General features: G+C 47.1%; 2 protein-coding genes and 2 long non-coding RNA genes across 8 annotated transcripts; 2 read left to right on the top strand and 2 right to left on the bottom strand.

Annotated features, from left to right (window-relative positions):
* The first annotated feature begins 6,377 nt into the window (after window positions 1-6,377).
* On the top strand, window positions 6,378-8,430 carry LOC139705663 (uncharacterized). Its single transcript, XR_011707486.1, has 3 exons — window positions 6,378-6,640; window positions 7,240-7,335; window positions 8,303-8,430. It is a non-coding gene; the product is annotated as an uncharacterized lncRNA (long non-coding RNA).
* A 33,885-nt stretch (window positions 8,431-42,315) lies between these two features.
* Window positions 42,316-45,516, bottom strand: LOC114095370 (uncharacterized). The gene is made up of 3 exons (XR_003583244.3): window positions 44,359-45,516; window positions 43,103-43,203; window positions 42,316-42,624 (listed from the first exon to the last, which is right to left on the bottom strand). It is a non-coding gene; the product is annotated as an uncharacterized lncRNA (long non-coding RNA).
* Window positions 45,517-45,523: 7 nt separating this feature from the next.
* Window positions 45,524-51,903, top strand: Fabp6 (fatty acid binding protein 6). The gene is made up of 4 exons (XM_027938563.2): window positions 45,524-45,615; window positions 47,596-47,771; window positions 49,880-49,969; window positions 51,850-51,903. Exons 1-4 carry the CDS (start codon window positions 45,549-45,551, stop codon window positions 51,901-51,903), a joined length of 387 nt encoding a protein of 128 aa, XP_027794364.1. The 5' UTR covers window positions 45,524-45,548.
* Window positions 51,904-58,217: 6,314 nt separating this feature from the next.
* On the bottom strand, window positions 58,218-111,132 carry Ccnjl (cyclin J like). Of its 5 annotated transcripts, none has more exons than XM_071612008.1 (6): window positions 111,091-111,132; window positions 110,189-110,303; window positions 83,744-83,957; window positions 64,249-64,551; window positions 62,550-62,709; window positions 58,218-60,331 (listed from the first exon to the last, which is right to left on the bottom strand). In XM_071612008.1, the coding sequence occupies exons 2-6, from the start codon at window positions 110,252-110,254 to the stop codon at window positions 59,911-59,913; spliced, it is 1,164 nt and encodes a 387-aa protein (XP_071468109.1). In that variant the 5' UTR covers window positions 110,255-110,303; window positions 111,091-111,132; the 3' UTR covers window positions 58,218-59,910. The 5 variants fall into 5 exon arrangements, with proteins under 5 accessions (XP_071468109.1, XP_027794574.2, XP_027794577.2 ...); XM_027938773.2 differs by lacking the exon at window positions 111,091-111,132 and adding an exon at window positions 110,707-111,057; XM_027938776.2 differs by lacking the exon at window positions 111,091-111,132 and adding an exon at window positions 110,578-110,625.
* Window positions 111,133-143,228: the final 32,096 nt, after the last annotated feature.

Here is a 143,228-nt window from a genome sequence, read left to right as displayed (position 1 = left end):
TAGTTTTACTTGAGCCAGGTACAGTGATGCATACCTATAATCTCAACTATTCAGAAGGCTGAGGAAGGAGGATCACAGATTTGAGGCCAGCCTCAGCAACTTAGCAAGACCCTCAGCAACTTAGCAAGGCCCTGTTTTAAACAGCAAAAAAATAAAAAGGCTTGGGATATGTCTCCATGGTAGGCCACACGTGCAGCAAGCTCAAGGTCCTGGAATCCATCTTCAGTACTGCAAACAAACTAAAACCAGCTAATCAGGAGGCTGAGGCAGAAGGATCATGAGTTTGAGGTCTCAGCCAGGGCAACTTAGTGAGATCTTGTCTGAAAAATAAAAATTAAAAGAGCCGGGGCTGGAGATGTGGCTCAAGCGGTAGCGCGCTCGCCTGGCATGCGTGCAGCCCGGGTGCGATCCTCAGCACCACATACAAAGATGTTGTGTCCGCCGAAAACTAAAAAATAAATATTAAAAAAAAAATTCTCTCTCTCTCTCTCTCTCACTCACTCTCTCTTTAAAAAAAAAAAAAAAGATGGAATCTTGGGATGATGGAGTTCCAGATTTTTAGAGAAAAAAAAAAGAGCCGGGTATGTAGCTCAGTGGTAGAACTAAATACATGCAAGGCCCTGGATTAATCCCCAGACTGGGGTGGCTGGGGAGTTGAACTTGTTCAAAGTAGCGGAGAGTGATAGAACAAGCCTGTAATCCCAAAGGCTCAGGAGGCTGAGACAGGACAATCCCGATTTCAAAGCCAGCCTCAGCAACGGCGAGGTGGTAAGCAACTCAGTGAGACCCTGTCTCTAAATAAAACACAAAATAGGGCTGGGGATGTGGCTCAATGGTTGAGTGCCCCTGAGTTCAATCCCTGGTACCACCCCCACCACCAAAAAAAAAAAAAAAAGAAAAGAAAGAGGTTCAAAGTGTAGCTGTGTCATTTCCCCCTCTTTGCCCTACAACAGATTGGGATCCACCATTAGAGTCCTGCCAATGGATCACAGCATTTGCTAAAATGCATAATTCTGAAAATGCAGACTTTGTAAAATTTGCCATTTATGCACACATTCAAAAATAGAATCTCAGAGTTGAAAGGAATTTATCAGCAATAATAGTTCCAAACGTTGTAATTCACTTAAACTTCAACAAAACTACAAAGTAGGCAGTGTCATGCTTGTCTCAGGGATGCAGAAATTGAAGCAGAGAGAGGGTCAGCAGCTACTCGCTGCAGTGGTTTGGCTGACGGCTGGTAAATGGAACAGAGTCCACCTCAGCCCGTGCGCAGTGCCCTCCTTCCTTGGTACAGTCCTACCGCTGAGTCAGTCTACCCATCCCATTGAATCAGAAAGAAAAGTCATAAATGATCTCTTTGGACACATAACTGTGAATTTAGGTTTTCCCAAAACCTCAATATTCATCAAAGAACCTGCAAAAAATAACTTCAGCCCAACTCAGACCCTCCACATCCTATTCTGCTATTTCATCTCCATCAGGGGATTTGTGCCTTGCTGGATGGTTTCCAAACAGGAACTTCCTACCTCTCCAGCAGCTCCTTCTTCAAACAGGAAGATTCAACAGAAAATTTTTCCCTCTGGTGGGAATATGCCTGCTTCCCAGGGACCACTGCACAGAGCCTGGAGCTGCAGAGAAGTCAGCTCGCAGCTGCCAGACAGCCCTTCAGAGATTGTCCCTGGCCCCTTCTCCCCCACCACCTAGCAAGGCTTCTAAGTCTCCACAAAGGCTCCTTCTTTGAGAAGTTCAGGGATGAGGGTGATGCTGCTTCTCGAACAATGTCCTCATTCCCTGCTGAGAGCATGCAAGCATGGAGAGAACATAGACTCCCCTGGATATTCAAGAAGTGCAGGCATAGAAGCCGTTCCCCACACTTGCTGCAACCTTGGCCAAGATATTGGACTGTAAGTTTCTGGGCCCAGATGAGTCCTTCTGCAAACCTTTGTTAGATTGGAATTGTAAACCCAAACCTCACAGGCCGGCTGACAGTAGAAACACCTGGTAATATTCATTTCCTCTGCAAAAAGGTAGGTTCTCTTTCAATTTCCTTGCAACATGCAACCCTCCTAGTATTTCATTTTCCTATTTCTGGTGGAACCATAGAAGCAAACTATGTAAAGAAATAAAACTAAAAATGTAACAAGGGGAAAAAATGCCATTTGGCACTTGACTTCAGTGGAAAACAAAAGGGGAGCCGCGTGCGGTGGCATATGGCTGTGATCCCAGCAACTTGGGAGGCTGAGGAAGGAGGATCAAAAGTTGGAGGGCAGCCTCAGCAACATAGCAAGACCGTGTCTCATAATAAAAAAAAATTAAAAAGAGCCCAGTTCCTGTTTGTAGGGGCACATGTGGGATGCCTAGCTACTCTGTCTTTGGAGTGACACTCAACATGGGCAGACTGGTACCATTTGGCCCCACAGGCCCAGTGTTAACAGAACTTAAAAGCCTTCTAGAGAAGTCACATATGTGAATTTTTAGGTTGGCTCAAAATTTCCCTAAATAGTGGGAGGGCCAAACACAGTATGTTCTAGACTGTGAACCAACCGTATGCAATCTCTGGATTAGGTGTTTTTAAAGCTCCCTTTTCTGCCAGACAGAAGAATGAAAGGATGAGGGGCTGGCAGGAGCCACTGGGGACTGTCCCTGAGAACTGTTCAGCCTCTGCAGAGCCTCTGAACCTCTGTTGATTCACACCAAGTAGGGGACAGGGAGAGGAAGGCCTGGCCTCTCTGTTCCCTGGGCTTCACTTAGGTTAATCCTTCCTTTCCCCTTGCTCTCTGCTCTCACTTGGGAGAAACGTGATGGCCGCAGGCTTCAGGAATGTCTGAGCAGGTCTGTCTGAACCGGCTGTTCCCGTGCGCTGGGAGAGGCGTGGCCCTTGCTCCCGGCGCTGGTGGAGGGTGTCAAGGAGGAGACTGAACATCTTAGTCCAGAGGAGGTCTCCGGGCCTTGGCCTCGGAGTGGATCATCCCTTCATGCTCCTTAGCCTGCGCTGAGCTCCCGCGGAGTCTCGGATGTCGTTACCACCGGCCGGTGTCAGGGAGAGAGTGTGCAGTCCGGGGCTGGCGTGGCTGTCTGCCAGCCTGGCAGATGGCCAGAGCCCAGAGCTCCCTGGGGAGGAGCGTAAACAAGGCGCCTGGTGGGCAGCTGTGACCCAGAATCTTCCCTCGGAAGAGCAGTGGAGAGGGAGGGGGAACACCAAGGGACCCTTTCGCGGACTTCCCAGGCTGCTGGGGACTCTGGCATCAGCCAGGGAGAGGATGGGGCTCCCAGGACAGCAGCTGTCCCATAAAGGGTTGGATGAGCCGACTTTTAGGGAGTCTTTCAGCTCCTACCATCTAGACTCTGATTCCATGACTCCGTGATTCAGCTTTTTTCACACTGTGGAATTCTCCAGAGAGGACATCTGTGGCTCTTCCTGGCCCAGCACCCACTCTGCTCCTTCTGTCAGCAGCACCCTCGTTTATCCTTCAGGAAATCACTTCTCCACTCTCCTTCCATGTGGTTTTGGGGGAAGCAGACCTTGACTGCTTATCCCCCTTTCCTGCCCTGAAGGTTGGGCCCAGGGACCTTCTACCCCTGCGCTATGTCTCCAGCCCTTTTGGAGACAGGGTTTCACTAGGTTATCCAGGCTAGTCTCGAACTGGCGATCTTCCTGCCTCCAGCTCCTGGGTAGCTGGGATTATGGGTGTGCCCTACTGCACCTGGCTCTGACCTTGACTTTCTGCCCATCAGACTCCAGGACAGGCAAGTGTGCCAGGCCAGGCCAATTGGCAGATCTCTTCCCTGCTGGATCCAATGGGACCTAATCCAAGAAATTTTGCTGAAATTCTTGGGAAAAGTAAAATTGTCAGCAACTGGCTTGATATGTATCTGGAGGTGGCTGGAGGCTGTGTGCCCTCCATGTGGGAGGAGGTAGCCAGAGAATGAAGCCATCACAGGGAAAGACAGCACAGGACTGAAGCGGCAAACAGGACAACAGACTGATTGATTACTTACCACCTAGAAAAAAGACAGAGACCCGACAAAATGGTTTGAGCTTGAACTGATGTAATAGTCAAGTATCTGATTCTTGGATTTTTCAGTGAACTGCCTTGGCATTTCTGAGCAGAAGGATTTCAAGTTCCTGAAATCTTTTACGGTCTAAAGGCAGAGCCTCCCCAAAGGGCTTAATTGTCACAAATTTTTTTCCCAGGAGCTACCAGGAAGATTTACTCTGATCACTGGAGATTAGAAATCGCCACACCTGAACAGGCACTGTCACAAAATTATCTTCTCATTATTCTCCTAAGGGTCCATTTATCTTCCCCAAAAGTCCTTTGTTTTCCCGTGAGTGCTCTTTTCCGCCACCCCTGCCTCTATTAAAATGGTATGTAAACCCCAAATTGTGTTCTTTATTCAGTATTTGGTATCAAACTCAGGACCTCATGCAGGTGAGGCAAGCATTCTATTACTGAGGTACATTCCCAGTTCTTTTTTACTTTATTTGGGGACAGCGATTCACTAAATTGCCCTGGCTGACCTTGAACTTGTGATATTCCTGCCTCAGTCTCCTGAGTAGCTAGGATTATATTATATGCTAATCGCTTTTTTTTTTTTGCAGTGCAGGGATGGGTCCCAGGGTCTCATGTGTGCTAGGCAAGCACTTTACCACTGAGTTATATCCATTGCCCATAACCACCCTGTTGAGTCACATTTTTCTATGAATTTCTGTGGGTACATGATTAAATTTGTCTTTTCTCTTACTAATCAGTCTTTTGTAAGTTTAATTTGCAGGCCCCAAAACACTAAGCATATAAGCATAGAGATAAAGTTTTTCCCCTCCCTGAGACATCAGTTATATAAGCAAAACCTCTTCTGACATAATCTTCCATGACTCCAATATTCCACACAAAGTCTATGATTTTCTGCATGATTTACTAAGCACTAAATTCTACTTTATTTTCTTCAGGAGAGAAAGATTCTGGCAGTGATCTGGGCTCCTTTAAGCGTTCCCTGGTTGCCTGAAATCAGAGGGATTTACCCAGAAAACCTCAAAGATCCTGACTCCCTTCTTGCCCTGCCCACATCCCCAAGGTACACCCCAGGGAACCCTGCTTTCTGCTTAGACCTTCAAAACGAATGTCACAGGTCCTGGGGTGTCATTCATTCATTGGCCATTTGACGTGATTATAGAGCGTTGACTGTTCAAGACGAAGCCCTTCTTCTTCTCCCTCTTGCTCTTCTTCCTTTTTTTCTCCTTCTTTTTGTGGTACTGGGGTTGGAACCCAGGACCTTGTACATGTCACTGAGCTACACACCCCCAGCCCAGCGATGAAGCCTTATCCCCAGAGGTCTTAGGGTTTGGTGAGGAAAACATGCCAATAAAAAGAATTTCATTAGAATGTGATTCGTGCTGTAGGAGATATAAGTATAGAGAAGGGGCTTCTGGACCAGGTAGGTTGTAAGGGTAAAAGAAATTGAAGTTAAAGTGTAAAAGACCGGGCATTGTAAAGTTTCTAAGCTGCAAGGCCTGAGTTAAAAAGTAAAGGACCAGGTATTGTTAAGTTCCTATGCTACACCTAAAACCTGAAATTCCTGTAGCTGTTAGGACAATACCCGGAACTGCCCAGTAAATATTCCCCCTGACCATCTGGTTGTTTAATAACCTAGGACCCTGTGCGGCCTGGCACGTAGGCATCGCAGGACCTAAACCAATCAGTTTGAATGTGTACCCCGATTTAGAACTGACCTATCACTCCCGCCCAACCTGTTCCCGCCAATGAATGTACTAATCGTGTTTAAGAATTGTTGTTTGATTTTCCCGCGGTGTATGATGATTTGTTAAAGGAGACTGTGATGTATGCAAAGCCCCCGCCCTCCCCAAAAAGTGTACTTAAACACTGCTCAAGCCCTGCTCGGGGCTCTGGGCTGCTCTCCCTTCTTGAGTGAGCACGGAGCCCCAGCGCGCTGGATTGGATCCTCAATAAACCCCTTTTGCTGTTGCATGAGCCAGTCTCTTGGTGGTCTCTTCCTCCGACATTCGCCGGACCCTTACAGGTGAGGGCAGCAGGCATGACACAGAAGCTTCTGGAATGGGAGAGACCCGCTAGCTGGACGGCATGGCTAAGGGGTCATCAGGGGAGAGAGTGAAGGATGAGCTCCCCCAGCAAGTAGGAGGTGCCAAACCCAGGGAGAGGTCCTGGCTGGTGAGAGGAACTGGCTGTGGTAGGGCTGGTGTGGGGAGGTTCAAGGGATTCCCATCAGGGAGTAGGGCAGCTGGGCCACCGCTTGACAAGTCAGCTTTGACAGGTCTGCTTCCTGCATGTGGGAACAAACAGACAGCAAGCAATGCAGCCCAGGGCAAGGCCTGACTCACGTCCTCAGAGGAGAAACAGGCTGGCAGAGCGACACTTAGCCAGGGTTGCAGGCCAAGGGGTACGATAGAGCCCTTGAAAGCAAGTATTGGTGAGCTCCTGCCCACCGAGGGCTTGGCCCTCTCCTTGCTGGAACTTACTGGAGGCCAGTGAAGGCAGGCCTGGCTATACTTGGGGTAGACCTGCAATTTTCTGGCCCACTCAGCAATTTCTCCTGGAGTCCTTGTTTCCTCATATGTGTCCTTGAGCTCGGTAGGGCCAATAAGGACAGGAAACTACTGTGGGTAAGTATAAGCAATTTTTAAGAGTGCAACTTTCTTGCACAGTCACTTATTCTTTCATTGACTCTTTTCATATTGTGTGTGTGGTGGAGCATTTTTGTTTGGTTTTTTTTTTTTTTTTTTGGTGCTGGGGGGTGAACCAGGGGAACTTAACCACTGAGCCACATCCACAGCCCTTTTTAAATTTTATTTTGGGACAGCATCTTGCTAAGTTACTGAGGCTGGCTTTGACTCGTGATCCTCCTGCCTCAGCCTCCTGAACTTCTGGGATTATAGGCATGTACCACTATGCCCAACATGTGTGTGGGATGTTCTTTCTTCCTCCTTCATCATCATCATCATCATTATTATTATTATTATTATTATTATTTTATGGTACCAGGGATTGAACCCAGGGGCATTTAACCACTGAGTCACATACCCAAACCTTCTTATTTTTTAAATTTTATTTTAAGAATATTTTTAGTTGTAGAAGTATACAATACTTTTATTTTATTTATTTATTTGTATGTGGTGCGAGGATTGAACCCAGTGCCTCGTGCATGCTAGGCAATCGCTCTACCACTGAGCTACAGCCCCAACCCTTATATTTTTGTTTTCAGATGGGGCCTTGCTAAACTGCTTAGGGCCTCACCAAAATTGCTGAGGCTGGCCTTGAATTTGCAATCCTCCTGCCTCCTGAGTCACTGGGATTATAGGTATGTACCACTTTTACTGGCTCTTTTTCTTTTCCTCCTCCTTTTCTTTTTTTTCCCTTTCTTTCTTTTTTTTTTTCCCAGTACTAGGATTGAACCCAGAGCCTCATGAATGCAAGACCAGTTTTCTACCACTGAGTTCTATCTCAGATCCTTTTATTTTATTTTGAGACAGGTTCTCATTGGATTGCTGGGGTTGGCCTCCAGTTTGTGTTCCTCCTGCTCTGCCTGCTGAGTTACTGGAATTACAGGGAAGAGCCACCATGCCCAGCAAGCATCCCTATTACCAGTAACCTAGCCCAGGGACCCTGCCTGGATCCTGGCTGGCTTTGAATTCTCCTGCCTGCCCATATAAGAAAAGTGCAAGTCGTGGAAAACTAAATTTCATGCACCTTGGTCAAACTGGAGAGAAGAAGCCAGGCTTGGCTATTGGTGACATTCCTTTCTTGAGGGACCATCTCCTTCTACTCATTCTTTGAGACTTTTTGTCACATAGCCCTGGCTGGGCACAATGGTGCATGCCTGTAATCCCAGCTGCTCGGGAGGCTGAAGCAGGAGGATAGTGAGTTCAAAGTCAGCCTCAGCAATTTAGCAAGGCCCTGTCTCAAAATAAAAACTAAAAAGGGCTGGAGATGTGCTCAATGGTTAAGTGCCCCTGGGTTCAATTCCTGGTACCAAAAAAAAAAAAAGAGAGAGAGAGAGAAACAGAGACTTTTTGTCACATGGTCTTGATCTCTTCCTGGCCACAGATGGGTACTGGCCATGCCCAGCCAATCACGACATCCATCTTTTGGCAACAGCAATGGGTCCCTGGTTGGGGCTCAAGCCTTAAGGAGACCAACCAGGGGTGCCTCAGGCAATGATGTCTTCTCCCTGGACTGGAAGAATAGGAGTTTGTAGAAAGGTCACCTGTTAGTGTGTGAAGTCACTTCTTTTTTCTTTTTTTTTTTTAATTAATTTATTTTTTTAGTTTTCGGCGGACACAACATCTTTGTATATGGTGCTGAGGATCGAACCCGGGCCGCACGCATGCCAGGCGAGCGCGCTACCGCTTGAGCCACATCCCCAGCCCCTGAAGTCACTTCTTAGAAGGAAATAAAGCTGACAGTGTAGACATCATGAGGCTTTTATTTTCTTTTTATTTTGGTACTGGCTATTGAACCCAGGAACAATTTACCATTGAGCCACATCCCCAGTCTTTATTATTTTTTGAGACAGGTTCTGGCTAAGTTGCTTAGGGCCTCTGTAAGTGCTAAAGCTGGACTTGACCTTGTGATCCTCCTGCCTCAGCCTTAGCCCTAGTCTCTGGTATTTTAGATGTGCACCACCACACCTGGCATATCAAGCATTTATTAAAGCTAAATCTATTCCTGGACTTCCCAGGAGTGGGATATTTCATGACTATTTTCTTACTGGGTAGAGTTCCCTTTACCTCCAGCCATAGAATCTTAAGCTATTTGACATGGAAAAAAAACCCAGCATGGAATCTTCCACATAAGGGCTCCATGAAAGGTCACTACAATGAGCAGGGTGAAGATGACCTTATTCCCTTTGCCACCACCCTTTTCTTTCCCAGCATATAGTATCACTCCTTTTTCTTCCCCTGGCCTGGGGAAGAGGCTACTGGCTGGTGGGCTTCCTGTTTTCAAGGACGGGCTGGAATGAGGGGCATGGTGACAGACTGGCCAAACTACCCAGCACCTACAGTCAGCAGGGAGCTTTGGCAGCCCTGCTGAGGTCCCCATCCTGCCTACCAAATATGATCTGGATCAGCCGCATAGCAGAGCAGGACTAAGCCGGAGTTGGACTGACCTACTTTGAATTCCACTGCTGCAACCATGTGACCTGGGAAAGGTCACTTTATCTCTCTGAGCTTCTGTTTCCGTGTCTATAAAAGCAAGACAATAATAGCCCCTGTCTCTCTAAGAGAGTTGTAAAGATTAAATGGCGAGGTGGGGGGGAACCCTACTATTTAATATCGTGCTTTAAGCACAACACTGTTCTAAGCACTTTGCAAACTATGAGTCCAATGAACCCCCACCAAAAGCCTCAGTGGTATCTACTATTAATTCTTCCCACTTGATCAGAAGTTGAGGCACAGAGAAGTTATTGTGCACAGAAGAAGAACGCAGCAATTATGGTCTAGCCCGTGATATCTGAAAAGCACAGGAAGGATAGCTAGGACTCATGATACCTCTTCTCCTTGAACTTTGCATATCTGGAAGCTTCTACAGATAGTTCTGCAAAGCTGGGACATGCTGCAAGAACCAAGCTCTCCCTTCTCTGTAAGAGGAATGGGAGCTGCCTGAATAAGCCCATCAACTGCTCTGGGGTCTGAGAGAAGTAGATGTAGCAGTTGTTACAAATCAGGAGGCCTGCCTGTAATCCTAGCGACCTGCTCTGGTAAGATATAGGATAGATGATCTCGGGACCCTCCCTTTGAGCAGCATTTAAGGCAGCATTCTGCTCCTAGGACTTTATCACACAAATCCTCTTACACACAAGTGCATAAAGACTTCTGGAGAAGGCTGTTCTCTACAATGTGGATTATGATCAGCAGAAGATTGGGGAGGGGCTCGGATGGCCAATAGGAGGTGATTTGACTGAACAATTATGGTATATTAGAACCTGGAAGGCTGCGTGCTCCTCCTCTGTCATGCCTATCTGTATGTGCTGACCCAGGCTGGTCTTTGAAATAAATTATTAAGTGAAATACGCAAGTACGGAATGATGTGTCTCATATACTCCTCTGTGTGTGTGTGTGTGTGTGTGTGTGTGTGTGTTCGAAAACGCATCTCTTGTTATCCAACTCAATTTTGTTTCTGAATTCAGACAGTGAGGGTCCAGAAAGCAAGAGATGCTACGCCATTTACTTCATTTCAGGTAGCAAATAGCAAGAGTTGGAGTGTGAATAGTTCATCTAAGAGCTGATCTGAATCTACTTGGTTGCTGCATTGTAATAGTATTTGGATAACCACAGCATATAGTAGGGATTCTTGTGTTTGTATAACCTCATGGGCGCACATGCATGCGTCTCTGTGTGTGTGTGTGTGTGTGTGTGTGTGTGTATACTCTCTGGGAAGATGCACAAGAAATAGGCTATTTGGGTTTGTTACTAGGGGTTGTAATTGAGCCTTGGGGTATTTGGTGAAACTTAATTCTTTAATTTACATATGTGTGGTTGTTTTTTGTTGTTGTTATTTGTTCGTTTGGTACCAGGGATTGAACCCAGAGGTGCTTAACCACTGAGCCATAACCCAGCCTTTTTTATTTTCTGTTTTGAGAGAGGGTCTCAGTAAGTTTCTGAGGCTGGCTTCAAAATTGGTGATCCTACTGCCTTAACTTCCCAAGCCACTAGGCTTAGAGGTATATACCACTGGGCCCCCAGCTAAAGTTGTGGTGCTGGAATTTTTTTGAGAGCTGGGGTCTCTCTCCCCTCCTATTGGATCAGTCAGATCAGACTAATAAGGAATGGTGGGAGTGACATTATGTGACTCTTTTTTTTTTTTGTACTGGGAGTTGACCCCAGGATGCTCAACCACGGAGGTACATTCCTAACCCTTTTTGTTTTTTATTTTGAGAGCGGGTCTAAGCTGGCCTCCAACTTCCCATCCTCCTGCCTCAGCCTACCAAGTTACTGGGATCATAGACACACACCACCACGTCTGGCCATTATGAGACTTTCAAGGCTAGGTCATAGAAAGTCACATAGCCACTGCTGGTTCTTTGGATTGCTCTTGGCATGCTGTCTCCCAGACCCTAGTCACCAGCCTAAGACACAAGGAGTGGCCCCATGGTAACATGCGGGGCATAGTCCCATCTGAGCTCCCAGTGGACAACTAACATCATATGCCAATCCTGTGAGCCAGCCCTTATGGAAGGTAAGTCCCAGTCAGACATTCAAATGCCTGCACCCGTGTGACCAGAAAGGCAACAGAGACCCCAGGGAGAACTAGCCATCTGAACTAAATTAATCCAGAAGTGCAGAAACAAGAGTGTCATTTAAGCCCCTGCATTTGGGCTGGGTTTTGCAGGTGAAAAAAAAAATATATATATATATATATATATATATATATATATATATATATATATATTGATGATTATCAAAAGGGGATTTATGAGATTGGCTTACATGACTGCAAGCTAGAGTGTCCACAATGGCCATCTGCTGGTTCCCCCCCAGTAGCTGTGCAGCCCAAGAGGCTGAAGCTTCACAACAAGGGGGATCAATGGTGCTACCCTGGTCCAAGGTCGAAGGCTTCTGGAAACTCCCTGGAGAATCACTGGCAGAGTCCACTTTGGAAGAGTGAAGGAGCTGGAAGTCTGAGTCCTCAGGTGATCACAGCAGCCAGTTTCAAGCTCTGTGGTAGAACTCCCAGAGCCTTCTCTGCAATTTTTTTTTTTTTTTGCTTCTCTTTCTAATGGACTCAGGGGTAGAACACATGACCAGCATGTACAAGACCCTAGGTTTAATATTCAGCACCTTGTGGGTCTCTGTCAGGGACATGACAACACCGTAGATATGGTTTTTAGTAATGCCACCATTGTGAGGTTTCCTTGGAGGGGCCAAAGCACATGCACAAAATGTCCTTTCTGTCAGTTTGGCTTAGGTCATTGCTATCATCTTCAGGAATCCAGATCTCTGTCGCTCTCTGACATCACATCTGGAAATAAGGAGAGAAATCAACGGCCACATCCCTGAATGTTAACAGATCCATTTCCTGGTGTTCAAGGTGGCCATTGGGTTCTCCCTATGGTTTGTTCAGCACCTGTGCAGCACAGAAACCGGTGGCTCCTGAGGATCGGAGAAGAAGTCTAAAAGCGGATCAGAAGCATCACATGTGAATATTAATTGGAACATTTATGTTACCTGTCAAAATTAAGAGTCTCACTGGGTGCAATGGCGCACGCTTATAATCCCAGTGATTTGGGAGAGTGAGGCAAGAGGATGGTAAGTTCCAGGCCAGCTCTGTTTCAAAATAAAAAATAAAAAGGGCTGAGGATCTGGCTTAGTGATAAAGGGCCCCTGGGTTCCATCCTGGTACCAAAAACAAAACAAAATTAAGAAACAAAACAGTTTCTTCCTTGGAAACATACAAGGAACAGAGTGCTAAACAGGCAGCATCTAGTGTATTCTTCACCAGATCCTGCCCTCATCTCCATTTCACAGATGAGAAAACTGAGGCTCAGAGCGGTCTTCCATTGTTTGCTCAAGGTCACACAGTTCCTAAACCAGGAGGTCTCTGGGCCCTAGGGCGGTCAATCATGGGTCCCTGGTCACTGTCTTCAGTAGGGGGTTTGTTATGGGACAGGAGCAGAAAATTCAAAGCCCTCAAGGGCCTGGTCAGTAACACAAAAGAAAACGTAGGTATGGGAGCTTTGGAGCAGTTTCAACTGAGCTCCAGATGGCAAGCCCAGAGTTGCCGGATCTTTGGGGTTTTGTAGAGAAACCAGAAATTAGATTTTTAAGTGCACTCTATTCCTGTTTAAATATTGGCAGCTAATTGTTCTTCTTTGCTTTCTTTCTCCTTCTCCTTTTTCGTTTTAACTGTACAAGCTGAAAAGCAAAGCGAAACACACAAGCCAAGAGCTGTGATTGGCCTCTCTGGACTGGGAGGTCTCTAAGGAGTCTCGGGCTCAGACATCTTGACTTTCAGCAGAACTTCTCCAGGGAGACGGCACAAATTCCACTCCCAGGAGGCTTGGATGGGAGAGAGAGGAGGGCGGTGGGGAAGGTGGAGATGGCCATCCTCTCCCCAGCACTCCCCTCCCGAGGTGTTGGAGGGACAGAGAGTGCTGGGAGGCCAGGCGCCCGGGAGCCCTGTGATAACTCAGCTGCCATCACCTGCCACCGTCCCAGAGCTGTCAATGCTCCCCGGGCTTTGGGAGCTGGCCGGGCACCAGGGGAGGCTGGGTTTCCATTGCAATGGGAAACCGCGCCGGCCCAGCCCGCCATTCTCTCCACTTCTCCTCCCTCCCTGCTCTTCCCCTGCCCCTGCCTCCCCTCCTCAACCAGCCTCAGCTGCGGGGGATCGATCCGGACCTGGCCACCCCTCCCTCCCTCCCTCCCTCCCTCACAGTGGCTTTGATTCCTCTGGAGCATGCAGCCCATTCTGTCTGCAGTTGGCTGGCCTTCCTCAGAGACCCAGCCTGGCAGGGCGCAGCGGCGTGATTGATGAGCTAAGTCGCTCTGGCTGGCAGGCCGGTGGCAGCCAGCCAGAGATGAGGCTCTCATAAGATAGCAGAGCAGCCCTGGAGGAAGCCCGCAGCTTCCAGGATGCCATGCTCCCGGGGGTCCCCCTCCACTGCCCCCCCCCTGACATTCTGGGCAGAGCAGATAATTACAGAAGCAGACACACCGTGGTCCCTCCATCAGTGGGTGCTCCCTCCTTTCCCCACTCCAAAACAAAACCCAAGGAGCTCAAAAGACAGGTGTTGACATTCTTTCACTCACTCACTCACCATTCACTCATGCAGTGTGAGGATCTCCATGCCATTGTAACTGCTAGTGTGGCATGGAGGGGCAGGCTGGTTTGAATTCACGTCCTGTCCCTCTCTAGGTAGGTGATTTGGGCCAGATCACTTCACCTGCCTAAGCTGCAGCTTCTCTCTCAAGGTTGCCACTGCAAGATTCAGTCGGATGTTACACATAGAGAGCCTAGAACAGAGCCAGTCACTCGGGAGAGAGCAACACATTCTTTCATTCATCCAACAACCGATAACCAACCGGGGTTCTAGGATGTGCCAGATTCTGGAGTCCCAGTCAAGAACGAGGCAGAGAAGTTCCCTGGTCTGAAGCGCTCTACCTTTAAGATAGGGAAGGCTGGCAATAAATCCATAACTGAATGAGCAAAGATACCTGGTAGAGCAGGGTGGTGGTGAGCAGTGTGGGAGGGTGGATAGTGGTGAAGGTGACTCTGGAGTTGAGTTTGGATGAGGAGGAGGTGGCCAGGTGAACATATAGGGAGGAAATAAACCAGGAAGAGGAAATAAACCTGGGCATATGGAAGAATCAGAAAGAGGGAAAGAGAGAGCGAGCCCCCCGGGTAGCTAGAGGAATGAGGAGACCTAGAGTTTAGGAGATACACCTGGTGCATCCAAGCCAGATGACCATCCAGTGTGACAGGGGCCATGATGGGGAAAGAAAGGGGAATGGGTGTCCCTGGACTTGGCTTCCCAGGCAGGACACCAGGCTGATGTGCTGTGCACCCTCCGCAGCCTCCCCTGCCCTCCTTCCTCTCTGCCCCAGACACCCTGGTCTCTCCTTTCTTCTGAGAAGTCGTTTCCCTCTCCTCTCTGAGCTGTGCACAGGCTGCTGCTACCTGTCGCCTCTCCCAGAAATGTCCCCACCCCACCTTCTACCTCGGTCTTTGTTTCTGTCCCTCCTATGTTCATCTTAACTTGCATTGCTTTTGTTTGTTGGTTGCTTTGTTTGTGCTTCTGGAGTTGAACACAGGGCCTCCTGCATGCTAGGCGTAACATTACCACTGAGCTACATCGCGAGCCTTGTTACCTTTTTTTATTCTTGGTACCAGGGATTGAACCCAGGGACACTTAACCACTGAGTCACATCCCCAGCCCTTCTTTTTTTTTTTTTTTTTTTTTTCCTCCTTCAATATTTTATTTTGAGACAGGGTCTCTCTAAGTTGCTTAGGGCCTCGCTAAGTTGCTAGGGCCAGCCTCGAACTTGCAATCCTCCTGCCTCAGCCTCCCAGGCCACTGGGATTACAGGTGTGCACCACTGTGCCAGGCTTTTTTTTTTTTTTTTTTTAATGGAATCGTTTAATTGATCGTCTCCTCCCATAAAAATCTAAGCTCCCAGGAAACAGGGACAAAGTACGTCTTGTTCTCTCCTGGATCTCAAATTCTGGGCACAGTTTGGCACAGGCTGAATGCTGTATGAGTTGAATAATGGATAAAGAATCGAAGGCCCTGAAAAACAAGTGGGGTTAGATGGGCAAAGGGCAGGGAGGTAAGAGTACTCCAGGTGCAGGGCAGGGCTCGTGCACAGCGGGGAGGCACAGTCAGAACCAAGGGACAAAAACGTGAAACTGTCTTCATGTGCTCTGTGCCCTCAGCTCAGCCCACAGAGGGTCCTCAATAAGCACAAGGCCTCCTTCTCTCTCCCTCTTTGTGAATAGAAAAATAAGCAGGATGTACTTACTGGCCTGGGAGCTCCTGGGATGGGAACTGGGCCTCAGTCTCCATCCACCCTCAGTCCAAAGTACCTGGCTTAGGCTGGCACATAGTAGGTGCTCCATGGTGTTTGGACATTGATGTTAAAAGGACATCATCTCATTAGCTGCAAATGTGATGGTATTGGATAATTCCAGAATGTCAATTCTCACGGGGTCTTTACAGCCCCACCTGCCTCTTGTTACAAAGACCCAGAGAGGGGAGTGAATCCGTGCAAGCTCACACAGCAAGTCAGTTGCAGAGATGAAATGGGATGGGAGTCCCCCCAACCCTGTCCCCCTTCATCAATTCACCCCTTTCCCCTCCAGCCTCTGTTTTCAAGATGTCTGAAACCAGCAGATGGGAGCCAACAGGAAATCCCCTGTGTCTTTCCCCAGGGCGAGGGCATTGGGTTACAGAGGGCAGATGGATGACCCATTAGTGAGCCAGAATGAGTTCCTGGAGGTTCCATTAGTGCCTCTGATTAACCCATTAGTAGCCACCAGAAGCTGGAAGCACAGGTCCCCGCAGGGAGGAGTCCCTGAGTAAGTCGGCTTGGATGAGGGGAGAAGCAGAGGTCAGAGATCTGGGCAGGGTCAGGGATGATGAGCATCAGGCAGGACTCAGAATCGTGTCATTTGGAAGCTGCAGGAACCTGCTGAGCCAGCCCATTGTACAGATGCAAAAACTGAGCAGTGGAGGGGGTTTGCTCAGTCACTCATGGAGCACCCCGGAGTCCTGCTCTTCACCCTGCATCATGGGAGTCCACGCGGGGCCAGAACTGCAGCCACCGGGCTCACTGCTTTGCATAACATTATTTCTGTTTTATTTTCATAGCAATTTGGGGAGGTAGGTGACATCACCTGATTTACATGGCAAAACTGCCATGCTGGACAGCAGAAATAATCACTGTCTGCTAAGCTCTCCACACAGGGCATACTTATTATTACAACCACTTCCAGAGGATATTAGCTTCCAATTTACATGCTTCCTGGGCTCAGCGGCACATTCCTATAAACACAGCAACGGAGGTAGGAGGAGCACCAAGTTACAGGCTAGCCTCAGCAACTTAGCCAGACCCTGACTCTCAAAATAAGTTGCTGAGGCTGGCCTCTAACTTGTGAGACTCCTACCTCAGCCTCCGAAGTCACTAGGATTACAGGCTTGTCTTTCAAAATAAAATAAAAAGGGCCGGGGATGTGTGTTCAAGGCCCTGGGGACCATCTCCACCACCACCACACACACACATACACACATACACACGCAAAAAAAATTCCAAAATACAATGAGATCAAGTGACCTACTGTCACACATACACACATGGATAGTGCAAGAAGCCCATTTGTATCACTCTGAAGCTGAGGCTTTGGCCTGCTACCCAACATCAATGTGATTGATGATCACCACCTCTGCTCCCAAGCCATGACCACTGTGTAATGAGGCCTACCTGCAGGCTCGGCTCTCAGACCCACTCATCCATGAATCCATCTATTCATGCACTCATTCACTCAGCGAAAGGTGTCGTGCCAGACTGTCCCAGGCCTTTGCTTAAAAGACCAATGGGATCACAGCACACGGAGGGTTGGGACAGAGGACAAGCAATTCCAATATGTAGGAATGATCAGTGGGTGATACATCATGACCTTGTCCTGGGCACAGAAAGGGCCAAGCTGAGTCTTGCAGGCCAGATGAGTATTGTCCAGGCAAAGAGAGAAGCCGGAGGTATCGGAGAACACCAATTCCAGCCACAGCCAGGAAGGGGATGAGAGGTGGCGCTGGAGGACCTAGAAGTGGCTGGGCTTTGGGTTTTCTGGAGACAATGGGAAACCACCACAGGACATTAGCCATGGCAACAGGCATCTACGTTCAGAGTTTGGGGTGCTCAGGGAAGATGCAGTGGGTAGAGGGTAGATATGTGGAGGCTGGAGTTTACAAGGAGGGCTTGGTGGTTGATTAGATCTGAGATAGGGGTGGGGAGCAGGAGGCCAGGCTCCTGACTGGGATGTCAGGACAGGTAGGGCGGGGGTGGAGGAAGGGAAGGACCTACGGAGAGAAGTCTGGGAAGAGAGATGAGTTCCGTCAGGGAGCGTTGAGTGTGAGATGGCTAAGGGATGCCCAAGGCGCTCAGGCCTGGGAAGCAGCCTGGATTTCAGGAGAGCCGTCTAAAGCTTCTGCAGAAAACCGCCTCCTGGTCTTCCTTGCCAGGGTCTCGATTTCTTATTTGTGAAGTGGGTGATAACATGACCTACATCATGGAGTTTGAAGGTTAAATGAACGAAAAATATGAAACTAATGTATAAGTGCATTATATAGAGCCAGGAGAATGAGGAATGTTCAATAAAGTTTAGTTGAATGGCCAGGTGTGGTGGCACACACCTGTAATCCTGGGGCTCAGGAGGCTGAGGCAGGAGGATCTCCAAAACCAGCCTCAGCAACTTAGTGAGGCCTTAAGCAACTTAGTGCGACCCTGTCTCAAAATTTAAAAAAAAAAAAAAGGTTAGTTGAATGAATCTAGAAATAGATGGTTTTTTTTCAGTTGTGACTGATAGTATTACTTGGGAAGAACCAGGCATAGTGGCTAACACCTATAATCTCAGGTACTCTGGAGTCAGAGGCAGAAGGATCCCAACTTCACAGTTTGCTTCTACAACTGAACAAGACTCTGTCTCAAAAAATAAAAAGAGCTGGGGATATAGCTCAGTGGTAAAGTGCCCTTGAGTTCCATCCCCAGCACCCACCTGGGGAAAGAAAGGTAAGATCCAGAACTGAATTCATGAATTCCATCATTCAACCATTCATTCAGCTGGTACAATGGTCCTCAACCAGGGGCAACTGTGCCCCCCAGCGAATACCTGTCAATGTCCAGAGACAAATTTGGGTACCACAACTGGAGCTGGATAGAGGTCAGGAAACCCACTCTGCATGTGACAGTCCCCCACACAGAGAATTCTCCAGCCCAAGTGTCAACAATGTAGAGATAGAGAACCCCTGATATCCACCAGCCGGTGTGTGCTTCCTGGGAGGGGGCACTGGTATGTCACAGGTGGAGGGGAGGGCACTGAACAAGATGTCAGGTGCTGCTACGCTTACTGAAGAGCTGGGGTTGCCGCACAAAGGAGCGGCCTTGACTGTTAAGCTACAAAGAGCTGGGGGTATGGAACGGCGGGGCGAAGGCCTGAGAAGCCGGGGGGAACTTGGTGTCATTTATTCTGAAAATACTTCCCAGTGGCCCCTGTGTGGCTTGCGCAGTGCTTTGTTCTGATCATGTATCAGAGGATACCACAGCCACAGATTCCTGCCCCCAACATTGACATGGCCCTCTCCCCTGACACTGGTGTTTCGGAGGAAGCAGGAATTTTGGCTTCCCTGGTCTCTAAGGAGGTTTGGTGATAATGAGGCACTGAGGAAGTGACATTGTACTGGGACTAATGACATGATACTGGGGCAGGAGCAAGCATGCAGGAGGAACATAGAGAAGGCCGGTGTGGTGGAGAGACCCACCAGGAAAGGAGCTAGGAGAAGCAATGGGGTCCAGATCACGGGATCTTGCAGGTCATTGCAGGAACTTTTACTCATATGATGATGGGAGCCGCAGCAGGGCTTGCGGTATGAGAAGGGGCTTCAGGAGGTCAAAGGTGCAGTGGGCAGGGTCAAGAGAATATTCTGAAAGAGCAGGGAGAGGCCTTCAGGGCTCAGACTCATGTGGGAAACCAAGGGAAACTGCTTTAGGGACATGTTTGTTGTTGACAGGACTCCTCGGAGGTTGGTTGTGGGCAGAGGAAGGAGAGGAATCGAAAATGACACTTTGTGGGGTTTGAGTGTTTGTGGCTTGAATGTGACTTACTGCCTGGGGAGGCCTGGTGGGAGCAGGGCTGGGGAGAAAATAGCAGAGTGTGGGGCTGGGGTTGTGGCTCAGTGGTAGAGCCCTGGGGCACTGGGTTTGATTTCTAGACCACATAAAAATAAATAAATAAATAAATAAAGGTATTATGTCCATTTACAACTGAAGGAAAAAAAGAAAGAGAGAAAGAAAGAAAATAAATAGCAGAGCCCCTGTGGGGAGCTCAGGCTGCTCAATGGTGGCTTCCATACAGGAGGTCTCGTTAGTGGTTCTACATGGGAACCTGGGTTCAATGAATCGGAATTGAAGAAATAAATGTCAAGTGATTGGCATATGCAGAGATGGCCAGGAGAAGGTTGTGGCTACAGCTGGGGACCACATTACTTGTTTTTCCCCCTTCATTTGAACCCAGGAGCACGCTACCCCTAAGCTACATCCCCAGTCCTTTTAGTTTTTTATTTTGAGACAGAGTCTTGCTAAATCACCAGACTGGCCTCAAACTTGGACTCTTCCTGCCTCAGCTTCCCGAGTAGCCAGGACCAGTATCGTGTTCCACCATGCCTGACTGCACTTTACGTTTTGAGACCAAGTAGAGGAGGAACCTATGAAGGAGACCGAGAAGGAGCGGCCAGGGTGGTAGGAGGAAATCAGGATGTATTTTGCGGGAAAACAAAAACTTTTCAAGAAAGCATTCCAATTGCAACAATTTTTTTACCACATGCACATCAGATAGAACACAATCTCCAGGTTGTATAAAGAACTTACACCAAAAAAAAAGAAGAAGAAGAAGAAGAAGAAGAAGAAGAAGAAGAAGAAGAAGAAGAAGAAGAAGAAGAAGAAGAAGAAGAAGAAGAAGGAAAGAAAGAAAAAAAGAGAGAGAGAAAAACCCAATCAATAAATGGGCAAAGGAACTGAACAGACACTTCTCAGGAGAAGATATACAATTAATCAACAGATAAATGAAAAAATATTCAACATCTCTAGCAATTAAAGAAATGCAAATCAAAACTACTCATCTCACTCCAATCAGCATGGCATTTATCAAGAACACAAACAACAATAACTGTTGGCGAGGATGTGGGGGAAAAGGCACATTCATACATTGCTGGTGGGACTGCAAATTGGTGCAGCCAATCCAGAAAGTAGCATAGAGATTTTTTTAAAAACTTGGAATGGAATCACCATTTGACCCAGCTATCCCACTCCTCAGTCTATACCCAAAGGACTTTTAAAATAAGCATACTACAGGGACACAGCCACATCCGTGTTTATAGCAGCACAATTCATAATAGACAAACTGAGGAACCAACCTAGATGTCCTTCAATAGATAAAAGGATAAAGAAACTGTGGCATATATACGCAATGGAATATTAGTCAGCATTAAAAGAGAATAAAATTATGGCATTTGCAGGTAAATAATGAAGTTGGAAGATATCATGATAAGCGAAGTAAGCCAATTCCCCAAAACCAAAGGCTGAATGTTTTCTCTGATAAGTGGATGCTAATCCATATGGAGGGGAGGGAGGGCGTGGGACGAGTCGAGGAACTTTGGATTGGGCAAAGGGGAAGGAGGAAAGGGGAGGAGCCATGGGGTAGGAAAGATGGTGGAATGAGATAGACATAATTACCCTAGGTACATGTATGATTGCATGAATGGTGTGACCCTACCCTCGTGTACAACCAGAGAAGTGAAAAATTGTGCTCCATTTGTATACAATGATTCAAAGAGCACTCTGCTGTCATGTATAACTGATTAGAACAACTTTTTAAAAAGCATTCCAAGGCAGATGAAGTAATACAGCAGGACTCATATAGTACATGAGTCTGGGAAGGGGACTGGGTGACTGAGGACAGATGTAGCTGGAAGGAAGAGGGAGAAGGAGCAGTGGACTGGGGGTCCAGATGAAGCTGAAGTTACACTGCAGGGAAGTTCATGAAGGGGAGGGGGGAGCACTGCAGAGGGAGAACCCTGACATGGGCATTTCAGGGGGCGTCCGATGCTGGGATAGGAGACCAGATATGACACGGGTGGAAGTGACAAGGCCAGTGCAGGGCAAGATCACAAGGTGGGTAAGAAAAAGAGTGGCTAAGGGTCCGCAGGCTCCTCTAGCAGAGTCTGAGGTGGGGGTGAAGGAGTAAAGGTGAGGAACCCTTCCAAGAAGCTGGTAGCAGAGAGTAATGGGTTGTGGGCAGCAGTGACTGGTGTAGTAAATCCACAGGAAGGAATGGGTTTGGAAGGAGAAGGGAGGAGAAATGGGTCTTAAGATGCTCTGAAAGTAAGCAAGATAGTGACCCAAACTCCCACCCCAGACCCACAGGCTGTGCAAGGAAATTAAAATCAGCTTCCCTAACTGGGTGCGGTGGCTCACGCCTGCAATCCCAGCCCCTCAGGAGGCTGAGGCAGGAGGACCGTGAGTTCAAAAAATAATGTGCTGCTAAGCAACTCAGTGAGACCCTGTCTCTAAATAAAATACAAAGCAGGGCTGGGGGTGTGGCTCAGTGGTTGAGTGCCCCTGAGTTCAATTCCTGGTACCAAAAAAAAAAAAAAAGTCAGCTTCCTTGAGGAAATCAGAAGGGGCCACAGGGTCCTGACTGAGGAGGCCAGAATCTTCCACAGCAGAAAGGGGAAGGAAGTGTCCAGGCAAGAGAGGAGGAGCCAGCCATTCTCTTATGAGGACCGTTGAGCTTCTGAGGGCACCCTGGAGGCGTGAGAAGGGGCCCTGAGTCTGGTCCAGAGCTGTGTGAGGACTTGGGGAACCGGGTCTGGCTGACAGAGGCTGGGCACTGTGGGAACCTTGGACCCAGGTCGGTGAAATCTAACAGTTCCACAAGAGGGTACTCCCCAGCGTGGGTTCTGAGCCACTCCCTTAAGAAATGTTTGCAATTATTTTTATGATTTCCCCAGGCTACAGAGAGGGAGATTTCTGAACTCCTCTGAGACAGTCTTCTCCATTCACCCAGGAGGGGAACAGGCTGAGCCCAGCTGGGATTCATGCAAGCAGACAGAAACCACCAGAAACCACGGTGGAGGTGGGGTGGCAGAGCCAGGGGGCACCCTGGGCTGCCCTCCAACTGTTCCTCCTGGTGCCTTATCAGCCAGAAGCTCCAGTTTCCCAAACACAGGATCAAATGGTGCTTCAGAGCCCTAGGAAGCTGGGCATGTCTTCTGTGCATTGGGAAGAAAAAAAAAAAAGGCTTTGAAAATCCCTGTGCCCTAGTAACCAGCTGGCTGAGTGCAAGACCACCTTGAACCAGGCAGGGGAATGGCAGGCTTTGCTCCAAAGCCAAGACAAAGTGCAGCACAGAGCAGAAAGCATAAAAGGCAAGGAGTCGAGCCACAGTCGCCTCCCTATTCCCACAGGGAGAAGTCGCAGCTGAACAAAAGAGACCCCTGGGGCCTGATGCACAGCCTGCATCTCCCCACCCAGAGGGAGACGGCTAGCTCAGTCCTGGCTGTGAGCCACAGGCTGGGTGGCCTCAGGCAGGTTGCCGCCCATCTCTGAGTCTCAGCTTTTCTCAATTAAAAAATGGAAGGCTGGACCTGATTTCTTTCTTTTCTTTCTTTTGGTAACAGGAATTGAACCCAGGAGTGCATAACCACTGAGTCACATCCCCAACCCTTTTTTTATTTTATTTTTGTTATTTTGAGACAGGGTTTTGCTAAATTGCTTAGGGCCTCGCTAAATGCTGAGGTTGGCCTCGAACTTGTGATCCTCCTGCTGCAGCCTCCAGAGTCTGTGGGATTACAGTTGTGCAGCATCATACCTAGCTGGCCCTAAGGTCCCTCCTGGTTGGAACAGTCCCTGCAATGCCCTTCTTTCTCTGTACCTGAAACTCTTCCCTCCCCCACAGCCTCCGGGTGGACCCTGGGTTATCTCGATGGCTTTTATCCAGTTGGCCCGGGAGAGAGAAGTGTCGCTGAGCAGCTGTTGTTTACAGCAGAGGTACCTCTAAAGAGCCAGACAGTAAAGATTCTGAGCTTTGCAGGTCCAACTCTTCAGCTCTGCCACTGTTGAAAAAGCAGCGGTGGGTAAGATGTAAACTAGTGGGTGTGGATGTGTTCCCATAGAACTTTGTTTATAGCAGCTGAAATTTGAATTTCTTGTAATTCTCATGTGTCGAGAAGCTTTATTATTTTTGACATTTTTTTTTCCCCACACCATTTTAAACCTTAATAACCACTGCTAATAGCTCAGTTGGTAGAGTTCCTGCCTCACCTGCACAAGGCCCTGGGTTCAATCCCCAGCACCAAACAAACAAACAAAAAAAAACAAAAACAAACAAAAAACCCCAACACTGCTAGCTAGCAGGCTGTACTAAAACAGGAATACGGCTTTGCGATGTGGACTTCAGGGCTGGTTTCTCTGGTTTTCTGGAGCTGTTTCCTTATCTGTAAGATACCCTGGGGATCAACTGAGACGACACATCAAGCCGATCAAGCTTATTGCACAAGCTTTGTTATTCCTGGTGTTGCTGATTTATGTTCCCAGCAGAAGGGGACTTATGGGTTAGGAGGGTGTATTGGGCCCCACTCTTGCCTCATTTCCTTAGGGCTTATGATAAGACAGATACTGTGCTAGGTGCTCCATGCACTGGATTATTTAATGATCACAGTTGAAAGAGATAATGAAGGTCTGCAGACTGGGAATCAGAGCCAAAATTGAGCTGAGTGTCTTGCCTCCATCATCTTCCCTCTTTTCCTCTCCTTGGTGCTGGGGATGGAACCCAGGGTCTTGTGCATGCGAGACAAGCACTCTACCAGCTGAGCTATATCCCCAGCCCCCCTCTTTTCCTCTGTTTGGACAGAGCTGGCATTGCTTAGTCTAGCATTGTCACTGTGTAAACAGAACAGTGTTTTCCTTCCTGGACGTCTGAAACCTTTTTGGTGAGCAGACATAACACCTTTAGGTGCAACTGCTATTTTGTTCCTTTTTTTTTTTACAGATGAGAAAACCGGGGCCTGAAGAAATTAAGTAAAGAGTGAAAGTTTGGGCCTGTCTGACCCTACAAACTGGGCTCTTTCTAGCTTGCACAGGTCCTCAGCCTGGAGCCTCTAGGACTCCTTGATTCCCTGAACCCATGTCCAATGACTGACACGTTGTTTGGATTCGTCCTTGAACATGTATCTGGAACCTATTCATTATTGGGTGAGAAGGGAGCCATACCATTTGAAAAACCAGCCTCTACCTCAGAGCAAAGCCTGTCCAAGGAAGGGACATGACCTTTGTCCTTGGAAAGACCCACAGAGCACTCCTAGGCACTTTCCCACCCTGCTAAGTTGTTTATCTACGAATAACTGGAGAGATCTGCTGCGCCAGGTGTCCCTGACTCAGTCAGGCTAGGTGGGGATCCATAGTAACCCCCTAGCAGCCACCAATCAGCATGAGACAGGGAAATACCTGGGATGCCAGATGACCCTCCCAGTAGCTTCTGTGTTGGGAAACCACGTAGTTCAGCATGAACACCCCTCTTGGCTTAAACCAATCAGTTCAAATGAATCCCCCTCTTGTAGTAACCAATCACCCCTACCCAACTTGTTCCTGCCAGTGAATGTGCTCATCATGTTTTAGAGTTGTTATTTGATTTTCCCGTGGTTGTGATGATTTGCTAAGAGATGCTATGATGTATGTGGGGGTCCCTGCCTTCTCCAAAGAATGTATAAAACTGCTGGAAACCCTGGGCTCGGGACCTCTCAGTGTCACCAGTTGCTGTGTGTGAACGCGGAGGACCGAGCTAGCTCGCAATAAACACCTCTTTGCTATTTACATCGATCTTGGTCTCTGGTGGTCTTTTGGGGGTCCCGAATTCGGGCATAACACATTCTCTTTGGGGAAGCTACCCTGGTCTTTTAAAAGTGTAAATTGGGGGTAGTGGTATAGCTCAGTGGTGCATGGAGGTGCTTTACCACTGATCTGCACCCCCACCCCTTTTTATTTTTTATTTTGAGGCAGGGTCACGCTAAGTTGCCCAGGATGGCTTCAAATTTGCAATCCTCCTGCCTCAGCCTCCTGAGTGTTTGGAATCACACGGGCGTGCTCCACCACACCTGGCTTGGTTATTTTTTTACATGGGCTCAGGAATGGTACACGTTTCAGGAGGTACACAAGGGCCCTGGTGCATCTCCCTCCTCTGCTCTTCAAAGGCAGTTGCTGGGGCAGTCAGACCCTGTGCTGTCTGCCTCTGTGTGGGGTCACTCAAGAGAGGCCTATAGTTGCATCTCCAGGCTCTGGGCAGCCACGGGGACCCCTCCCTGCTGGAAGGGAGTCCTCTATGAGAGGCATTGGAGAGGGTGAAGGCAGAGAGGACAGAGGCAGGCAGGGCTGACTCACTCTGGGCTGGAAGATCCCCAGCTCTGGGGCAGCTGCAGGACCCCATGGAGAGAATAGCCAGTGCCTGCTGTCCCCAGTCCAGGGTTTGTGCTGGTCCAGTTGGTCAAATTACCACAGATGCCAGGCAGCCTGACGAAGGGTGAGGAGCATCCTGGGCACTCAGGGAAAGGGTCTCACTCCATGGTGGGACCAGGAGAAAAAAATATCCCCAACTGGTCCCTCTGCAATTCCAGCCCAAAACTTCCCCAAGAGGACCAAAAATGAAAATGAAAAAAAAAAAAAATCTCAATTTAGGAGCCTCTCTTAGCCTAAACATGAATTAAAGTAAGATTAGGTTAAGATGAACCAAAGGGGGACCCAAAAGGGACATGGATGGGCTCTAGGGTTCACAGTTTCATCCCTCTACTGGGGATTGAGCCCATCCCCAGTCCTTTTTATTTTTTATTTTAAGACAGGGTCTCGATACCTTCTGTCTCAGCCACCAGGGTAGCTGGGATTACAGGTGTGTGTCACTGTGCCCAGCCTGACAGCTTCATTTTTGGGTTACCACTTAGTGACAAGGAATGGGGTGTGTGGGAGGGAGGCAAGACATCTCCTCATCAAAATCCATTACCTAGCCATTTGTGGTGGTGCCTGTCTTAAATCCCTGCTACTGGAAAGGCTGAGGCAGGAGCATTGCAAGTTCAAGGCCAGACTCAGTAATATAGCTAGACCCTGTCTCGAAATACAAAATAAAAGGACGGGGGATGGAGCTCCGTAGTAAAGCGCCCAAGGGGTTCAACTCCCAGAACCCACCCTCCAACACACACACACACACACACACACACACACACACTCTTGGGGGAGGGGCTACGGATGGAGCTCAATGGTGCGCTTTGCCACATGTTCCCCCAAAGGCAGTGTGCTTTACCTCCTCCAGCCCCACAAGGTGACCCATGGAGTGGCATCCCACATGGTAGCCCTGTCAGAATGGACAGATGGATGTGGCAGATCTGTAGGGAGGGTCGGAAAGGTGGGGTGGGGATGGAGGTTGGCTACCTGCCCGCACAGCTTCAATGCAGGCAATTTTTCTTTATCTTTTACACATTGGACTTCCCAGTAGGGCTTCACTTGAAACAATGTATCCCTTTGCAACCAAAATGACACCCGCTGTGAAAACCCTTTCACTGGAGAGTGGCGGCTGCCTGGCAGCTCTGGAGTGGGAAGCCTCTGGCTGCTGTGTGACCTCGGGTGGAATAATAGGACCACCTCACGAGGTGAGTTAAAAAGATAGTGCAGGGACAGCTTGGCCACCCAGCTCCTGCCTGATAAATGGCCGTGTGAAGATAATGGGAACTCAGGGAGGAGGACAGTCCCTTCCAGCTGTGACAGCAGAGCCTGGGTCAGGGTCTCTCAGCCTCGGCTTTGCCGGCACTGGGGCTGATCATTCCTTGTCGTGGGTGCTGTCCTGCGAGGCACAGGATGTCCAGCCGCACCCCTGGTTTCTGCCCACTGCATGCCAGTCCCACCCCCTCCCCGGTTATGACCAACAAAAATGTTTCCAGAAATCGCCCAGTGTCCCAAGGAGACAAATGAACCTCCCGCTGAGAATTGAGGGTCCCTGGAGAGAAGCTGCTGGAAGCCTAGGGGGCGGGGGAGCAGCCCGTGGGGCAGGAGGAATGCGCAGCGCTGCAGAGCCGGCCCCTCCTCACAAACCCCACTGTCAGCTTCTCCTGCTCTGTCCCCAGAGGCCACTTGTTTCTGCTGGAGGCTTTCTTCTGATAAGGCTGCAGTAAACCTGTGTGTGTGTGTGTGTGTGTGTGTGTGTAGAGAAGGAGGTGGGGAAGGAGCTGGCGAGGGAAGGAAAGAGGAGAGGAGAAGGAGGGGAGGGAGAGGGTGGGAAGAGGGGTGCAGATGTAGGAAGGGAGCAGAGCTCCCGGGTCCCTGGTTTTGAACATACCCAAGATCTAGCCCTGAGCGTTTGGGAGGCTCTGGCACAGAGTCTGGCCTCCCCCCCACCTCCTCTGAGTGCACTGAGGGAGATGATCCAGTGGTCCCCCTACCCAGGTTGGGAGGGTGGAAGTGGAAAGGGGCAGATGCCAGGCAGCTCTGGGCTCCCTGCTCCCTGCACAGACAGCTGCCAGCAGGTCCTGTCCTCCAGGACTCTAAAATCCATCAGAGCCTGACTCTTCCTGCACATCCCAGCTCAGCCACCATCTCCTCCACCCGTGATCTTCCCAGCATTTATTCTCCACCAAGCAGATGGAATGACATATTAAAAATGCAAATCAGGTCATGCCATCCACACATTCAAACTGTCCAATGGCTGCCTCAGTCCTTAGCATCAAACCAAAAGCCCTGGCCCCACAACAATTAAGTGGTACCCTGGCCTCTCTCTGACCCTAGCTCCTCTCATTCATATTCTCTCTCTCTCTCTTTCTCTCAGTACTTGGATTGAACAGAAGAGGACTTTACCCCTGAGCCACATCCCCAGCCCTTTTTATTTTGTTATGAGACAGTGTTTCACTAAGTTCCTTAGGGACTCACTAAATTGCTGAGGCTGACTTCAAAAGTCAAGATCCTCCTGCCTCAGCCTCCTGAGTTGCTGGAATTACAGGTATGTGCATTCGGCTCTTCTCACTCTTTCCTTCACCACTACGTTCCAACCATACTGCTCCTCCTTCCGTATCTTCCACATGCTAAGCTGACAAACCCCTCCCCCAGCTTTTGTACCAGTTGAAAGTTTGCCTGAAGGCCTCTGCTCTTCTCAGTCCTGCATCCCTGGTTCCTGCATCCATGGTATTAGATGTCCACACAAATATTCCTTTGCCTGACCCGTGGCCTTCCTTGTTCACCCTATCTGAAAATGACCTCTTCAAATACTTGTGCATCATTCTGCTGTATGATCTTTTTCTCTTTTGCCTTTTTTTTTTTTTTTTTAAGGTACTGGGGTTGGAATCCAGGGACTTTCAAGTGCTGGGCAAGTGATCTACCACTGAGCCACATCCTCGGCCCACCCTGCTGTGTGGTCTTTGGAGAACTTTTGGGCATGTGAGAATGATCTTTTTTGTGTGTGCCTCTCCTTAACTGGAATCTAAATTCCTGGAGGTCAGGAACTTGCCTTCTTTTCTGTATCCCCAGGACCCATGGTTTGACACACAGTGGGGACTCTGCGAGTATTTATCGAATAGAGAAATGCCCCGATGATTCTGCCGGCTCTGTATTCCATTACACACTGCAACCTCTAGCTCCGAGGTGCCCACGGGCAGCGGCGGGCTCAGCTTAGAGGCGATGGAGACAGTGATGAAGAAGGCGCGGGAACATCAGGTGCTGACCTGATCAGCACAAGATGCTTCAGAGAGGTCGTGTGAAGCAAATGAGAGGATGTTCCAGATCAACAAGAACCCTTGGGGACTTGTTAACGATGGACTCATCATGGTTTCTCTTTGTGACTCCCTTTATGAGAGTCTCACTGTTACTCTTAGCAGGCTGGCTTCTCAGAGGAAGGACACTCCCTGGTTTAGTGGCTGGTGGGCAGCCGGGCAGCTCCTTGCCCCTGGGGACCAGCCTGCTGAGCTGACCACCAGAGGGCGCTCCAGGTCACAGCATCCTCGCTCCGCGGCAGCCAGAGACAGGCTGGGCGGAGCTTGGCTGTTTTCTTCCAAGGCTTCTTTCTTCCTCTTACCTGTCTCTGTCTGTCTGTCTGTCTGTCTCTCTTCCTCAGTCTCCTTTTCCTATGTTAATCCGGGACCTTCTCCATCAACAAATCTGCCTTGGTCTTATCCTGTATTCAGACCCAGTGTCAGGCAGGGCAGGGACATAGACATTCCCCAGAGGAGTTTTTGCCCATCAGCGAGCTCATAGCCAGACAGGGAGAGATGAAGCCCCGAGGAAGGGCTACCAAGGAGAGACAGGCCTTCCTGCAAGAAATGGAGCGAGGAAAAGGAACGTGGAGCAAGACTTTGTCTTTTCTATGCAGGGGCTCCACATCTCCCCTCTGCTCCTCCATCTCTGGCCACTGGGTAGTCACACAGCTGATGACTTTCTGAGATGAAGAAAGTTTCAGCACAGTGACACTCCATGACCCCACTGAAGGAAGAACTGAGGCTCCAGCTCTTGGCTTCGAATCCTGAATCTGCTGCCGGACGCCCTTGGGCAGGTTTTCTAACCTCTCTAACCTCAGGTTGCAGAAGTACCCGCCTGGTAGGGTTATGAGATATCATGCCTGTGAGTGCTTAGCGTTGTAGCTGGAGGTAGGCATTAGCTCAAGTTTACCTGCTGGACTGAGGAAGCAGAACAGGGCCCTGCATGCCCATCTTTGAACTCTCAGGACCCAACTCTCCTTGCTGTGGAGGACAGAGGCCTTAGAGAAGAAAGCAGCCACCTCTGATTGGATCCTTATTTGGGGGAGAGGTCTGTGTAACCAACTCATGTCACAGTACTGTCCCAAGTTGCCTTCTCTGTTTCCTGGCCATGGCTTCTCTTGGGGTGGCTCCCCCCTTTCCTCCTGGCCAGGCCATACCTGATTTCCCTTCAGGCTCAGCCTTGGGGTGGAGAAAGTGGGGAGGCAGTTCTAAACGGTGCTTGGGGGTGGTGGGATGAACTGGCACCACCCTCATGGAGGACCCTGCCAGTATCTAGCGATATTCTGACTCAGCTGTTCATGAACCCTCTGCCTGTTCATATGCAGTCATGTGTGGGTCAGGCTGAAAGTCAGAGTCTTCCTACAGACCAGAAGATGGAAGAAGTTAGCAAGACAGAAACCTGGAAGAATCTGGCAAATTCTGATGAGCTGGAACTCAGCTCTTCAGGGAACTGGAATGCATGAGATAGAAGATTATGAGAAACAGATGAGAGGGTCATGAGCCTTGAAGGTCTGTGCGAAGGCTTTTCTCTACATCTTGGTTTTGTCCCTGTATGTGAGGGACAGTACTTAGAAAACATTTGTTGAATATCAGCTCTGAGTTCAATCCCTGGTACAAAAACAAAAAAACAGAAAAACAAATTTACTGTGGCCACGGAGTGAAAATCCCTCCAGAGGATGCATAGTGGCTGGCACATGTAAGTGCCATCCATGTTTTTTCCACTGCCATGGTGTGTGTGTGTGTGTGTGTGTGTGTGTGTGTGTGTGTGAGAGAGAGAGAGAGAGAGAGAGAGAGAGAGAGAGAGAGACAGAGAGTGTGAGCCCCTGGGAACTGAACCAAGAGTGCTACATTCCCAGGGTTCCCACCCTTTTATTTTGAGGCAGGGTATCACTAAATTGCTGAGGCTGGCCTTGAACTTGACACCCTCTTGCCTAAACCTTCTAAATCTCTGGGATTTCAGGCAGGAGGGCTATGGCATCCAGCTTTTTTTTTTTTTTTTTTTTTGGTACCAGGGTTGAACTCAGGGGCCCTTAACCACTGAGCTACATCCCCAGCCCTTTTTTGTATATTATTTTGAGACAGGGTCTCACTGAGTTACTTAGCACCTCGTTAAATTGCTGAGGCTGACTTTGAACTCATGATCCTCCTGCCTCAGTCTCCCGAGCCGCTGGGATTACAGGCTTGTGCCACTGAGCCCAGCAGCATCCAGCTTCATTTTCTTCACTGTGAAACACTCTCTGGAAAATGAAAGCAAGCCAAGCCCCAAGGGCCTACCCAGGAGGGGGCCTCACCCTGCTAAGCAGCCTTGAGCTTTGGCTTCCCGGTGTCTGAGAAGTGTGATCCTGAGGTTTATAGCCCCAAGGGTGGGGGAGCGGTGGGGATCAGGGATGGGAGATAAAGCAGCTAAGCTTTCCTATTGGCTGTAGAAAACCCCAGGCCCAAAAGTTTCTTAGCTAATAATAATAATTTTTAAAAAAGTGTCAGTCTCCTACCCCTCTGTTGGTATGGTGCTTTTTGGCAGTTACACTGAGTCTTTTGCAGGGCTTGGGATCTAAGGTCTCCTTGTCAAGGACAAGATCCAAGTAATGGTTAATTGTTACCTCAGCTAGAACTTGCTGTCTCAGGGAACATCCCCAGGAAGGCCACAGGGAGCGGGAGGTAAGCCCCATCAAGTTACCTACCATGTGCTGCAGCCCTGAGCCCAGGTGATCGGTTATACCTGTGCACATGTGGATGACTCCTTGTGTGTACAGACACACTCTGTCCCTCACATTCACATAAACACACTGAATATTAAATGGACACGTGCACACTTACATACATACTCTCAAACGCACACACACCTACATTTAATGCACACATATGAAAATGTACACAGACAAACCTATACCCTCCCTTATTCCCACTGTGGTAGATAGTTTTCAAAAATGGCTGCCATTGTGTGCTTCATTTTGTGTATGAATTCTGCCCCACTTATTAAAAAGTGTATTCTAAGCTGGGCGTGGTGGCACATACAGGAGGATCACAAGTAAGACCAGTCTGGACAACGTAGAGAGACCCTTGTCTAAAATAAATAAATAAAACTAAAAAGGGTCGAAGGCATAGCTCAGTGGTAGTGTGCTTTACTAGTATGGGTGAGGCCCTGTGTTCAATCCTTAGTACTGCCAGAAAAAGAAAAAAAGTAAATTCTATTTCTCTCTTCTTGAGTTTTGGTGGCAGAAGCCATGTTCTGAGACCTAGACTTGAAGAAGGATGGAAGCTTTTGTTTCCTCTTTCTTGGAAGCCAATCCAACCATCCTGAGACCACCATGTTGTGAGGAAGCCCAAGCTATTCACAGAGAGGAGCCACGTGGAGGAACGAGGACATGCCACACACATGAGTGGAGCTGCTTGGACCTTCCAGCTCACCCAGCTGCTAGTTGAATATAGACCAGTGAGTGACCCACTTGACTATCCAGCCATACCCTACCCAAATTCCTGACCCACAGAATCATGGGATGATAAAACTTGTCGTTTTTTTTTTTTCCAATACTTTCTTTTTATTGCTGAATAATATGCCATTGTTGGACATACCACATTCTACTTATTCATTTGCCAACATCTGGGGTGTTTCTACTAGTTGGCTATTAAAAACGTGTGTGTACAAGTTTTTGTATAGACATTGTGTCCACATTTCTCTTGGATGCCTACCTAGGAGAGGAATTACTCAGTCATTTGATAATTCTGCTTCATCTTTTGAGGAATTGCCAGATACTTTTTCAAAGTAGTTGCACAAAAACACATTCCCAGCAGTATATGAGGGTTACAATTTCACATCTTCATTCTTTTGATTCTAGTCATCCTAGAGGCTCTCTAGTTTTGATTTGCATTTACCTAATGGCTAATGGCATTGATCATCTTCTTATATGTGTGCTGGCCATATGCATATCTTCTTTGGAGAAATGTCTATTCAAATAGTTTGCCCATTATAAAATTGGGCCATTACTTTTTTATTCTTTTTTTTTATTATTAGTTGTTCAAAACATTACAAAGCTCTTGACATATCATATTTCATACATTTGATTCAAGCAGATTATGAACTCCCATTTTTACCCCATATACATATTGCAGATTCACATCAGTTCCACATCCACTTTTTTACATATTGCCATACTAGTGTCTGTTGTATTCTGCTGCCCTTCCTATCCTCTACTATCCCCCCTCCCCTCCCCTCCTCTCCCCTCCCCTCCCATCTTCTCTCTCTACCCCATCTACTGTAATTCATTTCTCTCTCTTGTTTTTTTCCCCTTTCCCTTCACTTCCTCTTATATGTAATTTTGTATAACAATGAGGGTCTCCTTCCTTTACCATGCAATTTCCCTTCTCTCTCTCTTTCCCTCCTCCCTCTCGACCCTGTTTAATGGTGATCTTCTTCTCATGCTCTTCCTCCCTATTCTGTTCTTAGTTGCTCTCCTTATATCAAAGATGACATTTGGCATTTGTTTTTTAGGGATTGGCTAGCTTCACTTAGCATAATCTGCTCTAATGCCATCCATTTCCCTGCAAATTCCATGATTTTGTCATTTTTTAGTGCAGAGTAATACTCCATTGTGTATAAATGCCACATTTTTTTTTATCCATTCATCTATTGAAGGGCATCTAGGTTGGTTCCACAGTCTAGCTATTGTGAATTGTGCTGCTATGAACATCGATGTAGCAGTATCCCTATAGTACGCTCTTTTAAGGTCTTCAGGGAATAGACCAAGAAGGGGAATAGCTGGGTCAAATGGTGGTTCCATCCCCAGCTTTCCCAGGAATCTCCATACTGCTTTCCAAATTGGCCGCACCAATTTGCAGTCCCATCAGCAATGTACAAGTGTACCCTTTTCCCCACATCCTCGCCAGCACTTGTTGTTGTTTGACTTCATAATGGCTGCCAATCTTACTGGAGTGAGATGGTATCTTAGGGTGGTTTTGATTTGCATTTCTCTGACTGCTAGAGATGGTGAGCATTTTTTCATGATTGATTGTATGTCCTCCTCTGAGAAGTGTCTGTTCAGGTCCTTGGCCCATTTGTTGATTGGGTTATTTGTTTTCTTATTGTTTAATTTTTTGAGTTCTTTGTATACTCTGGATATTAGGGCTCTATCTGAAGTGTAAGGAGTAAAAATTTGTTCCCATGATGTAGGCTCCCTATTTACCTCTCTTATTGTTTCTCTTGCTGAGAGAAAACTTTTTAGTTTAAGTAAGTCCCATTTGTTGATTCTTGTTATTAACTCTTGTGCTATGGGTGTCCTATTAAGGAATTTGGGCTCCAAATTCCTTAATAAAACTTGTCGTTTTGAGCTATTGTGTTTTGGAATGATTTGTTATGCAACAATAGGTGATAGACATATCTACACATATCATACACCTACTTATGTTCATATATATACAATCTCACATATTCTTGCAAAAAGACATGCTGCACACACGTGCACATTCATTTGTAGTAGGCACTGTTGACCATCTATCCAACATCTGCTCCCACCGTCTTTCTTCCTGGCAGATGCCCATCATTGGCCGATGGCAGGCAAGCACTCTGCTGCTGAGCTGGATCTTAGCTAATTGAAAGGCTCATTCCATTTCCAACTTCAGAGGTGGGATCCTGGTTAGTCTAAGCCAACGTCGGTGATCTCAGTCCCACAGAGATCAGAGATTGGTTTAGCTTTGGTTATATGTCCAAGTTCTAGCCAAGAAGACAGGGGGGATTTGGCTCAGAGCTTCCTAGTTCTTAAGAAAGTCACCCAAGAATCAAAGACTCTGTCACTGGATTCTGTAGTGTGTGAATGAGGGAGGAGTATGGAATTGCTGCAGCCATTTTGTGACCATCAGAGAGGAATGGTGTAATGGTCACTTAGAGCCCAGTGACGCTATTGAGCCATACTTTTAGCCACCTCCAGAGTTCCCCCCACCCATCTCTGGAATTCCAGTCATGTGAGATTTTAATTTTATTTATTTTTTGAAAGATTTCTTTCTTTTCTTTCTCTTATTTGTAGGCCAATATGTCCAACTGATGCCTCCTTTCCATAAACAGAGTCTCCCACCTATATACACCCACAAATCTGTCCACAAGCAGACCCAGAGCCAACCATAGAAAGTCATAGCTGAGAGCCAGAGGTGGAGGTATTTGCCTATAATCCCAGCTACTGGAAAGGTTGAGGCAGGAGGATGGCAAGTCTGAGTCCAGCCTGGGCAACTTAATGAGATTGTGTCTCAAAATAAAACAAAGATTTTGAGAAAGGGTCTTACTGAGTTACTGAAGGTCTCACTGTTGCTGAGGCTGACTTTGAACTGGTGATCTTCCTGCCTCAGCCTCCCAGGTTGCTGGGGTTACAGGTGTGCACCACTGTGCCTGGATTATAATTAGTTCTTATGAAAGTGGTTATTATGAGAGGGGGAGCCTTACCCCACAGCTCTCTGGATTCCTGCCTTGCCATGTGACCTCCCTTTTGCCACTGCTAGGGACCATTGCAAGAGCTGGTGTCATGTTGTTTGGACTTTTGGCTTCCAAAACTGTGAGCTAATGAAACTTCTTTTCTTTTATTTCTTTCTTTTTTCTTTTTTCTGTTTTTTTTTTTTGGTGGGGAGTGATAGTGGGCAGGGGTTGCTAGGTCAAGTACTCTACCCTGAGCTACATCCCCAGCTGAACTTATTTTCTTTTTAAGTCACCTCAGGCATTTTGTTAGAGCAATGGAAAATGGAATAATATACAAATTGACTCAATGCCTCACTCACCTCCAAGCAAAGTGCTCCAATCTCAAGAAACATTTGATCTAAGTGAAAGTGTGAGTCACACAAGCATGAGAAGCCTAGCAGGCAATTAAGGAGGACTGAGCTGGAAATTCCCCTGGCTGCTTGGAGGTGTGGGTTCTGTTCCTCGTTCTGGCAGTCAATGACCTTGGTAACTCAGGTGCTTCACCTCTCTGAACCTCCATCTCCTTATCTGTCAAAGGGATTTAATGACAATAATTGGGATGTTATAATGATCAGATGAGATAACCTCTCTGTGACTGCTTTGTGATCTGTGAGTTGAGCCATGGATCACCTTTCAATCTGGAACAACATCTCAGGTGGGAAGGAATGGAAGGAATCCATCCCCTGGTGGAAATTCAGATCCAAGCAGCAGATCAGTGGGGTAGACCATCCACCTTTGGATGGCCCTAAAAAAATCCCAGCATGCAGGTGCGGCATGCACGGCTGTCACATTCCAGCATGTGCAATCAGGGAGGGCGTCTGGCCTCAGCTCAAAGCCTGTTCTCCTTTGTAGAACAGTGCACCCCCAGGAGAAAGAAATAGGGGCAGCTACTTCTTGGCCTTTTCCGAATGTCCAATCCTTTCCATAATTTATCTGCCTGCTCCACATAATTACTTTTCTCCTGGCTTAGGAGCTTAGAGCAATAGTCGTTCCCAATAACTAGAGGCTTAATAAGGCTAAATTATAATGAGTGTCCTGCAGAATTACACACCGCATTAACACCAAATGAGTTCATTAGAAATTCATTAGGAATGATTCCCGTGGCTGCCACAGGAATTAATCACGGTTAGCCAGAGGCAGGAGAGGGGGCGATGAATCACTGCACAGAAGACCTTTTGGTATCTGATTTTGGCCCAAAGCAGTATTTTCCAAGGGCCTGGGGCTGTTTAGGATGTAAGTTTGGAGTCAAGGTGATTTAGATGTTATTGGTCCTGCCTCTCACCCTCTTCCTCCTCCTCCTTCCAGGCTCTGGCCCCAGTCGGGATTAGACCTATAGACTTGAGAGCAGGTCATCTTCTTTTTCAGTCCTGGGAAAGCTGAGAAATCATAGTGGGTACTTAGGTTCCTCCCTTCCGTGTTCATTTGGCTTTCTTCTGATGGAATACCTCTATGTCCCTTCAAGAGCTAGTCCTTGAACTCCCTGTTGCATGTGCATCTTAGGCCTGTTGATCAAGACCCTCCACCCACCTGGGCCACCTCACCCACCTCCAGGAGCCGATACACGTTACTAAGCACAGTTGGGCTTTGTCTCCTGGTATTTTTTTTAGTAGCTAGTATTTATTAAGTACAGAGAGACATACACAGGTCCGACTTATGCTTTTTGAACTTGACAATTGATCTTGCAAAATGATAGACATTGAGTGGAAACCATGCTTTGAATTTTGATTTTCTATTTGGTCAGTGATATGCAGTACGAAGACTCTTTTGTGATGCTGGGCAGCTTCCGGTCAGCTATGTGATTGTGAGGGGAGACAGTGGTGCTCTCCGGTGTGCTGTGTGACTAAGCTAGGATGTTCATTCAGCAGCTTGGATGTATTAAATGCTTCAATTCATGATGGCTGTATTGGGATGTCACTCCAATGCAAGCTGGGGAGCCTCTGTGTTTGCTAGGTGCCAGCCTTTTGCTAAGCGCCTTCATGTATTATGTTATCTAGTCGTTAAGGTGGGTTTAATTTTTTTTTTAATTTTTTAGTTGTTGATGGACCTTTAATTAATTAATATGTGGTGCTGAGAGTCGAACCCAGTGCCTCACACATGCTAGGCGAGCACTCTACCACTGAGCCACAACCCCAGCCCCAAGGTGGGTTTAATTTTGAGCTCCAATGTGCTAGGCACAGAGGTTAATTGTTTTGCACAAGTGATGCAGGCAGCAGGTAGCCAAGCTGGGGCTTTGAATCTTGAGTGCAGCGTGTTAGGAGGGAGGACTGTGGAAAGTGGTTGACCAGATGGCTGTGCTCCAGGGAGTTGGTCTCTTCTTGCTGTCTGCTTGCTCTGTGCTATTTTTATTGTTGTTTGTTTGTTTGCTGCCCTGGAGATTGAACCCAGGGTCTCACACATGCTGGGGAAGTGTTATAGCACCGAGCTACCTCCCCAGCCCTTTTTATTTTCTTTTGAGACAGGGTCCCACCAAGTTGCTGAGGCTGACCTCAGACTTGAAATCCTTCCTCCTCTGCCTCCTTTGTCACTGAGATTACAGACACGCTCCGATATTTAAAGAATTTCCCACTACATGGACCCTGATGGAAGGCAGGGTCCACTTCCTAAGCTGAAAAGGCAGATTCTCATGTCCCATCACCCCTGGCATTGAGGGTGCCTGCTTTTCACTTGGGTTCAGTCTCTATAGCTCATGATGTAAATAATCAGGGCCCAGAGAATCTTCTGGTGGCTGTGGTGGCCACCGCTGTGCCTGGGGAATGATGGCTGTACTGCCAGCTTATAGTGCTACTGTTAATAAGGTACAAACTGTCCAGCCCAGGTTTTGTTAGTACTGGCAGCTGGATCCCCACAAAACCTTTATGCCATGTGACTGTGATTCTAGCTGTTTGTCCTCTCCTGTCCCTGCTTATTTTTCAAGCCTGAAAATTCTGTGATCTAACTGATCCCGATTCAATAAATTTCTTTTCGGCTCAAATCAGTTCCCACTGTTTGCAATTAAGAGTCTGCAGCCAAGAGCTCAGCCTTCCTGCCCACAGCCCCTGGGAGCACAGAACATGTGACTCTGGATGGACCAATCGGAGGCTTTTCTTCCTGCAAGGAAGCCATGTCGCATGCAGCAAAGAAAGAAATAGACAGAAAAGGAAGGAGAGAGAGAGAAAGAGAGAGAGAGTGAGAGAGAGAGAGAGAGAATATGACAGAGGTCCTGAGCTTTACAGTTCCCGGTTCTCCTTCCTCATGAACCCAGACTCCATTTTCTACACTTGGCTTTTCTTTTATTTTTTGACACTGGGGATTGAATCCAGGGGTGATTTTGCAACTAAGCTATATTCTCAGCCCCTTTTATTTATTTATTTTTAAAATTTTGAGACAGAGTCTTCCTAAGTTGCATAGGTCCTCACTAAGTTGCTGAAGTAAGCCTCCAACTTGGGAACCTCCCTCCTCCACCTCTACTCTGGGATTTTCTGAGATGCTCCTACATCCTTAGCATATTAGGTTGAACCATATAAAATTGTTTTTATAAGTCAAAAAGGTCAATGATCAGCAATTACACATGGTTCAACCTAATCCATCTCCCATTTTGGCCTAGGTTAGTTCAAGTGGGTTTCTGCTAACCCCAAGGGCTTTGTCTACACCAGTCAAAAATTCCATTTGCTCAAAAGTGGGGAGTGGAACAAATAGAGACACAGATATAGTACAAAACTAAGATTTTCCCTGTCTAGCAAAGACTTCCCAGTGAAATCCCAGTGGCTATAGGACTTGCCCACTGGGGTCATCATCTCAGAGGTCACCATCCTCCACTAGTTTATGACCCTGCCCTACTTGCCTCAAATAAAACTATTGCCATGAATACATGTTCCTGAATAATGTTTTTTCTTAAGTGGTGGTGTTTCCTTTTTATGTGATATATCCCTCCAGTGGATTATGATGAAACTATTGGAAGCAACAGCCAGTCCCTAGCACTAAAAGAAAAATCATGTCTGGGGAGGGGTGGGCCCTGAGGTGGTGAGGGTGATACAGGAGCTTGGTAAGAAGCTAAGGTTTATTTCAAACCAGTTAATAGGCTTGGGGGTTGGATTCACCCAGTGAGGGAAGACCACTGAGCTGTTCCAAAGCCCTGCAGAGGAGGAAACAGGACCTGTGGGGCCATCTCTTCTGGCTACCGTTAGCTGCCCTGGAGATGGGAGGTAGGTGGATAAATGCTTTTTTGTCTAAGGATGGGGGGTGGGAAGCCGGCGTGGCCCAAGGATACTGATGGTCCTTGGAGAGCAAGCGTAGCACCCCGTTGGCAGGAGAGGAAAGGAATTGAAGATAAGAGCGAAGATAAGAGCAGGGATGAGCTGGGGAAGGGGAGGCTGGGCACTACCTTCAGTGGGGTGTGAACGGCTTTCTTGCGTCTCTACTCCTGACACACAGCCTGGTGCTCGGTGAATGTATATTGAACGAATTACTTGATGAATATACCACTTACAGATCTCCTCGTACATTAAAGACCAGCATTCTGATTTTCATCAGAAAACCAGCAGGCTCCCAAGTGGCAGCAAGTACCACTTCAGATCAGAAAGAGTGGAATCCCCTCCAAGCTTCATCAATGACTAGTTGTGTGACCTTGGATCAGTCAGGTAACTTTTCTGAGCCCAGACCTTTTTTTTTTTAAGTTGGAATTATTATCATTCCCTCAGAAGTTTTTATTTTATTTGTTTGGTATGGGGGATTGAACCCAGGGGCATTTTTAACCACTAAGTCACATCCCCAGCCCTTTTTATTTTTTATTTTATTTTACTTTATTTATTTATTTTGGGTAACAGGGGTTGAACTCAGGGGCACTCATCTCTGAGCCACATAACCCAGCTCTATTTTGTATTTTATTTAGAGACAGGGTCTCACTGAGTTGCTGAGGCTGGCTTTGAACTTGTGATCTTCCTGCCTCAGCCTTCCAAGCTGCTGGGATTCCAGGTGTGCACCATCCCGACTTTTATTTTTTATTTTGAGACAGAATCTCCCTAGGTTGCTCAGATCCTAAGCTGCTGAGGCTGGCTTTGAACTTGTGATCTTCCTGCCTTAGGCTCCCGAGCTGCTGGGACTACAAACATGTGCCACCACGCCTGGCTGCCTTCAGAAGCTTTTGTGTGGACTAAATGAGATGCCAAACAAATGCTTACTACAGTGCCCAGCAGTATGGGCTCCTTTGGAAAGTACGAAAGGAGCAAACAGTCTCCAGAGGCCTCATCAACCTAGAGGCCACATATTAATGAAATTGTTGCATTTAGTTACAGACATGAGTATAAACATGGAGCCAGACTCTCTCCTTCATGTTCCACTTTGACATTTTTTTTTTTTTTTTGATACAAGGGATTGAACCCAGGGGTGATTAACCACTAAGCCACATCCCTAGCCCTTTTTTGTTTTATTTTGATACAAGGTTTTGCTAAGTCCTTTGGGCCTCGCCAGGTTGTAGAGGCTTATGTGGAACTCACCATCCCTGTGCCTCAGCCTCTAGAGTTTCTGGGATCACAGGCATGCACTCCTGTGCCTGCTGGGTGTGGTATTCCTGAGACCGTTTCTTCATCTGCATAGTGTGATGATGCAGGAACAGGATTCCACTTGCATGTTAGATCTCGGTTCCTACCATTTCCCCCATCAACTGGGAGGGAGAAGCCCACAGGAGGGGCAGCCTGTGCCAGGCCAGCAGGACAGGGGCGTGGATGTGAATGAAGTTTGAGGTGACATGAGATAGGGGTGGAGCTGTGATGTAGGCAGTTGGATATCCCAAGTCTAGAGGAGGGGTCTAAGATGAAGAAAAGAAAAAAAAAAGATTGGGAGTCACCAGCATTAGATGATATTTCAAGCTCTGGGCCGGATGGGATCCAGGAATGAGCACTCAGAGCAAAGTCAAGGAGGAGGACTGAGCCCCGAGGCACCTGACACTTGGAGATGCGGGAGATGTTGACCCCTGTGAAGCTGGCCCATCCAACACAGCCCTGTCTGGGCTGCACAGCCACCCTACCTCCATGTTGATCTAACACTGTTAGGCCCCGTGCTGGGCTCTGTAAAAAGTGCTTTACAGGGGCTGGGGATGTGGCTCGAGCGGTAGCGCGCTCGCCTGGCATGCGTGCGGCCCGGGTTCGATCCTCAGCACCACATACAAACAAAAATGTTGTGTCCGCCGAAAACTGAAAAATAAATATTAAAAAATTCTCTCTCTCTCTCTCTCTCTCTCTCTCTCTCTCTCTCTCTCTCTCTCTCACACACACACACACACACACACACACACACACTTAAAAAAAAAAAAAAGTGGACCTTCTGACACTCCATTCAAATCTACAGAATCAGATCTACATTAAAAAAAAAAGTGCGTTACAAGAAGGAACTCATTTAAGCCTTCTGCGGTGGCACATGCCTGTAATCCCAGTGACTCAGGCTGGGGATGTAGCTCAGTGGTACAGCACTCCTGGGCTGAATCCCCAGTTCGAAACAAACAAACAAAACCCCACAGAAACAAAACAAAAATGACCTTATTGATTACTGATAACATCCCTTTCAGGTGGACAGTATTATTATCTCCATTATGCAGATGAGAAAACTGAGATAAAGGAAGACAAATCACTTGCCCAAGGCTGTGCCACCAGTGAGTGGCAGGAAGAGCTAGGATAGGCCCCAGGGTCTCTATGCAGTTATTGTGAGTAAAAATAGAGCCAGCTTTACTTTATTAGGGACCTCTGCATCTTAGCTTTTGATATATATATATATATATATATTTTTTTTTTTTTTCTTTTTGGTACCAGGGGTACTTAATCTCTAAGCCACATCCCCAGCCCTTTTTAAAAATTATTTTATTTATGATCTCGAAACTATCTCCCAAATTAACAAGTGAATTACTACTCCAACAGAGAATATGTGGAATATAGCCTTTGAATCACCTCTTTAAAAGCCCCCTGTTCCTGATGATGGGCAGAATCACAGCTTTGAACACAAGTCCCCTGTGTTTCTCCCTCGCTAGCAAAGCAATAAACCTTTTTTTTTTTAACCTCAAAATAATTTTATTTAGAGACAGGGTCTCACTGAGTTACTTAGGGCCTTGATAAGTTGCTGAGGCTGGCTTTGAACTTGCAATCCTTCTGCCTCAGCCTCCCAAGCCTCTGGGATTACAGACATGCATCACGGTGCCCCACCTGATTTAAAAAAAAAAAAAATTTTTTTTTAATTTTTGGCACTGGGGACTAAGCCCAGGATCTTTCAGATGCTAAGCATATGTTCACTGAGCTCCCCGGCCCAGACATTCATTTAAAAAAAATTATTAGTGCATTATAATTATACAAAATAGTATAATATACAATTTGTAGTTATATTTTTTTAATATTTATTTTTTAGTTTTAGGTGGACACAATATCCGTCTTTTTTATATATATGTGGTGCTAAGGATCAAACCCAGTGCCTCATGCATGCTAGGCTCTACTACTGAATCACAACCCCAGCCCCTCTAGTTGCATATTAATATATGAACATAACACAATTTGATCTATTTCCTTCCCCATCAGCTTCCCCCCCCCCCTCTCTTTTTTCTACTGGGAATTGAAACCAGAGCCCCATGTGTGCTAGGCAAGCATTCCACCACTGAGCTGTGGACCCTAGCCCTCACCTTGGACTCACCTTGGAGAGTGGCACTAGGAGAATCATGATGGAATCAATTGCCCTCCAAGTTCCCTAAGCCCTGACTTTCAAGGATCAACTCCAATGAACATTTCAGATTCCTGGTTAAGGAAAGAGAAACAGGGAATTGATGAAGGAGTTGACAACTCTGACCATTCACTTAGCCCACGTAAGACCTATAAGGTCCTGGGGTGGGAGAGGAGGAAGGTGCCCAGAGGTCCTTTTCTGACCAAGGACCCAAGCACTTGTGTCCCACCTCCTAATCTAGTTATTACTCACAGGATAATGGTGATTGTTTGAGGTCAGAGCCAGAGTCCAGGGGGGAAGTTGTGGCACCCAGAGGGATCAACCTTGGGGCCCTTCTTATCTCCACTGGGGAACAGTTGCTCTCTTGGTTCAATTGCCCCATAAAACCTCACTGCAATATGGATGCAGCTTGAGTTCATTTACCCCTCCTGGGAGGTTCTGATTGAACCTCAGAGTGATCACCTGTACCCCAGGAAGAGAGTGAAGGAAGGAAGTGTGGGTGGATAGAGGATGGCGGTCAGATGCACATGGCATCTCCTGAGGCGGGGAGGGGTGTGGTTAAGCCAGGCATCCCATTGCCAATCCAATACCCCCGGCCCCACTCCATCCTGTTCTTGATGATGACCTTAGATATGTGGTCCTTGAGGAGGGGACAGCTATGCCCATGCAGGAGGTCTATGGGAAACGGAGTGAAGTGGCGGCTAGAGAGGTCAGCAGGAGCATCCTGCGACTCCTTGCCCACGACCCCAGCTACACTCCTCTGAATTTCTGTCTGCTTCTTGCAAAATGGAACAATAATAGTCCCTACATCACAGAGCCATTTTGAGGATTAAATCACATAAACCATTAAACACTCAACAGTGTGCCCAATGCATAATAAACAAGCTGCATATATTATGATTTTATCCTGCAGTACTCCCTTTTAGAACTGGGGTCCCATGTGTGGTAGGCAAGTGCCCCACCACAGAGCTACATCCCCAGCCCTTTTATTTATTTATTTATTTACTTATTTATCTATCTATTTATTTTTAAGGCACGGTCACCACCATGTGTGGCAAAATCCTCTCTTTTTCCCCAAATAAATTCAGAAACTGCTTAGCCCCAGGTCTGGTAGAGCCTACTTTGGGTGACAACATTTTTGTTGTGTGTGGTGCTGGGGATTGAACCCAGGGCCTTGTGTATGCAAGGCAAGCACTCTACCAACTGAGCTATCTCCCCAGGGAGCTTACTTTGGATAGAAATGAAGGGGTTCACGGAGAGAAGACCCAGGAAAAGGAGAGAGACTTGCTGAGGTTTCCTTAATTGATGGTAAGGAGGAAGGCCACGAATCTTTGCCGGGTGCCCTGTACTTCGCCTGCCTGTTGCGTTTGATCCGGGGAACATGCCACAGCCAGGCAGGGCACAGTTACCACTGAGGATCTGGAGGCCCCACCTGGAAGACAGGACAGGAACTGCAAGTCAGGGGTCTGAGCCCAGAGCGCCTTCCCACGGTGAAGCTTGAACACAGTGAAATTCGTGGAACTCGTGGTCCAGCACCTGGCACCCAGAGGTCCTCAGGGCACCCTGGAACTCCCCCTCCCTCTCTGCCCCGGTCCCTGGCTGCTGCTCTCCTCTGGCTGCATCATCTGCATCCTTATTGTCTGTTCCCCTCCAGGGCTCTTTGCTGCAGAGTCCTTGTTTCCTTTCATTGTGGCCCTTCCCACCTTTGTCACACTGTCCCCTCATTCTAGAATATCACCTCCCTTTGTTCAGCCTCCTCTAATCTTCTAGCAATTTCTCTCTGCATCCAAATCCCATTGGCCTGTCAAGCCCTGTATCAAGTGCCACCTCCTCCCCAAAGGTGCTTCAGCCTGTGGCTGGACACTGGGACTCCTTCCCCGCGCCCCAGGCCACACACCTGCTCCTTGCTCAGGATGCCTCACATCCTGCTCTGCAGGCCTGTGCCTTGTCCCTGGGCTAGACTAGAGAAGTGTGTGCCTCAGTCATCTGTGCCTGCTCAGGGCTGGCCCCCCACACAGTAGGTGCTCAGTGCACCACATTCGATGAGGAGGGAGTGAATGAGTGAAGGGAAGATGGGAGGACAGAAGGGCAGGACACGGGTGAATGGAGGGAGGCACAGGCAGAGAGGGGGCAGGCTCCTCAGACCCTCCAGGAGTCCTGACCCTGGCCTTGCAGGGAAGGGCAATGTCTGACGCCTGGCATTTCCCCAAGGTGAATAACCGCAGGGCCCTGTCCCTCCGGGCCCTGCCCACATCATAAAGCAGCGAGTGTTTCCTCTTCAGGGTCAGGAGGGAGATATGGGGTGATTTGGGGGCTGTGCCCCAGCAGCTGGGAGCATTTATAAGCTGAGACTCCGGGTGGCCCAGCATCGACTCTCTTCTGCTTGCTCCTCCTGTCTGGCCTCAGCCCTCCCAGCAGCATGGCCTTCAGCGGCAAGTTCGAGTTGGAGAGTGAGAAGAATTATGACGAGTTCATGAAGCGCCTGGGTAAGTGGCCTCCTGAGTACGCCTTCCCCGGGGCTGGCCCGAGGCAGCCAGCTTGGGCCCAGAACCAGAATCCTGGGTAGAGCGGGACAGGACTTCATCCATTCACTTACTCATTCCCTCACACATTTGTAGAGCAACTCCTCTGTGCTGTCTCTGAGGATAACAGAAACCATAAGACAACTTTAACTTTAAAATACTATAGAATATTGGTATTTCTACAGATGGAAAACTTGAGACACAGAGAAGTTGAGTAACTTGTCTAAGGTCACATAGTTAGTAATTTTTTGGAGGCTTTGTTGGTGAATGAGAAACTTGGTGTTTATTCATTTAAACATTTATTGGACACCTGCTGTGTGCAAGAGCTATCCCAATGTCAATGTCACCTATGGGGACACTCAGCATGACTTGCCCAAGTCAGTGGAAAAGGTCTTTAGCATCCAGGACCCTGTCATGTCCTGCCTGAGGAGAGATGACAAAGGGAGATTAGTAGAGAGACCAGGTTGGATAAGTCACTCCTTCACTCAGTCATTCAACAAACACAGGCCTCTACCTGTGCTGCGGTGGGCAGAGAGATTCAGGGTTTCATACTTTCTGGCTTGACTTATGATCTGATGTGAGGAACCAGGGACAATCCCATGGAAGTTTCGGGGCACCACCTAAGTCTGAGGCAGTGTACCAGCCCAGACTTGGTGAACAGCTTGGGGGACCTGTGCACTACCTCTTGGTGGTCACCTCTTGCCTGCAGGGCCCTTGTTCCCTGAGGCCTGTGGAGGCAGAACCCTCTGGAGAGTCCTGGCAGCTCGAGAGACCAGTGACTCAGTTTAGACTACCACAGGCTGCTGCAGGGGGTAGAGCTGCAAGTGAGCCCACTCAGGCCTAGACTCTGTTCTGCCATCCTGGAAAGCCCCTTCCTCCCCACCCCACCCCACCCCCCAGCACTGGGCATTGAACCCAGGGGTGCTCTACCACTGAGTCACATCACCAGTCCTTTTTATTTATATTTTGAGACAGGGTCTTGCTAAGTTACCCAGGCTGGCCTCAAACTTGCAATCCTCCTGCCTCAGCTTCTCGAGTTGCTGGGATGATGGGTGTGCGCCACCATACCTAAGTCTCCATTTTTTTTTCCTTTGGTACTAGGGATTGAACCCAGCAGGTGCTTACCCACTGAGCCACATCCCCAGCCCTTTTTTTGTATTTTGTTTAGAGACAGGGTCTCACTGAGTTGCCTAGGACCTTGCTAAATTGCTGAGACTAGCTTTGAACTTGCAATCCTCCTACATCAGCCTCCCAAGCTGCTGGGATTACAGGCATGAGCCACGGCACCTGGCTAAGTCTCCATTTTCTTAACTGTAAACTAGAAGGACAAGCCAGGTTCCGTGGCTCGCACCTGTCATTCCAGTGACACTCAACAACTTAGTGAGACCCTGTCTCAAAATACGAAATGAAAAGGTTAATGGTTAATGGATGTTGCTCAGTGGTAAAACAGTAAAAAAAAAAAAAAAAAAAAAAAACAAAACAGGAAAAAGAGAATTAGAAGACAATCTTGAAGGTCCCATTCATTCTAGAACTTTGTGAACTTGGCAATTTTCTATTATGTTTATAATTACTGTTAGAAGATCAGCTATTTTTGATGAAGAACAGATGGGTGCCAGGAGCTTTAAAAGACACAATGACATTGAATGCTTGCCACAGCCCTGTGAGATAGGCCCTATTTTTAATTTTCAAGGATTTTTTTAGGGATCACACACTAAGCAAGCCCTGTACCACTGAGTGACATCCCCAGCTTTAGGTCAGTCTGATGATCCTCACTGCCTGGATAAAAGCATGTAGGTACAGAGAGGTGGCCACATGGCTCAGCCACATGGCTCCTGGCACAGTCGGGCTTGAAGGCATGTTCTGTCACTGTGCTCTTCTAGCCCCAAACCACAGGGCTCCAAACAGCAGTTCTTAGGTGATCCCTCTCTCTGTCACCCGGCCCAGGTCAATCCAGCGAGGTGACCGAGAAGGCTCGCAACTTCAAGACCATCACGGAGATTCAGCAGAACGGGCAGGACTTCACCTGGGCCCAGTCCTACTCTGGGGGCCACATCATGACCAACAAATTCACCATTGGCAAGGAAAGTGAGATACAGACCATGGGCGGCAAGAAGTTCAAGGTGAGAGGCCCCTGGCCACCCTTCCCCGCTTCCCCACCCTCCAGCTTTCTCCATCTCAGTTGGGGCCTCCATGTTCCTCGGACTGAGACGTCTCTCTACAGTGTGGCCACCAGCATTAAGAGCTCCAATTACCTGAGAATTTAACACTCCTGGTGTGTAATGTCCGATGTCAATAATGGACACTATAGTGACCATAAAATCAGCTAACACTTCCTGAGCACCTAATATAACATAACCTAGAAGCTGGTTGAATGGTTTATACCTCTTAGCTTTGTTAATCCTCTGAAGTTGCTACAATGGCTCTCCCCAGGAGCTGAGTCCTGGGATTAAATAGCTTGTCCCTGTTCACACAGCAAGGGTAGGCCTCGACACCTAGGTGGTGTGGCTCCAGAGAGCACGGCGGCTTTGTGAAGCTGCTGCCTTTCAGTGTAGCAGAGAGATATGGAGCCCAGGCCCTGTTGTCCACATCAGCAAGATTGGAAGCTGCATCTCTCACGGGCGACCGTGGGCCTTGGATAATTCCTTTCACTTCCCTGAGCCTCAGACATCTAGGACATGGCACCAGGTGTGGTCCTTGACCCAAAGAGCCATGGAGAAGAGTCAGCTCCATGATGCACAGAAGCACCTGCGGGGTGCCTGACACACAGTGAAATCTGGGCTGGGAGGTCAGTAATTTATTCTTGTTCTAGAGGCAAAGAAATGAGGCTCAGGGAGGCCACACGATGGACCTAAGACTCTGCGTCCAGTAAGTGGCCACAGGACAGCGGCCTGAACGGTGCTGTGTGCCAATGGTTAAGCTATCTGCAGAGGGCACTGCTTCTGCAGGCGCACACGAGTCCCCAGTGGGACACGGAGCTGCCGGGTCACTAAAGCATTCAGCCAGGAGGTTCGTTCAGACAGAGTTCTGGACATCTTGACAAATCCCTGCTCGACCCTCTGTGGTCCCTTATTATGCTGCCCCTTAGTCTAGAGCAGGGCTTCCCCAGAGTCCCTCTCGCCCAGGTTTGAAGCTGTAGTCAATCATGGGTAGCAGAGAAGGGAAGGTGGCTGGCTGTCCCCATCCTACCAGGGCTGGTCCCTTAGGCCTTCCGCCCCTTCTGGGTCCTCTCGGTAGACTTCCACATGAGCATGAGAGTACCCTGCTCCTCAGGCTGCCAAGGTGGAGAGTAAGTCACCGTGATGTTCACGTACTGCCACTTGTATTTTTTATTTTTAATTTTTTAAAAAATGTTTACTTTTTAGCTGCAGTTGAACACAATATCTTTATTTAATCATTTATTTTTATGTGGTGCTGAGGATTGAACCGGGGCCTCGCACATGCTAGGCGAGTGTTCTACCGCTGAGCCACAACCTCAGCCCTATTTTTTATTTTTTTTAACTTGCTGGGGGTTGAGCCCAGGGCCTGGTGCATGCTAAGCAGGGGCTCTATCACTGAGTTCTAGTCCCAGACCCATTTAGGTTTTTAAAAAAACTTAACCTCTCCTGGGAGAGAACCTCAGTGAGTTAGCGTATTGATTCTTTTTATTCTTTTTCATAGTAAAGCACATTATCCTAGAGTACAGAAAAGCTCTAATTTCTTTAACCACTCCCCCATTGATACGTATTTAGGTATTGACTGGTGGATAAAATTGGCTGGATATTTAGGTTGTTAATTACTACAATGCTATAATCAAATTCCTTGGATAATATTGCTCCATGACTAACTCTGTACACTTAACTATACTGCGCACCAGGCACTGTTCTAAGTACTTTGCATAGATTGTTATTTAATAATATTTTTTGGTGCTAGGAACTGAATCTAGAGCCTTACACAGCCTAAGCCAATGCTCTACCACTGAGCTCCCCCCACTAGTCCTCTTTATCATTTATTCCTTCCAGCAACCCTATGAGTAGGGAGTCACTTGCTCCACTTGAGTGATGGGTAAACTGAGGCACGGAGAGGTTAAAGGACTTGCTCAAGGTCATCTCTTTGGAAGTCTGCCGCTGACTGTGTCCAGGCAAACTCCTAGAGAGGATCGCTGGGCTGCTGGGGGCTCTTCCTCCCTGGAGGGGCTGAGCTGAGCTGCTTGGAGGGTTCTTGTGGCTCAGGTTCCGTGTTTCCCTTCCAGGCTACAGTGCAGATGGAGGGCAGTAAGCTGGTGGTGGACTTCCCCAACTATCACCACACCTCGGAGGTGGTGGGTGACAAGCTGGTGGAGGTGAGTATCAGACCCTTGGATTCGGGGACTGATTCATCAGACCCCCAGTCACCGCCCCCCCTCAAGGTCAGCCTCTGGGCAGCTGGAACTTCCCTAGCGCAGGGTGCACATTTCTCCTTTGATCTAAACACACCCTCTGTCAGAGGGGGATTTTTATCTCCATTTCACAGGGAAGCTAAGGGATCGGCAGGAAGGCATGTAGCTTTGATGAGAAAGCTGGGATTCCAGGGGAGCACAGCTGACTCCAGAGCCCCACTTGTGAGGGGCACACATCGGCTGGCTCCCGGGACCCTTCCCAGAATGTAAATGAAGGAGGTGGTGCAGGTGGGCCCCTCGGGGGCAGCTGCGATTTCACTCCCTTCCCACAGGGGTCTTCAGGCCCTTCCTGCCACATCTTCTGATTTTTCAAAAGAAGCTGGAAGTTTGCACTTGTCTCTCCACACTGTTAAATGTTGGCAATTACTTAGAAAAAAAATTTTTTTTAATGCTGGCAGGTCTGCCCCACCTATTTTCGTGGACTGGCCTCTCCCACACTCTCCAAGCCTAGTCCTGGCCAGAAGTGCTGCTTGGGGGGGCCCTGGCCTCCCCTCTGCCTCTTCTCCCTGGTCCCCTGAGTTTTCCCTAGGAGAAGAAATGAGGTTAAAGGGAAGAGAAATCGTCCAGCGTAGGTCTAGGAAGAACTCTCCAGAAGGGCACTGATGAGGGAGGCAGGGCTGGACACCTACCTCTCCTCGGCCCCTTTCTGATCATTTCTCTCTTTCCCTTGTTTTGCGACCTCTCTCTTCTGGAGCCTGATGGGGAGGGAGGGAGTGAACTGCCTGTCCTAGCTTAGGGGCTTAATTTCCCCATTTTGGAGGCTGGGGAGTCTAAGGTCAAGGAGCGGCACTTTTAGGGGCTGGTGTGGGCACTCTTCCTGTTTTCCTCAAGTGCAGACAGAGAGGTTGTCTCTGGTCTCTTCTTAGAAAGCCAGTATTCCCATCAGGAGGCCCCACCCTTGTAACCCAGTTACGTCCTCAAGGTCCAGTCTTCAAATGTCCTCACACTGGGGACTGGGGTCTTAACTATGAATTGGGATGGGGACATTAATATAAAGACGAATGTGCCTAACAGGCTCAGTGCCTTCCATTATTCCTGTTTTACAAAGAAGCTTTACCAGGCAGCCTCAGAGACAGCAGGTGACTTTCCCAAGGCCACACAGCTAATAGTGGCAGAGGCGAATCCCATCCCCCAGTGTCTAGACTAGGCTGTTTTCCAGGCCAATAGGTCTTCTCTCTCCCTTCATTTTTACTTTTTAAAAAATAACTGAATAGATGTATAGTGTTACACAAGTATAAAAGGAAGTGAGTATCCCTCTTCCGTTGGGTGAAAATGGTCTCTTGGAGGATCTGGTGAATGCTCTGGTACATTTTTACATGAAATGTCAGCCAGGGGGGGTCCTGATTCCCAGAAGCAAAGCTCCTCAGCCTGAAGTGCGCAGGGAGAGCACAGGGCGTGAGAGCCAGAGGCAAGCTTGTGCCCAAGAACAGAAACCATCTCCCAAGCTCTCGGAGCCTGCAGTTTCCTCCCCTATGCAACAGGGCGACCTCCCAGGGCTGCTGGGAGGGTCAGTGGAATCCTGCAGGGGAATTGCCTGGGTCGGGGAGAGGAAGTGAACACAGGTGACAGGTTAGCACCCAGTGCTTAGCACCCCTTACACCTGTTCACCACCTTGACCCTGCACAGTGATTCCTGCAACAGATTGGGCACCTAAGACCCAGCCAAGTGGTGCCTGCCCTGTCTACTCAGGGTGGCGCTGGAGGCCGGTCTTCCTTCAGTTGTGCCCCATGGTGGACGGCCTCTGTCACTGCACTGACGCCTTCTGTTCTGGCTGCTTCTTTCAGATCTCCACCGTCGGCGGTGTGACTTATGAGCGTGTGAGCAAGAGGGTGGCCTGAGCCATTGTCCGGGGCTCCGGGAGGATACAAACCCACCAATAAAACTGAATGAGAGCAGATACTGCTCACTGCAGAAACTCTTTGTTTCCTGGTGTCTTGGGACAGCCTCTGGCTGGGTGGGGGTGGGAAAGCCCCCAAGGATGATTGCATGGGCCAGGCATTGGCCTTGAGACCCCAGTGGAATCCTCTTCATGCCTGACAGAGGGGGCCATGAACGGGGACTGCAATGCTCCTGCCCTGGGAGAAGCCACAGAGAGTCCATGGTGACATACTTCTGGGCTCCCCCGCCCTGTCCTCCTCTCCAGGAAACAGAGATGGGGTCTTGCTATGTTGCTAAGGTTGGTCTCAAATCTTCCTGCCTCAGTTTCCCAAATAGCTGGGATGACAAGTGCATACCATAAAGGCTCCTTTAAAAAGACAAGTCACCTGGGACTTTCAGATGGGTCACAAGATAAGCATCTGAGCACTCTGGGTGCGGGGTGAGGGGGGCAGACATACACCTCCAGGAAGTGCCCAATCTCCAACGCAGGGCAGACCCCGGGGTGCAAGCACCAGGGCTTATCCTGGGGAGGGGTTCCGTCTGGGCTGTGGAGTCATCTCCTTAGGCCTCAGGAGAACCATGAGGGGTTGAAAGGAAATGACAGTCCAGGAGCTGGCGAAGGGCTGTGGAGTGGCTGGAGGGACTGGAGGTCTTGGGCTGGGGCAGGGCCCCTGGGAGGAGCTAGGAGAGGCTGGAGAAGGGATCAGGAGGCCCACTCTGATCCTTTGGCAGGCCCTGGAGCCTTGGGTTGAGGCTTCTGGGGCAGCATTTAGGTTTGGCAGATGTCCTATGACTGATGGGAAACCAGGCTAGCCAGGGCACAGGGGTGGAGAAGGGTGGCCCGCTTGTCCCTAGCTTGACGATCCCTAACCCAGGGCACCGAACAGCCCTGTTTTCATCTCCTTTCTCCTTGACAGTGTCTGCCACATCTGGGTATCAACCTGACTTCTTTTCACCCAATATTTTTCTGTATGACAGTTCACTTATTCTTACTATCATGGAAAGTTTTAGGTCACTTCCATATGTGGACAGTCAATGTCATTTTCCATAGGTAGAGTGAAACTATTTGTAAAAGTCACAGCCAAGCAATGTGAACTTCTAGGTGTATCTTGTTACCTGCCCAAAGCCCTGAGCTTGGCACTTCCCTTGTGAGAGAGGTAAAAGACATGGTAGAATTCACAGGAAAACCTTTCCCTTAACAGTCAAAATTACTCTAAGATTACTAAAAGGAAGCTGGGCACTGTGGCACAAGCTCGTAATCCCAGTGACTCAGGAGGCTGAGGAAGGAGGATCGAAAGTTCAAGACAGCCTTAGCAACTTAGTGAGGCCCTAAGTAACTTTAGAAAGTCTTAGAAAGGTACTGTCTCAAAATAAAATAAAATAAAAAGGGCTGGGGATGTAGCTTAGTGGTAAAGCACCCGTGGGTTCAATCCCCAGTATGTATACACACACACACACAAACACACCCACAGAAAAGAGAACATACTGCAAATTTTCAAAGGCAGGCAGGACTTAAATTATCCTGAATGTACAAGTTCTATACTCGGGGAATAAAGAATAAGCTTTGCCTAGCACACAGCAGGTGCTTAATAAGTGCTTCCTCCCCTAAGTTTCTTCTGGCCCCGTGCAATCTGCAGCCCTTCACTCTCAGGGCAGCCTGGACGGACACTAGGCCCAGCCTACTGGCTACTCTCCCCTCGCCTCCTCCCACAGGCTACCCTGAGACCTTGTTTGTCTTTCCAAGAACAGCCTCTCTCACCCACCCACCCAGCCAGGACCCCACGAATTCCAACGTTTTGCCAAGACTTACTGCTAATTAAGTGAACTAGGTAAGCATTAAATTAAACTAGCAGTGTTGCTGTTTCCCCTCCAGACTGAATAATTACTCATAATGAGCTTGGATAATAAGTCTCTAAATAACACAGAGTTACCCATAATTAGACTGAAAATTGAGTGAAGGAGAGAGGAGAGGAAAGGAGGAAGGGCAGGAAAGAGGAAGAGGAAGAGGCAGGAGGGGAGGGAAGGAGAGAGAGATTTCATATCCATAATTTATTCAAGGACAAATTCAAATTATTGGCAGGGAAGGACCTCTTAAGCCCATGTTGCCACATAATCTCAGAAGTGCAGAACCTGGGACAGCAGGATCTCAGTTGTAACTGTGTATTTCCGATATGGAAAACCAAGGCTCAGAGAAGGGAAGAAATTCACCCAAGGTCACACAGCAAAGGGGGCGGAGCACTGAGAGTAATGGACTGGGCTTCTCTCCCTGATGGAGGCTAGTTTCTGGGGTAAGTGGCGGAAAGTGAGCTGGAGGAAAGCAAATCCACTTCACTGGCCTCCTGGGAGCCAGAAGAGATGAGTGGTTAGTTAGGAGCTTTGACTCAGTCACATTGCCAGGACTCGAATACCTCTTCTGTCACATGGTACCGGTGTCACCTTGGGGAAGTTCATCCACTTCTCTGAGCTTCAGGCTCCGCCGCTGTAGGTGGGGGAACAGCTGTAATTTACCTAATGGATTCGGTATGCGCCCCCGCCGCCCTCACCTCCCCTGTCTCTAACATCAGTGCCAAGGCAGTGAGACTAAAGGATTGGGAGTGCCTCCACCAACGTGTAAGCCACGTGGGCAGGTCCTGGGCATTGCTGAGCCTTATCTTTCCTGTGTGTAAAATGGGTTAATATAACCGTCCCCTCCTGGGTCACAGGGGAGTTACACAGATAGAGGTTAATAGGTATACCACCGGCTTCCAAAAAGCTAGCAGTGTGTTTCCAGCTCCGTTCAAGATGCAGCGGGAGGCCCCATCCCCCACACCTTAACGCAGGCGCCCTTAACCCCAGGCTCCTCATGACCTTCACCCTGACTCTTGGAGGTCATCACTCCCACTCTGCCAGGGCACCAACTTCCTCCAGTCAAGCTCCTCCAGTGCATGGGGAGCTCCCACAGAGGGTGGGCCGCTGGGCCACTGTGGGTCTTCTCTCTCATTCCAAACCCTTGCACCAGGCCCTGTGGGGTGGCAAGGCCGATTCAGATTGCAGGAGCTTGAACTGACTCCCTTATTCACTGCGGCTCTCCTTTAGCAAATAATGTCTCCATGCCCCTAAGCTACACCCACAGCCCTTTAAACTTTTATTTGGAGAGAGATCTCACTAAGTTGCCCATGCAGGACTCAAATTTATGAACCTTCTGCCTCAGCCTTCCAAGTGGCTGGGATTACAGGTGTGTACCATCACACCAGGGGCAGCCAGATCATTTCTTTTTTGGGGGGGCATGGGGCTTGGGATTGAACTCAGGGGTACTCACTCACCGAGCCACATCCCCAGCACTACTTTGTATTTTATTTGGATACAGGATCTCACTAAGTTGTTTAGTGCTTCACTTTTGCTGAGGCTGGCTTTGAACTTGTGATCTTCCTGTTTCAGCCTCCCAGGCCGCTGGGGTGACAAAAGTGTGCCGCTGTGCCGGGCCAGATCATTTCTTTGTCCTGTGCATATAATTATGTTAAGTAGCACCCCTGATCTCTGCCCCCTGGATGCCAAGACCATTTCCTCTTGCAATTGAATATATCATATCTCTAGACACTGCCAAATGTTCCCTGGGTCACAGCAGTGACTCTAGCTGAGAATCACTGCTATGAAGGTAAGGAGCCAGTCCCACAAGGATGAAGGGAGAAGAGCAGACCAGAGAGGAAACAGTTTTGAAGAGATGGCCTGAAAAACTCTCAAGGGTGAGAGGCACTGGAAGCCTGGCCCTACCCCTAATCTGGGCACTTGCAAATGTTAACCTGGATAGAAGCAAGTTCTCATTGGAAAAGGAGCCTGAGTCTCCCAACCCTTCACACAGCTCAGTGAAAGAAATACTTAAGAGAAGGAAGAAATGTTAAGTGCAAGATAAAGCCGAGGCTGAGAGCTCAGATGGCTGAGATCGGGTTGGGATGTCGTTTCCTTGCCCTCTTCCTGTGAGCATGGAATCTGTGTCCTGCACGTTTAACCCTTCTTTCCTTCTTCAAGGAAATGCTGTACTCAAGTCACCAGGAAGATGGTTAAAAATGCAGATTCCAGGACGCCACCCCTCTTAGAGAAGTCTCCAGGTCATTCATTCTTCAGCTTGCTCAGGTTTGAAAACCTCTGGATTCAGCCAGATGTCAGCCCTTGGGAGGGCCTTTAAGGCCGTCGCTGTTACTAAAAAAAAAAAAAAAAAAAAAAACCTTTCCTAGCCACCCACCCCCAGCATGGGAATTGACCAAATATTGAATGGAACACACGTGTGTGGGAGAAATCCCTCCAGCTGAAGGCAGGGGCCAGGGACTCTGCAGCCCATCTTCCCCCTGAGTTCAAACTCAGCCATCAACTCAACCATCTCCATGGAAACAGGTGGGGAACCGAAGCCCAAAGAGGGAGGGATTTGCCCACAGTGAGGCAGATGCTCTTGGTAAATGGAGCCTTGTCTCTAATCTTCCCAAACCCAGAGCCTCCTGCTTCACTGGGCCTTGTACACAGAGAGGAGATCAGCTCACAACTCCACCTGCCAACAGACATGGTCCCCAAGCACCCTTCCTGGGACTTCCACACACCTCTGCATGCCTCCCCACCCCAACCAAAGGCACATTTGCTTGGCAACACCAGTTCTCAGGGTGGTTCTCTTGCTGGAACCCGGTGGCGGAGAGCAGGACAGGCCCCAGAGAGAGCCCTTCAGGGAAAGGCAGGAATCTGATATCCTCTATGTCAGTGGATGTGTCTTCCATGGTTCTACCTACAGAGTTTGACATTTTTAAACACTCCTGAATAGAATCCATGGCATCTTAAGCACTGTCATTAAGTTGATGGTGATTTTTTTCTTTTCTTTTTGTGATGCTGGGGATGGAACTCAGGTCCTCACAAATACTGGGCATGTAGGCACTCTACTGCTGGGCTACATCCCCAGGGCTTGGCAAGACTTTTTCTTTTCTTATTGTTTGGCACCAGGGATTGAATCCAGGAACACTTAACTACTGAGCCACACCTCCAGCCTCTTTCATGTTTTATTTTGTCACAGGGTCTAAGTTACTTAGGGCCTTGTTAAGTTGCTGAGGATGGCTTTGAACTTGCAATCCTCTTACCTCGGCTTCCGGGGCTGATGGGATTACAGGTATGTGCCACCACACCTGGCTTTTGGCTTTAGTTCTTAGTTGGGCATAGTGGTGCACACCTGTAGTCTCAGCTATGTTTGGTCATTTGAGCCCAGGACTAGCCTGAGCAACATAATTAGATCCTGTCTCAAAAATACAAACCCACCCTCCCAACACAATAAACGCACTGGTACATAGATAATGGTGCATCTTACAGTGATCTTGTGTTTAGAGACACAATAATTACCCCTTTTTCTTGAGATGCCAGCCTTCATGTACATCACGTTGTTTGATCTTCGTGAGAAGCCTGAGGCAAGGGCTGTTGCTGCCCCCACTTTAACAGGTAAGAAGACAGAGGCTCAGGGAAGTTGGTCAACGACCTTCCAACGGCTAAAAAGTGGTTACGATTGTTAATTTTATATGTCAACTTGGTTAGGCTACGGTGCTCAGTGACTTGATAAAACACTTGCGAAGATGTTGCTGTGAAGGTGTTGTTTTAGATGTGCCTGACATTCACAGTCGAGCAGATAGATGACCCTCCATAACACCGGCGGGCCCCATTCCACTAGCCAAAGACCTTCTGGGCAGAGATTAAAGTTTCCCAGGAGTGGAATTTTGCCTCAAGACCGCAACACCAGAAATCATGCCTGAGCCCCTGACGTGAGCTAGATTTTAGGCTCCATTACAGTATCTACTTCTTCTTCTTGTGATATTGGAATTGAACTCAGGGCCTTGTGCATGGGAGGCAAGCACTCTGTCCCTGAGCCACATGCCCAACCAGAAGTGTTGACTCTTACCTGAGTCTTCAGCCTGTTGTCATGCTGCCCCACTTTTTAGACATGCCAGTCCCACAGTCGCATGAGCCAATTCCTTAAAGCAAATCCCTCCCCATGTCCTACTGGTTGAACCCTGGAGAGCCCTGACTGGTGCAGTCACGAGCTGGGATGTCAAGTCATACACACACCCTCTCTGCCCAGCCTGTGTTCCCAGGGAGGCCCAATTCCAGCTCAGAGGGCAGGACCCAGCTCCAAAGAAGCCAGTCTTGCTGTTGCCAATCCTGATACCCCACAACCCTGCTGCTCATCCCAGGAGACACTCGATGGCCCACTGGAGGGGGGGAGAAAAGGGCTAGCCTGAGAGGGGAAGCCCAGGAAGACAACAGAGAGACCGAGTGCAGGTGATACGTTTATTGCGAGACACTTATTTCTGGGAGCCAGGCTGCTGGGGTAGCCCCTCAGGAGCTCCCGGCCGGCCCCACAACAGACAGACACAACAACCTGGAGTCCCACCCAGTCGCACATAAATAGGAGGAGTCAGCAAAGGGGAAGGAGACCGACAAAGGACCCTGCCGTTCCTATGCTAGTGTGGCGGGGCGGCAGCGCCTCAGACACAGCCCGTCTCTTTTCCGTTTCCACGCTGAGACTTTCATCTGCTCCAAAAAACTCTGGAGCCGACTCAGCAGCCCTCGGCCGCCTTCCTGGCGGCCCCCGTCACGGTCTCCTAGACAGTGAGTCAAGAGTCAAGAACACCAATGAGTCAAGAAAACCAAGATGGGTTTCTCTTAAAAAAAATAAAATAAAAAGCAAACCAAACAACTAAATTTGCTTCCGTCCTTTGTACCTCCCAGTTCTGACGGGTGAACAGTGTGTCCCCTGACAACAAACCAACAAACCAAAAGAAACATGCTGAGCAGAAGCTGGGAGTCGGAATAAAAACATATTGCACATGGTTACAAGAATCTTCCTGAGATCCCTCTTGGTGCAGATCCCCCAATACTGGTTTTTGATGCAACCAACCCCTTGCCTACCAGCGATGGTGACATATACACCCCACGTCCCCATCCAGGCAGCATTAACAAGGATTCCACATTCTTACCCTTTGCTATTAGCCAAACTCAAAGCCAGGGCTGGTGTCACCTGACATACCATAAGCAAGTGGTGGAGGGAGGTGGGGATGGTGTCCACCTTCGTTTTCCCCTCCAGCCCCCTGGTGGTCATCAAAGTTCTACAGCATCCAAGACATGAAATCTTCTGGGACGAAGAGCCTTCGAAGTGGTTCTCGCCATCGCGTGCTTCTGAAAAGGGACCTCTGGTGCTACTGCAGGTCCATCCCAAGATGGGTTAAAACTGACAGTCTCGCGGGGGACAGGCAGAGTGTGGCAATTAAACTTGTTTCTTTTCTCTTAAGGAATTTTTTTTTTTCAAGTATCACAAAATCCCTGATGTAGTATGTAAACACGACATCTTGCGGAACAGAAAGCTAGATCACTTGGGGAAGCAGCAGCATGTGAAGTATCTAAAAGGCCGGAAAAAGTTTCACGTTCAAAAACAAAAGGCGAGACAGCCACTCGCTGGGTCTTGCAAGGAGGCACTCAGCCCACATGCACAGGCCTCTCGGTGGAGCCAAAGGAGGGGAGCACCCACCACGGCTGGCTTCAGGGTCCTGAGAAGGAGCCAGGCTGCCCCTTCTTTGTCAGTGACGTGGCTGCCATCGGCTAAGAGTGAAGAAGTCTCTGAGGCCCGAACTGGAGGTGCTTGTGGTCTAGTATTCTGGCCTCTTCCCAAGTCTTTCTTGATTCACTGGACCCCTGCTTGGGGGGGACAGCCACTGAGCCTTCTTTATACCCCAGGCACACATGGGAGAGGATTTTCAGAGGAATGCTCTCGGTGGTGAGGTATGTCATTGAATGCTTTGCTTGGGTCAGTTTTATTTAAAGGAAAAAAAAAAAAAAAGCCCTTTTTATGTCCAAGGACACTGGGCTCTCGGGCAGGGCCTCCAGGCACCTCACCTGGCTCAGCTCTCCTCTGGGGTGTTCTCTTCCTTTGCCTGGCTCTTTGAGGCTCGCCCATGTGGCCCAAAGTTGGCCTATCTGTCAAAACAGCCTGCAGGGAACAAGTGGCTCCCGCTGAAGTAGCTGCTTCCGTAGGTGGTAGCAAGGCAGTGCCTCGGTTCGGCTGCAATGGTCATCTGCATGCTAAGGGATGCGGGGACAGGCATGGGACACATGTCCAGGGGCTGGAGGGTAGGGTAAGGAGTGTGGAGGGAGGAGCCAGTGCCTCCCGGGAGCAGGCTCCTTGAGCGGTGGGCCTGCAGCGAGTCCCTGTAGGCCAAGCACAGGTCCTGCACAGGGGCCTGGAGCTGGGCCAGGGTCGTTGTCGCCTGGCTGAGGGCAGGGTAGGCAGGCGGCTGGAACAGCACTTGGGTGGGGGCCGGGGGCGTGCCGGGCACCATGGCCAAGGCTTGGCTCTTGACCGTGACGGCATCCTTGAGGACATTGTCATACGCTCTGAAAAAAGAGAGTCCAGTGAGATTTGAAGGTCAAAGAGAACGAGACACCTGAGTGTACCTCTACCTTCCTTCGTATCTGGGACCCAGGGAGGTGCGTGCGCTCTGATACTGCAGGTCCCAGCCACACTGTGCTGGAGGGGTCTGCATGTGCCCTCGGCTATTCCCCAACTAGACTCAGGCCTCAGATTTCAGCTTGGAGCAGCTTTTCCCACAAAGCCTGACCCCTCAAGACTAGGCTGAGCAGTCCCTGTGGCCCCTGCCCTGCCCCACCCTGGAGGACAACTCAGGTCCCATCTGCTTTTCTCACCTCTGCATTTCCAGCATTTGGTACAGCCAAGTGCTTTGGGTGCTGAATGAGCACACAGCACAAGCTCTACCTTCTAGGCCTTTCTGGGCTCACTCTATCCCCAGCTGGGCTACTCCTTAGCTTTTAAGCACCAAGTAAATTGCCCACTGGGGTCTAAGTGTCTCCCTCTGAAAAGAGGGATGTTGCAATAGGGATTTTTCCCATCTCGGAAAAAAAGCTTCCCATAAAACTTTTTGGGAAAACAAAACAATTAGAGGCTTACGTAAGAAAGGAGCAAATGGAAGCTATGACTAATCCAAGAAGGGGATATCCCAAAGTGGCAGTCATCAGTGAAGAGTGAGGCCAGGCTGAATTGGGGCGCACACCTGCCATCGAAGCAACTTGGGAGGCTGAGGCAGGAGATGGAAAGTTTGAGGCCAGCCAGGGCAACTTAGTGAGACTCTGTCTCAGAATAAGAAATAAAGCCGGCTGCAGTGGTGCACACCTGTAATCCCATCTGCTGGGTAGGTTGAGGCGGGAGAACTGCCAGTTCAAAGCCAGCCTCCACAATTTAGCGAGGCCCAAAACAACTTAGTGAACTCAGCTTGCCTCAAAATAAAAAAAAAAAAAAATACAACAGGCCGGGGATGTAGTTCAGTGGTTAAGCACCTCTGGGTTCGATCCCTGGTACTAAAAAAATAAGTAAATAAATAAAGTATAAAAAGGGCTGGGAACATAGTGCAGTGATAGAGTGTGGCTGGGCTGGTGGCTAAATCGAGGACAGCCATCAGCACTCTGATCAGGCTGTGTTCTCTGACTTTGGGGACCTTTTAAAAAACACACAATTTAGGGCTGGGGATGTGGCTCAAGCGGTAGCATGCTCGCCTGACATGTGTGCGGCCCGGGTTCGATCCTCAGCACCACATACAAAAAAAAAACAAAGATGTTGTGTCCGCCGAAAATTAAAAAATAAATATTAAAAAAATTCAAAAAAAAAAAAAAAAACCACACAATTTAAGACAAAGCCTAGGGAGCAGGACTGACAATTTAGAGAGCAGGTAGCCACCAGCCAAGCATGGGACCTGAGGAATTTTGCTGTCACCATGCAGGTCCACATCCAAGATGTACCACCATCTGTTGGGTGCAAGAGGGAGTGCACTGGGGGTGGCCACGCAGGATCTGTCCTGTCTGCCCTCCTCCCTGAGGTCCCCATGGACCTCTTTGGACTCCAATATCCATTTCACAATGCAGGATCCAAGAGGCCGTTAAGCATGTTCTCTGGTACACCAAACATTTCTTCCCCAAGATTCCCAGGGGCCCTTGTAAAGACGCTGTAGCTTCTTAGGTAAAGCCACTTGGGGTTTAGCTGGATAGGTCAGTTTCACAGCCATTTCTGAGAAAAGTCGCTTGTAAGAGCCCCTCAGTGTGATTATCCATAAGATTACACTGGGCTTAGATCAAAGAGCCCAGATGTTAATTTTTATTTTTGGTATTGGGGATTGAACCCAGAGGTGTTTAACCACCGAGCCACATTTCCAGTCCTTTTAATTATTTTTTTAAATTTTGAGACAGGGTCTTGCTAAGTTGCTCAGGGCATCACTAAGTTGCTGAGACTGGCTTTGGAATTGTGATCCTCCTGCCTCGGGCCCCAGAGTCGCTGGGATTAAAGGCGTGCACCACTGTGCCCAGCAGCCCAGGTGTGTAGAAGGAGGGGCACCGAGCCTCTCTTCTCCCTTGCTCCCTGATCTTAAAAATACAAACCCAAAGCTACCCCCAAATAGAAAGGGCCAATTCCCTAACCCCACTTCTATCAGAAGACACAGTAGGTGAGGCCCTAGACTCAGGAAATCCCCCATGCCCTGAGGTGGGCTTCAAGGGCAAGTGGAACCTCAATTTTTTAAGAAACACAGAGATCAGGAGAGGAACCTACACCAGCAGGATTTCAATACATGTGCTAAGATGTTCCAGGGAATAGTTTGAGATCCTCTGTAGGTCTCTGGTCCAGTAGGGAGAAAGCTGCAGGCAGATCCTGGAGGCCCCAACACAGGCTGCAGCGACCACAGAAGGCTGGAATTTGTAGAATATATGATCTGAAAGAGAATCCCAGAGGGAGTCAGCACCCTTGGAGTCCTGTGCCTATTCTGAGAACTGGCAGACAAATGAATGAGTTCAAAGGCTATTCACTGATGCACTATAAATAGGATAAAAACTTGAAAAATATGAAGTTCCATTATTAAATATTTTTTCCCCAAAGACACCTTTGCTCTCAGTTTGGGGGATTAACTTAGACAAGTGATTTTTCAAATTATTGTCCATGGGTCCTATGGGGCCACATGGGGCTGGCTGATGGGCTACAAACAGAACTGTAAAACATCTGTCCTGTTTTAGTTGTCATGGGTGAATGACACACCATTTCAAAGGACTTTGTTTTAGGGCATGACTGAAGGCTGCTTAGTAATAGCAACAATGCTTGATCCACAGTAGGTGCTCAGCAAAAACGTGCTGAATGAATAAACTACAGGAATAAAGCTACAGGAATTTAATATTTATAACTACAATGGGCACCTTCCCTAGGTTTACTGAGAAATCTCATGTCCTACTAAGATAGCCGGCAACATAGCAAAGCTGATACTATTTTTATACAAAGGCCAACAGCTGAAATTCCTACAGTTTTCATGAATGGTATTGGTTTTCATGAATGGTATTGGTTTTCAGTGCCTTCCTATGTTGTCTTAAATTGCTCTTGACTTTCAATTACTTGAACTTTCACCTTTTAGGGTATCAGTCAGTTAGGGTAGTATTTTAGTTAGAAGCACAGTTGTGGAGTCAGGCTCCCAGGTTCAAATCTTAGAATAGATCTTGGGTAAGTTAGGCCATTTAAAAAAAACATATTTTTGTAGATATCGATGGACCTTTATTTCATTCATTTATTTATATGCAGTGCTGAGAATCAAACCCAGAGCCTCACACATGTTAGGCAAGTGCGCTACCACTGAGCACAACTCTGGCCCCAAGTTAGGTCACTTTTTAAATATCAGTTTCCTCACTTCTAAAATGATGCTTGTGTGAGGTCACTGTAAAGTTCAAATGAGATAATGTGTGCATAGCTCTGGACCAACAAGTCTGCACACAGTAAGCACTCAATTCATGCTTCATATCAGAACCACGGACACTGCCATTCATGATCTTTCTGGTTTGTGGCAGGTGATCGAGTGTGTGGTAGGTGATCAAGTGGTTTTATCTGCATTTTTTCTGATTGGTATGTCACCTCACACCTACATTCTAAGACACTGGGGAAAGAGGGGTTTCAAGTAGGGGTCCCCAAACTGGGTAACCTTTATTGCTAAAGCAGATGTAAACACAATTCCCATCTCATATCCTACTGTGCAGTGAAGCTCTTTGGGGATGACTGAGCTGTGACTCTGTGCTATTCGAATCATCTGCAATGTTCAGGTTACCATAAGCGGATTATGGGTTGAGCTGTAGTTTGCTGGGGACCAGATGCCTCTCCAGAAGCCTCTGCTGTCTCTTCTACCTACATACCTAGATGGACATGCCCTTCAGCGCCTTCTGATCCAAGCCCTGTGTGTGTGTGTGGTGGGGACCCCAGCCACCTCTGCTGCCCTCACCTTGCAGGGTGACCTCTAGGAAGTAATGGGCATATTCCTTGAGGCACTCTTTGGTCTTGCGGGGGCAGGTGGTAGGCCAGGTGTGGCAGTGGTGGTCCTTTTGGCTGACAGAGGCCAAGAGGTAGTAGTCCAGGAAGTGGGCGGGCGTGGGCAGGCACAGGTTCCAGCTGAAGGCCTCGAGGAGCAGCAGCTCTGTGCTCAGCAGCTCCTTCTTGGTGAGGGAGAAGTTCTGGCTGCTCAGGATCCTTGTGCTGTTTATCTGCTCCAACTTGGGTACGTGGTCTTCCCTGTCCTCAAACTTACCTACAGGGAAGCAGAAGCAGACGTTACTGACACACAGGAAGCGAAAGGCCATCTTACAGCACCTGGACAGTGTGGGCAGGGAGGAAAGAAAGCAGAGAGGCTGGACTTCTGATGGATTTTAAAAGCACATATTCCAGGTCTGCCAAACCTGGACTTGACTCCTCAAGCCTCTGCTTCCGGCTGTGATCATGGCCAAGGGGTCTCAGCTTCTCTGGGGCTCAGCTTCCTTTTTTTTTTTTTTTTTTTTAATTCTGGGGATTGAACCCAGGTCCTTACATATGCTAGGCATGTGTTCTACCACTGAGCTACATTGCCAATCTTTTATAAAAACCATTTTTATTTTGAGACAGAGGCTGGCCTTGAACTTGTGATCTTTCTGCCTCAGCCTCCCAAGTAGCTGGGATTACAGGTGTGCAACACCACATTCAGTTTCCGCTTCTTCATCTATAAAATGGAACCTACACTTCGGTTTCTGCTTCTTCATCTATAAAATGGAACCTACACTTCATAAGGCTTTTGTACATTCAATGAGAAAACACACACCGAATGCTTAGATTGGTGTCTGGGACACACGAGAGGCTAAGAGAGCAGCCAGCAACATCAGTCAGGTCAAGCTCTGGGGGATAGGTGCTCCCCAACACCCTGAATGGCCTTCACTTATCCAACCTCCAAGCCACAGTGAGAATGACCTTGCAAATCTGACCTTGTTCCCTCCCAATGTGGAAAAGCCCTTCAACGGCTCCTCTGCATCCTCCATGTGGGTATGAGCTTGGGTTGCCTTGGAAACAGCTGGCTCAGAAGGTGAGCCCAGGAAAGACTGATAGGTTGGAAGAGAAAGCAGGAAGGGGGAAAAAGCCTCAGAGGGCATATTAGCAAGCACCACTGTGGGCAGCTGGAGCTTGACCCTTGAAGGTTTCTTCGAAGCTGTCTGAAATACTGTCCCTGGGTTACTCCACCCTAGTTTTGGGGAACAGAAGCATTGACCTATCCATTCCTGATTGTTATCAGTTGTGGACAGCTCCCAGGAGCCAGAGGGGCTCCTCATGCACCAAGGGCCAAGGTCCAGGGGCTGTGTGTGTGTGTGTGTGGGGGGGGGTGCATGACAGCTCCCCTCCCTGGAATGCCCTTCCCTATTCCCGCCACTGGGCCAACCCTGATCTGCCCATCACCTGCCAAGTCACTGCCTCTTGGAAGCTCCCATTCCCACATCAGTGCAGGGCCCCTCAAAGGCCTGCCCACAGTCTGACCACCTGTGGCCTCCAAGCTCAGCCTCGTGGGGTGCAAAGCAGCTAAGGCAATGTCAGAAAGGTGGTGGGTGGCCCGGTGGACCTCAAAGGGAACAGCAAACAAAGCCTTTGTGCACCTGCTCACAACTGCAAAGGCCTCTGACCCAGTTCCCAGCAGCCTCTGGAACTTTTCAAGAGATAAGGCAGTGCCAACCACAGGCTGCTCTACAAGAGAAACAACCCATTCCTGAACTCAAAGACCATCACTGCGAAATGAAACAGGCCTCCGGGAAGCCAGGCTCTGTGTTCTCAGTGTGCCCAGCAACAGCGACTAAGTGAGAATGTCGACACAGGAAGCTCTGGTCTGACACAGTTAGGAGATGAGCAAGTGACAAGTCCCAAAGAGGGAAGGGAAGAGACTGACAGCCCGTGTCCCCCCTCCTTCCACAGCCCCTCCAGCCCCTTCCAGAGTCAGCGGAAGGGCGCTGCCCCCATCACACACCTTCTCTGGTCTTGCACTTCTGGGCAGTGGGGTGGGGAATTGAAAGCTGCCCGGGGGGAAGAGCCCAGTGCACCACCGGGATCCGGTCACTAGTGGCTTCTAAGTCTCACGCCCAACACTCCCACCCCAGGGGCAGGACACAGCCATGTGAAACTGACCCCTCACCTACCTCATCTAGGATCCCCCAGGAATCAGGGCAGAGGCCCTAAACATCACTTAGCACTTCTCACGTCCAGATTACTTGTTATTGGTATTAACATGAACGGCCGGTCCCGGCTTCTAAGACCTCTGGTTCCCACCTTCATGGGTTTGGCCCATTTGCTGCTCTGCCTCCAATTTCCAGCAGTGCCTGGTGCCCAAACAGGTGCTCAGTTTATTCACTGAATGAATGGACACTCATTTCTGGATAGTGGAATTTGGGGTGATTTGAGTTTCTCTCTGATGATCTTATAGTCTGTTTTTCTCTCCACAACCATTCATTGTGCAATTTAAAAAGGAAGAATTTTTTTTTTTCTAAATTACCCAGGTGTTCCTGAACCTTGTGCTGAACAGCTGAGCCAACTTCAGTTGTATGCACATATGTTAGGCAAGTGCTCTACCACTGAGCTATGCCCCCAGCCCCACGATCTCTTTTTTCTTCACAATGAGGCGTATTGTGCTGGGGGTGGCATTAAGACCCTTGCAGGGTATTGCTGGCAGCCAGCAATCTATGGGGACCCACCCACGCGGCAGATGTGCTCAATCAGATTAGTTTCCTCCTCCTCCCTGCTTTTCAAACCTTTCAGAACTCTGCTATCAGGCCCAAGAGGATTACCCTCCAATGGAAAGGCCATGGCTTACTGAGGAATCTCATTTTACCAGGTCCTTCCCCCTGCTGGGGAGGTCTCCCTGCTCCCCACCCCACCTCTGCAAGCCAGAGCCTGGCAGAGCTGGGTCTGAATCCTCAATGAGTTTGCTCTGGACCTAACAGCTCTAAATTCTACGGGCAGTTTTATTTGTTTGTAATGTAGGAACACACCCCACGTGAAGAGGAAATGGTCACGTGGAATGGAGAGTACTTTGCAAGCACCCAGCACTCACAAGAGGCCTGTGCTTTATACTGGCCCTGCAGTGGAACCCTCCAGATAGGCTCCTCTAGGCTTCCCAGGGTGGGAGAACCCAGCTTCTACACCCAGAAGCCACTTTGGAGTCCCTGCTCTTCCTCTGCCCTGGCCGACCCCAGCTTAGTGACTATTTCCCAGCCCCAAACATTTCGCAGCCAGAAAAGATTTTTACGAGTTCCTTGATGTTGCACGTGGCCTGGAGACTTTCCTCCCCTCCTCCCAGGACCACGAGCCTTTGTCCCCAGTGCTCCCACCACCAACACAGTCCCTCAGCTGCTTCCTCCTTATCGACAGACTGCACAGACGACAGATGCCTGCAAGTCTTCAGGCCGGTCCCCTGGGAGAGAATGGGGACAGAAGTATGAGTCTCTCTCAGTCAGAAAATGGCCACTGGCTCTCTCTGATTTCCTCAATGCACTTTTCATTTTGAAAATCTTCACATCTGTAGAAATGATGGAAGATTAGAATGAGTGCTTATGACCCTTCACCCAGATTCCCCAACTGTGGACACTCAGCCACACTGGTTCTGAGTTTCTGTGTGTATGCTGTGTATATAAATATTGCTTCCTCTGGACCATTGCTGGTGAACATGCAGACATGATATGGCACCCCGAACATGTCGGCATCTGTTCCTGAGGACGTTTTCCTACGAATCATACTACTATCGGCAATTCCAAGAAAACAACATTAATTACAACATCTTCTGATATTCAGTTCAGTTCATCTTTCTTTTTTCCAAGGTACTGAAAATGCCTTTTACAACCTGTTTTTAGGATCTAGGATCCAAACTAGGTGAACACATAGAGTCTTTATATCTTTTCAGTCTCATTTTTTTGTCTCATCGACTTTGGAAGAACCCAGGCTATTCTGGATTTGCCAGATGGTTTCCTCATGATGAGGTACAGGTCAATGTGGGCAAGAAAACCACAGAAGTGATGTTCAATCTGTCTTACTGTCACATCAGGAGTTACAGACATCGCCAATCTGTCCCAGCAAAGCGAGGTTTGAAAGCTTGGTTACGGTGGTGACACCAGACCTCTCCATTTTGAAGGTACCACCTTCCCTGTGAAATTAACCAGGAACCTGTGAGGTGACACCTTGAGACTGTGAATATCCTGTTCCCACATCCTTTGTCTCAGTGACTTGGCAATCACCGACGATCCTTTCTTGGATAAATTATTACATCAGGGGTTGAAACAGATATGTCACAAACCCTACCATTCCGTCTACACTTTTCTTTTTGATGTTCACATTACCGCAAACCTGATTTCTGGAGCCTTCTCGCTATACTTGTAAGACTGAAAGTGACCCTACACCCACAGAGGCACTGAAGCTCTCTGAGGCTGGGCACACGCCTGTGCATCCTTGGTGCTACTGGTGAAGTGCCTAAGCAATGTCTCACACGTGCCTTCTGCACACCTGGCTGGCTGGTGACACCATTCCCTGAGGCTGCTTCCACAGAAAGCTGCGGCAGTTTATGGCAGGTCACGGCTCGTGGACAGATGATTAGATGTCCACCCAAGTGGCATAAACCTATTTTTTAAAACAATAATCATTGAGCTACATCCCTAGTCCTTTTTGTCTTTTGAGACAGGACCTTGATAAATTGCTGAGAGTCTTGATAAGTTGCCCAGGTTGGCCTTGAACTTGTGATCTTCCTGTCTCAGTCTCCCAAAGTGTCTGGGATTGCAGGTGAGCATCTGTGATTACAGATGAGGACGTGGTGGCAACTCCCTGTTGATCAACTTCAGTAGGAAAGGTTGCAAATTGGCTTTTCTTTTTACAGGTTGTTTTTTTTTTTTTTTTGGTATCAGGGATTGAACTCAGGGGCACTGAACACTGGGCCACATCCCCAGCCCTATTTTGTATTTTATTTAGAGACAGGGTCTCACTGAGTTGCTTAGTGCCTCGCTTTTGCTGGGGCTGCTTCGAACTTGTGATCCTCCTGCCTCAGCCTCCCTAGCTGCTGGGATTACAGGTGTGCACCACCGTGACCAACTTTTTACAGTATTTTTTTAAAACTTGTGGTAAAAACCACATAACATAAAATTTACCATTTTTAAATGTACAGTTTAGTGACATTAAGTACATTGACAATGATGTGCCACCAGCACCACCAGCACCAGCCATTTCCAGAATTCTTATGGTCTTGCAAACCTGAAACTCCGTACCCATGGAACACACCCCTGTTCCCTCTCCCTGCAGCCTCTGGCCACCGCTGCTCCTTTCTGTCTCTATGAAGGTGACCTCCCTGAACACTGGTTTGTCCTTTTCTTGCAGGGCAGACCCAACAGGATTCCTGACTTTTCTGAATTAGGGCCAAGAGCAACAACATTTTTAATTGCTAGGGGGAAAAAAAAAACCTGTTTTGGAAAATTTTAAATATACCAACTAAAACAAAAAAAAAAAAGGAAAGAAAGAGAAAATGTTGTAATGAACCCCCACAAACACAATGACTAGCTTCCAGCAATCATCATCATTTACAATGCCTTTTTCAAAAAATTCTTAAACGAAAAAGGCAAACCCCATGAAATGAGACTGAAAATTCAGTGGTTCCCCCGTTCCTGCTGTCCGGGGCCGGGCACTGGCCTCCCTCAAGTAGACAGGCTGCTTCCTGCACTGTGCCCCGTTAATCTCCCCAGCAGTCCTTCCTGCCTGGCAAGGTGCCCATTTACAACTCACGCAGCGTTACCTGCTGCCTGCTCAGCCGCTAAACACAGGCTCTGACAAGAGGCCAGAGTTTCCTGCTAAAGAGAACCAGTTTTAAAGCAAAAGCTGGCTACTTCCTTCCCTAAAGAAATGCAATACTTAAAAAAAAAAAAGGCAAAGCTATGGCTCCCCAAGAACTGCCACTCTCCTTTTAGACACGTCTCTCCCCTTTTCGTCTGAGAAAGGACCAAAATTTCAGCAGGAACTGAGACCTCATGGCTACCCTGGGACCCTGCAGCAGCCCCCGCCCTACCATGCATATGCTGGTGATGCTGATGATGAACCTGGCCAGACAGAGAGCGGGCTGCCCCAATGGCATCCTGACCTTGCCTAACCTTCAGGTAGAACTTGGCGCCTTCCCAGGCAAGAGTGGGAAGTGCCAGGCAGTGGAGGTGGTTGGGACCCAAGAGGAATCAGACAGATCTGGTAGAAAGGGCTTTTTCTCAGTGTCACAAAACCTCCTGGGGACAGAGAGGCCAAGGTTCTAGAAGTGGAGGCCCAAGCAGGGCTAGGCTCAAGGTGGACCTTTCTGATGCTAATTCTTTTTTATTCATCCTTCTTCCTCAGAGGAGAAAGATGGACCAGGACTGGCAGAACCCAGTCAGTTTTATTTATGACCATGGAGTCAGGGACCAGAGAGATCCAGGATTCTGGAGGAGGCCCTCTCTAAGGGCCTCAAGTGGAGGCTTAGGGGCTGGTTACAATCTGTGAGTTTGGGCAATCACTTGGAACCTGTGCTTCATAGGGTGGTGGGGAGGCTCAAGGAGCTATCTCAGGGAGCATGTGGGGCAATGGGCTCCCTGGCACCCAGGAAGTTCTCTTCCGTGGCAGCAGTAGCTGCTGTCTTATTCACTGAATGTGATATTTATTCTTTGCACCCCAGACCTAGCATCTTCTAAAGTCCTGCTTTTTTGTTGTTTTGGATACAAGGGATTGAACCCAGGGGTTCATAACCACTGAGCCACATCCCCAGTCTTTTTTTTTTTTTTGAGGTTGGGGGAGTGCAAGGGATTTAACTCAGAGGCACTTGACCACTGAGACACATCCCCAGCCCTATTTTGTATTAGAGATATGGTCTCACTGAGTTGCTCAGTGCCTTGATAAATTACGGAGGCTGGCTTTGAACTCACAATCCTTCTGCCTCTGCCTCCTGAGCCATTGGGATTACAGGCACACACCACCATACCTGGCCCCAGTCCTTCTTTATTTTGAGACAGGGTCTCGCTAAATTGCTTAGGGCCTTGCTAAGTTGCTGAGGCTGGCCTCAAACTTGTCATCCTCTTGCTTTAGCCTCCTGAGTTGCTGGGATTACAGGCATGCACCACCATGCCTGATTTCTAAAGTCCTATTTGTTGGGTACAAATAAACTGAAAATGTATAGCGTGATAACCAGTGCCACAAGGCATTTTCTTACAGGTTCTGAAAATGGGGTGGGTGGAAATATGTTCAACAAAAGGCTCCCCCACCTTCAACATAATCCCACTGATCAGGCTGGACAGTGTGGACACTACAGTTGCTCCAGCCTCCTTTCCCAGGTCTGTGACCTTGAACTTCGACCCTCCTGCTGACTGTTACAAGGTTCAGAGGCTGAGGGGAGTGTTGGCTTTGGGGTCTTTTCCAGACGCCCCCCACCTTGCCATGGGTGGGACTTTACCCAGGCCACTCAGCTGGTTAACAAGATGCAGAGAATCCACACAACAGGATGTGAGCTCAGGGAAAGCAGGAACATCTTCGTTTGGCTCTCTGCAGCATTCAGGCCAGACACAGGTTAGGTACCAAAACACTCAGGGCAGCCTGAGCCACCCTCCCTTTATAGCAGGGGTGAGGGGGAGCCTCACGGGCTGAGCTGGTCCTGCCCTTAGCAGGTACTATCTCAATTGATTCTGGTAACAACATTGGGAGGCTGGGGCTCCTCCCCATGTGGAAAAGGAAGCCCAGAAAGGTTAGGTGAGTTGCACAATCACCTAGATCCTAAAAGACAATAGGGAATTGAAAGTCTGGCTCCCTAATGGGAGGGTCCTTACCTGTCATAGAATACTACAGCACAGAATTTAGCAGGAGGGGTGTGTGTGTGTGTGTGTGTGTGTGTGTATTTTTAAACTGGGGATTGAACGCAGGGGTGCTAAGTGACATCCCCAGTCCCTTTTTAATTTTATTTTTTTCCTTTATCTTGAGACAGGGTCTTGCTAAATTGCCCAGGCTGGCTTCAAACTTGCAATCCTCCTGCTTTAGCCTCCTGAGTTGCTGAGATTACAGGTGTGGACCACCATGCACATGGTTTTTTTGTTTGTTTTTCCTGGTACCAGGGATTGAACCCATGGCCATGCATGCTAGGAAAGTGTTCTATCACTGAGCTATGTCCCCAGACCTGATTTTTTAAATCAATGAATAAGTGGTTCCTAAGTCCAGAGCTTTCTATGCCGCAAACATGAGACCTCATAGACTTTCAAGGCAATCCCACAGTCCCCAGGAACCTCTCTCTCTGGGTGCAGGAATTCCCATGGATGTGGGCGTCAAGTCAGCTGCAGCCACTCCCCATCTAACTACCTTGTTTTCTGAGAGTGTTCTGCTTATGCTAATTGGCAATTTAATTCCACAGCATTTCTACTACAGATCCACATGATTAACAGGATGTAGGTGCCTCTCCCCACACACCTTAAAAAAATTTTTCTTTGGCTCTTTGTAGTTACTGGAGACAAAAAGGATGCTCCCTCCTCTTCCCCAAAGGAGGCTCTGCTCAGATATCAGAAGGCAAGCATCTTTCTAGGAACCAGAGGAGACAGACCAGAGTCATTTGGTGGAGAAGCCAAGTCAGAAGACAGCTGAGACACCACGGAGGACCACATCCTCTGCAGAGGCAGTTTTAATTCTACAATGCAGAAGACGGGCACAGAGCCACTCTAGGGAGGCTCAGCCACTAACTGGCCAGATGGTCTGGGGCATGTCTCCACTTCTTGGGTCTGTACTTCCTCATCTGTGACATGGGGAAGCAGACAGACTATGGTGAGGTTGACATGGCAGCTCAGTGCTTAAAAACGGTGCCCTTTCCAAGCGGTGCTTAATTCAGGACCAACCCTGTAATCACAGTCGCAGGTTTCTGGGTGGAATTTGATAAAGGGAAGAAAGTCAGGGACAAAGAAAACCCTTGCTCTGTAAGACAGTGCTGTGGTGATCGGTGATCGTCAGGGAGGGAGGAGCCTTTGGACCTACCACTGGGGGCTGGGGAGTGGGTAGCACTAAGGACCTGCTCCAGCTGCCTCAAAGATCCCTGGCCCTTCTGGGGATTCCAAGCTTAGGAAATGTCCTGGAGAAACAAATCCCCAATACCAGTCAAACCAGGACCTCAGAGGCCTGTCCTGGTGTGATGGTGGAAGCCCACCTGGCTGAGGTGACTTCCTGCCTAAGGATACAAAGAAAAAACTCCCTTCCTCTCTCCTTCCTTTCTTAGGAGCAAAGCTATTCTGTTCACGGCTGGGGTTCGTCTCTGGCATGGAGCAGGCCTGGATAAATAATGAATGGATGAGCGGATGCGCGGGTGAACAGGGGCGTGAAAGCCAGCTCAGCTCTGACAGGCCAGATCGATTCTCAGGTCCAATGCTGGAAACAGAGACTAGAAGGTGAGGTTGTGCGTGGCTGTTTTCTTCAGGGAGCAAATTGTGGAAATGGCTCCCGCTCAAGAGGTGGCATTCAGCCAGCTGGGTCACACGCAGGCTTCCTGTCCTGCTTTTGAGGACTTCCTTGTCTTAGGATGGAGAAACTGGCACAATGACTTCACACAGTGGCTTCGGCCAACCCCTGATTCCTGTGCTCCACTTTGTAAGTGACCCAAATAATTTCACTGGCTGCCTGAAATCAGGGCCTGGGGCACGGGGGCCACTTTCACATGCATGGCTGGCATCATGCATAAAAGAAGTGAGCCCTGAAGGTCAGGCGCATGAAGTTCTTGGGTCACTGCTGGGCAGAATGTTCCTTCCTGACTCCCCAGGGACTGCCTCTGGACAGGTCTGATGGGGCTTTCGGCTGCAGGAAGAGCAGATTGAATTCTCCTGGCTGTGGGGTCAAAAGTGTGGACACCAGGGTCCCGGGTTCCCACTCCCACTGGGAGCAAGCAAAGGAAGAGGAGAGGCAACCTCTTGAGGTTAGGAAGGCAGTCGCTTCCAGACAGGAAACCTAGTCCTGAGGGCTGGCGCTTTCATCCCGTCAGTCAATCTGTAGCCAGTGACCTCCCAGCAGTCTCTTCATTTGCTGGCCTGAGCCTTCCTGGTGTGGCAGGGGAGAGGGGATCTGACTGAAGGATTAAGGCCACTGTGCAGAAAGCCACCAAGCCATCCCGGACTTCACCACCTGGCTCCTCATCCTGTCCATGCACCCAGCCACCCCCCCTGCCCCCAGCGGTGTGCCTTTAGGTCAGTTACCTATTTCCCAGGCCTCAGTTTCCTCCCTGTTGATTGCAAAAAATAATACTGCCTATCTCATGGGATTGTTTCGAGATTAAATGAGTAAATGTGCATCAAAATAAAACACTGCTTGACATGTGAACACTCAATAAACTTTAGCTATTTTATTTTATCACAGGGGCTAGGATTTACCCTCCACCCCAAACTACTGGGGGAAAATGTAATGAGATTAGAAGTGACTTTATTCATTTTTTTTAATCTTCTAATTTTCTACAAGAAATAAATACCACTGTGCCACGGTGGTGGTGGGGGGAACCTTTAAAAACTCTTCAGAAGGCAAAACACTGCTGATTGAAACCTAGAAGCCAGAACTTGCAGTGTAACTGCCAGAGAAGGTTCCAGAATGCAGGTCTGCTCTGGTCCAAGAATATCTCAGTATGAACCTGCTTTTACAAATGCCCACAAGTCAGGAGGCGTTGGAGTTTCCTAGAAGAGCCAAACGCCACCATGTCGGTGACAAAAAAGAGACTTTTCCTGTCTAGACACCGAAATACTTGTAATTAAAATTAAGACGTAGGAGACGGGAGAGGCAGCACATGCTCCTTGAAGACAGTTTTGAAATCCTGGCAAACACACCAAACACGGAAATAATCTCTAATCTCAGCAGCAGGGTGCAGGCCTGTTTCCTTTGGGTCTGAAACTGGTTTCAAAACCAAATGAAACAACCAGCCTCAGTGACTATGTGGGTGATGGGGGCTGGTGAAGGGTAGTGGCTGTGACCAGGGTCTAGTGAGCTCTCCACCACATGGACTGACCTAAGCAAGGCAAGTAAAGCTCTGTTCCAGGTGGTTTTCCCAGGGAGCAACAAGTCTAATGCAGAAGGCTCCGGGGCTCTGTCCTCAGGACTTCAGTGTGAGCAGAGAACTGGGGCTGGAGTGCGGCTCAGCGGGAGATCCAGTGCTTAGTGTGTGTAAGGCTCTGGGTTCAGTCTCCAGGACCCCAAACAAGAAACAAACCAAACCAAACAGGAGGATGGGCATAATACATCCTGGCCCTAATGGTACAAAATGTGCTGGAAGATAAGCATTCACCATACCATGGTTAACATAAACAAAAAGAACCCTTCACTGATAGCCTGGCTCCCAGCAGCTGGACCTCAGAAAGTACAGAGAGCAGAGGGGCACCTGACACCAGTGTCCCTGTCATCTTCCAATCTTCCCACTAACAGCATGAGCCAGTTTTCGTAAGGGCAAGGACACCTGCATATTCTTAGAAGGGTGACTGGCTTGTTCTCAGCAAGTGCCCAGGGACCTGCTGGTAATGCCAGGCTTGTGGCTGTGTCTTTCAGAGATGTGTTTTAGATCTTAAGTAACTTGAGGATGGGGGCTCCATTTATTTCATGCCCCACTGTCCCAGCAACACCTAGCACAGGCTGAGCGCATAGTAGGTACATTTGTGAGGAATGGACCATCTTCACTGACAGGGGCTGTGTACATTTCTTCCATTCACCACTGTGTCCCCAGAGCTGACAGTGTCTCTAATAGAGTAGAAGGCAAATCAATGTTTTCTGAATGATTTACCTGTGTGAGGTCAGGGGCTTCTGAACATTGCATGTTCAATGAACTCATGCAGATTGAAATCCAAGGCCCCTGCAAAAGCAAAAAGACGAGACAGCCCTCCCCCCTTCACACACACACACACACACACAGCTCAGAGTCCCGGTTCCCAAAAAGCAGGTCTGGGTGCTAGACTTGCGGGGGCAAATAGTACAATATGAGCTTCCGGCCCAGCCAGCTGTCTGATAGGCAGTTCACACAAAATCCCTCCCCCGAAATAGCTCTAAGCCTGCCAGTCTGCAGAGATGGGAACAGGAAATGGAAAACCACCATGTCCTCAGCTCACGGTGCTGTGACATTCATACCTTTCCAAGATCTGCTGGGCATGGCCCTCATTAGCAGACCACCCTCCCAGTGTGCTCTGCGCCGTGCAGCCCCCCACCAAATGCCACTGATTAGAAGATGCACCGCTGACGCTGGAGCAGTATTTTTCAGGAAGGGAAAAAATTGCCACATGAAGTGCACACTTCAAATGTAAGCTCCACCCTGCTTCCTGAAATGCTTAACCATTTACAAATGCTCTCCATGGCAGGGCGGAAATGTGGCCACTCCTAGCCACAGTTGTGCCAGCGTGCCAGGAGCTATGCAATCATCCCCTGCATGGGGGCTGCTGTGTTTCCCTGCAGATTTGGGTTTAATTCTGGCAAGAAATCTCAGGTTTTGTCCAAATATCCCTGAAAGAGATCACCTGGAAAAGCCGCTCCCCTTGCCTCTCTCTGCTGCCTACAATCTGACCCCGGAGGCATCTAGAGCATTCCTGGCTTTGCGGGGGAGCAGCCTTGCTTAACTCCCTCAGGCAGGAAGCAGCCCTACAGTTCATCCTTGTCTACCCAAGGGATTAAGACTGCTTTCAAGTTTCCAAAATCTCCCAACAAAATCTCCAAGGGGGCGAGCCCATCCTACCCCTGCTTCCCTGTCAAAGAAGTAGCTCTGTAGAAATGATGACGGTTGCCAAGTAATCAAAGCAGGATTTGGGGTGCAGGGGGGCTGGAGGGAGGTAGGAAGGGTGTACAGGGGGAGCGAGGAGAATGGAAGTGGTTTCCTGGGAGAAAGACAGGCCTCTCCTAGAATCTCCAGAGGCCCCATGCAAGCACCTGGCAGGCAATAGCTTTTTTATTGGTATCTGCCCTAAGAGATGAGACTATTGATTTCTGGCTTAAGAAGCCCTAAATGCAATTGGTTTGGGAACCGCTCTTGTCTGTGCATGGTGGACAGGGCAAGGCATGCACATGGACTGCAAATGCACTCACCACTGGAAGCACAGGGCAAGCCACCAGTAGACCTTGGTGGTTGCAGAGGCTTCCCACGGAGTTCAGTTCAATTTACATAAAGGGATCTCATTAGCTCTGCAAGGCAAAGAGGCACTACCTATGGAAGTCCTGAATGCACAGGCTCTAAGCAGAGCTCTCCCACTCTGGGAGTCCATCCTACCCACAGAGTGTGCAGAGATGCAGGGAGAAATGCAGCTCTGTCATACAGGGTGCAAGAGAAGAAGAGGACAGCAACTGAAAGGTCCATCAGTAGAGGAATCATTAAATCAGCAGCAGTGTTTACAAGACGGGTAAAGTGCTGCCGCCTGGGCTGCGGTGGAGGGGGGATGGGGGGGGTGAAAGGCTCCCTGATGTACTGTTAACAACAACATAAAGAACACCTTCACTCCTAACCCACTTAGGTACATTTACACAAATGACTTGTAATTCATGATGGTTCTATTCTGTAAAGTCACCTTGAGTCATAGAATTCGCGAATGCTGACCCACGGCTCCTAGAAGATACAGGGTTAGGTCCCCAAGAGCATCCGATGGCAATGTTTTGTCAACTGAGCAATACGTAATTCAGAACTTGCATATTTCTTTTAATGTACTGTCCTGTTGGTTCATTAGCACTGAACTCATGGCAAAAAACACGGCAGCTCATGCCTGAGTGGAGCTTATCGAACACACACATATTTTCTCTCCAAGGCACATCAAAGCCTTCTTGAGCTTAGGACACTAGACAGCACTCAGCTCGATGCTTGGGGGCCACTTGAAACAGCAAGCCATCGACAAAAAGTACAAAACTGAAGAAAACGAGGCACTGAGTAGAACAGGAAAAGAACACTTGTTTACAGTTTGAGAGCTCCGCCTTGCTCCATCTTGGTGGGGAAGACATATCTAGGGCAACTCTAAATTTTTGCTGCTCTGCCTGTGTCCGTGAACTACCTCAAAAGCACCGGCACTGATTTGGGGTTTAAAAAATTTCAACGAGGGGCTGGGAGTGCAGCTCAGTGGTACAGCTCTTGCCTGGCAGTTGTGAGGCCCTGGTTTCAATCTCTAGAACCGCAAAAGATTTTTTTTTTTTTTAATCAAGTGGGCAAACTTGCAGGTACAGAATCAGTGAGCCAGGATCACTTATATGTTGGTATATGCACAGAACATTTCTAGAAAAATATATGAGATCGATTTTGGAAAAAAGACCCAGAAACTATTCTCAGAAGTTACCTCTGTAGTGTGGGATGGGAAACAGACTGTTTTTTATTTTATTTTATTTTATTTTGGGGAATCTCACTTTACAAGTGAGCATACATTTCTAACTTAACAAATCTACAGATAGGAGATGGGCTTCCACAGGTTAGCTCAGCGCTGCGGAACAGATTCTGTAGCTCTGTAGGCTAAGGGATCCTGTCCTACAGGAGGGACCCTGTCCAGAAAGGGGTCCCTTCCTGTCACAGGCCACGTGAAAATCCTCCTGCTTGATACTTCTCTCCCCTGGGGAGGAGGATGAGGGCCGAGATGAAGGTCAAAACAGGACTCAACCTCATCCACAAAATCCGGAAGTCTGAACTTGACCCTGAGGAACAGATGGATCTGCCACCCCCATCTGGCACTGAATCGCAGCCCAGAAGCCATCAGCCAGGGCCTGGACAGACTGCTGACCCACAGCTAACAACTCAGCAATCACAGACCCCGCTTTCCCAGGGCGTGGGGTGGGTCCAGAGGTGACAATGAGAGAAAGCACGGCGTGACAGAACTGGGGTGAGGTGGGGGAAAGAAGAACGGAAAAGGAAGAGGAGCAGGAATCTGGCACTTCTGCTCCCTGGGAGATTGACATGGGTGTAATCCATGAGGCATTTCCCCCTCCTGACAAAGATAGGTTTATTTTCTCAGTGAAAACACACCATGACGTCTAGGTCTGCAAGGACACACACAAGCTCTGGGGGTGAGACTGTGAGCACAGGACGCAAACTACTTATTTACACCAAGTGCTTCTATAGCTTTTGAGCTTTTACAATAAAAGTGTCCCCCATATATCTTAAGTCACAATAATTAAGTCTTACATTTAAGGCCATGCTACCCCAGGGATAAGGCTACTCCTGCCTTTTTGGCTTTCTCTCCTGCTACCCCTCCTCCTGCAACTGCTCTGGATGGAGCTAAGGACTCAACGTTACCTCTGAGCAGCAACCACCAAAAGCAAAACTACAAGTTCTCTCCAAAAAGTAGACACAGAGTAGTTAATATACGACCTGCAAACCAACCGTCAGCTGTATGCCCCCCCAAAACTAGAGATAAGTGCTCAAATACACCAGACATTCGAATGCTTACAGCAGCACTAGTCACCATGGCCCAAAGGTGAAACTGACCCAAATATCCATCAACGGGTGACTGGGTAAGCAACCTGTGGCACAGATAGGGGAATATTATTGAGCCTTAAAAAGGAACACAGTGCCGACGGGTGCCAGGGCAGGGATGAACCTCGCAACCACCATGTGAAGTGAAGGGAACCGGGCCTGCAGGCCACTTCAGGTGAAAGAGTCAGGACAGGAGAGCCCACAGGGACAGAAAGCAGATCACGGTGCCAGGGCTGGAGGAGGGAAGGAGCGTGACTGTTTAATTAGCACCAGGAATTTTTAAAGATGATGAAGATGATCTGGAACTAGACAGAATGACGGCCACCAACTATCAGTGTGAGTGTACTAAATGCCACTGAACTGCACACTTTAAAGTGGTTAAAATGGTAAATCTTATGTTACAGTATCAATTTTACTTTCATTGAAAAGCAAAATGCGAAACCCCTAAGCTGCATGACCGTAGGCAAGTTTCCCAGCCTCTCTGCACTCTCAGCATGACAGCGTGACCACCTAGGGTGGTGGGACGATTCCGTGTGGTGTGTCAGAAGTGCTTGGCATGGGGTGGGCATGTAGAAAGGGCCAATTTGTGATGAAGTGGCGGCTGCAGCTGTGATAACTTACATTTTAGGTGCTGGGGATGGAAACCAGGGCCTCGGGCATGCTAGGCAGCCCTCTACCCCTGAGCCACACCCGCAGCCCCTTTCTATTTTTTATTTTGAGACAGAGGTGGAGGGGGTGTCTTGCTCTGTAGCCGAGGCTGGTCTTGAACTTGTGATCCTCCTGCCTCAGTTTCCCGAGTTGCTGGGATTACAGGAGGGCACCATCATATCCAGCTGTGATGACAATTATCACTATGCACTGTCAAAGCTGACTCACAGGAAGTCGTTGGGTGTCCAGGTAGTCAAATTATCCTTTTTTTTGGTGGGGGGGGGGTGCTGGGGATTGAGCCCAGGGCCTGTGCCTACTAGCTATACCCCCAGCCCTCAAATTATCCTTTCATTTAAACTAGGAGAACAAAAAGACAGGAGAGGGGTAATGTGTAAGATGAAGATTCAAGGTATGTTCATATCTATACTATACTTATGTTAAAATTCTATCCAGGTGGGAGATGCCATCACCTCAGAGACAAAGGGGTGGTTCTGCCACATGGCCTCTGGGGAAGGTCTCCCTTTCCACCCTCTTCTGTAGGCCTGCAAATCTGAGCCCTTGCCTAATCCCCATTTTATGGGGGCTGCAGGGGCTCTGGGCAGGTGAGAAAGTCCGGTCCAGATAAGGCCCTCCTTATCTGGAAGCAGTTCCACAAACATGAAGTCTGACAGGTGGGGCAAGAATCTAGCTCTTCTTATCTCAAGAATAATAGGGGACCAAATTAGCACCACTCTAAACTTCCTGAGGCAAGGTGAGCCCCCTGTGGCTGAGCGTCTTCCTGGGGAGGGCAGGAGGAGTGAATAGGATTTCAGGCTGCCATGGAAACTTTTCTTTCCTGGGGCCTCCGAAGCATATGGCAGGTGTCCTGAAAAAAAATCCTGCCACCCACCCAGGCTGGCTGCCGCCTGCAGACATGTGGGTGGGGGCGTCTGCCTCCCCATCTGAACGGCCACCTCCCTCCACCATGGCGACAGTGCACAAAGGAGTCTCCCGTGTGCAGTGTGCTCCTCACGTCCCAGCTCCCAGACAGCCCGCTGGGGAAATGTAAGTCCCCCAAGGAAATTTAAGTCCCTGCCCCCAGCAGACCTCAGATCACAGACAGCAACAGGCCAAAGGCCACCGTGCAGATTTTCCTTGCACCAACTGAAATGCAATGCCCATTCGGCCCTCTGCTGACAGGGGTGTCTTGCAAGCCCTGCATCTCTTCCCAAGGAGAAAGGACGCTGGCATGCTGATTTGGGACTTTTAAATAGCAAACAAGCTGGACTCCCAGCAAGACTGGCTGGGAAAGAAAAATTACAAATTTGGGGATGTTAAACCTAAAGCAGCCAAAGGAATTAAAATCAGCCTCAGGTAGAAGGTCCCAGGGAGGAAAACAAGACAGGACTGGAACACTCTAAAGCTGTACTTCTCCAACTGGGTGATGGTGCCCGTGGGGGTCTATGGCAGTGTGCCAGGAACAGACAAAGGCATAGAAGAGAACGGGTGTGGTCCTCCTGGGTATCAACTGGAAAACATGCAATAAAATAGGACAATGATACATCACAGAGGAGAACGCAATACCTGGTTGAATTTTAAGGATAAACTATGCAATGACAAAGAAATATCCTGAGCCAGGCACAGTGGCACACGCCTGTAATCCCAGGCTGAGGCCGGAGGATCGAGAGTTCAAAGCCAGCTTCAGCAACTTAATGAGGGTCTAAACAACTCAGCTAAGACCCTGTCTCTAAATAAAATATAAAAATGGCTGGGGATGTAGCTCAGTGGTTAAACGCCCTAGGTTTAATCCCTGGTACAAAACAACAACAACAACAACAACAAAAAACTAACAACAACCCAAAAGCCATCTGAATTGCAGCTGTCTACTTAGAACCCAAGGTCTTTGGGGCACACCACTGCTTGGCATTAAGGACAACCTGAAGAAGTGCAGACTCTCAGTTTGGAAGGAGCCATTAATTTCATTAACGATTCCATGAGGGCTTACTATGGGCCAAGCTCTAAAAATCACAGGCTGGAGGGGTCAGTGGATGCTAATTCATAGCACCCAAGGCCGTGGGTCTGTAATCAGACATGACCTGCCCAGGGCAGTGGAGAAAGGCTTCCACAGGGATGCAGGGCCTGGACCGGGCAGGCAAAGGGAATGAGAAGCAATCCAGGCAGAGGGAACAGCATGTGCAAAGTTCTGTGGCAGAATGGGAACTGATCAGTTTGGCTTGAACCCAGCAGTGAGGAGGAGAAAGGTCAGAGAGGCTGGAACCCGAGGGGTTGATTTTATCCTAGGACTTGTGGCAACCATGGGTGGTTTTAAGTGGCAGGTGGCATGGGAGATCTGTGTTCTTGGAATATTGTAAAAGCAGCAGCGTATTAATATAGTAATCCCTCTGGAGGCGGACAGATGGTCAAAGCCACACTGTGTTTTTGGTGAGGCCTTGTTGGAAAGTGCAAATCCCAAGAGGCCCATGCTGAAGCCTGATGACTACATAACAGATCTGCTCAGGTCCAGATCAAGCAGTCACATTTTTAAGTACCTCTAAGAACAGTGATTGCTGGGGTTCCCTTCCAGTGCATTCAGAGCTTCATGTTGAGAAACAGGAAACATGAGGTTAAGAGCACAGTTCCAAATCATGCAGTTCTGGCTTTGAATCTTGTCTACCCTGTACTAGTGGGGCACCCAAAGCAAGTTTCTTTTCTGGTACTGGGGATTGAACCCAGGGGTCTTAACCACTGAGCAACATCCCCAGTCCTTTTTAATGTTTTATTTTGAGACAGGGCCTTGCTAAGTTGCTGAGGCTGGCTTTGAACTCGTGATCCTTCTGCCTCAGCCTTCTGAACCACTGGGATTACAGGTGTGTGCCACTGCGCCCAGCTCCAAAGCAAGTTTCTTAACATTGCTGGGCCTTGGTAAAGTAGGGTAGGTAAGAGTATCTGTCTCCTAGGGCCACTGTGTGAATTCAATAAGATCAAGCTGCTAGCTAGGCATGATGGTGTATATCTGTAATTCCAGCAACTTGGGAGGCTGAGTCAGGAGGATTGCAAGTCCAAAGCCAGCCTCATCAACTTAGCGAGGCACTAAGCAACTCAGCGAGATACTATCTTTAAATAAGATACAAAAAAGGGCTGGGGATATGACTCAGTGGTTAAGCAACCCTGAGTTCAATCCCCTGGTACCAATAAAAAAAAAAAATAGACCAAGCTGCTAAAATCCTTATCAGTTTGGTACACTGGTACATTATAGACTCTAAAAATAGTGACGATTATTAGTACAGTTCACACCCAGCTAAGGATGAACCCAGAAGATGCTTGAAGACCACTCGAGTGGGAGTGGGAGCAGCAGGGCTTGCTGAGGGGCAGGAGATGGCACAGGAAGAGGCCGGGTTCCACTTACTTGCAAGCAGGAGGCAGGAGATGGCCACAGTGTACAGCTGCTTGGAGGTGGTGATGTTGTAGCGGTCCGTGAAGTGGTCCAGCAGGTAGATGGCTAGGTGCCGGGCCGCAGGGCAGAGCTGGCAGTGACTGCTCAGCAGGGTCAAGATGTCCACAAAGAACCGGCGGCTCTTCAGGAGTGGGGAGTGGGCTCGAAAGGTGGGCAGCTTTAGCTCCTGCAGGACAGGTGGGACAGGTGGAGGTCAGGGCTGCCCGTCAATCTCGGAGACCTCAGAGCCAGCTGCTGACCAGCCTGGGCAGTGCTTCCCTCCATCCCCTCGTTCCTTCTGCCTCAGGTCTTAGGCAGGCAGCCTTTCTGTCCCAGAATGGCTGGACAGTCCCCCTGCCCTGCCCTCCCTAAGGACATGTTGGGTATCTGGGACTACAGGATGACAGAAGAAGCCAGTCATTCCCCGAGGGGTGGGGGGAGGCTTTGCTCTGCAAGACACACAGGCCAGGAAAGAATGACAGCCTTGTGGCCGGACACCCGTGCCTGGATTTCGGTTCCCCTGCTCAACCAAGTCATTAAGACTGTGGTCACCTGCCTTTCCCTTTGCTTCCTCCCCAATCCCTGAGGATTAAATGAAAAACAAAATATGCAAAATGTCCGGCACACAATAACCTCTCACGATCCACAGCTCACTCCTTCCGTGGGTAGAACCATGAGGCAGAGTTTTGAAAACAACCACGACAACAAAACCTAAGACGAGTTGTTGAAATAGTACTAGGAACTCCCAAGCACCCTGAGCTCGGATTCACTGGTTGCTGATGCTCTGCCTTCTCTCTCTCTCTGCATGCACACACTTTTTTTCCGAAAGTAAGTGACCCCAGCTCTCGGGAGGTGCCTTCTGCTTTGCGATCAGCACACCACCACGTTATCTGAATTTATATGTCCAACACAAGAAGAGAGAGCCAGCCCAAGAAATAGCAAAGCAACCAAGATTTATTCGACAGAAAGAAAACTTTTGTGTAACTACCATATTTAACATTTAACCAAGTACGTTAGACTTTGTGTTTAGGAAATGTCTTAGCAGTATTTTGACAATAGAAAAACTAAAGAGAAGCAAAACCGAAGGAAAATGGAACAAGAAGTTGGCAGGAAAGGGATTATGAGAGCTCACTAATGGCAGCTTCATGGGGGATGACATTAAAACAAACCCCCGGCTCCCCCTTCCTTCCTTCCTCCCTTTCTCCCGTGGTGCTGGGAATGGAACCCAGGGTCTTGCACATGCTGGGTAAGTGCTCTACCACTGAGCTACACCCCAGCACTGTATAATGCCTCTCTCAATCCTTTACTCAATTAACCAAAGATTAGGACTAGAAAGAGGGGTGTGTCCATCCATTCCACACAGATGCATTCATTTTCCTCAATCCGTATGCAGTGTTTTCCAAATGTGAGGCATTATTCTAGGCACTGCATCTGGCATAAGGCACACACATAGCTAAATGTAGGATATAAACTATAAAATTCTTTGAGGAAATCTTTGTGATATGATTAGATATGATAGCCAAAACTGAAGCCACAAGAGAAAAATACATAAGTCAGATTTCAAAATTAAAAACCTAGGGCTGGGGATGGGATTCAGTGGTACAGCACTTGCCTAGCATGTGCAAGTCCCTGGGTTCCACAGTGCTGCAAAAACAACAACAAAAAAGGAAGCCAGGGGCTGGGGCTGTGTAGTTCAGTGGTAGAGCGCCTGCCTCCCATGTGTGAAGCCCCGGGTTCGATCCTCAGCACTGCATAAAAATAAATAAATAAAGATAATGTATCCATCTACAACTAAAAAAAATTTAAAAAGAAAAAGAAAAAGGAATCCAGTAAACACATCCAAAAAAAATTCAACATTGCTTATCGTTAGGGAAATGAAAAGCAACTCCAAAATAAGATACTACCTCACACCCCCTGGGATGGTGATTAAAAAAAAAAAATTGCAACTCAAGAAGTGCTGGTGAGGATATGAGCTAACAGGAACCCCCACTGGTGGGAAAGCAAAGTAGTGTAGCCACTGTGGGAAGAGTTTGGCAGGTCCTTGACATATTAGATATAGAGTTATCACATGACCCAGCAATTCCAGTCCTTGCTAATTTATACGTAAGAGAAAGGAAAACCCACGGCCGCACAGACTGGGACACAAATGTTCACCGTGGCATTATTCATGTCAGCCCCCAAGTGGGAGCAACCCAAATGTCCATCACAAATGGATTCACCAAAGTGTCTGGTATAGCCGTGCAATGGACAGCTACATGTGACACAAGTCACACAGGAATAAACCTGGGGCAGAAGCAAGTCATCGAAGGCCACCTATTATATGACTTGATTTATGAAAAACGTTCAGAAGAGTCAGTCCATACAAACAGAATGTAGATGAGCGGGTGCCAGGGGCCAGGGGGAGGAGTTCATGGGGGTGGGATTCCTCTGGCAAGTGAGGAAACAGTTCTGAAATTGGACAACGGAGATGACTGTATCACTCTGCGAATATCCTAACAACTGAACTGCACACGTTAAAGGGCGAATTTTATGGGAAGTGAATGATTCTGTCCCAAGGAAGCTGTTATTAAAAAAGACAAGACAGACACACCTCCCACGCTCATGCAGCCTATGGTCCAGTTAGAGAGACGGTAATGAACAGTGAGGCAGTTACATAATTCCAACCAGTGAAGAGTGCTGGGGGACAGCTGCAGACGCGGAGCGCCCCCATCTTCCTCGAGGGAAGTGCTTGCCTTACACAAGCAAACCTGGGGTTCAGACTTCACACTGCTCCCCTCTTGGCCCTATCCCCCAGACGGCAGGACTCAGCGATCCTCGTAGTCCAAGGGCTTTGCTTACGGAAGGTGCTCAGAGCCAGAATAAATTACTTCCTCTCCCTAACATTTATAGATGAAGAAACTGAGTTTGAGAAAGTCCCTTAACCCTGAGGCTTTACTGAACTAGCAACAGATCTGAGACTAGAATTTTCAACGTTTCCTTTTTTCAACATTTTATTTTTGAAGTCACGGTATCTTTTATCCCCAGCTTAATTACTTTAAGGAAAAGACCCCGCCCACCATTCTTGTGTGTCCTTCAACTTACTGACTGGGTGCAGGAGCTGGGGATTGAACCCTCCCAGAGCCTCAGGCCTGCCAGGCAAGCACTCCACCACTGAGCCACACCCCACCCCATCTGATGCTTTATGTGGCCACCCCTTCTTTGGGTCCAAGTTCCAAGTGCTTTTGCTCATCACTGTGTCCCCAGCTTCCCAGTGTGATCAGAACAGGTGGGTGTTCAATAACCCACAGTTGATGGGAAATGGCAGGGAGGGAGGGGAAAGGGAGAGAGGAAAGGTGTAAATTGCAGGGGTGGGTACAGATGGCCCTGGGCCTAGAATGGACTTCAAAGAGGAGAAATGGAGCCACATCCCCAGCCCTTTTTTGTGTCTTATTTAGAGACAGGGTCTCACTGAGTTGCTTAGGGCCTCGCTCCGTTACTGAGGCTGCTTCTCAACTTGCAAGCCTCCTGCCTCAGCCTCCTGAGCCACTGGGATTACAGGCGTAGGCCACCATGCCTGGCTGGAGCCAAGTTTTGAAAGGACATCTAGGAACTACTTGTGAAGAGGCAGAAGGGAATATGCTCAGCGGAAGAAACAGCATCTGCAAAGTCACACTGGGGAACCCGCAGCTCCAGTTTCTGGGGAAACTGGAGAGGGTGGAGTAGCCAGGCAGACAGGGTGTGCCTACCCAAAGCAGGCTGAAAGGTGGACTGGCTTCCGCTTTAGAGGCCCTGCTAAGATCCTGCCAGGAGGGCCTGGGGGCCACTGAAGGGTTTCGACAGGGCCTCGACCTGGTCAGGACAGCCTTGCTTGAAGAACTCTCAGCCAGCCTTCCTCCTGAGCTAAGGCCATACAGCAGCAGCAGCTACTGTGGGCTGACCATTTCCTCCCAACACCACTCCTGCCCTCCAGCACCCCTGGCCCCCCAGCATGCTGCTGCTTGGGTATTTCCTCTAAGCACAGGGGCTCTAAGTTCAGGTCAAAGCAGAAGCAACCACAATCACAGATCCTTCATGTCTGGTAGGCCACAGCTGCCGGAAGTCAGCCTTTGCCAAGTGACCCTTGGCTGGACCACGATACCCTCATCAGGACGGTCCAGGGCCTTGAGACACAAGTCAGATAATGCAACGTCCTGCCTTCCCGTCCCACTCAACTCAATCGAGCTCAACACCTACTAGATTTTCCTTTGGTGCCAAGAGAGAGAGAAGAGAGGTCAGTGCAGCACACCTTATGCCTGTCCTCTGGACACATTTCTGGGAAAACACAACCTTTGCCTTGAGCAGATTCTCAAAGGAAGCCACGAACACATGAAAGAAAAAAAAAAAGTTATGGACAGTTGGAGGAGGCAAGCAACGCCTGTCAAGGGGCAGCGAGCAGGCGAGACTTTCTAGAAAAGGCTGTCTCAAAGGGGCAGGACTGTGAAAGCGAGAGCCGTCTCCCTGGGATACTCTTCCTCCCTATTTCTACTTGAAGCTCAAATATTGGTTTAAATGTCACTTCCTAAGATAGGCCTTCTCTGACTTCCCCAACACCCCAAATCAGGTTCCCTATTCTCCCCCTTGGCATGCTGTTCTTGGTGACCCTGTTACAAAATGTGTGTTGAGTAAAAAAGAATGACTACAGGGTTGTCCTTCCCTGCATCAAACACTGCCCCAATCCCTGCTTACCGGGAAGCTGCTGAACACAGGATGTGGAGCCTGGTGGCTCTGGGTTGGAATCTCAGTTCCATGGTTTGCTAACCTTGGGCATGTGAATTCTGGCTTTCAGTGTCCTCTTTGAGAAATGGAGAAATGCCACTGTAAATGTGAAGTTTCTGGCACTCAGCAAGCATGAATGGCCCCACTCTCAAACTCCTAGATAACCAAACTCCAGATTTTATTTTTAAGCAGATTTTATCGAAGGCCTGGAGCCCTGGTCTCTTTAGTAGGCTCAAAGGAACCCACTTTGAGCTGGGATTGTGGCTCAGTGGTAGAGCACTCCCCTAGCATGGGCGGGACCTGGGTTCGATCCTCAGCACCACATAAAAATAAAGGCACTGGGGCTGGGGATGTGGCTCAAGCGGTAGCGCGCTCGCCTGGCATGTGTGAGGCACTGGGTTCAATCCTCAGCACCACATAAAATAAAGGTGTTGTGTCCACCGAAAACTGAAAAATAAATATTTTTTTTAAAAAAGGAACTCACTTTGAGGAATATGGAATGAAGCTTTCTACCTTGGGATTGTTGACAGCTGGATTGAGGCACCTCAGCCAGGAAGGACACCTGTCTATCTCTGTGCCCCCTGCAGAGTTCCCAAACCAAATGGAATTAGTGGCGCTGAGCCTCTGCTTCTTCCTATCCCTCAGAAAAGGGCGACTCTTTGGCTTAAGGACAACAATGTGGGGCCGCTGTCCTGTTTGGTTCGCGTCCAGCTGATTATTTTACTAACCCAATTAGTGGAGGGGAAGCAGGGTTTCAAGACTGTGCTCTAAGGATCTGGACTCCTCCCCAAGCTCCCTGGATCTCAGTCTGCTCCGGGGAAGGCCGAGCAGCCCACGTGCGGGAGGCCAGCCCCTCTGCCGAGTGGCCTGGACTCCAGAAACAAGAGGGCAGCCTGCCCAGGATAGTTTGCAGTGCTCTCCCTGGATCAGGCAGCTGCTGCCGGGCAGTTAGCAACCAGCTCAGACAGGAGCCTCGGCAGCAACTGGGCTGGGCAGGTGGCCTTCCTCTCAGCAACAGGCCTGGCAGGGCCGGGCAGCATCAGTGTGGCCGACAGCAGGCTGTGGGGGGACTGGAGACAAAGCGGCGGAGGGAAGGACTGCGGTCTCCTGACAACCCTCCCTCCTCCCGGCTGCTGCTCTTTATCACCTGAGCTGGACAGGAGAGCCTGTCTGCCACAGGTGCCTCTAGAGATGAGCAGATGGTGGCAAGGGACAGATGGTCATGATTGAGTTTGGGGGTGGAAAGACATTCTTGATCAAAAACCCCCACTTCTCACAGTAGTTGATTTATTTATTTTGCAGTACTGGGGATTGAACCCGGCCCCACACACGCTAGATAAGTGCTCTACCATGAGCTATGACACCACCCCACCCTTTTCTTAATTTTTATTCTGGAACAGGGTTTGCTAAGTTGCCCAGGCTGGCCTCAAACTTGAGATCCTCCTGCCTCAGCCCCTGGAATAGCTGAGATTTAGGAGTGCACCACCACTTGGTACACTACTTGGTCACAGTAGTTTATTTTTTAAAATAATTACTACGGACCAGAAAAAAAAAAAAAACTAGAAGACAATATACTAAAATGTTCTCAGTGGTTATCTGGCAGGTGGGTGAGAGGTGTTGACGTTTTTCACGATTTTCACTTTCCTGCTTTTTGACACTGTCTAAATTAAAACAAAACACATTCAATGTATAACCACTTTATTTCAATAACTGGGTTTCCAGTTTGAAAAGAGGACTAGATGCCCACTGTATTAAAGTCCAGCTCAGTTTGTCCCCAAGGGTTTCCTGGCAACCTTACATTAGCCCTTTAACAAAAATCAGCCCTTTATTAATAAATGCCCCTTCAATGACCAGTCAGTACCCACTTCATCCTCCAACCATGCAAAGCCCAGACCAGCGTCTTCCCCAGGGTGTTCCTTTTCTCTACCTTTCTCTTTTTAACTAATTATATGTTCACAGATGAATTTTAAATAATGTTTTTTTTAGTACAGGAAATTAACCACTGAGCAACACCCCCAGCCATTTTTCATATTTTATTTTGAGACAGGGTCTCACTGAGTTGCTTAGAGCCTTGCTAAGTTGCTGAGGTTGGCTTTGAACTCATGATTCTCCTGCCTCAGCCTCCTGAGCCACTGGGATTACAGGTGTGCACCACCGCACCCAGCTGCACTGCTGAATTTTTTAAAAAGTAGAAATGCAGAAGGAGCCAGAGGGAAAGACTGAATTTTCTTTAGGATAGCTTTCTTAGTGCTGGAGATGGAGCCCAGGGCCTCAGACATGTGGGGTGAGTGCTGCTCTGCTGAGCTCCACCTAACCCAAGGACTGAGCGGTACCTGGACCCTTAGCTGATTCCTTATGCATACTTTCATAAAACAGGGTCACAATCTAAAACTGCTTCCAACTGCCCCCAAGACAGCTTCGCAGATAATGTTTTCAGCATTGCCTAGCATTTAACTGCAGTGTTGGACCCTGACCTCACCAACCCTGATTCTGGACATCTGGGCTCTTTCTCTTCCCTCGGGTCTTTCTCCTCAGAGGCTTTTCCCAACTCTCCTTCTCCACAGCATCCGGGGACTTCCTACAAGCAGTAGTTTACCTGCTTATTAACTGTCCACCCTCCCACCCCACACAGTGGGCCCTCCCTGAGGCAGGAGACTGCTCCCTGTGGCTCAGTCTGTACCCTGGCTACCTGGCTCACAGTAAGGATGAATAAGTTTGCCTTTGTTCACATATGAATATCTGACCAGTGAAACTCCGCATCATGTGCAACCACAAGAATGGGGTCCTGAATAGAATAAGTCATACTCCATGTCTGTATAATATGTCAAAATACACTCTACTGTCATGTATATCTAAAAAGAACAAATAAAACATTTAAAAGACCCAGTAGTACATACAAAAAATAAATAAGTAAAAACACCTGCTGTATGAGACAATGCTTGTAGAACAGAATGAGGGGATGCTCTGAGGAAATCCTCAATCTGCCTGTGGCCTTCTATGCCCGGAGCCTTTCTTATCTACCCCTGTATCCTTCCCTGCAACTGCCAGAAGTAACTTCTCCCCATCACGGGAATATTGTCATGACTTGTAAGCCAGCATCTCTGACACGAGAGGAGCCATTCAGGAGGTTGGGAGGGGTGGTGTCAGGCAGCTCTGACTCTACTCTCCTTGGGCTGGGGTGCAGCTCAGTAATAGAGCACTTGTCTAGCAAGATCCAGGGCCTGGGTTCAGTCCCCAGCAACACAAAAGAAAAGAAGGGAAGGGGAGGGAAATCACTTCTTTGCCTGGGGGCGCTCCAGTAGGAAGCCGGTTATCAGTGAATCACAACCTACACAGAGCCCCAAACACAGCTACATACAGAAGCCCTGGGCTGGGTGCACAGATCTCTGAAGACTCCAGGTGTAAGCTGGGCACGGTGGCACAAGCCTGTAATCCCAGTGGTTTGGGAGGTTGAGGCAGGAGGACTGCTGAATTCAAAGACAGCCTCAGCAATTCAGTGAAGCCCCAAGTAACTTAGCAAGACCCTGTTTCAAAAGAAAAACTAAAAAGGGCTAGGGATGTGGTGGTTAAGTGCCTTTGTTTTCAGTCCCTGATACCAAAAAAAAGATGTCCACTCCAGGTGCTTGTTGTTCCCCAACCCTGGTGCCTCTCTCTCTCAGTGGGGCTCAAGTTGGCAGAGTGGGGCACACTTCCCTGCCTGAGCTGGGTTACCCTGTGCCAGGAGGGCGTGCAGATGGGCAGGGCCAACCCCAAGTAAAGTTACACAAGACCCCAAGCCACAGGCCAGAATGTGGCAGACACTGCCCCAGGGGCCGGCCTGTGTCTGCTGCAGGACAGAGGGAGGGTGGGGAGAAAATGCTTCACACATGCTGTTCACACATAGGCTCTTAAGGCCTTTTGTGGCTAACCTTGGAGGAGTCTGAAGGTCATGTGCACTGTAAGAGTTCAGTCTGTCAGCGGGTTCCTCCTATTAGGGGAGAAGAGCACATGTCCCTTTAACCCTTGCTGTCCTGCAGGCTGTATTTTCTTCTAGCTGCCTGCAGCTTCACTCTCATTATTAACTCTTGGCTATGTCACAAGAGTCACACTTGGCTATGTCAGCTTAAGTCACCTCTGCCTTCTGCCCCCTGCTCATGCTTCTGTCGGCTACTCCCCAGGTGCCCTGGACTCCTCATCCATCAGCCCACTCACTCTTACTTCCCTTCTTCCCACCAGACTGCAAACATCACAAAAGCAGGGACCGGGCTCAGCTGCTCAGCCTAGTGACCCCAATACCTGACCCGAAAGAGATGCTCGCTATGGAAAATACTTGAAAAGAACAGGAGAGGGAAAAAAAAATATTTAGGTTGTAGCAAACTACCCATGCTTGTGAGCAATTCTAAACCCTCAGGAAGGCCAGATGGGAGGCAGGAGAAAACCGAACCGGAGTAGCTAAATTCCAGGGGAAAGAGAGGCATTTCCTTGCCTTAGGGTGGGAAAGGAAAGGAGCTTTGGTCTATCCAGCGGCAATAAAGGATTTCCAGAGGAAGCAGGTCAGTGTTTATGGAGAACTGGGAATTTCAAGAAGAATGATAAATTATGTATCCATTTTAGAGGCAATGTTTCTCAGAGCATGCTCCCTGAAGCAAAGGGTTCTAGAGGCCATAGTTTGGGAAACACTGCATACCACACTGCTTCTTCATGAATAAGGAATAGTGCATTAGCCCAGGAGAGGCCCCGAAACATATATTCAGCAATAAAACGTATATAACTTTGGGAAACTCTAGGTTCAATTCATTGATCCACAGAATACCATTCCTCACCCCATTTGGGGGAGGCAGAAAGCTTCTTTGGGGAAATAGCGCTTTAGGGTGCTGCTGCTAGGGGATTTAAACTCTAGCACATCTGCAAGGCTAGACCCTGGCAGAAATCCCTGGCTAGGTGCCTAATAATTTGATGATTCTAAGCCTAGAGATTTACTGAAAAGCTTGCTGAGATTAACAAGCGCAGCTTCCACCTGCAGAACTGCCCTGGTAAAAATTTCCATATGGCCCTGGCACGAGAGATCCAGGATAGGCCTACAAGGGGCTGCAGATGGCAGAAGCCCCAGGCAGTCCAGAGCTGGGTGCCCTCCCTTGAGAGGTCCTGGGACTGGACTCCAGATGAAATCCCCTGCCCCTGTCTCACCTCACATGTAATATATATTTTTAATATATATAATTTTGGCAGCTCCTAATCCTCCATAAACAGCAACCTCCTTGGAAGCTCTCTGTCACCATTTGGTAGACTGAGGCCCGTGCCACCCTAAGGCAAGGAAGGACAGATTTCTCTTTTGCAGAAATTCAGCTTCTTGTGCATCCCCGCCCCCCGCCCCCAGGCCTGCATGTGTAATTTGGAATTACTTATTATGATGAATAGTTTTAGATAGTGTTCTGAGAGTACAGATTTATATACATATATATATCTTTCCATATCCCACAGGTAGATAAAGAGTTAAATAATTTAAAGCCTTTTATTTATCATAGCAAGATATGAAAAAAGACCATGTATAACCTAAGTGACCAACAGGAAGCAGACCTGCAGATCTGAAGGGAAAGAGACAGAGGAGGGAGTGTTCCTCAGAGGCCTCAGGAGTCCCCAGCACTGACCCGAAGGCCCAGCCAGGCGCCTCCCTCCTTCCCTCTCTGTCATTGCCTAACACAATCTGAGGAGGCACTTTCGGTAAGTGGCTACACCTCTGTGGGAACTGTTTCGACACCCTCTGGAGGGCGGACCTCAGCACGAGAAGCCAGCAATGCCGGCGATGTCCCCTCCTGCTGAAGTCTGGCCCAAGCTTCCGTCCAGCAGAGTGAGAAGTTGCACCCAGTGACATCTGTCTGTCACTGGCCCTCTACCCCTCAGCAAATGGCAGGCAGGCCAGCACCACTCCTCATTCCCAGGAGCCAGAGTCACTGCCCGCTGAGCAAACCTCTGTACCATGCTCAGGTATGGCTGCCGGGTACCTGATGTGACCACAGGCATCTGCCCGGCCTCTGCTGGTCCCCATTCCACCTCTCCAAACAGCCCCAGAGACAATAATCAGGGCCTTTTTATATCCCTGCTTCCGGAGTTCTTCACTTCAGTGGCTTCCTGATAGGACCACATCCCTCACACTGCCCGAACCAGGATGCTCTTCATTCTCCATGCCTGCAATATCCAGGGGCAGGACACAACCTCTCTGTAATAAGTCCCAGGCTTGGATCTCTCTTTTCCCCTCGAAGTTACTCACCTTGTTTTCTTCCCCTTGCCCCTTCTCAGTGCTGGGGAAGGAATCCAAAGCCTTGCACATGCTAGACAAGTGTTCTGTCACTGAGCTACATCCCCAGCCCAGGGTTACCACTCTTGTGCAGTGGCTCTTACCACCCTGTGTTCAAAGCTCTTCACTGTCAACTTCAAGCTTCCATCCCTAAGTTCCAGATTGGTTCTGGTGCTTTTTCTGGGCAGCCTGACTCTAGCATGAAGCCCAGAATGGTTCAGTGGGTAACTCCTGCTACTCCCCGCAGGGCTGAGACTCTGCTCCCCTGCCCATCTATGGTCCAAAGTTTCTCAGAGGGTCATCATTAACTACTTGCATTAGCGTCTCCTGGAGACCTGTTTAAAAACAGAGGTTCTTCCTTGCACTGGGTTGAACAGTGTTCCCCCAAATTTTACATCCATCCAGAATCTAAGAACGTGACCTCATTTGGAAATAGGGTCTTTACAGACGGAATCAAGTGAAAATAAGATTATATTGGGGCTGGGGCTGAAGTTCAGTGGCAGAGTACTTGCCTAGCATGCATGAGGCACTGGATTGGATCCTCCACATCACATTAAAAAATAAATAAGATAAAGGCATCCTGTCCATCTACAACTACAAAAAAGGGGGGGGGGGAGATCAAATTGGAATAGGATGGGCCTTCATTCAACACCTGGTATCCTTATAAGAAGAGAAAACATGAGTGGAGATAGCTCAGTGGTAGACCTCTTGCTCAGCATGTATAAGGCTCTGGGTTCAGTAACAAGTATGATTAAAAAAAAAAGTGAGGGGTGGGGAATGAACACACACACACACACACACACACACAGATATGCAGAGGGAAGACAAGGTAGATATCCAGAGAAGAAGGCCTTGCGAAGGTGGACGCAGGAAGTGCAGGCATGCAGCTACAAGCTCAGGACCACCCTGAGCTGCCTGGGATCTCCTGAAGCTGGAGAAGGCTTCAGAGACAGCACAGCCCTACCCACACCTCAATTTCAAACTTACAGCCTCTAGAACTGCGAGAGAATGACTTTGTTGTTTTCAGTCTCTCCGTGTGTACGCTTTGCAACAGCAACCCTAGGAACTGAACATACCGCCTTGTTACTGAATCAGAATCTCTGGAGATGGAGCTGGGCAAGTTTGAGTCCGATGCCCAACTATCAGCTCCAAAAAGGTAAAGAACTTAATTCTGTTCAAAACATGGTGGCTTACACTGAGGCTGGCACACAGTCAGCTGCTTAAAAATATAAAATAAAAATGCGTTGAAAGAAAGAATGAACAGGCACTGATATTCAAAGAACAGCCAGTGCCTCAGGCAGTATGTTTAACTGGTTCTCTTTCAGAAGCAACTTTAATAAACAAATGAGATAATGTCCACAAGGCATTGACAGTCTCTGGCACACGGAGCAGGTACCCAGTAAACATCTACTCCCTTCATTCAGGGCAGAGTGTCCTTTGAGATTACTAGAAACTAACAGTTTCCTTCTGGGATTCTTCAAGAACAATGTTCACTGTGAAAAAGGCTGACCATGCTCAGTTCCGGAGTTACTTTGTTCCAGCGAGGAAGCAACTTGAAATCTTTCCTGTCTCATCTATCTAACTGGTCCTCTTGACCTCTGTGTCTAAAACCTCTCAAATCTCTGTTCTTCCCGTGCTGGCTTGGATGCCATCACCCTGGACTGCTACAACACCCCAATAGCCAGGGTCCACTTCCAGTGAGCCAGCACCCCCTTCTCACATCTGTCCCATAGCTCTGTACCTGCTCTCAGGACTGACATCTAGGGAGCTCAACATCCCCAAGGCCAATGCTCTTGATCCATCTCCCTGATGCCCACCCTCAATCACCAAACCAGCAAACCAGCCCTCATGGGGCTCACACACTGGCATCTGACTATCATATGCTGCCCTGAGCCTGGTAGAACTTCCTCCACACCTTTCTCTCCTTTACTCATCCTTTAAACCTGTATTAAACAACATGTCCTCTTTAAAAACTTTTCAAGACTTCCCAGGCAAGGGGAGAGTGGTCATCAGTGTGAGCTTTAGGGCCAGGCTGCCTACTAGTGGGTGGTCTTGGGTAAGTTATTTAACTCTCTAAACTTTGCACATCCCACCTGTGAAATGGGAACAATTATAGGACCTTCTAGAGGGGGCTGCCTGGAGGCTGAGCTAGTGGAAGGGAACAGAATGCAAGCCCTTAGCACAAAGTGAGCTCCCATTAATTATGGCCACAACGTGTGGCTGTAAGTGGCTTTATATGATCATGTCCTCAGTTATGCCAAGGACCCTGAGGGCAGAGTTTGGGCCATGGTTCTTCCTGGCAGAGCCTCCCATGAGGCCACAGGTAATACACTGGGCTCATTCAGTGACTGTGAATGACAAGGCTATGTTATGGTTTGGATCAGGAATGCTGCACAAAGGTTCTTGTGCTGAAGGCTTAGTCCCCAGTGTGGAAGTGTTCAGAGATGGCTTTGAGGAAGTGATTGGATCACAAGGATGTTAACCATATAAGTGGTTTAATCCATTGAGAGTTCACAGCTAAATGGGCTATCAGGAGGTAGGCCTAGTTGGAGGAAGTAGGTCACTGGGGTGTGCAACTGGAAGGATATATATTATCTTTGGCCTCTTTTCTCTCGCCCTCCCTCTCTCTCTCTGCATCTCTGCTGCCCTGAGCAGCTTTGCTCTGCCACGCCCTTCCACCATGATGTGCTGCCCCACCTCAGACCCAGGAATCAACGAAACCAGCCAACTATGGACTGAAACCTCAGACACTGTGAGCCAAAGTAAATCTTTCCTCTTTTAAGTGGATTTTCTCAGATATTTTATCACAGCAACAAAAAGTGGATGGACACAGGTTACCTCCTAGACAGTGTGTGCCAATCAAACCAAGGAGAGGACCAAGGAAATAAGACAGAACATTGCCTTCCCGAGACTCAGGCTGACAGAGCCTTCCAGGACCCATGCTCGGCTTCTCCATTTCTGACCACAATGTCAATCTCCCCTCCAGAAGTGTACCTGACACCAGGCACGAGTCCTTAGCTTTTACCTTGTTTGTTTGTTTGTTTTTTGGTCTTTTTTAATCCTTTTTGTTTTTTTTTTTCCCCAGGGCTGAGGACCAAACCCAGGGCCTTGCACGTGCTAGGCAAGCGCTCTCTGCCACTGAGCTAAATCCCCAACCCCGGTCCTTAGCTTTTGTCTGGGAAAAAAAAAAAAAAAAAAACCTTCCAGAAACAACTTCATAGTCAATCTTAAAAATAACCATGAGAACAAACTCTGAAGCATTAAGGGCAAATGGGGTATCATTTCTGCAACTGGGTTCAGAAAAGAAATGTGTACATGTGGGAAAAGAGAAAGATAAAACAAATATGTTAAAATGTTCACAAAATCAAGTTCTATGCTTACAACTCTTCTCTAAGCTTGAAATTCAGTCAAAACTGAAAGTTAACAGCAAAGGAGACTAAAGAGAGATTTTGACTCCAAGTCAACAGCTCTGTACCACTAACCCCCACCTTCTCACCTAGCTGGGCCACTGCCCCATGTCAGCTGTTTGAGGGGAAGTCCACATTACACCATCACTAACTTCAGGGCCCATTGCAATTCCTCTGCAGCCTGTGTGTTTTGGCTAAGGTGAGGCTGGGCGTAGCAGATCACAAGATTTTGAGGCTCCCAGTCTCCCACTTGACAGGGAGGCTGGGGCCACGTGCTTAAGCTCTGGGAGGCTGTTTCTCTACCAATGTGATGGAGTTACTGGCAGCCGCGCCACCTGCCCCACCAGACTGCTGCGACAGGGAAGTCCAGGAAGGCAATCTGTGGGCTGCAACGTACAGTCAGATAAGGCGTCTGTGATGTGCACACACTGAGGGGCCCTGGTGCAACCGTGAACCTGGCTTAGAACTGCTGGGGGAGGGGGGAGCGCCTGCCCTCATGACCCATGGTCTAGCGAGGGAGCCAAACGGACATCAGGCAATCACGTAAGTGTGTGAGTACAAGTTCTGCTAAGAGTTGAAGGAATCATGTGCGTGGTCTGGGAAGATATAACAAGGGGCCCAGCCCTGAACTTGTTGGGGAGTCGGGACAGCTTCACTGAGGAAGTCCAAAGCCAGAGAAGAAGTAGGTTAAAGCACGTTATAATCCCACAAGAGTGGGAAGTACATAAACCGAACTGTTCACAGAGAATACAAATGAGAGCATGAGGAAGGAACAAGTCAGGTAAGAATATGGCAGACAAATGTACTGGCTTCCTAGAGAACCAACGGCCTGAAAAAAAAAAAATTAAGGGATGTCAGAGGAAGGAGACATTAGAGAATAAAATACTAAACCGAAAAAAAAAAAAAGAAAAACCCGCCATGCAAAGACTTGTCTGGATTATGATGTAAACAAATCCCTATAAAACCCTTTTTAAAAATAAAAGATTGGGTGTCACTATATTGCTCATGCTGGCCTTGAACTCCTGGGTTCAAGTGATCTTCCTACCTCAGCCTCCAAAGTAGACATGCCACCACATCTGGTTGATTATAAGAGCCATTTCTGACACAATGGGAAAACTGACATGGACTGAACAATGGAAGATATTGATAAACTATTGGTAATTTTGTTAGGTGTCATAATGGCATAGTTATGTTTTTTTTTTTTAAAGGCCTTAACTGCAGCTGACCTTTGTGAATAAAATGACATGCTGTCCAAAGAACAGACCAAATGGGTAATAAAGCTGGGTGAAAGGCACAGGGGGAATCACTCTCTCTACTTTTATAACATTTTAAAATTTCTGTAAAAATTAAGGGGAAAAAAAAACAGTAGTTAATATCAGAGTCAGAGGTTCTCTGAATTATTTGGATTTTTTCTTTAAGAGAGACAGAGAATTTTTAATATTTATTTTTTAGTTTTCGGTGGACACAACATCTTTTTTATTTTTATGTGGTGCTGAGGATCGAACCCAGCGCCACGCGCATGCCGCTACCGCTTGAGCTGCATCCCCAGCCCTATTTGGATTTTTTTTAAGTTTATTTTTTATTGGTGCTGGGGATTGAACCCAGGGCCTTGTGCCTGCTAGGCAAGCACTCTACCAACTGAGCTATCCCCAATACTACTTATTTGGAATTTTTTTTTTTTTTTACAACATTCAGAAACATCAATGATCACACAAGACAAGGCTGTCTGTCCGGCCATACCTAGTGACTCCACCATATTTTAGTGTATGGATGAGCCACAGTGTAAGCCACTCCCTTCTGATGGGCACTGCAGTTCTTTCCAACTCTGCCTTGCAGTTGAACCTATCCAATTCCTAATGCTCTGTCTTGTATTACATCCTTCCCTCCCTCCTTGTCTCCCCACAACCCACCCACCCAAGTCCCCCAATGACCACTTCTAGACTAAGTATCTGGCATCACTGTGTGGTGGTTCCTGCCACAAGAATGCCCACGTTCTGGCACCATTTTCTCCAGTGGCATGCAAGGGACTGGTGCCTCAGGACAATTCAAATTCTGCTTCCCAAAGACTTAGTTACCAAGTGACTGCCACTTGGGGCTGGGGGGAGCAGCACACACTGCAATGGCTGGGATGAAGAGGGGAAGGATGAATTTTCTGGGCAGGTTCCCTCAACAGTCCTCATCCAGCCCCTGACAAGGGTCTCAGGCCAGTTTCCTGCTGCAGGCAGAGGTCCATGGATACCAGAGATGATCCAGAGAATACCCTTCCCATTTTCTAGTGTTTTCCCCATTCTGGATTCCTGGTCATTTTAAACAAAACCAATGAAACATAATTTTTAACCAATCCAAATGGCAGTAATTTTTTTTAAAGGATTATGTTCAGGGTTAGCAAAGTTACTGGGAAGAAGTCATTCTATCACACCAGTGCAAGTGCAAAACAGTGCAACCTCTCGGGCTGATTAACTGATGACATGCAAGGTTCTTAAAATCATCCTCTGTGACCAGCAATTTCAAATTAGAAATTCATTACCATAAGCATACTTACAGATATACAGACAAGGACCACCACCATAGGACTATGTAAAATCCAATGGTCAATCCAATGGTTCACCAGACACAATCCAAAAAGCATTCACTGGGGGGATGGATGAACAAACTGTGTTACATACATACAATGATTTATTACTCGGCCATAAAAAAAAAATAGACTACTGATAGAAACAATGTGCGTGAATCTCATAAGCATTACATTAAGTAAAAAAAAAAAAAAGTAAAGTAAAAAAAAGGAAGTCAGAAAGGAGTCCATATAAGTTTCATTTATATGAAACTCTGGCAAAAACTAATCTAATCTACAAAAACAAAAGTAGGTCGAGGATTGTTTGGAGCTGGGCGTGGGATGGAATGACTGGCCGAGGAGGGGAACAGGGAGCTTTTTTAGGTTGATGGTAATGTCTTCCATCTTCCATTGTGACCTGAGTGGGCAAGTTTGCCAAAACTCACTGTATACCTAAGATCTGTATGTCATACCATATATAAATTATTCTTTGGTATTAAAAAAAATAAGAAGCTCCACCTAAATATCCAATAAGGAGATGAGTTGATCAAACCGTGGTGTAGCCATGAAATATAACATTATACGTGAGACTGGAGAGGAGTAATTAATAACCTAGAAATTCGTGTCTTACACCCAGTTCATGAAAAAAGTGAAGTTAGAGAACTATAATACACTTGATGGCGTATTTGTAAAATAAAATGCATCTATATGAATAGAAGTGACCAAAAGAAAACATTCTATTCATTCATTCAATATGAACCTGCTGAGTTTCTACTACACACCATTACTGTTATAACCCCAGCAGAAGACAAAGCATCCCTTCTGCTCATTGAGCTTCTGTTCCACGGTTTTATAAAAATATTTAGATGATTATGCAAACACTAAAATAATAAAATGGTAAAGGAAAGAATGCAAATCATACTACTAAGTGTATCAAAACACAGACAATTTATGCTTGCTCAAGCTTGCACACAACGACTCATAAATGACTATGAGATGTTAAGATCCTTTTCCTTTGGGGAAGAGAAACTGGGGGATAGGATGAAAGGAAATCTTTTCACTATCCTTTTATACAGCATTTCCTTTTAATCATGCTCACGTATTCTCTATTTCTAATAAACACAAGTGATTATTTCTAAGTTTTTTGCTAGGATCCAGTAATCAGGAATTGGGTGGAGAAGAATGATGTGGAAAGATGCATAGGCAAAATGAACAGAAAATTTCCAAAGTCCCTTTCCAGTTTTACTTTTTAAAAAAATCTTAAAATTCCTTGTGATGACATGCATACAAAAGAGCAGAATATACATCAAGTGTTATCAGAGGTCATTTTCAAGTGGTAGATTGGGAGGGGAACCTGACTTTCTTCCGATTGCTTGTATTTATTTTTGCAGTTTCTGAAACAAATACTTTGTGTGCTTGTGTGTGTGTGTGCGTGTACATGTGTGTAACAACCCAGAGTCACCTCCCGCTGCCAGGTGCACCAGAGAATCATTGGCTGCACTCCCTTTACCCAAGGGGATAAGTGATTTAGGAAGACAAAGAACAAGTCAAGGACAGGGGCATGGGGCCAGCTCCCAGCCCTCAACGTCCTCCCCTTACATAGAGAGCACAGGCTTCCCCTGTCAACCAGGGTGCCCAGCCAAGTCCTTCCCCATCCCACACCCTGGAGGCCCGGAGGTTGACAGAGTGCACACAGATCCATATTCTCCCTGGAACACCTGGGAGGCAGGTGTTACAGATAAAAAAAAAAGCCTTTGAAGATAAGTCTGCTTCTTCCACAGACAAGGTGCACTGAGATCAAGCTTCAAATGGGTGTTGTACACACACACACACACACACACACACACTGTGCACTTTGGTATTCTAAAACCGAAGGATTCAGTGACAATGCCGAGTCCTGATTCGATTGTGCCATTAGCTTCCTGTAAGATGCAGGTGAGGGCCAGGTACCGGGACCATGCCTGTAATCCTAGTGACTTGGGAGGCTGAGGCAGGAGGATCACAAGTTCTATGCCAGCCTCAGCAACTTAGACCCTGTCTCAAAATAAAAATAAAAAGAGCTGGGATATAGCTGACTCGTAAAGCACCCCTGGGCCCAATTCCCAGGACCACAAAAATAAAGGAAAAAAAGAAAAACAAAAAACAAGACACAGGTGAGGCATTGCAGCCAGGGAGTCTCAAGCTGGACACCTTCTTGAATGACATATTGTCCAGCTCTCCAACCCCATCTTCAGTTTTTGGTCTTTCTCCCATCTTTCACCCTGTCTGTACACACCTCCGGGGATAGCTCAAATCACCTTGGCAATGTGAACTGAAGAAAAATTCCTTCTTGTACTGTGAAGCTTGGTGCCCTCACCTCCAGGAAGGACCATGAGGGTCAGTCATTTAAGATATCACTCGAAGACAAGTGACAATGCCAAGTCACTTGCGTCACCAGGAAGCACCCTGTCAGTACAGTAGATAAGGTCTTGTCAAGGCCCACATTTGGGTTTGAAAGGCCTGAACTGCATGTTCCTAGATGTAAGCTGGGCAACAGGGTCTGAAATACCTTCCTATTGGCAGATCTGGGCGAGTTTTGTGATAGGGGGAAGAACTCCTGCCTGGGGCTGCAGAAGCTCAAAGCTGGGTAAAGACATGGAAAAACCACCACTTTCTATAAGGAGTCAGATGTGTAGCTTATGGTGTAAAAATGTAAGGAATCTAGGCAAAAGAGTGAGAAAAATACATACATATATATATATATATATATATATATATATATATATATATGGAAAGAAAGAACCAAAAAAACATGCAAACTTCAGGGGTTGCTAGAAAACAACACAGTTGTAACTCAGAAGCCAAGGATGGATCTAGGATGAGACTCTACCATTAGTCGCTGGCAGAGTTCAGGCGAGACAAAAGCCCTGACGCATTTCTTTCCCTGATAAATTAGAGGAGCCCCTTTGCCACTCCAAGGCCAGACAACAGCAGAGGCCAAAGCACTTCAAGGTGAGAAGCACCATATATAGGTATGGCCACCCACCAGGACCAAACAGGGAGGTCCTGGCCTGATAGGGCCTGGCCTGGTCCTTCTCAGGGCCTAGAATGAGGCCAGCACTCACAGAGGCTAACTTTTCAGGGTGGTTTAAGGAGAGTATATTTCTTAGAGACCATTGCAAACAAACCAAAGCACCAGACCCTATAGTCCTGATTGACAGTTTAAATATTTCCCTGCCTTGTAAAAAAAAAAAAAAAAATTTTTTCCCCCCAAACAATTTACATTCAAGCTCTGATACAATCAGGTGTTTGCTCTTAAGACAGTGACATTTAGCTGAGGCTTGGAGTTCTGTCTCTGTAAAATAGGGGTAATCCCAGCACAGGGCCAACATGAGGAGTAGATGAGATGATTCTTGGTAAAATTTGTATTGTTGGTGTTTTAGAAGATCTTTTTCTAAATTTGATCACAAATCAATGTCCTTTATCATTCCACTGAATCAAGAAACCCTGGTGTCCCGAAGATAAGGTCCTCTAAGTGTGCAGGGAGGCAGCTTCAGGAAGTGGGAGAGAGGCTCCAGATGGCTGGCTGCTCTACAGAGCTCAGCCGGGGGCAGGTACCATGTTGACTTCCACCCCAGAAGATGGTGGGCCCTGGGGGAGTGGGAGGAGGAGGAGGCCTCTGGCCAGGCTCCAGAGCCCAGAGATGAAGCTACCCTTAGGCCACATCAAGCCAGGCTTATCAACACGGCCTTCGGGTAGATATTTTTTCCTCCAAGTATCCCCCACCCCCCGCATCTCCCTAAATTCAAAACATCTTAAACCACAATGTTGAAGGCTCGCAAACATTTTCTTCACTTACTATTACTAACTCTTTTCTCCCAGTTGGAGAATGAAGGCTACACGTAAAACAAGTGTAAAGAAGACGAGAGAGTTTTATTTTTGTGGCTCATCTGGAGATAAAACTCAGGAAGAAAAATGGAATCTTTTGATAGAGGTCTGGGCAGGATTATCTCGATTCTTCTTTTCTGGGCTCAACCTGTAGTCATTCTCCCAGATCCTTAAGCTGTACTTTGGTCCAGGCCTGAAAAGCTGCCCTGTGGTAACTGTCTCCGCCCAGCATTACCCGAGAGGAGAACAGGCAGGTGTCTAGGGAGCTGGGAGGCATCCTCCTTTGTGTCCTGTGTCTGACAGCCCAGCTAACTGTGGACTTCCCTGGCTGTTTTAGTCAGCTTTGTCACTGCTGTGACCAAAAGACCTGATAAGAGCCATTAGAGGAGGAAAAGTTTCTTTGCGGGGGCTCATGGTTTCAGAGGTCACAGTTCATGGAAGGCTGGTTCCATTCCTTGGGATCGAGGTGAGGCAGAACATCATGGAGGAAGGGTGTGGTGGAGAGAAGTGGCTCAAGACATCAGGCCAGGAAGCACAATGACACTCCCCTCATGGACACAAAATATATACCCCAAAGGCACGGCCCCAATGCCCACCTCCTCCAGCCGTACTCTACCTACCTTCAGTTACCACCCAGTTAATTCCATCAGGGGATGAACTCACTGATCAGGTTAAGTTTCTCCTCACCCAATCATTTCACCTCTGAATGTTCTTACATTGTCTCACAAGTGAGCTTTTGGGGACATCTAATAACTAAACTACAACACTGGATAAGCCAGGAGATACCCCATGACAGAAGCCGAGGACCCAACATAGGATCCCTGGGAAGCACTCCTGGCACAGCCATTCAACATCCCCCAGTAGAGTCTATCCTGGGCCTGTTTCCAACCTATGGGCTCCTTACTGTCTGTGACTGCAAGGTCCCTCCCCAAAGTACAAGGCACAGGAGCTCAGGGTCTAATGAGCAGGACATGTTTACTACATAGGTGACAAAGATCATGAGAGAGGTAAACACAGGTTGTTGGGACAAGGACACATGGCAGAAGGGAGAGAGGCTGGGCAGGAAAAGTGGCCTTCAGGCTGAGTGCCATCCCATGTTCTAATTCCACCATGGGTACCCCAAACTTGCCCAAACTTGCTAATTCTTGGGAGTCAAGATTCTGTATTAATTTTAAACTTTGGTAGATGTATCTTTCTGCCCAAAAAGAAAATAAAAAGTGATTATGGGTTTGCTCGTCTGGTACTAGTACTTTACCACTGAGCTGCATATCTGGTCCTCTTTATTTTTTTATTTTGAGATGGGGCCTCACTGAATTGCTGAAGCTGGCTTCAAAGTTACAATCCTCCTACCTCAGACCTCCAAGTCACTGAGATTATAGGCGTGCGCTCTTGTCCTTGTTGCCAGATGGCTGTGATGTGCTGGTTCCTCCCTCAAGTTCAGTGAATAGGGCCAAAGGGCACTCAGGTAGCAGCAGCAGGTAAGAAACCTGACTCTCCTGTTTCCTGTGAATGGGACTCCACTGCCCCATTCACAGGACTGGATGCCTTACCCAGGCAGGCGGTCTTCCAATACAGGGTCCTGCTCCTGTGCACCGGCACCCCACACCCAGCAGAAAGCTCAGAGGGCGGGGGAGCAGAAGGGAGGAGGGGTCTAGGTGGCTTCCTCAGGAGCAAGAGGGCCAGGAAAAATGATCAAAGGAGGAATTTAAGGGCTTAGCATGGGAGAAAGGTAGTCTGAGAACCAGAAGAAGGAGAGATTCCTCCAGAGCTCCCTGGGCAGGAGGGGGGCTCCACTGCCCCATTCACAGGACAGGATGCCTTACCCAGGCAGGCAGTCTTCCAATACAGGGTCCTGCTCCTGGGCACCAGGCCCTTGCCAGACACATGGCTTTTGGTAACTGCTCTCTTTGGGGACCTCAACCCTGTCACTGGTCCAATGATCCAAAGAAATAACAAAGCCTTTCTTACAAGGATTGCATGTCACCCTGTGGGCCCTGTGCAGGGTGGCCACAAACCCCAAGACTTATCCCGAGTCCACACTATATGAAGGGGCCATGGTGTCCCATGCAGGGGTGATACATGGAAAGGCAGGGCACCTGTAAGGTTCCTACTGCAAGTCCTACAAGGTCCCTTAATCCTTACATTCCTATGAAACACTTCTCTGCAGTTTTCTCATGAAGACAGTAAACACTGATGTATTCATCCTTCTCATCACTTCATACATAGCAGAAAGGCTCCGTGGTAGGCACCAAGTCCCCAGCCCTGAACAAGACAGGCCTGTTCTCATGGAGCAGAAACACTAATGTGAGAGGAAAGATGGCAAACAAATAGGAAATGATTTCAGATACTGGTAACTGTTATAAGGAAAATAAAACAGTGATACGGAGGGGGAAATACCACACTGGGTGAGGGGAGACAACCACACTATAGACATATAAGAAGCCCCAAAGAACAGCCAATGCAAACGCACGAACAAGTTGGACCTGTTCAAGGAACAGAATTGAGGTCAGTGTGCCTCCAGAGGAATGAAGGGAGCTGGGGGAGTAGAGGGGCAGAGCATTCTCCTAGCATGTGCAAGGGTCTAAGTTCTATCACCAGCACAAAGAAGGAAAGGAGGGAGGGAGGGAGGAAAGAGGGACATGAAGGATAGGAAGGGAGCAGGAGAGAATGTAGTAGAGTATGCAAGGACCAGAGATTATATCCAGGGAATTTTTTTTTTTTTTTTTTTTTGTACCAGGGATTGAACCTGGAGGCACTCGACCATTGAGCCACATCCCCAGCTCTATTTTATATTTTATTTAGAGACAGGGTATCACTGAGTTGCTTAGCATCTTTCCTTTGCTGAGGCTGGCTTTGAACTCGCGATCCTTCTGCCTCAGCCTCCTGAGCTGCTGGGATTACAGGCTTTTGGTAACTGCTCTCTTTGGGGACCTCAACGTGCACCACCATGCCTTCAAGATCTGTAAGCAAGGAAGTGACACAATCTAAATCATGGCTATTGTGGGAAAATGGACCTCAGCAGTCAGGAAGTTCAGTATGCAGCTCAGGGTTTCACTGCCATTACTACCTTGCACCCAACACCTAGCCTTGTTTCTGTGGTGTTTCCTTTCCCACACTGTAGTAGTCTGATGCTACACTGGACTCAGATCTGATGAAATGGGCCTCCCGCTCTTTCCAGAGTCTCAGGGTTGCCTCATGTGGGATAACTGCTAGTGGTTCTGTGGTGACAACACACGGCATACGTGTCCATGTACTTTGGATTCATCCAGCAATGTTCAACAAAGAATGAGTGTCTAGTGTGTGCCAGGTGAAGTTGTTCTACAGTGTTAAAAATGCATTATCAAAGAAGACGTTTAATAAAAAAAACTACCCCGAGTGGGAAAAACAAGAGGCCAGCCCTCATTCCTCAAGGAAGGCAAGGCACTTTCCGCTGCAAACTCTCCATTAAGCCAAATGTTCTTAAGAAACATCTTTTTGAAGAGGAAGAGAGGAAATAAAGAAAAAAAAATTAGCAGTATTTGGAGGACAGGGGACATGCTAGCCAAAGACACTTGGGATTTGCTCTAATAAGATCAGCTTCAGGTCATGGGTGGCCCTGGACACCAATCCCTGAGTGAATTTTCTATTTCTAACCTCTCAACCTGGGACAAACCTGACTTCACTTAAAGGTGAGCAGCCAAGAGGGAACTACAGGAGGGACTATGGCCTCAGTAAAGCACAATTCATGGGTGAATCACCTCCTTTTCGAGGCTTATATACATATGTTTATATACAAAGGGCTGGGCTTGTCAGGGAACTGAACCAGTTGAGTTTATATTGCTCTCAGTAATCCCTCCCTCTAAGTCAAAGTCATTCTTCATAAGCTATGAGCAGAAAGGACAAGCATAGGAGCCTTTGATAAACAAGGAGGCTCAGTTTCCAAGGCAGCCCTAACTCACTGCACCCAGCCACCACCTCCAGGAAAGGGCAAGACCCCAATGCCTGGTCTACCACCCTTACCACCCCTGCTAATGGAACCAGCAAGACCTGGACTTCTCCAGAAGCCCAGTTTGTCACACTGGCCATTCTGCTCCAGGAAGATCAAGGAAAACGGGGAAAGCTATAGCGTGGACAAGAACGCCAGGCAAGGGTTCAGCAGAGCTCCCACGTAGCTGGAAGACAGCCACTCCTGAGGGAGCAAAACCCCCAGGAGCTGGCAGCAGGTCCCACAGACACCTGGTAGGAAAGGGCTGAATGCAGGAGCTGTGTGTGGAGGGACTGGGGTGCCCCAGAGAAGACCTCTCCCTCTCCACACTGGGTTGAGTAGTGCGCCTCCTTTGCTTAGTGTCCACCTAGAACCTCAGGATGTGAACTTACTTGGAAATAGGGTCTTTTCAGATGTAATTAAATTAAAACGAGGTCATACTGGATTAGGGCGGGTGTGTCCCTAAGAAGAGAAAATACACACAGATAGACTGCAGTGACCGAGGCCATAAATGCCAACGATTGCCAGCAGCCACCAAAATTTAAGAGAGAAGGATTACCTTCTCTGGGGCTTTCAGAGAGGGTGTGACCCTGCCAACACCTAGATCTAGAATTTTTAACTTCCAGAGCTTCAAGAGAATAAATTTTTGTTGCTTCAAGCGCTCTATTCAGGTGGCCCCAGGGGGAAACACACCTACTCCCCTGCTTCACACCTGTTCCCCAAATCACCCTTTCCAGTTTCAGCTCAGGCCAGGGCCTCCAGTCCACCTGGCCCTCCAGCCTCCCACGCGCACCAGCCCTCCTCTCTCCATGGGAGGAGAGTGCAGGGGTCACATTTCAGCTGCCACCTTCTGCAACAGGTGGGGAGCCCGGTAGGGAGGTTTTGTTTTCTCCTTTTCTCCCTCAGCCTTCCAGTTTTGTAGCCTCTGTCATGTAGATTGGAGTTTCTTAAATTTCAGTAGTTCTGTTCCTTCCTACACACACACATCACATATGGCCATAAATACGCCATTATCACGAAATACCATTGACCTAATATTTCTTTACATAAACTTACTCATTTTACTTAAATGAATTTACTGTGTCTAAGCGCTCTACCACTGAGCTACCCCCCAGCCTAATAATTTTAAAAGGAACTGCTATATCATGACCACGATAAATAGAAAATCAGCATCATTTATCCTATGTAGAACTTCTCTCTCTCTCCCTCCATTTATACGTATACACACACGCACACAACACATATGCATGCCTATAAATTTCGTATTAAAATTCATTACAATATGTTTAAAGATCTATTCCTATACAATTTAAACCAACAAGGGGTGGCAATCCTATGAGAAATACTGCCTTTGCGGTAAGGTGACTGTCTCCGTTTAATCGTCCTGGCTGGGAGCTCTAGGCTCCTAATCAGCAAAAACTAGTTCAAGTTCTCTAATATTGCTCTAGTCCTCACTCCCGACCCCTACACACCCCAGCACTCCCGAGAAAGGCACCCAGAGTTCTGAGTTCCCACGCGGGGCGACCTGAGGACACCGAAGGGAGGCAGGAGGAGGAATGGAGAAAGAGGGCCGACTTTAAATACCAAGTCCCGCGAGTGACAAGGGCGGGGAGGGACTGACCTTCTCGCGCAGAGTGCAGTGGACGTCCGAGGCGACGCGCCCTTCCCACCAAGGCTCATCCATCATCGCGACTGCAGCGCTGCGGTCCGCGGCTATCGGGATCTTGGGGCGTACCCTGCCAGGACACGGGGAACTACAGTGGCCAAAGCCTATTGACGGCTCCGACCCCCGCCCTTCACCCCGGTACCCTTATCCTCCCTCGCCCCTGGTCCGGGGCCCAGACGGGCGCCCCTCCTGCCTCTCTCAGCGACGCTGGCGGTCACCTCCTGTCCTGGAAAGCCTACGGGTGCCGCCTCCTCTCTGCCCGCTGGACCCGGGGCGATCTGGAGCTGTGTAACAACTTGCAGAATTTTTATCTTCCCTTTTGCAAAAGTTGCAGAGAAAGTTACCGAGTCCGCTAGCTCGCCCGAGGCCAGAGCTCCGGCGGCGGCCACCGGCTCGCCGTCCCCAACTCCTCCCCCGCCGCCCAGCCTTTGTCCTGCTCCCACATCCTGCCCTCGAGCCGGGGCGAAACTCACGCATCCCTCTCCGGGCGTGGGGGACCGCGGGCGCTGGGCCCCTCCCAGGGTCAAGAGGGCTGTGCCCTCCGGTGCCTGCACGCGGCTGGACCTCGTCCAGGGCTCTCGGCGCTCTCAGCTGCGGCGTCCGCAGCCCGGGTCCCGGGCCGCCGCCGCGCCCCTGCGTGCGCTCGGGTCCCGCCGCGGCTCGCAGCTCCCGACCGCCGGGGGCCTCCCTCCCTCGCTGGGGGAATTGGGGGCCGGGCTTCGCGCATGCGCTGCCAGCGCCCCGCGCCCCGCGGGGCTGGGGGCTGGGGGCTGGGAATTGGAGTCTTTCTTTCCCCACCGCTGGCTGGGCTTCCTGCCCGCCCTCCTCCCTCGCCTTGGTAGAAAGCTTCCTCTCACCTTCGCGGACACTTGTGGTGAGCTCCTGGGCACCCCGTCGGCTTGCACCGCGAGCGTGGGGACGCGGCGCCACCTGCGCGCACCACGCGTGAAACGCGCGGGCAGGCTGTCCCCAGAAAGTTCTGCCTTCCGCGTGCATTGCTCTAGCCAACCTGCGATAAGTTCCACCTGTTTTGTTTATTTTTTTTTCCTTTCTTTTTTATTTTTAAACCCGCCCTGGGATGGGGAGGTGGCTTTCCAAACGACAGACACTTCCCACAAAAGCTCTGGAAAAGCCACTCCTTGTTATCCATGAGTTCCTCACTGGTGTTTATTGTGCTTGTGCAAAGTATGGATCCATGCCGTACATTGTAGGAAAACTAGTCTCCTTGAAAGGTTACGTGGATGGAAAGCAGTGTTTACAATTCAGTAGTTTTCAGAAAGGCGCTTTCTTTAATCAGCCCATCTGGTAGCACAGCATAGGACTGTCCGGATTTTTGTGAGATCTTTGGAGATCACAAACTTCAGATCAAATCCACCTATTAACTGGGTGATTTTTGACAAGTTCCTCTCAAGAGTCTGGGGTCATGTAAAATGGGAATATAAATTTCACTAACCTGCTGAAGATATGTTATCATTAAATGAGATAATGCACGTAAGAGAATAATCACTATGCCCGGTATAAAGTGAACACGGAAGAGTTCTTAGTTTCTGTCTGATTGTCTATAAGCAAAAACCCACGAAAAAAAGATTAAGTCAACTTTGATAAATTTCAATTGAACCTTTAAAAGCACGTTTAATCAATTAATTAATTAATTAATTATACTTTTTTACTTTTTATTTATTTATTTTAAAATATTTTTTTAGTTGTAGATGGACACAATACCTTTATTTTATTTATTTATTTTTATGTGGTGCTGATGGTTGAACCCAGAGCAAACGCTCTGCCACGGAGCCACAATCCCAACCCCTTATGGTGCTTGGGATTCAACCCAGGATATCTCCTGCTAGGCAAGCATTCTGTCCCTGAGCTACATCCCTAACCCTTTTTACTTTGAGATAGCAATTCACCCTAAATTGTTAAAACTGGTCTTGATCTTGCAATCCTCCTACCTCAGCCTCCGAAGTAGCTGGGATTACAGGTGGGTGCCACTAGGTGCCTGGTATGAACAGCATTCTTATGTGTGGTCCTGGGTTCAACCCAGGGCCTCCTGCATGTTAGAAAAGCACTATACCTCTGAGCTGTGTTCCCAGCCCCTTGAAAAGCATTGGGTTTTTTTTTTTTTCTACATTTTTTAATGAGTGCATTATAATTGTTTGTAATAATGAGATTTGTTTATGTAAAAAAATTTTTAACATAAAACAATTATGAGCCCTTGTGAAAGAAAATTCCTGGAATAAGCCAATAAAAAAGTGTAGGCCTTTAATGAGGAAATCGCAAAGGTTGAAAGATAGTAAGGAATACTAGAAGGTATAGAAAGAGGTAAAAACACAAACTTTACCAAACTTACTCTACTAAAATCCTAATGGTTCAGAATGGGTAGGAGGGAATGTAACAATTTTTCTAACATACTAATGGAAGGAAATCAGTGAGAAAAGCTAAGAAATTAATGTTTTAAATGAGAAGATACTTATATTTTTACAAAATTGTTTTTTTTTACTGCTTTCAAGTGCCATTATAATAATTTATTTATTTTTAATTTTTTATTGTTGGTTGTTCAAAACGTTACAAATTTCTTGACATATCATATTCCACACTTTGATTCAAGTGGATTATGAACTCCCACCTTCACCCCATACACAGATTGCAGAATCACATCAGTTACACATCCATTGATTTACATATTGCCATACTAGTGTCTGTTGTGCTCCGCGCTGCCTTTCCCATCCTCCCCCCTCCCCCCTCCCCACCTCTCCCCTCCCCTCCCCTCCTCTCTCTCTACCCCCTCCACTGTATAACCCTGAGGGTCTCCTTCCATTTCCATGCAATTTCCCTTCTCTCCCCCTTTCCCTCCCACCTTTCATCCCTGTTAAATGTTAATCTTCTTCTCCTGCTCTTCGTCCCTACTCTGATCTTAGTTACTCTCCTTATATCAAAGAAGACATTTGGCATTTGTTTTTTAGGGATTGGCTAGCTTCACTTAGCATAATCTGCTCTAATGCCATCCATTTCCCTGCAAATTCTATGATTTTGTCATTTTTTAATGCAGAGTAATACTCCATTGTGTATAAATGCCACTTTTTTTTAATCCATTCGTCTATTGAAGGGCATCTAGGTTGGTTCCACAGTCTTGCTATTGTGAATTGTGCTGCTATGAACATCGATGTAGCAGTGTCCTTGTAGCATGCTCTTTTTAGGTCTTTAGGGAATAGACCAAGAAGGGGAATAGCTGGGTCGAATGGTGGCTCCATTCCCAGCTTTCCAAGAAATCTCCATACTGCTTTCCAAATTGGCTGCACCAATCTGCAGTCCCACCAGCAATGTACAAGTGTACTCTTTTCCCCACATCCTCGCCAGCACTTGTTGTTGTTTGACTTCATAATGGCTGCCAATCTTACTGGAGTGAGATGGTATCTTAGGGTGGTTTTGATTTGCATTTCTCTGACAGCTAGAGATGGTGAGCATTTTTTCATGTACTTGTTGATTGACTGTATGTCCTCCTCTGAGAAGTGTCTGTTCAGGTCCTTGGCCCATTTGTTGATTGGGTTGTTTGTTCTCTTATTGTCTAATTTTTTGAGTTCTTTGTATACTCTGGATATTAGGGCTCTATCTGAAGTGTGAGGAGTAAAGATTTGTTCCCAGGGTGTAGGCTCCCTATTTACCTCTCTTATTGTTTCTTTTGCTGAGAAAAAACTTTTTAGTTTGAGTAAGTCCCATTTGTTGATTCTAGTTATTAACTTTTGTGCTATGGGTGTCCTATTGAGGAATTTGGAGCCCGACCCCACCGAATGTAGATCGTAGCCAACTTTTTCTTCTATCAGACGGCGTGTCTCTGATTTGATATCAAGCTCCTTGATCCATTTTGAATTCACTTTTGTGCATGGCGAGAGAAAGGGATTCAGTTTCATTTTGTTGCATATGGATTTCCAGTTTTCCCAGCACCATTTGTTGAAGATGCTATCCTTCCTCCATTGCATGCTTTTAGCCCCTTTATCAAATATAAGATAGTTGTAGTTTTGTGGATTGGTTTCTGTGTCCTCTATTCTGTACCATACAAAATTGTTTTTTAAAATTTTTTTTTTAGGTGTTGTTGGGCACAATACCTTTATTTTATTTATTTATTTTTATGTGGTGCCGAGGATCGAACCTAGCACCTCACATGTGCTAGGCAAGCACTCTACCGCTGAGCCACAACCCCAGCCCCCCCCCCCCAATCTTAAAGCATATTGAAAACTTTACAACCAATGTTGTCACAAGAATGAATACATTAAGCATCAGGGGAATAACTGAAAATCTATAAAATTCAGTATATCTAAAACTCCACTGTAATAATTATGGCATTTCATTTTTGTTGGGAAAGGGATAAGTGGATAAATTCTTTATTTAATAAATTAGGTAAAATTGCAGAAATTAATGGAAGGTATAAAAGTAAGGATTTACTTAAACTGTCACCAAAATGTAAGAACTGCAAACCAACAAAAATCACCAGAAAATTAGAAGAAAATATAGGTGAATTATTCAGAGGGGAAGGTCTAGATACTAAGACATAGGAAGAAACCAAGAGTAAGGATGAGTAAATAAATTTGAAGAAATATGCAAGATTTAGATACATCAGATATCATTACCAACAAGGCAAGTGACAAATAGGAGAAATTTTTTTTAACACATGTGACAAAAGGTTGATCTTAGTATATAGATCTCTTATAAATTATGTAAAACACTAACCATGCTACATGCAGAAATGAAGGAAGACCTTGAACAGACATGCCATCAAAGAAATTCACACAGGTAAATGTTTTTTATTTTTTTTTAATTTTTGCAGTATGGAAAATTGAATCTAGGGCTTCATGCATGTTAGGCAAGTCCCTTACCACTGAGGTACACCCACAACCCTTTTGATTTTATTTTATTTTGAGAAAGGATCTTACAAAATTGCCCCAGCTGACCTCGAACTTTCGATCCTCCTGCCTGTGTCCCAAGTAGCCAGGATTATAGGTATGGACCACTGTGCATGAGTAAATATCATTTTTAAGTGCCCATACTCACTAGGAAGCACAGTAAAAATTTATAAAACAGTGGGTACATTTTTGGCAAAGAGTTTTGAAAGCATAATACACAAAGTTGGCAAATATACAGTTTGTTGGGTATATAAATTAATGCCATCTGTCTGAACAACAACATGAAAAAGTTTTAAGAGTGTATCATTTGACCCAACTATTCCACTCCTGGAAATTTATTCTTAAAAAAAAAAAAGCAGGGCTGGGGATGTGGCTCAAGCGGTAGCGCGCTCGCCTGGCATGCGTGTGGCCCGGGTTCGATCCTCAGCACCACATACAAACAAAGATGTTGTGTCCGCCAATAACTAAAAGAAATAAATATTAAAAAATTCTCTCTCTCTCTCTCTCTCCCCATCTCTCTCTCTCTCTCCTCTCTCTTAAAAAAAATTATAAAAAAAAAAGCAGATGAGCACAAAGATTTATTTAGAAGAGGTTTCATCAAAATTCTTTTTTTTTTTTTTAATAGCAAACTGTCAGAACAGGACCTGTCTAACAACAATCCACATCTTAAAAAAATTTTTTTAAAGGAATGTATAATGAATTAGGAAAATGTTCACGATACATTAAATAAATAGAAATCTACAGTATAATTCCAATTGTACTACATTCATATATGTTCATTCATATTCATACTGTGTGATCAGAGCAGTAGAATTATGGGAAATTTTAATTTACTTTTTTCTAGTATATCTGCAATTTTCTAAATTTTCTACAAGAAACATGTATTACTTCCATAACCACATAAAAAGAGTGAAGGCTATTTTATTTTTTTATTTGTTCTTTTTAGTTGTACATGACAGCAGAGTGTATTTTGACATATCATACGTACATGGAGTGTAACTTCCCATTCTTGTGGTTTACGTGATGAGTTATGTTGGTCTTATGTTCATATGTGAACACAGGAACGTTACATCCAACTAATTCCATTATCTTTCCCAATGAATGCTATTTTAAAATCACAACATAGATTTTACTAGAGAAGCCTTCCATTGAACAACTTGTGGTGGTTGTATTTTTGTTTTGCTTCCCCCCCAACCCCCCATGCCCCGCCCCCCCCCACACACACCAGTTCTTATTTCTTTTTCAAAACCTTTCTTTTCTGCACATGAAAAGAATAAAGGCCTTTATTAGGTAGTTTGTGGTCCCCTTTTCCTAAAGCTCAGCTATCAGTTATCAGGAGTGCTGATAACAGAGGGAAGCAGATACTTGGGGCTTTTCTCCAGAGGCTATTTTAAGAGGATTCTAAACATTCTCCTTCCGTGCTCTTGTATTCCACATTCTCAGGAGCCCCTCATTTCCCAGTTTTATCTCCGAAGAGTAAAAATACATTGCACCAATAAACTGATGGCTTTGGTGGTGAGTCACTGTCCAAAGGTGCCCTTAGCAGAGAGAGGCTTCCTGTTCTGGACAGCAGGGAGCTGGAGTAGCCTCTTTCATCTGCTCCATCCCTAGCCAAGCCAAGAAGAAATATTCTGTCATCCACTCACTCATTTAAAAACTAAACTTTAAGTACTTGTTATGGATCCGTTACCCCTGCTCCACCCTCACCCCCTGAACCTCATGGACGGGGAAGCACACACTTAAAACAAATGTATTCTACCTGTCTTCAGATTTCTTATGTTTAAATTGGGGGAGGGGAGAATTCTCTGCTTTTTCCAACTTTCCTTAAAGACAATTGATCAAATATTTCCACCGTAGTATTATTTTATTGACTGCAAATTTGGCGATAGACTTGACTCTCTTGTTTTTTATATGATACAAACTCACACATACAGTAAAATGCACATGCTGTCACCCTGGTCCCAGACCTCAAACTCCTTCCCAAGGACAGCCATCACTTATGTTTCCTTAAAAAGTGACCTATGCGTTTACCAACATAGACCCTCATGCCTTTTTTCCTTTTACATCAATGGTAGCATAATGTGAATGTTTTTATGCACCCCCTTTTTCCCCACTCGGTTGTTTGTGGCAGTGCCCATGGAGCTGCATGGTATCCCATAGTCCCAAAGGATGGATCTATAGTGATGTATGTAACTGGTCTTCTTTTGCTGGACATTGAGGCTGTTTCCAGCTTTTGCTGCCAGAACCACACTGCAGTGGATATTCTGGGCAAATGGGTCAAAGATATAAATTCTTTCAACACAACTTTCCAGGGGACACTGAGGCATATACTTTGAGTAGTGTTTCCTCTGGGTCTTAATGGTTTGCACTTGCTATTTAGGACCAAACGCATGAAGTCTGGCTTGGAAGACATCTGCCTTGTTATCACTTTGGTCTTTAATCAAAACTCAAGCTCACCCCTTTAAACTGTTCCTAGCTGTTTCCTCTACATAATCAAAAGAACATTTGCCAAATCAAATCCTTTGTGATGCTTGCCTAGAAATTCTTGAGATATCATTCTGCAGATTAGGCCTGACAATCAGGCAGGAAATACCAAAAAAAAAAAAAAAAAGCAACAATTTGCAAACAGAACTAAAAAATTAGGACATTTATGAATATGTCCCATATTACCTTTTTAAATAATAATAGAAAAGGGTATAATGTGACAAAAATACAAGAGGAATAAGTGAAAAATCTCCCTGTGCCCAGCGTCAGCTTCATGCCTCTCCGTGTGACCCATGCAGTTGTATAGCATCTGTGCTCAGTCCAATGCTCCACCACTGAAATTCTGAAGAATTCATCTTTCAACCTGTGTTCCATAAATGAAGTTTGTTATGACAGTGGAGTGTGCAGGAGAGCAGAGCAAATAAGTGCAATAGGTGTCTGCTGTTCCTTGCAGTCTCATTTGCCTTTCATATCCTGTGCCTCATGAGCACAGAATTCCTGTGGATCTATGAAGCACTGTATGGGTTGAGATTCCAAGGGATTACAAGGCAGGTGGGTTAGGTTTACAAGCTGCGGGAGAGGGTGGGCAGTGATAGCCTTGGGAGGCTGAGGGTTCCATTTGAACCAGAATTTGCTTTGTGCCCAGAAGGAAGGTGCTGCTTGTTTCCTAGGGTTGCTGTAACAAAGTGCACAAGCAAAGTTGCTTAAGGACACGGACATGCATTCTCTTGGTTCTGGATGCCAGAAATTTGAAGTCAGGCCTGGCTATGCTCCCTTGAAGACTCTAGGGAAGGACCTTCTTTGCTGCTTCCTAGTTTCTGGTAGTAGTCAGGAGTCCTTGTTCCTTGGCTTTTGGCTGCATGACTCCAAACTGTCTGCATCTTCACCTGACCTTCTTCCCTCCTGCCTTCACCTATTCTTATAAGGACACCTGTCATATTGGACTAAGGGCCCACCCTACTCCAGGATGGCCTCATTGTAACTAATGACATCTGCAACAACCCTATTCCCCCTAAAAAGGTCACAATCTAGGGTATTAAGAGTTAGGGTTATCTTTTGGGGTACACAATTCTGCCCTGTAATAAAAGGCAATATCATTCTAAGTAACATGGATTACCAAGAAACCCTGTTATATGCTTTCATATGACTGTTAACTCCCTGCCTTAGGCATCCAGGTACCATGACAGAGAAGGGAAAGAATATTGGGTGAATCACTAGTTCCTCTTCCTTCAGCTCTTCTTTACTTTTGAATAAGCCAAACGTAGAGAATATAGATTAGATGTGCATGTGTGTATCAAGAGGGACAATAAAAATAATCAAGTTAGTTTTGTGCAGCATTTCTACTGTTTGTGGTTAGAACTAAATATGTATGTATGTACCAGTTGCAAAATAGGTGTGCAATTTCAGTGATTCAGGATGAGTTAAATAGTTTTTTTTTTCATTTAAAACTGGCATTTTACAACATAAAGATGAATTATTAACACCAATGTTAATATACAACAAAAGTATTAATACTAATTTTAATACTAATATTTCAAATTTTCCTTTACTGAGAACATTAAATAGCATATTATTAAAAAAAAAAAAAACCTGGGCTGGATATATATATATAGTTCAGTTGGTATAGCTCTTGCCTGGCATGTGTGAGGCCCTGGGTTCCACCCCTAGTACCAACAAAAAAAAAAAAAAAAAAGAAAAGAAAAAATCAAGAAAGATGGGAGGGAGGGAAAAAATTGTTTATCTGAATACCTTTAATAATACTTTTTCCTACTTTTTGAACAAAGGTTCCAGTATTTTTATTTTGCAATGGGTTCTGCAAATTGTGTCGTCAATACTGTTCTCATCCTGTTCCTGTGAACTCCATCCCAGAAGAAATCCATTTATGTTTCCCTCCAGAGATGTTCTATGCCATTTTACTCTTTTTTTAAGTATGATTAACAGATTTTTTTTTTTTTTTTAGATTTTTAAACCTTTATTTCTCTATTTATTTTTATGTGGTGCTGAGGATCAACCCAGTGCCTCACACATGCTTAGGCAAGTGCTCTACCACTGAGCTACAACCCCAGCTCCATTTTTACTCTTAACTGGCACTTACCTAGTTTCCTCTTTGGGGCCAAAATTTCCCCTTTTCTAGTTTTTCAAAAACTTATTCTTCAATTTTATGATAATTTTCAATATTTTTGTCAATAAATATGATAAAAATCTGTTTGTGAATAAAATCTGTTTGCCATGCACTGTGCCACAGGCCCAGATGAGAGTAGGTGTCCCTCGTCCCCAAGGAGTTAGCCATCCCCTTTCCTTCAGTTCTCCCATGCCCATCTCTGTCTGCCCTCACACAGGCCTGGCTCCTGGAAGACGAGGACAGCGTTTGTCATATTTGTATCCCTGGCGCCTAGTACAGAGCCTGAAGTAAAGGAGGCAGTTGATATGGGTTTACTGAATTAATATCAGTGGACATGTGGATGGCAGAGCCAGTGGGGGCTGGGGGCGTGTTAAAGGAACCCTCTGGCCCAGACTTTGGACTGATAAGGAGTTGTCCCCATTTTCAAATGGGATCCAGAAATTTGCAAGACTTCAGACAAGCCACTTAGGGCCTTGTTCATATTAGTAAAATGAAGAAACCACTCTTTCCTTTTTTTTTTTGAATTTTAATATTTATTTTTTAGTTTTCGGCGGACACAACATCTTTGTATGTGGTGGTGAGGACCGAACCCGGGCTGCACGCATGCCAGGCGAGTGCGCTACCACTTGAGCCACATCCCCAGCCCAGCAACCACTCTTTCCTTAAAGGGTTGTTCTGACTTTGAGTGGAAGCATACACTACTCTCTAATATTATTTTGTCATTCATAATAATAAAAGAACACGTTAGAATCTTACTAGGACATTGCTATTTAGAACCAAATGCAAGTCTGTGCAAACTCCCTGAGGGACTGGAGACATCTCCTGATTGGTACATATTGGCTTTTTAAAGAAACTCTGCACGGGCCACACACACAGCATCAGCCCTGGTTTGGGAACCAGGATTAGGGATGCAGTAGGAGCCTTCCAGTCTGACTGGGATTCTGTGGGGAATAATGGAACCAAGATGCCAAGAACTTCCCAGATTGCAGGAGGAGAAAATAAAAGGAACCATTAACTTCAAAGCTCCCAAAGCCTGCCAGACCTCCCTTGCCTGACAGACAATGAACAGGAAGGAGACTGAGACTGGACAGTAAAAAGTGACCAGACAAGTTGCCCATGGGACCCTCTAGCCAGGGAGCCCCAACTTCCAGCAAAAGGAAGGGCACTGCTTTCCTTGGGCCACCAGGATGTCACTAAGTCACCTTCTATAAGGAGCTACCAAAGCTTCCAGATAGGCAGAGACTTGAATTCAAAATGAGGATCAGGGTAGCAGGTCCTCAGATGAATTCAAACCCTAACCCTAACCCTAACCCCGGGGTTAAAGGCAAATGCTTTAAAATATTAAAGCCTTTTAAAATTATGTAAATACCATTTCTCTTTCTAACATTATTAGAGCATGATTAAATATTATTAAAGGTCTTGACACCCCTCCCCCAGCAGGTAAACAATTTATATCAGTGCAATAGCATCCTTGGCTGGGTACAGGGACAGTGGGGGGCAAGGCAGACCATTGGAGACAGCTTGTAACCCAGACAAGAGGGGCAGGGGCTTGGACTAGGTGGAGGTAGCAGAGGAGGAAAGGAGCCACATCCACAGCTGAGTTGAAAATAAGAGTTGACAGGATCTGGTGATGGACTAGATATGGGGTGGGAGAGAGAGAAGGGAGTCAGATTGAGCCCAGATTTTAGTGCTGAATACCCCAAGGGAGAAGTTTCCACTTAACGGAGATACGGAATTTTATCCCACCTCTCAGGATATTGTGATGTGTTGTCTGCACCCAAGCCCTACCCTACCTACCTATCCTGCCTTCCACCAGCTCAAGGATGAAAGCTAAGACTCAGAGTAAGAATCCTCTGACTTCAACCTTGGCTTGGATTCTTTCCCATTGGTGATCTCAGGCTAAGTTAGTTAACCCCAGAGTCCTTGTTTGCAAAATGGTGATAACAACAGTTCCCACTTTATAATATGAAGATCAAATGGCAAGAATGCCTGGCCTTTGGAGGGTGCTGCATAAGAGTGAGCAAAAGTTAGTATGGGATCATTAAGCTATCTCACATATACGTAGTTTTGTTTCCTGCTGCTTCTACGCCCAAAATGATCTCATGAGCATTTTTCATGAGATACCTTAAAAATGCCTTTTGAAGATATTTTAATGACTGCATAATGTTCTATCATACACCTGGGCTCGGTGGTGCACACCTGTAATCCTAGTGGCTTGGGAGGCTGAGGTAGGAGGATCTTGAGTTCAAAGCCAGCTTCAGCAACTTAGTGAGTCCCTAAGCAAATTAGTGAGTCTCTCTCTCTAAATAAAATACCCCAAAGGGCTGGGGATGTGGCTCAGTGATTAAGCACCTCTGGGTTTAATCTCTGGTAGCAAATTAAAAAAAAAAAGTTATATCAGGGATAATTTAACCAGTTTTTTAAGTTAAATATTTTAAAATATGACTAAAAACACCTTATAACTCTTACATCATTTCTGGATTTTCTCCGTTATAAACAACCCGGAGAGGAAGATTCTAAAAATGTAATGATTTTATGCTTCTTCAGTTACATACTGGGGATACATTCCTAGAAGTGAAACCACTGTAATGAAGGATGTGATGGTTAATTTTTTGTGTCAACCTGATCAGGCAATGGGGTGCCCACATATTTGGTCGATTACTGTTCTGGGTGTGGCTATGAGGACTTCCTGGAAGACATTAACGTTGTCGGTAGACGGGCTGATGCAGATGCCCTCCCTATTGTGGGTGGGCCTCTTCCAGTCAGTCTATGCCTGAATAGAATAAAAAAAGCAGGTGGGAGAGAGTTCTCTCTTTGCCTGACTGCCCTTGAGTTGGGACATGGCTCTTTCTTACCCTCAGACTCAAGTTCACCAGCATTCAGAGTGAAATTATCCCACCAGCTCTCCTAGTTCTCAGGCTGTAGGACTTGGACTTGAACTAGTTGAACTATACAACTTGCCCTGCAGACTTTGGGACTTGTCTGCATAAACACATGAGCCTAATCCTCATAATTAATTAGTCAACCAATCAACTCCCATTGGTTCTGAGTCTCTGGAGAACCCTGACTTACACAAAGGATGTGAACAGTTTTAAGACTTCTGAAACAGATTATAAATTGACCTCTAGGAAGCCTGTATCAGAACATCCCCTATCAACAGCCATGTTAGAAAGCTGGATCTTCATCAGGATTAAATCGCCATTAAAAAAAAAAACAAAAAAAAGTAGGAGCCGAGTACGGTGATGCTTGCCTATAATCCCAGCTACTCAGAAGGCCAAGGTGGGAGAATCAAAAATTGGAGGTCAGCCTGAGCAACTCAGCAAGACCCTGTCTCAAAATAAAAAATTAAAAAGGGCTTGGTGTAATGGTAGAGCACCCCTAGGTACAATTCCCAATTCCCCCACCCCAAATCTATCATTTGTATTTCTTGTTCTCCAAACTGTCCTTTACCTCATCTTTCTGTTGATGTGTTGGAGTTTTGCGAAAGGAAGAGTCAGTTATGTGCTGAAACTAATAAGCTCTGCTCTGCTGGACCTGTTACATGTGTTTTTCCTGCTGTCTTTAAATTTATTTATTTATTTATTTATTTTTGCGTTGATTTTTAGGACCTCCAATACACACGTGGTCAGACTCAGTTTCCTTTTTGACAGTGTATGATTTCCAAAGCACATTGGTGTATGTGCTCCTGGTATCCCAGGTGCTAGGCCTGCCTCAGTCCTCACTTGCTGTGTGGCCTTGGGCATGTGACATCTCCTCTCAGATCTCAGCTCCCCCATCTGTCAGTGGATGGAGTGGGTAGGCCTGCACTTCCTCAGGGCTCTGGCATTCTGGGATTCTAGTTCTAGGACTAATAATCCAGCACACTGACTGTGAGCTCAGAGTTTATTTCAAGAAACCATTGAGGGGCATCGTGGTTCATGCCTGTAATCTCAGCGGCTTGGGAGGCTGAGGCAGGAGGATCATGAGTTCAAAGCCACCTTCAGCAAACATGAGGCACTAAGCAACTCAGTGAGACCTGTCTCTAATTAAAATACAAAATAGGGGTGGGGATATGGCTCAGTGGTTGAGTGCCCCTGAGTTCAATCCCTAGCACCAAAAAAAAAAAAAAAAAAAAAAAAGCAAACAAACACACAAACTATTACTGCCTACTACAACAGTCTCTGAACTGGCCCCCTGGTTTTGATTGCTCTGTGCCCCAATTCTTAATGGGCACTGTCATAACCAATCTTCCTAAAGAGTGGTTCTATGGGTGGAGCTGTGGCTCAGTGGTAGAGCGTTTGCCTCACACATGTGAGGCACTAGGTTTGATCCTCAGCACTACATTAAAAAATAAATACATGGAAAATGTACTCACAGTATCTATGACTTTTTTAAAGGAAGATCTGTTAAAAAAAATCTGTTTCAACAGATGACTGTGTACAATACCATGTGGTGAAAATGAATTCAGACTTATTAAATGATGAACTTGTTAAAAAACAACAACAACAACAAAAAGTGGTTCTAAGCACACTGCACACAGTCCTCACACCAGACTGCAATCCCTAGTCAGTGGGTCTCCCATCCTGCTGTTCCAGCCTTATCACCTGCTACTCCTTGTCAAATGAATATTGTGATTCCCAAATATTTTTGCTTAGGCCGTTGCTTTTCTGGGAATGTGCCCAACCCATGGAAAATCTTTACCTAACTTTTAAATCCCACCAAACACCATCCCATAAAGCCTGTCTTTATTATTTCCTGCTTCAGAGGAATCTTTGTCTCTTTTGAACTGCAGTGTTTCTCACATGCCATGGTATTATGGTTGTTGATACTTATGTCTTATGGAATGAATGGAAGTGTACAAACCTCTGAGCAACCCAGCAGGCCACTAAATTAAGGAAAACTGGCAGCTCATACTGTTTTTGGAATTGGGGAATTTTACATAAAAATCCTGATTTCCATTTTCTCTCAAAATATCAGATCTGACTTGTGTTCTTAAACACAAACTGTAGCCCATAGACCAAATCTGACCTGGCCCCTATTTTTTGTGAATAAAGTTTTATTGGAATACAACGATGCTCATCTCTTCATAAATTCTCAGTGGCTGCTTTTCTGCTAAGGTGGCAGAGACAAGTAATTGTAATAGAAACTCTGTGGCCTGACAGGCCTATTTGCCATCTAACCCTTTGCATAAAAGTCTTCCTGACCCCTGATAGAAGGTCTAACTGTGGAACAGGTAGAGGTGCCCTTCCAATGGAGTGGTGCTCCAGGATCCCACTATCTCACCCCACGTCTTTATCCTGCCCTTCCAGGGCCTTGGAACCTTCTGAGTTTTTCATTCTTATTAATCCTCTCAATCACAGCCTAATACAACATGAAATCCATTATGCCATGCGTGTTAGTTTTTTGTCACTGAGAAAACACCTGAGAAGATCAGCTCAGAGGAGGAAAGATGACTTTGGTCCCACAGTTCCAGTCTGTGGTCTCTTGTACCCACGGTTGTGGGCCTGTGGTGAGGCGGGACAGCCTGCCTGGGAGCACAAGGCAGAGCCTAGCTGCTCACCCCATGGCAGACACAAACCAGGCAGGCAGGGAGGGAGGGCTAGGGACAAGATGTCCTCCACCCCCATGCCCTGAGGACCTACTCCTTCCAACTAAGTCCCACCTCTTAGAGTTTCCATCACCTTGCAAGAGTACAAAAATCCATTCAGCACTGAATCCCTCAGTGGATTAATCCACTGATGAGATCAGAGCCCTCACCATCCAATCACTTCCCCAAAGCCCCACCTTGAACATGGCTGCCTGGGACACCAAGCCTTTCACACAGGAACCTTTGGGGAACATTTCAGATTCAAAGCAGAACACCATGTAAGCAAGACAATTTCTAAAAAAAATCCACAAACATTCTACTGCCAACACAAACTTTGCTGATCAAGTTTAATGCTATTCCTCAGTAACTGTAGCTACTGGCAAAGCAGCCTGAGGTCTGAGGGCAGACAGTCTGAATCTGTACCCCAGGTAAGCTACCTACATGAGCCGGGTGACCCCAAAGCAAGGCAGAGTCTTTGTTACCCCATTTAAAAAGAGGACAACCACGGTGCCTGTCCTGGTTTAAGGAAAGGACTAGTTAGATTCATTTAACTAATAAGTATTCATACCTACTACATGTTTAGCATTCTTATGCTAGGCCCCCAGGATATATCACTGAACAGGTACCTCCATTTATGAAGAGCTTACCCTTTAGTAGGGGAAATGGATCAAGGCAGCAGACACCACCTGTGCCTGCCCTACAACTGTTCATTCTACCTCTGAGCCACAGCTGTGGGGGAAGTTCTGAGTCCCTGCTGGGTGCCAGAACCTTCTCAGTGCAGCTAGAACAGGCTTGACCCCAGGCACATGCATTCTGGAAACCAAGGGAGTTAGAACCCCTGAGGCAGCCCCTACCAGGGGGGGAGTGGGAGTGAGTGGATAAAGGCTTTGGCTTCCCATCTTCTAGAAAGTACTCTGTGTGCTTCCAATAGGTCCTGGTGGAGCAAAGCTGCAGGATAAGCAGTGAGGCTGATAACCCTCTTCTCCTGGCTTAGCGCCTTTCCTGACTCACTTTCTGTGTTTTCTGACAACTCCTTCCAAATACACTGTCTGTGTCCAAAGGTCGCCGTCCCTGCATTTGGGGGAATCCAAAATTAACAAATATAAATAAAGACAAGAAAATGCAAGAGAATAGTAACAGGTTGAACTGTTATATGCAGAGAATTAAAATAGGTTGAACCAAGTGAGTGATCAGACGCCACATGATGTGGGGCCATGGAAGGCCTCTTTTGAGACCCGAGTGACAGGAAGAAACTAGCCACACACACAGATGAGGGGAAAGGACATCCAAGCAGAGGGACAGCTGTTGGTGCAAAGGCCAAAACCAGAAACGTGCTCAGCATGTCAAATAAAAGAAATGTCGTGTGCAGCAAATGAGGTGGAGAGGAAGGCCACATAAGGGACTTTGCTGAAATCCATGTTTAATGATTTGAACTTTATCCTAAATGCCATGGATAAGAAGTCACTGGAAGTTTCAAAGCAAAGGAGTATCATAGATTGACCTGAAGTTTCACAGTGTCTCCCTGGCTGTGGTGTGAGAGTGGGTTAAAGAGAGAATGGAGCTGGACTCCGTGGTGCACACCTGTCATCCCAGCGGCTTGGGAGGCTGAGGCAGGAGAATCTCGAGTTCAAAGCCAGCCTCAGCAATTTAAGGAGATCCTAAGCAACTTAGTGAGACCCTGTCTCAAAATAAAAAATAATGAAAACCAGGGCTGGGGATGTGGCTCAGTGGTTAAGCAACTTTGGGTTCAATCCCTGGTACCAAAAACAACATCAAAAAACCTATCACCACGCAACAAGAACAACAAAGAGAGAATAAGGAATAAAAACAGGACACTTGCTAAGGAGGCTACTGCAGAAGTCCTGGCAAGTGATGATGGTGGCTTGAACTAGTCTTGTAACAATGCATAATGAGAAGTACATTGGGGATGTCTTGGAAAGAATAACAGCAAACACAACTAGGGCCTGCAGTTTGCCAGGCTCTTTTCTGCAATCGTGATAAATCAACTAATGCTCACAAATTCTCTCAGAGTTGGATACTATTCTTAGCCTCATTTTATGGATGAGAAAACTGGGGCACAGAAAGATTGAGTAACTTACCTAAGGTCACCCAGAGGTGACAATTATTTTTGTTGTTGTTAACTTTTTTTTTGCAGGACTGGGGATTGATCCCAGAGCCTCACATGTTCGGCAGGTGCTCTATCACTGAGCCCTCTCCCTAACCCTTGTCAATGTTCAAAATTCTGAGACAGAGTCTTGCATTGAATTGTGGTCCTCTTGCCTCAGCCTCCAGAGTGGTTGGGATTACAGGGGTGCGTAACCACACTCAGCTGCAGAACCAAGATCTGAACGAAGACCATCGGGCTCCACTGCCCATTCTCTAACCTCTACGTTCCCCGACCTCCCCAGAGCCCACATTTCTGAGGGGTCAGATGCGAGGGCAAAGGGCAGAGGAAGCACGGAGCTAAGCTCGTGCACAGAGTTCCCAGTGATAAATGAAATCCACAGGACTCATTGTTCTAAACTGAACTCCATCCAGAGGGCGGTTGCTTGTCCTCAGTGCCACATAATCAAACTAAGAAAAACAGGAGCTTCACAGCAGCTAACCCAAAGGGGCCCAGTCAGTGTACGTTGCATAATACTGAAGTCTCCTCTGCTTTAACCCTAATTTTTGTTCCGTTTCTGCTTTCTTCAGCCATGCTGCTAAAAGCCCACGCCCTTGACTCGGCTCTCTGAGCCTCTCTCTTCTGTAGATGCGCTGTTGTCCGATTCACAGATCACTGATAACAACCAATTTGACCTTGGAAACTCAATTGGTTGGCATTTTGTCCTTGGACTCAGGGGTTGATCTTGGGACCACCTCCTCCCTAACTTCCATACTGCACTGCCACTGGGGGCAGAGGAGGGGGCGATGCCACCATTTCTGTGCTCCTGGTGAGGCCCCTTCCTTGCTGTCCCAACCTCATGTCTGTTACTGCAAGAAGCTCAGGTCTAAAGTGGGGGATCTCATGAAGTTGAAAGTAGGACGAGGGTTACCACAGGCTGGGAGTGTGGGGGAGGGGAGGGATGGGGAGCCTTAGGAAGAGTGAGAAAGGGGTGGGGACGGGTGGGGAGAGGGTCGTCATGGGAACCAAGTTACAGATAGGAGCCAGGAGCTCTGGTGTGCCATTGCACATTGGAGTGACCAGAGAAAACGATAATACACATTTTAAATGTTATAAGAAAGAGTTTTGAAAGTTTTTACCGTAAAGAAATGATGTTTCTTTAGCTGAGAAGAAACTTTTTAGTTTGAATCCATCCCATTTATTGATTCCTGATTTTAATTCTTGCACTATAGGAGTCTTATTAAGGAAGTTGGGGCCTAATCCCACATGATAGAAATTAGGGCCTACTTTTTCTTCTATTAGACGCAGGGTCTCTATAGTTTTATTCCCAGGTCCTTGATCCATTTTGAGTTGAGTTTTGTGCATGGTGAGAGATGGGGTTTAATTTCATTTTGTTGCATGTGGATTTCCAGTTTTCCCAGCACCATCTGTTGAAGAGGCTATCTTTTCTCCAATGCATGTTTTTGGCGCCTTTGTCTAATATAAGATAATTGTAATTTTGTGGGTTAGTTTCTATGTCCTCTATTCTGTACCATTGCTATTATGAATACAAACAACAATAAGTATTGGTGAGGAGTGGAGAAAAAGATACACTCATATATTGCTGGTAGGACTACAAATTGGTGTAGTCAATATGGAAAGCAGTATGGAGATTCCTCAGAAAATTGGGAATGGAACCACCATTTGATCCAGTTATCCCTCTCCTTGGTCTATACCCAAAGGATTTAAAAACAGCATACTACAGGAACACAGCCACATCAATGTTTATAGCAGCACAATTCACAATAGCTAAACTATGGAATAAACCTAGATGCCCTTCAATAGATGAATGAATAAAAAAAAGTGGTATATATATATATATATATATATATATATATATATATATATATATATACACACACACACACACACACACAATGGAATATTACTCAGCAATAAAAGAAAAAATTATGGCATTTGCAGGTAAATGGATGGAGTTAGAGAAGATAATGCTAAGTGAAGTTATCCAATCCCAAAAAAACCAAATGCTGAATGTTTTCTCTTATATAGTGGGGTAGGGAGGGGGAGCATGGGAGGAATAGACGAACTCTAGATAGGGCAGAGGGGTGGGAGGGGAATGGAGAGGTTAGAAAAGATGGTGGAATATGATGGACATTATTATCCAAAGCACATGTATGAAGACATGAATTGGTATAAGTATACTTTGTATACAACCAGAGATATGAAAAATTTGTGCTCTATATGTGTAATATGAATTGTAATGCATTCCACTGTCATATATAAATTAAAAAATCAATTAAAAAAAGAAATGATAAATGTTTGAGGAAATAAATATTTAACCTGATTTAAACATTATGCCATGTATAAACTTATCAGACATTACATGGTACCTCATTAATATGTACAATGTTAATCTTTTCCCATGTAAGTTAAAAAAAAAAAAGGAACCCCCACCAAAAAAAAAAAAAAAAAAAAAAGGATAACAGGTTGTCTGGGATTCCAAGGCCAAGCCCCATGACTGCTCTGATTTAAACCAAGCCACACCTACTCTCAGCTGGACTGTGGCAAAAGCTTCCTAAGTAGTGCCCCTTTATCAGCTCTTGCCCCCCATCCCACCCCACTTTGCCCTCCCTCCACACAGAGCCAGAATGATTTGATCAAAATGCAGTTCACATTCTTTCTTTGCTCAAAACCCTTCGACTGTTCCTCATCTCACTCAGTGAAGGCCAAGTCCTTTCTCTACCTACTGCCCTGCAGATCTGCCCACCCTTGTCCAAAGCAGCTCTCCATGTACTCTGCCCCTGGACAGCCTGGGCACAGTCAAACAAATCCAAGCCAATGGTCTCACTTAAAACTGATAGCGGCCACACTCAGTGCTCCCTGTGGTCAACGTGCTTTACATATAATAAGTTATTTAACCTCACAACAACCACGTGAGTTATTCATAGCACCGTTATTTTCAGGATAAGGAAACTGAGGCACAGAAAGTTTAAGGGGCTTGCCCAAGATCACATAGCTAAGTGGAGGAATTAGAAGAACTAAACTTGCAAATCCAGCTCCAGAATCCACACTCACAACTACTCTACAGGCCTCTCAGGATCCACTAACTTCATACAGGCAGCTCATGGTACCCAGTGATTACTTCCCACCCACTTTGGCTAGTATGACCCAAGGGGACCAAGCATATATCAACCTGGAAGGTTTGGGCAATACAGATGGCTGGGCCCTCGCTCTGGGATCTGAATCCATGACAAAGAGGGGCCTGATGACTAGCCTTCCTAACAGAGGCCCAGGGGATGCTGCTGGGCAGGATTGGGGACTTCACCCTGACAACTCTGGCCCTGGTCCATTTATCCCTCCCTCTCATGGGACACCATTTCAGTCTTTCCTCAACCTTCAACATCTTGTCCCTTGTCTCATTTAGGTATATATGTATGCATGTATTTTTGGTACTGGGGCTTCAACGCAGTGCCTTGTGCATGCTAAGCACACACTCTACCACTCTACCTCTGCATGTTACACCCCCAGCCCCTGTCCTTCCTCTTGATGGATGGCTTTGTTCTGGTCCACTGAGAAAATAGGAGCCAATTAGAAGAGGGTGTCTACAAGCTGCCCTTCATATCTCCTCCGCTTTCTGAACCTGTACCTGGGTAACCACTCTGCTTTGGGTGGATAATTCACATCAGTATGTAAATGTGCTATAAGTTTTCCCTTCTTAAAAGAAATTACGTCAAGCTGGGCAGGTGGCACATGCCTATAATCCTAGTGGCTTGGGAGGCTGAGTCAGGGGGATCACGAGTTTAAAGCCAGCCTCAGCAAACACGAAGCACTGAGCAACTCAGTGAGGCCCTGTCTCTAAATAACGTATAAAACAGGGCTGGGGATGTGGCTCAGTGTTTGAGTGCCCCTAATTCAATCCCTGGTACCTTCCCACCCCCCCCCCCCAAAAAAAAAGGTATTACTTCAGCTATCCCTCTAGCTATTTTTTCTGCTTTTAACAAAATTTCTCAAGTCTGTTGCCTGTACTCACTGTCTCCAACTACTCATCCACTTTTTAAAATTCTTTTAAAAGAATGCAATTTTATTTGTTTTTCTCAATAGTGGTACCACTCTACCACGGAACCACATCCGCAGCCTTTTTTAGTTTTTATTTTGAGACAGGGTCTTGCTAAGTTGCACAGGCTCTCCTTGAACTTGCAACCCTCTTGCCTCAGCCTCCCAAGTCAGTGGGATTACAAGTGTGCATCATGAAGCCCAGCATTTTTAAAACAATTAAAGATTTTTTTGAAATAAAATACAAAAAACATAAAATACACCCTTTTAACTATTTTAAGTATCCAGTTCAGGGGCATCCCAAGAATCCACAGGAAAGTTATTAGAGCTAATAAATGAATTTGACAAAGTTGCAGCCTCTTATTATCTCTCGAACCTTCCCTGGCTGTGCATTATCTCTGTTCCTCCACCTGAAATGTTCTTCCCAAATCACCTCTGAGCTCTGTGGCCAATGTGGTCCTTGTCTTAATTCTCCAATTGCCTCTTCTGACGGGCTTGATCATTCCTTCCTTTCTAGCACACTCTCCAGGCTCTGTCTTCTGGCTCTGTATCCACTACTTACACCTCCGTTTCCTTGCTGCTTTCCATTCATCTCCTATGCTCTAAATGCTAGAGTGTTCCAGGGCCCAGTGCTCAGACTCTCTCCTTCATGCCCCTGGTGATCTCAACTAGGGATAAGACTTTAGAGATGTCTGTGAACTCACAACTTCTAAAGTTAAGGTCAGCTAAATTCTCTCCTCCAAACTCCAGACTGAGAGATGTTCAACTACCCACTTTCCATCTCAGTTTGGACGTTGATGAGTTTGGTGATGGTTTCCCAAAAGACATGTCTATGTCAGATCTCTGGGACCTGTGAATATGACTGCTATAATTTGGATCCGGAGTGTTCCCCCAAGGGTCCGTGTGTTAAAGGCTTGGTCCTCAGCTTGGTGCTGTTGGGAGCCGGTGTAAACCTTTAAGAAGTGGGAGGCTTTAGGTCACAGGGAACATGCTCTTGGAGGCGGGGATAGCAGGAATCAGCATCTTTCTGTCTCTCTCTCTCTCTTTGCTTCCAGATCCTGAAGTTTGCTCCAGCGTGTGCTGTTCCTCATTGCCATCCAGCTCCCCACCCAGAGACCCAAAAGCAACGGATCTACCTGATCATGGGCTGAAGCCTCTAAACCATGAACAAACTAAACCTTTTCTCTTTGTTAGTGACAATACAGTGACCTGATTTCTGAAAAGGAACTTTGAAAGAATCATGAGATGGGGAATCACTAGAGTAAGTCCTCAATCAAACACACATGTCCTTAAAAAGAGAGGAGAAACAGAAGCAGAGAAGGTAATGTGACCAGGGAGGCAGAGATTAAAGCAAGGGGGCCAAAGTCAAGGAACACTGGCAGCCACCAGAGCTGGGAAGGGCAAAAACATCTTCTCCCCCAGGGCCTTTGGTGTGAGCACAGCCCTGTTGACACCTGGATTTCAACCTCTGACTTTCAGAGCTGCTAGAGAATCCATCTCTATGGGTTTATGCCATCAAGTTTGTGGTCCTTGGTTAGGGTAACCATATGATGCTAATACAGATGTCTAATGGATATCTCCAGCTCAACGTGTCCTAGCTCAACCCCAGCTCCCACCAGCCAGACCTTCTCCCCTCCCAGCAGCAGCCCTTCCCATCTCAGTAAAGGGCAATTCCAGCTTAACGTCATTTGGATCAAAACCTTGACTTTGTCATTTCGACCCTTCATGTTCCATCAAACCCCTCATCCGATCATCAACGAACCCTGGTGGGTCCTTTTTCAAGGATACTGCAAATCAGATCACTTGTCACCTTTGACCGTCTGACCACTTGGATCCAAGTCACTGTCATCTCTTGCTTGGATTATAACAATAATCTCTGGTCTACCTGTTTTTTGTCCTAGCCCTTATTAGTCTCAAAATACTAGTGGAGTGACACTGTTCTTTTCTTAAATAAATGTTTATTTTTTAGTTGTAGTTGGACACAGTACCTTTGCTTCATTCATCTATTTTTATATGGTGCTGAGGATCGAACCCAGGGCCTCCCATGGGCTAGGCAGGCGCTCTACCACTAAGCCACAACCCCAGCCCTGGAGGGATGCTGTTCTAACCTAAGATTCTGTAGAGCTTCTGCTTAAAACCCTCCAGGGATTTCCCATCTCACTCAGCATAAGAGCCAAGTCTACAATATAGACCCACAAGGGTCTCCCTGATCTTGGTGCCTGCAACCTCTCTGATGTCACCTTCTGTCACCTACCCCATTGCTAGGCCCCTGGAACCCATCATATTGGTTCCCACCCCGGGGACTTTTCGTTGAGAATATCGGAGATTTGCAGGGAGCTATTAATATTTCCAGGCTAGACTTTGGGCCATTTTTTGGAATTTGTAGACTTGAATTTAAAGTGAGGCCAATCAGCATAGCTGTGTCCTTTTTCCCATTGAATTGGGAATGTGTGACTTGGCCAGATTAAGGTTCTGCTGAGGAATAATGATGGGTAGAAAGGGGCAAAAATAGTAAGGCCATTTGTATATAGGAGCAATGGCTAACGTTGGACCATGAAATCTGAGCTGGGTAAGAAGGAATTGAGTTAAGTCATGCATATAAAGCACTTACTATAGGGCCTGGCACGTTGTAAAGGCTCAATAAACCTGAGCCATTATTACTACAAGCATTCATCCTAAGTCTGCTAAAAGTACTTTTAAATGCAAAAAGACCTGGCGATATTAACTTCAGTGCTTCAATCTAGCCTAGCCTTGTAATTAAACCTCGAGTCCTATAAACAAGAGAGGGCTTTGAAGATAGAGCAATACAACCCAAGACAAGGATAATACTTAAGAAATGTATGTATATTTTAGGCATAAATAAATAAAAGATATAATTTGGCCTTTGCCACCACCAGAATGAAAAGCCATCATTGCTTTTCAACTCAAGAACTTACGAGTAACATTCAAGCAACACATCTAAACATGTTCTTTAATTTAAATTCATAAAGATTTACTTCCTCTTCCAAATATTTCTACTAGATAATATTGTGGTTTTCTCAGAGATGCATGCCACATTTTATAAATCTTTATCGAGTTGCTTTCAGTTATACATTAGTGCTGACACCAAAAGTGCTTTTTCGTCGGTTACCCGTATCTGCCAAGTAGCAAGCTGTGACTGGCTAATTGGAAACACACAACCAAATGGATCAACTTTATCAATGTGTTCCAGGTACCCAAGGCCATGGCCCATGTTCCTCAAGCTTCAATATTATTCGAAGACTTGGCTAAGAAAAACATTGTATGTTCACACAAACAGAGGTGTTAATATGTGGAATGTCAGAGTCACATCTATTTTAAAGAATTAAGCAGATCAGCAAAACTCAGGAGTGAGGGCTTGGAGCAAGAAATTAACAGATGGGAGTCATAGACGGAGGCTCCATCTGCCAATTCAAGGTCCTGCTAATTTAGGACTAAGGGAAACCCTTGGTGACAACATGGTGGTGGAGGGAATGAGCTCCATGTTTTTGAGCTGAGCCCCCCAGGTGGATGGATTTGCTGGTTACTAAAATGTAGGAGCTGGAGCTAGAATAAATGGCTGAGGGTTCAAGTCTCTCTCTGTTTGCTTCTAACTGTAGGATCTCAAGTTTATTGTCTGTGAAATGGATGTGAAATCTCCAAACTTCCTCAATTCTGTCATTCAGTTTTTGACATTTCTGCTCTTAAGAATGTGTGTTAAAATTAATCCATTTGGAGCTGGAGTGTCTGCCAAGCATCCACAAGGTCCTGGGTTCAATCCATAACACTGCCCAAAAAAGGAAAAATTAATCTCAGATAGGGCTTGTCTTTTAGTGGAAAATTCTGAAATGGAAGTCTTTTCTTTTACATGCTGTTGATTTTAAAATGTTGTGAGGATTCATGTGTTGAAATATAAAGCCTTTAGGGAAGTGTCTGGACCTTGGGTGCTGTTAGGAGAGGTGAGGAGCGAGTCAGAGATACAGGCTGAAGCTGTCCCATGTCCAGTCCGCTGAGCTGCTAAGATTTCCATTTTATCAGAGCACAGCAGAAGAAAGGAAAGGGACAACATCCCTACCCTGCTCTGTGGGATGATTTCTTATCTCTCATTCAGTGTGACTGTTTCCTACCCCAACCTCTTTTTGGTTAATCACTGTGAAACCTACTTCAGAACAAGGTCATACTACTCTGGACCACCCAAACAGCATCTTTACAGGGGGATCTGGAACTCTCATTTATTTCCTGTTTACATGAGAGTCATTTATTTAAAACCATTGTTCAAAACATTCCAGAGCCCAGTGTCAAGTCAATAGTCTGCAATGCCATATATGATCTGCCCACCATTATTTCTCCAACCAGCTACTCCAACCACAGTGGCTGTTCCTTCCACACACCAGGCATCCTCCTGTCTCAGGGTTTTGCATTTGGTGGTCCCTGTGTCTGAAAAGGTCCCCTCATCGCCAACCCTATGCATATCTCAACTTCTAAAAAATCTTTGTTCAAATGTCTTCTTTGCAGTAACATCTTCTCTGATCAGCCTTGAAGGCTATAACCCACCCCAAACAGCTCCTATTTTCTCACTTTTCCCTCCATAGCACTTATAACATCTAATATATACTATTCCATGTGTTTACCTGGATTATTGCTTCTCTGTTAGCATATAAGGAATCTTTCAATATTGTGTTCACGGTTTTATCCTCTGTGCTCAGAACTGATCCTGGCACCCACAGGTACTCAGTAAATCTTTATTTCAAATCTAGTCTTTATGTATTTAACATTTTCCTTCTTTAAGTTGAAACTCTGGGCCAAAAGGGATGACTCTTTTTTCTAGTTCTTCATCTAGGCTGTTCCATGTATCAATAGCCTGTACCTTTTTATTGCTGAGTAGTATTTCCTAGTATGGATGTACCGGTTTGTTCAACAATTAATTCATTGAAGGATATCTGGACCCTTGCTACTTTGGAGCTATTATGAGTAAAGCTGCTGTAAAAAATTGTGTACAGATTTTGGTGTAATTGCAAGCCTTCATTTCTCCAGAATAAATACCAAAGAATATAATATAGTTGTTGGTTGACCAGTAGTTGCATGTTTAGGTTTTAGGGTTTTCCTTCTTTCTTTCTTTTTTTTTTTTTTTAAAGAAACTGCCAAACTGTTTTCCAGAGATGCTTTATCATTTTATATCCACCCTCAATGAACAAATGGTCCAATTTCCCTGAATCCTTGCCAATATTCATTATTGTCACTGTTATTTCCTTTAGTGATTGTCATAGGTGTATAGTGATGTAGAGGTTCTGATTTGCATTTTGCTCATGTCTAATGATCTTGAACAAATTTTTCTATACTTATTTTTCATAAGATATTTTCCATCTGTATGTCTTCTTCAGTGAAATGGCTCTTAATATCTTTTGCCCATGGTCTAACTGGAGGACTTGCTTTTCATTATTAGCTTTTAAAAGTTTTTTTATGTATTCTAGATACCAGACCTTTGAGAGATATTTTCTCCCACTTGGAAGGACTCCTCTACAGGATGAGATTGAAAGTCTTCTCATGCTTTTAACAGGGACTTTCATAGAGTAAAAGTTTTAAACTTTGATGAAGTCCAGTTCATCAGTTTTTCCTTGAATATGTCATGCTTTGGTGTCATATCTAGAAGGGTTTTGCTAAATTAGATCTTGAAGATTTTCTCCTCTCCCTCTCTCTCTCTTTTTTCTTTTTAAAGACAGGGTCTCACTATGTTGCCCAGGCTGGTCTCAAACTTGTGAGCTCACACTATCCTCCTGTCTTCAACCCCAGAGTAGTTGGCTTGCACTTCCATGCCTGGTTCTTTTTAATTCAAAGTTTTATAGTTTAATATAGTTCAATACACACACACACACACACACACGTATATATATATATATATATATATATATATATATATATATATATATATTTATTTATTGTGTGTGTGTGTGGGGGGGGGGTACTGGGGATCAAACCTAGAGCCTTATACATGCTAGGCAAGTACCATACCACTGAGCTACGTTCCTAGTCCCTATCCTATAGTTTAATGTTTTACATTTTTATCTGTTTTCTACCTTGAGCTAATTTTTGTATTAAATTAAAATTTTTTTATCTTCTTATTTTTTGGCCTGTGGATATCCAATTTGGAACTTGAATTTTAACAAACTTTTTAGGAACATCAGAGTCTGATAACCGGAACCATTCACGGGATTTAGACTTGATGGTAAATGTTTAACAACCCACTTTTTTTTTTTTTTGGCGTGGGCAGGGAGGGGTTGGAGATGCAATTCCCTTCCTGTGAATACAGCCCACAAGCTGATTTCAAGCTACCAACATGATGCCTCTGAACACAGAGCTGGAGAGAGACGTGCAAATGCACAACATTATGCAATATTGCTATACTTAAAAATAGGTGTAGACAACCTCAAATGCATTAATAATAGTGAAATGTAGTAGGAGTCAGTTACAAGTTTCCCCCTTGCTTTTGATGTAGTTTAGTAAACTTTAAGTTCATTTCAAAAACTTTGAGGCTTCTGAGTTTATCTTACTTTGAAGCTGACAAATGAGCTCATCACAGTTTCATGGATGCTGGCAGAAGACACGAGATTCCTGGGTCAGAGACAAAGGTCTCTGTTATTCAGAGCAATCAGAATGATCTTGCACTGGTCCTTCAAATGCTCATGCCCATAGGGTGATTTAAAGTGAGCCAGCTGGTACTGCACGTGCACTGGAAGAACACGAGAGAAATAGGAGAAGAATCCTGAGCGTAGGGGGCTGAATCTTTTATAAAGAAAACTTGATTTTTTAAATACTATAGAGGTACATATGATTTTTATCATTCTAGACAATAAGCGAATTTAACTTATTTACTGGAGAAAAATAGTATGCAGAAAGTTTGAAGATAACCCTGAATAAAAACAATCAAAGCCTCCACTCATGAAACCTCTCGAAACACAACAACAGACCCATTGCCTCCCAACAGTTTATATAATTTAATTTTTTAAATGACTGTCTTTTTTGTGTGTGGTACTAAGGATTGAACCCAGGGGCCCTTTTACCACTGAACTAAATCTCCAGCCCTTTTTGTTCATTATTTTTGAGATAGCATCTCACTTAATTATACAGGCTGGTCTCCAACTTGTGATCCTCCTGCCTCAGCCTCCTGGGTTGCTGAGATTAAAGGTGTGTGCCACCACCCCCAGCAATAATGGCTGCCTTTAACAACCGGTTCATAAAATCCCTGAAAACTTAACAATAGTTTCTTAGAGCTAGGACAAGCTGGATTAGAGGAAGAAAAAAGGAAAGACCCAGAGGAAAGATTTCCTCGGTTAATTTTTCTAGCTGGGAGCCCAGGAAGCTAAAGAGGAGGCCTGTGGCTGGAGGGGGCCTTTTGATTATTTGTTTTCCAAATATGGCAATTGCAGTTTATAACAATGGCAATTAAAATCAAAACAGCAGCTATTCTTTTTTTTTTTTTTTTTTTGCTTACCAACCAGGGATCATGCAGTTTGGGGCTTTTAATTTAATCTAATTCTCACAATGAGCCTATGAAGTAAGGACCATTACCATCCTCATTAATAAATGAGGAAATTGAGACTACCAGAGGTCAAGAGTAAGAATGGGATGGGAATGGACTTATCTGGCGTATTCATTATGAGCTGCTGAGAACTCAGTTCTGGAGACAGCCTTACCTCTCAGAACCCAGATCAACGGGTATTGCTTATGACACACCTGCCTTCTCTCTGCTCCTCCCTGAAGCAGGTCTCTGTGGCACAATGGTTGGAAGGGCTGAGGGTGTAGGTTTTTGGTCTCTGTCCCTGAGGTCCAGTGTGACCTCAGACAGATTGATCTGTCTCTGTGCCTCTGTTTCCTCATCTGTAAGATGGGCTGAGGGTACTTCTCTGCATCTTGCTTCATTATCCTGAGAATCAAAGGTGCAGTGGAATCACTGGGATTCTGGAGCAGGCCTGTCACTTAGGCCTAAGCTAAAGTGAAACCTCTCACCCCTACTAGTAGGTTTGAGTGAAAACCAATTGGGGTCTCATAGTGTCCTCATTACCCACATTTACTTATATTATGAGGTGGTCCTCAGAGGTCAGCACGAGACTTATCAGAATCTGTGAGTCTATAAATGAGACAATGACTCCCCAAGGGCCTGAGAAGACAGAAAGGAGCCTGTGATGTGAGGTACTGCTCTGTACTCTCTGCTGCCCCATCTCCTTCCAACCTCCTGCGCCAAGAGGGTGAGGTGAGCATTGTGAGTTGAGTCTTGGAGGGCAGTAGCGGGGTGCTTCACATGGGGTTGGTCTCCCTGGGGGCAAATCAGGCCTCACCCCAGATACTAGGGAGAAGGGGCCTAGAAGCAGGGAGCATGGGCACAGCCTTTGAGGCCCTTCTACTCAGAGTTTTTCTGGGCCCTAGCTGCCTCGAGGCCTGTCCTGGGTTTTAGGCCCAATTGCCCTGGCCCAGCAGGGTGCTCCAGAGGAGACTGCTTCATCCCCCTAGTTTCCTCCTCTAAGAAACAAGGATGGAAACTCCCCTCAGAAGGATTTAAGTGAGGCTCATATGATGGGGAGATCACAGTATCAACTCAGTGCCTATGAATTTTAGCTACTGTGATTAGTAATGGCAGAACCAGGAATAAGACATGTATCGATTTTCAAAGCAGCGCCCGCTTCATGATAGTAATGAACTTAAACCCGTCCTTTACAATGTACCATTGACCTTACGCGTGCTATCTCTCGGCAATCTCAGCTGGTGGATATTGTTTGACTTCCGTTTTACAGATTGGAAAACTATAAAATTGAGAGTTTGAGTCAGTTGCCTAATGTCACATAGTTGAGGCACATGGAGGCTGGATTTAAACCCAGCCCACCTGATGCCCGAGTTCTAGCTCATTCTTCACCATCTAGCTCATCTGTGTTCTCTGGCACGCAAGCTACCCAGGTGGTCAGCAAGAAGGTGCTTCCCTACTGAGGGCCAGGTTCCCTTCCAGACTGTGTAGTAACAAAGACCCTTCCTCAAAGGGCCTGAGCTGAGATTTCAGGAGGAGGAGGGAGCAGTGATCAAACAAATTGCTGCAGAAGAACACTCCAGGCTCAGGGACCAGTGGGTGCAAAGACCTGGAGGGGTCATGAGTTTGGCATGTTAAAGCAACAGACAAGTGTAGCTGGAGAGAGGAAGAAGAAAAGGTCACATGTCACAACATGACCCCAAGCAGCAGAACCCCCAGGCATCCCAGGGGCCAGAAGGGGCATATGAATGATGTTCTCTTGGGCTTTGGCTGCGCAGCCCTCAAGCATGGTCCCAGCCCTGAGCTGGGGGCAGGCTGGGCTTTGGGAGGGGTCGTCCACCTTTTATAGCTCCAGATGTTCTCAAAGGAGTGGGTTGTTCTCCAGCCAACAGCCAGCAGCACCCAGATGTGGCAGTGCCACTCTGGATTTGCAGATTTCATTTCTTCTCTCAGTTTGTCTGCAGGCTGGGCCTGGGCCAGAGGGAAGGTGCTGGCAGGGACTCAGAGATGCAGCCTTGAGGACTCAGCTCTCCCTGCCCAGCCCCTAGAGCCAGCATGGCATTACCAAGGTCCCTTGACCTCCATCTGTCAGTTCCAGAAATCCAGTCGCCTTGTGGGGAAGGCTTCTGGCAGCAGAACTGGTGAATCATAAAATCACAGAATATCTGAGCTGAAAGGGACTTTGAGGTCACTGAGTCCAGCCAGAGAGATGGCTCTGCAGTAAAAGCTTTCCCAAGTGTTTCCCATGCAGTTGACCAGCTGGTCTGCACAACAGACCTACCTGGGGAGTTTCCTGAAGTTTCCAGGGCTCAGGCTGCATTGCAGATGAATTGCATCAGAATCTCTTGGAGGGTTGGGGGACAGGATTGAAATTTTTAACCCTTCATTCCGGTGATTCCATCGTGCGTGCATCCAGGGTGAGGGCTGGGGACATGGCCCTTGTGGCCTCTTGGCAGTCAGGGTGCTGCATTCATTACAGATGGAGCTCTGGGGTCAGAGAGACTTGAACTTGAGGTCCTGCACTGCAACTTCTCTGACTGGGTGACCTCAGTCAACTTTCTGAACCTTTCTGAGCCTCTAATTCCTCATCTGTAATGCATCATAGTAATAATACCTGTCTTATAAGGTCAAATATATTTATCCACAAAAAGCTCATGGCACAATGCTTCATTCTTAGTAAGAGCCCAATAAATGTTAGCTTTTATTGTTGTTGCTTTTCCAGGGCCAAGCATTCCATGAGAAAGCTCTTCTTTAGGTTAAGTTGAAATGTTCTTCTTGGAGCTGCAAGACTGATCTTCTTAAAACCTGTCTGCTTATGTCACCTGCCCACTTAAAATCATTCTGTGATTTTCCATTATTCTCTGGGTCATTTGACCGGTTGGCCTTTGAAGTTGGGGCTCCACCCCCTTGTCTTCTTGCACCCTCTCCCCCGTGTCCTGGAGGAGGGGCATCTTTGATTCCCCCCAGCTGCCAATCTTTGTCTCACCACAGGGCTTATGCATGTGATGCCTCCCCTCTGAATACCGTCTCCATCCAGCTTACCCTGACTAACTTGCCCCTCAGCTCTCAGCTCTATTGTCACCCAGTAAATTCCCCTGATGTCATTGCCCGTCCTCCTGCTATTCTCATGGCACCATTGCCACAGCTGACATTCTTCATTTATTAGTGTGATCGTTGATGCAACGTTTGTCATATGTGCTAGACTCTAAGTTCCAGGAGGACCCAGACCATATCTATATTTTGCTCATTGCCTATCCCTAATACCTAACTTGGTGCTTGGCACACAGTAGAGGATCAATAGATATTTGTTGAATAAACAACTTTTTTGGGTAGCTTCTGGAATTGAACCCAGGGCCTCACACATGCTAGGCAAGCACTCTCTCTACCACTGAGCTACATTCCCAGGCTTTTTAATTTCTATTTTTTTTTTTTTTTTGAGACAGGGTTTGGCTAAGTTACCCAGGTTGGCCTTGAAATTGCCACCGTCCTGCCTTAGCCTCCCAGATAGCTGGGATTTAAGGTATGATTTGAATAAACAAAGTTGGTAAAATCTTCCAGCTCTTTCTGTTCTGCCCTCCAGAGCTCCTTAGCAATGAGTGCCCAGGACCACCCTGCAGAGGTGGACAGGCACCCTCCGGACTCCCATTCTTCTCTCTGTTCCTCATGGCAGGTGGCTCTTCAATACCCTGCACACCTTTCTTTGCACACATTCAGGCTGAATGACAATGGAACAGGACTCAGTATTGGGCAGTGGGAGCTTGTCATAAAAAGTTTGCCCATCCTGCTCCGCCACGGAATGGGGCAGCTGCGAAGCGGGTTGGATTAGTGTGCAAGTCAGCAGTTCCGCCCTGAGCCCTCAGTCTCCGTGTAATTATGCTCATACATTGAATGTGTTCCATGGGATAAGAGCCTGCCAAGTGGAATATGGGCATTTCACACCAGGATTACTGTCAGCCTCAGCTGGAAAAACCCACGTGGGTTGGGGACAGAGTAGGTGCCACACTTTACAAGGACATCAGCAAGAAGAAATGCCAGTGAGGGAGTTGGACTCTCCCTTTTTATTTTTAAATCAGGGCCAATCTAAGACAAAATTATTAAGTAGAAGAAGAATGTCTGGGTGGGGGTGGGGGGTGAAAAAGAAAATCTGTGTGCCCAGAACCATCTTTGGATCTTTTCTGTCCATTTTAGGCCTAGGCCTCAGGAGCAGTGAGAGGAAGTGGCTAGGATTTCATAGCCCTTGAAAATAAGTGAGCCACCATCT

Source organism: Marmota flaviventris, chromosome 5, assembly GCF_047511675.1.
Source record: "Marmota flaviventris isolate mMarFla1 chromosome 5, mMarFla1.hap1, whole genome shotgun sequence".
Classification (NCBI taxonomy): Eukaryota; Metazoa; Chordata; class Mammalia; order Rodentia; family Sciuridae; genus Marmota; species Marmota flaviventris.
This window is presented reverse-complemented; position numbering and strand designations above follow the sequence as displayed.

Bases quoted from the DNA above. Each gene is read 5' to 3' on its own strand.
- Fabp6 (XM_027938563.2), top strand. From the start codon at position 45,549: ATGGCCTTCAGCGGCAAGTTCGAGTTGGAGAGTGAGAAGAATTATGAC. The intron at 45,616-47,595 runs GTAAGTGGCCTC...CACCCGGCCCAG, and splicing joins CGAGTTCATGAAGCGCCTGG to GTCAATCCAGCGAGGTGACC. The intron at 49,970-51,849 runs GTGAGTATCAGA...TGCTTCTTTCAG, and splicing joins TGGGTGACAAGCTGGTGGAG to ATCTCCACCGTCGGCGGTGT.
- Ccnjl (XM_027938772.2), bottom strand. From the start codon at position 100,814: ATGCTTTTTGGATTGTGTCTGGTGAACCATTGGATTGACCATTGGATT. The intron at 83,958-100,727 runs GTAAGTATGCTT...CCTGTCCTGCAG, and splicing joins TGGTCCTTGTCTGTATATCT to GAGCTAAAGCTGCCCACCTT. The intron at 64,552-83,743 runs GTAAGTGGAACC...GCTTCCCTGTAG, and splicing joins CTCCTGCCTCCTGCTTGCAA to GTAAGTTTGAGGACAGGGAA.